This window comes from Rhinolophus hipposideros (assembly GCF_964194185.1).
Source record: "Rhinolophus hipposideros genome assembly, chromosome: 24".
Taxonomy (NCBI): domain Eukaryota; kingdom Metazoa; phylum Chordata; class Mammalia; order Chiroptera; family Rhinolophidae; genus Rhinolophus; species Rhinolophus hipposideros.
This window is the reverse complement of record NC_138070.1, coordinates 19,771,306-19,903,498: the sequence shown is the minus strand read 5'-3', so window position 1 is coordinate 19,903,498 and position 132,193 is coordinate 19,771,306. Positions and strand designations below refer to the sequence as shown.

Sequence of the window (132,193 nt, the reverse complement as noted above, 5' to 3'; positions counted from 1 at the left end):
ACAGTGGAGAATTCACGGGAGCAAGAATCAGAGAGAGGGGACAGATAGACTTAGGGTAGCTGGAGCATCTTAAGAAAACTCAGGGAAGAGGGAAACTCCTAAATTAATAGAAACAGCATTTAACCTCCAAACAAGTAGAAAAAAGTGATAAAGGAGAGAAAAATAAACACAGACCAGAAGGAACACAGAGCACAAAATGATTTAGATCCACATTGATATCAGTAATCACATCGTTTTGATTTAAAGGCAGAAAGACTCTGAATTGGATTTATTTAAAAAAAAAAAAATCCTAACCCACCGACACGAAATCTTGGGTAAGTGGCTGGGCTCTGTGGAGCGTGTGGGACAGAGGCTGGGGCTGTTTGGTGTGAGTATCAGAGAAAACACCCTGGAATGGTGAGGTCCTGAATGGTGAGGTCCTGTGGACATATGGTGTCGTAAACCACTTTAGGATCTGCCAGCTGGTCATACCCATTGGGCATTAAAGCAAAGAACCTGGCCTTGAACAAAGGACACGAGACATTCTGGATCCTGCTCCCCACCTGAAGCCCCTGGTTGTGTCCGAGGACAGGAAGGGACCACCATTAGGAAGCAGTATCTGTCACAGGGCAGGAGGGGAACAACAAAGCAAGCAGGCTGCCGTTTCTTCCAAACCACTACTCACCTGGGGGCCTGAGCAGCAAGTGGAGGTGGCCCTGCCTGCCCCTGGTGCCTCCAACCTCTGCATCTCTGTATGCCACACACTTCAGGCCATGGGCAGAAAAGCTGTGTGGAACATGGGTGTGCGAAGGCAGATTGACTTCTCTTGCCATGGTCGAGGGTAAAGAGCCTGCGCTTTGACTATCCAGTGCCACCCTGGGCAAATCTCTGAGCCTCAGTCTCTTCGTCAGTAAGATGAGCTGTGAAGACTAAGGGAGATCATGCTCATGAGCTAACATTCTCTGCCTAATCCTCAGCACTCCCTGTGAGGTCGGTCCTATCACTGTCTCTCTCCTGCAGATGGGCAAACAGGCTCAGAGGGGTGGAGGCTTCCCCACCTACACCCCAGGTCACATAGTAAGTGACCAAGCTGGGAATCAAACTCACGTCTGTCTTCTGACTCCAGAATCTTCATTCCCAAACTCTCAGTGACAGATAGTGCCCTTACACACATGTAACCATGCTTGGCGTAGAGGGGACTCTGGATGCCCTGCCAGGTGCCCTGGATGAAGGCCTGCACAGCACAGAGAAACACCCACTGAGGAAGTCAGGGTCGGTGCCAGAGGGAGCGCCCAGAGACCAAGTGTGAGTAAGCACACTCTTCATACTTAGATCGACATTCAGGGGCGATGTGTACCCCTCCCCACTCAGTACAGACGTCAGTTCACAGCACACCTGCCCTTCCACCTGGAGGCTCTTCCTTCCCAGCTCTGAGCATGACTCTTACCCTTTCATGGCCTTGGCCACTGTTCTCTGACGTTTCTCAGCACTGCATCAGCCTCTTCCCCGAGTCATCATCACTGTGCCCTGGTTCACAGTTCTCCGGAGATAGTGCTGGGGGCAGATCCCAGCACCACCACTTTCTAGCTGGGTGACCTCAGGTAAGTGCGTCTTCATTTCCTCTTGTGGGACGCGAGGATCACAGTTCTTATTCACATGGCTGCTGTGAGGATTACATGGGCCGATACCTGTAAAGCACATTCGGAAACACACAAAAAGCTCCCTTTTAGTTGACCTCCTCCACCAGACTACATGCTCACAATAATGAACAAGAGCATGGGCCGGCCCGGTGGCTCAGGCCGTTAGAGCTCCAGGCTCCTAACTCTGAAGGCTGCCGGTTCGATTCCCACATGGGCCAGCGGGCTCTCAACCACAAGGTTGCCAGTTTAATTCCGCGACTCCCGCAAGGGCAACTTGACTTGGAAAACCAATAAAGTCCTGTTCCCCTTTGCCAATAAAATCTAAAAAAAAAAAAATGAACAATAGCATGGATAAGCGAACTTTTTTATGTAGAGCGGACATATGTAGGATAGACATTTTCAGCTTTGTGAACCATACGGCTCTGTCACAGCTACTCAGCTCTGCTGTTGTACAAGAGCAGCCAGGCACAGACAATCCATAAATTGGGTGGGCAGGGCTTTGTTCCCATAAACTTTCACTGATGGACACTGAAATTTGAGTTTCTTGTAATTTTTACATGGTAGAAAATATTATTCTTTTGATTTTTCCCCAACCATTTAAAATTGTAAAAACAATTCTTAGCTCGCAGGCTGTTCAAAAACAGGTGGTGGGCTGGGTGTGGCCCCCAGGCCATGGTTTGCTGACTACTGCACAAGGCCAGCTTCTCTTCCTGCTTCTCCAGGCCCTACCCTGATCTCAGATCTTGGATGTCACCCAGACTCGGGTCCCAGCCAACTGCAGGCTCACAGTTCATGTGAGTTAAAATGATCAACTGATCTGACATCCAGAGCTTGTGATTTCTTGGTCTGTGGATCAATCAATCCATTGATCCATGCAGAGTACTATACCAGGTCCCCCAACCAAGGTCATTCTAAGAAACTTCAGAGTCCACACAAAGAAGGGCCTAATGTGCTCAGAATAAGAACTGCATGCCCTGTTTTCTGGTTATTTTGTTTTCACGCATGTCTCCTTTGGAGGGTAGGGGCAGAGGAGGAAAGACGGAGGGCAGAGGATAGGGAGGCAGGGAGCTGGCAGAAGGAAGGACTGGGTAGTGGTGAATGAGGCCCATCAGTGACTGAACCTGTTCCTGTCTCCTCGGGTTCCTTCTGGCTGCTCATCTCCCTCCGCTTTCTGGTTTTCCTGAAAGGCTTGTACTTGGAGTCACCAGGGATAAAGCGAGGGCTGCCCGTTTTGGCAGTGAATTCAGAATTTCACAGTTCTCTTGAGTGCCCCTTGCAGGGGGAAATCCCACAGTCATGCCATCTCTCACGTTGAGTGACAATGGTCACCACTCTCCCTAAAGTCACCTAAAACTCACACTAAGTTACCACAAATCTCGCAAGTCCCTCCCTGCCCTTGGAAGCAGCAGGCTGGAGGTCCCTCCAGTTTACATAATCATGCCCAGACACCTGGCAGCAGGGTCCCCAGAATTCTAGTCCTGACACACACACCGCCACCCTCGTCGCCCTCGGCCACCTGCCCGACCCTCCCTGGTCCTCTCCAAGAGTGGAGGAGGGTGCCTCTTACGCTGTGTGAAGAGGTTCTCACTGGGTTGGTGAGGAGGAGGAGGAGGGCAGAATAATTACTGTCTGGATCTGCATCTCTTGCTAAACTGCTGTAAAAGGAAATGCCAAATATTTATCTAAGAGACTAATCCATCCTAACAAAACAAATTTCCTTTGAGGACAAGGCAGTGTGGAGGTAAGCGGCTCTGAATAAAGCCTTTGTGTAGCGATGGATGGGCACCACAGGAAAATGACTTGGTTTTGCTTCAGGGAAAGTCTGCTGCCCTCCTGAAAACTGCCGTCCGAGCTCATGGCCAGTACATACCAGTCTGAGGTCAAAGGCTGCGGTAGCACTGACAAGAAAACTGCGTGATTACTGATATCCTCCTCCCCCCAAGGGCATTCTCTTCTGATCTTTTCTGAGTCAAAATCTGTGCCCTGAGCTGGCAGAAAGCTTTGGGGTCCATGTGAAGGAACAGAAACTCCATGAGGGGCGGGGCCTGTGTTCAATTTTTTTAAAGCTTTTCTTCGGATGATGATACACTGTTTGCTTATTCATGTCGTTTCCTCTGCCTGTAAAGTCCTTAACCTCTTGGCTACCTGCGGAGTTCTTATTCAAAGCTCAGCTCAAATGGCCCCTCTTCTGCACAGCTTCCCCCTGACCCCCAGAAGAGAGACAGTTGTCATTTATTGCATCACTACTAGGCGCCATGCTCTGTGCCAGGGGCCTCGTGCGCATAACAACCCTATGGAGTAGGTACTGCTTTATTCTCACTGAGGCCCACAGAAGTCAAGTCACTGGCAACGTCACAGAATACTGAACTGTCTGACTGTGGAGCCCAGGGCTCCATAGCTGTGTCTTCCTCTGTGCCATCTCCCTGTTCTGCACATATTTGTACTTTTGCAGCATCTTTTTATGGATCTGTCTCCCCAGGAGGCCAGGTTTCTTTGCAAATGGGGTTTATTCAAAGGTAATTCATCTCTGTATTCACGACACCTAGATTGGTGTTTGACACTCAGCAGCCACTAGTTTATTCAACACATATTCTTAATGGCTACTGTGTGCTAAGGAAGACTTAGTTCCTGCTCTCAAGGAATGTAAGTGTACACAGCAGTAGGGACGTGGAACATACTCATAAACAAATGTCGGTACCACAAGATAGAGGTGAGGAGAAATAAATGCTCTGATGATTTGTAGAAGGATGAGATGTTGGTCTGAGGTGGTGGTGGCATTAAGACTAGGACCCTGGAACATGCTTACGACTTGGGTATAGCGGGCTGGGGGTGGGGGAAGCATGGGAGCTCAGAGAAGGGAGGACATGGACAAACTTGCCCTTGAAGTCCAAATACCAGCTGATGACCAAAGTGACACATCCCTTCATGTCACTGAGGGAGAAAAGGGCCATTTCAGACTGTGTAGGAGCTGCTGGAAAAAGTCAGCCAGCAATCAGATTGTGAAGAAGAGCTGGTCAGGGTAGACCCGTGTGGGGGTGGGGTCGGGTGGGGGGGTCACTTTGGGTGACTGACCCAATGTGGAGCCAGTTTGGGTGAACGAACAAAGACGATTTCCCAACAGGAATTCTGTGCCAGCTCTTTAACAAATCTTCTCGCAGTATAATACAAACTACCGCCATGTATTGAATACACAGTTCTTCTGATTCTCATGATTGCAACAGGTACAGTTGTCTCCATTTTGCAAATAAGAAAATCGAGGCTCATAAACCCAGCACAGAATAAAATGCCTGAGATTTAGAGTCAGAAATCTTGGTTCCAGGCATATTCTTACTTTCCTATACTGATGGCAGAATCTTTTTAGAAAATAATTTGTTTTAAGTTATAAAGAGTCTAAAAATGCTCATATCCTTTAAACCAATAATTCTACTTGTAGGGAGCTATCTAACAAAGTAATCCTAAAATGCGTTTTTGATCTTTTTCAATAGCTGCCCCCAGTGACACCGTGTCAAAACCCTTTTTCTCACTGCATAGCTTAATGATGGATGCTGTAGAGTCTCAGCTACTTTCAGGAATTAGAATAGCCTCCTTCTGGTATTTATGATTTGTTTCAAATGTTTACACAAATATTGATTTTTAAAATGTCCATTTCAAGCTTCTCTTCAAAGCTCTTGCCCTGTCCCCTCCCTGGGAAGCTAGGCCTGGCCATGGCCAAGGTGGTTTGAGTAGAGGGTGGGAGACGTAGCCTTCTCCACCACTTCCCCACCAGTTCTTCTCTGCATTTGGGCTGGGGTAGGGCTGGGGAGGTACAGGTCTTCCAACCCCACAGCCTCACGGAGGAGGCCTTCTCTCTGTTGGTTGGCTGCTGCTCTTCAAGACTAACTGGCTGTTGTCTTTCTCTGCGTGGCAGCATCTAAAAACTGGTTCTTTTGTGCAAACCTTTCTGAATCTCAGCTTCCTTATCTGTAAAATGGAAAGAAAAGGAACTTCCTTATGTGGGTGATGTGAAAACAAAGTAAGACAACGTATGTGGGAACACTGTCAACTATAAAGCACTATGTAAGCAGTTATTGGCTATTATTATTCTTTTGAGGAGCCTATTATTTGAAATGTCTACCATTATTTGGATACCTCCACTTGGGGATCCAATAGGTATTTCACTTACTAGGTGGAAAGTGAACTGGTGAATTTTCCCTCAGATCCGCTCTTCCCCAAGTCTTCCCCATGTTGTAAAGAGCAACTCCACTCTTCTAGTGAGCAGGCCAAAGCCTTGGCCCTCTCCTTCTCTCACACTCAACATTCAATCCATCAGCAGACTCTGCTGGCTATACTTTTAAACTGCATCTACCCCATCCAAGCCACATCCTGGCAACAATCCTCCAATCGGTCTCCTTTCTCCATCCTTGCCTCCCTGTGATACACCCTGCAGCAGAGGAGCCTTTTCAAACATAAACTGGTTCACGTCACTTTTGGCTCCAAACCCTCTTATGGCTTTCCATCTCACTCAAAGCAAATCCAAAGCCCTGCCAAGGCGGTCAAGGCCCCATGTGATCTGGTCCTGGTTCTCTGACCCTACTCCTGCCACTCTCTCCCTCACTCACGCAGCTCCAGCCTATAGGTCTCTTACCTATTTCTTTCACACGCCAAGCATCCTCCTACCTCGGCCTTTGCACTCTCGTCCCTCTGCCTGGAATACTCCTTCTCCATATAGTCACAGGGCTTGTTCCCTCACCTGGACAGAGTTGTTTTCGCTGACCCACCAAGTCTAAAACAACACACTTCTGCCCTCTCCCTTTGCCCTGTTTTTCTTCCTTCCTAGTACTTAGTGCCCCTCACCTGTTACAAGTTTGTTTATGGTTTGCCTTGCCCCAGTAGAACACAGGACTCTGCCTACTGCTACATGCCCAGCATCCAGTACAGAAATGAATTCCTTTATGATGAATTTCTTTATAATGACTGTTCCATAGTTGCATTTGCCCAAGTCCAATGGCAATTTTCATGCCCTGGGGATTCTTCTGGACTGTGTCCCCTTCCTTGTGTAGTGGGGAAAGTCACATGCTTCCTTCTATGTCCTGAAGGGGAACACAAGCCTATTTTCCATGTTCAACTTTAAGTGGAAATACCCTATGCTTGGGGTTTGGGGTTTAAGAGAAGAGGAGGGGATCTGCCCTCATGTCTGACCGTCTTTAACCCTCTTCCTGAGGCCTATAGCTGGCTGGCGTCTGGCAAGATTCATTCCGCCGAGTCCATTTTCTGGGAAGTTGTGTTGTGGGAAAGATAAACACATGTAAACAACCAGAAATGTGATCTAGGGGATGGGTAGGTGTGGAGAATTGACTGCAGTTACAAAAGGTGGAAGGAGGAGGCCCCAGCAAAACATGCACCCAGGGCTCCACAGAGTTCTTACTGGTCTTCAGAGTTGGGAGGTGGGGTCATGTACACCACACAGGACCATGAACTCTGGGGACACTCTCATCTACCTTCACCACCTTCCTTGCCTCAGCTTTCACAGGAGGCCAAAATAAAACTGGAGCCACTCTGTCTGCATGGTGACTATGTTTGACCCCAGCCTGCTTTGTCTTAAGGGGAGGAGCCCATCTCTATTCTCACTATAGGCTCTGATCCCCATAGAATTACAAAGAATTACCGATTTATGGGCCCACGTGGTCCTGATACTCCTGTTCTTCCAGTGCTATAGGCGCCAACCCTGCTCTGCTGACTTGCGCTGGCGGTGGGCCACCTTATATCCTGCGCCTTACACGGAAAGCTGCACTTCCCAGAACTGTTTTCAACAAGCTGCTCTATTCCTCAGATCTGCCTGGACTGGCTAGGGCACTCCACAACAATGTTCTCTTTTCCTTTAGCAGAACTAGACTCTGGCTCCAATCCTTTCTTTGCCACCAGATGCAACTGCCCAGGAGGGACCAGCAGGGGGAGCCAGAGAAATTCTGATTCTTCAGCGAGACGAAAGGATCAAGGATAAAAACTACTTCTCAAGAGGCTCAGGTAATTGTCTCTTCGTTTAAGAGTTCTTACTGGTCTTCAGAGTTGGGACGTAGGGTTATCTGTGTTATTCACAAAAGCAGGTAAGAAGAAACTCAAAACCTCCCTCAGGGAAAATACTGAGATGTAAGTTCTATCTACCGTTGCCCAAGGGGGAAGGAGTGTTTGGTAATGATGATGAGACGGGAATCCATGGGAGTAGAGGATGAATTCTGTTCTTAGTAGCACTGTGAGGTCACTGGGCAACCTTGTACAAGTCCCATAATCTCTGGGAGCTCCTCCTTTCTAAAGACAGGGACATATTACATACTGAAACAGCACTTGTAAATGCTTGTTTTGGCAACATGAGAGAAATTCAGAAGACAGGTTCCCATATGTCTCCTCATCAGTGTGACATCTCAGGAATAGTAATTTACAAAAAAGCATAGAGCAGATCATAAGGCTGGTGCCACTCCTGGCCCCCGGAAAGCTCTGGCTCAAGAAAGAGGTTTTCTTAGCAGCCATTCTGCCCCCGAAGTTTAATTCACAGCTGGCAGAAAGTATTGGGTCTGAGGTGAGGCTAATGGGAGTAGTCCAACTTTCAGTGAGGATGAACTAAAAACAGCAGCCATCATTCCCTGACATCAGGAAGTGGGGCTTGATAGTTAATGAGTCTGGATTCAGAAGAAACAGTGCAAACAAGGCTGTCTAGGACAGTAAAATCAACACAGAAAACAGGGTAAAATCAACTCAGAAAGCAGGGTAAAATAAGAACTTGACAAAACCAAGCACAGCACAGTAAGGCAATAAAAAAAACACTCGTTAATTATTTTAAATGATAAAGGTATTGATTATATAAATGATCCCCATAGAAGTACATGCTCCAAAAAAAGTGAAAAGGAAAATACAGAGTACTGATAATAATATATAAATGTATTACAAATCAGAAGTACGTCTGGAATAATAAAAACAGAGCACTCACAAAGCTACAGTAATCAAAACAGCATGTTACTGGTATAAAAATAAACATAGATATTAGTGGAATAGAATTGAGAGTCCACTATGGAAAACAGTTTGGCAGTTCCTCGAAAAGTTAAACATAGAATTACCCAGGAATTCTACTCCTAGGTATACACCCAAAAGAATTTAAAACAGGTATCAAACAAAAACCTGTACATGACTGTTCGTAGCAGCATTACTCATAATAGTAAAAAGGTGGAAACAACCCAAGTGTCCACCCACTGATGAATGGATAAACAAATGTGGTAGAACCATATAAAGGGATATTATTCAGTCATAAAAGGGAATGAAATACCGACATATACTGCAACATAGATGAATTTTGAAAACATTATGCCTAGTAAAAGAAGGCAAACACAAAAGGTGAAATGTAGTATGACTCCATTGATTTAAACATGTCCAGAATATGCAAATCCATAGAAACAGAAAGTAAGTAGATTAAGGGTTGCCAGAGAATGGAGAGTAACTGCTAATGGGTGGTAGGTTTCTTTTTGAGGTGATGAAAATGTTCTGGAATTAGATAGTGGTGATGGTTGCACAACCTTATGAATATACTAAAAACTGCTGAATTACATACCATGAAATGGTGAATTTTATGGTATATGAATTATAGCTCAATAAAAAATTGAGCATTCATAATTCTTTTTGTTCTTAAATTTACTTAAGTTCATTAAAATTTGGTTTTTTGTTGTTGTTTTGTTTTTTTTAGATTTTATTGGGGAAGGGAAACAGGACTTTTTGTTGGGGAACAGTGTGTACTTCCAGGACTTTTTTCCAAGTCAAGTCTCAATCTTAGTTGTGGAGGATGCCATTCAGCTTCAAGTTGTTGTCCTTTCAGTCTTAGTTGTGGAGGGCGCAGCTCAGCTCCAGGTCCAGTTGTCGTTGCTAGTTGCAGGGGGCACAGCCCACCATCCCTTCTGGGAGTCAAGGATTTGAACTGACAACCTTGTGGTTGAGAGCCCACTGGCCCATGTGGGAATCGAACTGGCAGCCTTCAGAGTTAGGAGCATGGTGCTCTAACCGCCTGAGCCACCGGGCCGGCCCTAAAATTTGTTTTTAAAACTATTTATGTCTTAATGGTACAGGGATATACTGACATCTGAAGGCTTGTGTGCCCCTTTCCTTGCAATTCATTTGTTACCATCAGTTCCCATCTCATCTTCAATCCTCAACTGCATACCAAACCTCCGTCATTACCCAAACACAGACTGCCAAGCTCTTGAATACTTCAGCACCTGTGCTCATGCTAGTCCTTCTGCCTGGAATCTTGCACCCTCTGTCCACCTCATCCAATCTTTTTTATTATTTTTTTATTTTAAGTGTGTTTTTCCAGGATCCATCAGCTCCAAGTCAAGTAGTTGTTTCAATCTAGTTGGGGAGGGCGCAGCTAACAGTGGCCCATGTGAGGATCAAACCAGCAACCCTGGTGTTATGAACATTGCACTCTAACCAACTGAGCTAACTGGCTGCCCCCACTTCATCTAATCTTATCTTGTCCTTCAATACCCAGCACAAATGTCACCGATGCCTTGAAGCTTCTCCAACTTCACTCCGCCCCCACTCAGAAAATGTTACTTTCTCTGTACCTCGCTCTATGTTCCTCTACAGTGGCATTTCTTATACTACATTGTAATGGTTTGGTCCCATGTTTGTCCTCTCCTTCCCTCTTCCCTCTCCACCCCACACTAGGACCACAAGGAGGCACAACTTTCCTATTCCATCTTGGACACTAATGCAGTACTTAGAATAGAGTAGGAAGAGAAGAAACTAACATTTACTGAATGCCTAATAAGTGCAGGGCACATAACAATCTTCATAACCATCCTTTGAAGTACATATTAATTACCATCCCCATTTTAAAGTTGAGTGACTTTCTCAAGATCATTCAGTTTAAGTGATGGAGTGGAGAAGCTGAGATCAGAATTGGATTTCTGCCTCTAATATCCAGCACAGTAAGGTTGTTATCAGACTGCCTGACTACATCTCCTGGCTTTTCCACTTATTATCTTTGTGGCTTTAGACAAGTTACTTAACCTCTTTATGATTGTTTCTTCATTTACTAAATGAGAATAATAATAGTGCTTACAATAAGATTTTTATAAAAAATAGGTAAGATGCACTTAAAACGTATCTGGCACATACTAAGTGCTCACTAATGTTAGTTATGATGTTTAATACTGTCCCATGTTGAGGTGTTTGGTAAACACTGGATGGCTGGATAAAATGTACATTATTCTATGCTGCGATTGCGAGATTATCCATCCTGTCAAGTCAGGACTAGAGTCTCTTAGGAATCCAAAGAGGGAATGTAAAAAATCCAACAAATAAAAATACTGAAGTGACAACAGATTGACCTTTGTAACTCTTTGAATTGAATTGACAATGGTCACAAAATTGAGAGGAAACAGAACATTTTCAACCCTACAGCCAGGTCATTTGGATTTGCTTAGCTAGCAATAACAAGAGCAACATCAGAGGTTTAGCCAGGCTCTTTTAGCTTCTGGTTCTAGATGGTGGCAGTAACAACAATAATGGCAGAAGTTCTTCATATGTGTGAGGCACTCTTCTAAGTGTTTTACATATGTTAACAATTTAATGTTTATTGGAGATTTTCCTACTAATCTATCCAAGAGATCCGAAACTCAGGGCGAAAGCATGTTGCTGGCTGATGGGAGAGTCACTCTAGGAACGGGAGGCTTTCTCATAAATCTGATGACTCGTGAAGGTGACAAAAGGTTAGGCTACTCAGTGAGGGAGAGGACAAGATCCTAGAAAGTGGAAATGTTCCACCACTGCCTGGGCAGAAACAGCCTGGCTGCAGTGGGGCAGAATTTCTTATTTCTAATGTCAGGATAATAAGGAAGCTGCTGCCAATACTGCAGAAAACTCAAGAACACTTAGCAGCGATGGCTGACTTCCAACTGAGCCATTAAAGTAAATGTAGAAGAAAGCTCCAGGTAGAAATATCACTGTGAACTCAAGAGAACACACTGAGAGTGTTTGAAGCTGGTACTTAACCTTCTATTATTGAACTCAGGATCTTGCCATGCTGGGGCCAATCTGAGTCCATTTATAACACCCCCCATTGCACTGCTCACTTCTGTTATCTGGGCTTCACAGAGGGTGAGAAGGGCAGCAATCAGGTCTTAGGGCTGGGCCTCATAGTGATAAGATGTTGATTTCTCTCGTCCTTGCATTTCCTTCCAGCTACAATCACTCTATGATCTCATTTGAGATTCTTTTCTTTTTTCTCCATTTGACTCTGACAGAGTCTGAAGAAGATATATTGTAACATTAATTAGTATTTCCTGACATACACATTCTTTAAAGGATTTTTCTTCAGAGGAAATGGGGTGGAATCAACCATGCGAAAAGATGGGTGAAGAAAGTTTTGAAGAGAACAATCCACAGGACAGTGCACAATGGGAGAGACAGCCAGGAGGGAACTAAGATGATGAAGGGAAAAGCAGTCCCTGACACAGAAGGTAGACAGGTTCAGAAAGGTTAAGTAACTGTTTGCAGACTGAAGCATACACAGTAATAGTAGAATGAAATGCCAGGATTCTAAAGGTGGAAGAGAGGTATTTTTCCAGCTACCTGTTTTTCCCCCACCCAGGATATATTTAATAAACATCTGATTTACATACAGCTTACATAAATACAAATGCTAACTATAACTGTGTATGATAAAAGTAATTCATGGCAGGGGCCATCCTGGTGCCTCAGGTGGTTGGAGCTCCATGCTCCTAACTCCGAAGGCTGCCGGTTTGATTCCCACATGGGCCAGTGGGCTCTCAACCACAAGGTTGCCAGTTCAATTCCTCAAGTCCTGCAATGGATGGTGGGCTCCGCCCGCTGCAAGTAAGATTGAACACAGCAGCTTGAGCTGAGCTGCCGCTGAGCTCCCGGATGGCTGTTGGATGGCTCAGTTGGTTGGAGCGTCTCCTCAACCACAGGGTTGCCAGTTCAACTCCCGCAAGGGATCGTGGGCTGTGCCCCTGCAGCTGACAGCAGTGGCTGGACCTGGAGCTGGGCTGCGTTCTGAACGACTGGGATTGAAGGGACAACAGTTTGACTTGGGAAAGGTCCTGGAAGTACACACTGTTCCCCAATGGAGTCCTATTCCCCAATACAAAAATCTTTTAAAAAATAAACAGAGACACAGGGTGGTTAAGTAACTTGCATAAGCTCACACAGCTATTAAGTGGCAGAGCAGGATTCAAACCCAGGCGGCTTGACTCAATTTGGGGTCCAGGTCCACTCCCCTCTCACCTCGATCATGCAACATCTTCCTGGCTGGCCTTCTGGCTTTCTGTTGTGGCTTCCTCCAATCCATCCTGCGGCCCAAGTGATCTCACTAAAACTTAAGTTTGACTCTTGTCACTGTCTTAAAACTCTTCACTTGCTCCTCACTGTCTTCAGGATAAAGTCCACCCTGGGGAATCTCCATAACTTGGTCAGCAAGTACTTACCTCTTTGGCTTCATGTTTTTGTTTTTGGCTCTCATTTTAATCACCACCCTGAATGTTCCACTAGCCACAGTGATAGCTTACACTTCCATACTTCTGCACATCGTCTGACCTGCCAAGAACACTTAACTCCTTCCCCTTTTAGATTTTACTTTTTCTGATACATCTTTTCTGGCCTCCTAAAACCAGGCCATATGCCCTTCCCGTGAGCATCCACAGCCCCCACTACTAATCACAGCTGTAGCATTTATTTCACTGTTGTTTTGCCTGTCTACTAGTATTTGCTCTGTCACAAGATGGTAAGCTTCTTGAGAACAAGGACCATGTAGGATTCACTGTTGTAGCCTTAGTACTCAGCTCAGTGCCTGCCTGGTACACAGTAGACATTTAATACATAATGATTGAATCAATAAACCTTTATTGTCTATATCACACTCTTTCACACCTATTGATAAAAACCCTATGTTGCTTTTATTTTCATATGTATTAGCCTGAGCTTATAACTGGACTGTAAGTTTCTAGAAGACAGCAAATATACTCAGTACTTCTAAATTAGAGGTTACTGACGAAAAAACTGACACAGCTAACATTTATTCAGGGCTCAATGAATGTCGACAATCCAGTAATAGAGGGACTATTTCTTTCTCTCTCTCTTTCTCTGCATATGAGGAAACTGAGTCACAGAGAGTTTAGTAGCTTCCCTAAGATGACATCGCTAGTAAGTGACAGTTGGGATTTGAATCCCGACATTGATGCCTGTACTTTTAAACACTATACTAATAGGCTAAGGAAACTTAGATTTACAGATGCTAAGTAATTTACCCAAGATCATATCATAGTATTGGGCTGGACTGGAACCCAAGTCTTTCCAAAGCCTTTTAATTATTTGACATACTGCTTCTCTTGTTTTAAATGTCAATGCTAAAGCTCATACTAGGTGTTGATAAATTTTAAAAGCTGCAAATCCAATTTACTAAGATTGGAGAATATTAGATTCCAAAAGAGGCAGAGTTGTAGTTTATTGGGTTGGTTTACCTTAAATACGGGTTTCAATGTGAAAGCCATGTGTTGTAAGACTGGCCTCAGTCAAAATCCTCTCTCAGGAATGTATGCTTCCCTTTATTTCTCAAAATCAGTGATGTGTTGTTCCCAAGTTCTCTGCTTTTGTGGTTCCTCAGTGTGGAATGTCTTGTTTCTGAAAGGAACCTGTGACCCACAAGCCTTCTTGGCTGTTTTATTGTTTACTCTTAAAAAATTACTACTCCCTGTAGGCTTATTAGACTCACTTTCCTTACATAGTACTCTGCTTTTCCCTTTATTTCAAACATTTATTAGACACGTACCAAAATGGAAATAACCTAACTCACTGAAGGCCATACTTTCAAAGAAACAGCCTTGGGTTTAGATATTTTGACTGCAATATTATTTCCTTAACAAGCTTCATAAAATCATCTCCTGCTCAGTTTGCAATCATACACCCAAACATCTTTCAGCAAAATCTCAGTGGCTACTTTTACAGCATGTGGTATGGAAAGAATAGCTGGAGCCAAGTCATTAGATCTTACTCCAAAGATTTTTACCAATACCTTGGCCCTCTTTTGCTAACAAAAATGATTCTTATGCTTTTTAACAGATTTATAGCTTCCTTATTAGAGCTCTCCCACTAACATACCATGTTATCAAAATGAACTGCCATCCTTCTTGGGAAATGCTCTGGAGGCTATTTCCTGAGTTAACAGTCTGGCCTTATCTGTCTGGATTAGTACTGATTTAATTTGAAACCAATAGTCAAATATCCCTGAAATATTTAGTAAAATATGAGTATTATATTTCACAGCATTGTCTTCAGGAATATAAACAATCCAAAATCAGTATTTGAGTAGTGCTGTATCATTATTATTGTAGCAATATTTCCAGAAGAAATCTGAAGTCTGGAGTAACTATCAGCCATAAAATATGGCCATATTATACCAATAAATGAAGTAAAATTCAAATCTGGATCATGAGAAAAAGACCAAAACATCATCAGTGATGATGACAGCCACCTCTCTGAACTAAATCTGATTTTCCTGAGGAAGGAAAGTACTGAACCTATTATAATAGAATATGCCTTTGAAGGACTGAGTAACAAGCCCATCATTCCTGGAAAACAAATCAAATCACACTGGTAAATATATTATTAGTTAGAAAGGAGAAAAAGCAGAGATGACTAAGCTGAACAAAATCTCCTCTGGCTTGTTTTACATCTTTTCTAGGCAACAATGTTCCTGATAAGACACATGGCACAAAATATGGTTTTGCTATATATCAAGGTGTGTAAGTTAGAGAAGATAGCAGTTTCTTAAATAGAAAAATTAGATGATAACAGAAAAGGTAAAGAAGCTTTGGGATTCTGAGGAAGAAATACTGGCACCCCTACAGGGGCATCCTATGTAATCTGAAAATGGTACAAGTGCTGGCCTGTGTACAGCCTGTCTCTATCATAATTAGAGAGAAAAGTTTATAATCCAGCAGAAGTAGCCTTTCAGAGTCTAAGGTGCAGCATTTCATCAGACAACAATTGAGCACTCACTGCATACAAAGGCAATAGATCAGGTGCTGAGCGATCAATCCAAAAGAACCTCCTGCTACTCTAAAATTTAAAAATGCATTTTCATTTTCTCAAGCCTATATATTTTATATAATGAAACAAAATCCAGATAGCTCTTGCAGTGGTGTGGACCCACGAGGAAAATTGTGTAACTCCCTTCCCCTTTAGCCTTTGCCTGTAGAAATACCCTCACTGGTTCCCTGAAAATAGTGTAAGATTTCTCTAGGAAGTGAAATACCACCGTTACTCTCTCCCTTACCGTTTCACTTTTTTTCATAACACCTAAGACCACCTGACATTTTATATATTTATCATTTGTCTTTCCCAATTAGAACATGTTTCATGAGGGCAGAGATTTCAAATATTTTGTTCACAGATATATTCTGAGTATCTAGAACTATATCTAGCATGTAGTAGGGGCTCAAAAATTTTGTAAATAAAAGTGTTTAAAAAGACCCCTATATATTGTTAGAATTGCTAGATTCTAAAAATTTGGCCTATCTATGCATACGTGTGTGAGAGAGTAAATTGACCGACTGTGTGGTATAATTCCCAATACAGATCAAGTCAGGAGTCAGAGGACCAGAAGCTTATGTGAGGAGATAGGAGGGTGACTGCAAAAACAAAGCAAAGCAACGTGTCTTATTAAAAAGACTGAAGGAATCAATCACTGTCAGCAAATTTCTCGAAACTAAATTTATTTCTGTCCTTTCCATGTCTGAAATCTGACTGTAGTGAATTCAAATTCACTTCAGATTAGTTGGGATTTGACATTAGCTTTCTTCCTTACCAATTTTATTTAGTAAAGTTTTTTTCTCTCTCTCCACTCTAAATTACTCCCTGCAAGATGCACGCTCTCAGAGGGAACAGTCTCCCATTTCTATTTTGAGAGTTGCCTGAGTCACAAGGTAGTCTTGGCGAATCACCCTGCTCTATCTCTCGGTGTATTGAGGCTGCCTGGGAACTTGAACTGTCAGCCAAACAGGAAGAGGGCCCTTCTGCCTAACTCCAAAAGGCCTAAGCCATATGGATGTGGTGAGGTTTAATGATGGATATAAATCACTGCAAATGGATTTCCCACAGGGTGGAGGGGAAAGCAAACATTTAACTTCCTCTATATGAATTCAGGGCTGTTAGAAAGGATAGACTATTAAATATGGCTGAGCAAATGTCCCAATGTTTGCATAACATGTGTTTTCAACTAAAAGACTCCTTCTATATATGATAACCCAAACTCCAAATATAAGCAAAGGAATATGTCTGATCTGACCGTAGCAGATCAGTAGTTCCAAAAAAAAAAAAAAAAAAAAGAAAGTCAATGTCCATAAACACGTGTAAACCACAAAGGCCCTTTTTCTTTTTCAAGAAGGGGTTACTCCCACCTGGTTATTTGTGCCCCCTCGGTGGTCTTGAGTTCCTCTCAGTTGTTGCAGCTAGCATGTCCTCCCTAAGCTGTACTGCCCTAGTGACTATAATTCCAAACCCCCTGCCCAGCAATGATGCCTCTTGACAGAATTACTTTCTGTACTCACACAAATGGAAACAGAAGAAATGAAAAGCCCTGGGGATGCGGCCGGTGCAGGTCTCAAACTGATCTGCTGTTAAACACAACCTGAATTTCTCTGCCTCCCTTCATTTAGCAGAGTTCCTCTCTTGGCTCAGGGTTAGCGATCTGGCGTGGCATAGGAGGCTTAGGACCCAGGAGGCGCCTTTCAGCCGAAAAACACCTCGCTGCAGCAAGCGAGCTGGGAAGCTCCCAGTGCTCAAGAGAGGCTGTTTACCAGAAGAGCCTAACAAGGGCAGGTCTGGCTGCAGGGCTGGGGCAGGGAGGCAGAGCTGCCGCCAAAAGGGACTCTGGTTGGACACTGGCTGGTCAATCACCTGCAAGATGAAGGTGGTGAGGATGCTGTTAGCCTGGGTGCAAATATTCCTCCTCAGCAACATAGTCCCCGTACAAGTCTCTGGATCTGGAGGTAAGATTACAATCTTTCCTTTCTGCAGCAACTTAAGGAAGCAGAAAGGGAAAAGCTCCCCCTTTCCCAAGCATGGCCAGGCTCCGCAGGAAGAGGACAGGAAATGAAGCTTTTAGGTGGTTTCTGTTGTCCCGTGGTAGCTTTTTTCCCCTTCTTTCCCTGCAAGAGACTTGCAGCTCCATCTTTGCGATTAAGAACAAAGGCAAATAGTCACTTTCTCTTTCCTTTTCCTTGCCTGTGGCTCTTGGGTGGCTGGAACTTGAGGGTTTATCCCTCCTGCTCCCCAAGTCCTGTTCTTGTCAGGGGCTTTGCACGGCGCGGCCAGAGCACAGGCCCGCCTTCCCCGGCCTCTTCCCGCGGCTCTCCTGCTCGGGGGAGTGGAAGTGTGGCGCCCCATCCAGGCAGCTGATGAGGCAGGTTCCCTCCGTTTGAGGGTGTCTTTTGCCTAACTCTATCAAGGCTTTTGTAGAATTCTCTTGGCACTGTTGCCTGTTGGAAGTTTGGCCATGTCCGCAGAGAAGGGTACACCAGAGTTTACGTAACACGGAGTTACAACACAGGGATGCATTTCAGGCCTGGCTGCCCACTGACCCAAAACAGCCAGGCCCTCCCCCGCACCCTCCTCCTGAGGGGCCACAGGGACCAGAATAACGACCCTTTGCACTTGTGCAGTGTTTTCCGGCTTAAAAAATAAAAAAAAAGAGGTCTGGGCACCGGCGGGGTTTTCCACGTGAGGCAGGGAAGCCCAGCAGGACCTAGGGTCTCCCAGCCGGAGTGACCCGGACTTCCCTGCTCGCCACCCAGTGTCCACCCAGTGTCCACCCAGTGTCCGGGGGACTCCTTTTCCTCACAGGCTGCTTCTGGGACAACGGCCACCTGTACAGGGCGGACCAGCCCTCTCCCTCGCCGGGCCTCCGCTGCCTCAACTGGCTGAATGCGCAGAGCAGCCTGGCCTCTACCCCCGAGTCCGGTGAGTGTCCACCCTGGGCGGTGGGCGGGAGGCGGCCGCGGCCGCGAGCCCGGCCCGGGTCCATGGCGCCTTCTCTCCCCTCCCAGGCGCCGGCAACCACAGCTACTGCCGGAACCCAGACCAGGACCCGCGCGGGCCCTGGTGCTACGTCAGCGGCGAGGCCGGCGCTCCGGAGAAGCGGCCGTGCGAGAACACGCGCTGCCCAGGTACCCGCCTCAGACCCCGGGAACCTCAGAAGCCCCCAAGCCCAGGGCGCCTGGGAGCGGCTGTTACAGCCTCCACGCACGTGCGGCCGCACGACGCCGGCTGGCCCAGCCACGCCCCCGCGCCGTCCGATTGGCCAGGGCTATCTCCAGGCCGCGGGGCCCAAAGCTCATTGGCCACCGCAGCCTCTCGGAGTGAGCTCATCCTACGCGACCGCCTTGTAAACAACCGTGGGAGGCGGAGCTCCGCCCCTGGGCCGCGAGCTCTGTGCCCGCCCCGCTGCCTGGGGTAGCCCGAGGGACCCGCGTCCAGGGTCCCACACCCTTAGCGATCCCCTCAGTGTTTACTGACAGTTTGTGCATCACCTGCTCTCTGCTAGGCTATGCTCACAGCGTCCCCTGGGAAGAAACTGGGGGATCTAAGCCTCAGAGAAGTTCAGCAACTCACCGAAGGCAATGGCAGCGTCCAGATTTGAATCCAAATTTCTTAGATTCCAGAGCGCAGGCTTGTTGCTTCAGAGGCAGCAAGACAGTTCTCTAGGATTAAATGGAATACGTAAAGCATATAACAGGGATTGGCGTGAAGCTTGGGCTCAATAGAGGTGAATTGTCCAGAAGACTGGGACACTGGGACTGTCCCCTGTTATGGGGGGGGCACCCTGGAGAGGATGGCAAGGATTTGAACAGAAGAAGACATGGGAGGCAGGAGAGGCCTTATGGCCTTCCCCTTACATTTCCCTTGTCCCAGCAATGGTACAGCCCTTTCAGGCTTGGTCTTGCCGCCGGGGCAGGGTTTGATTTCAATGGGTCATTCTAAGGTGGACACCCCCTACTCCCCCAATTCTCAGGCCTGGTTTAATTGTGGAATTCATGCAGGTCACTCTCTGATGAGAGCTGTTTCCCACTTCACTTCCAGAGACCGCTTCCCAGGACCCGCCAACCTCCACAACAGAAACCAAGGAGGCGTCTGAAGTGCCAGGTGGAGATGAGATGCAGGTGTTTGCTCCTGCCAACACCCTGCCTGCCCAGAGCGAGGTGGCAGCTGTTCAGCCAGTGATTGGAATCAGCCAGCGGGTGCGGGTGAACTCTAAGGAGAAAAAGGATCTGGGAACCCTAGGTAGGACTGCCCCACCCCTGTGCTGTGGGATTCATGGAATATTTGCTGATTATCTGGGGTGAGGCTAATGGGGTCTTGTGTCCTGTCCTTGGCAGGTTATGTGCTGGGCATTACCATGATGGTGGTCATCATCGCCATTGGAGCTGGCATCATCTTGGGCTACACCTATAAGAGGTCAGTAGCTTCTCTTCTGGGCTCCCTGAGAGGACGGGAGGAAGGTACACAAAGTCAAATCACACTCCTTTGGGTCATTACTCAAAAAGAAAGTGAGGAAAGAGGAAATACCAGCTCAAGATGCAGAGACTTGGTTCTAGTCTTTACTAGGCGACCTTAGACAGACCGTTTCCTTTGGTACCTTTACTCCTCACCCAAAAACCTTTTGAAGTAGGTGTTCTTGTTCCCCATTTTATAGATGAGGAAACCTTTGTCAGAGAGGTAAAGTGAGTTGCCCAAGGTCACTGCCTGGGAGTGGCAGAACCTGGATTCAAACCCAGCTCTTTTGATACCAAATTCCCTGATGGTCTAAGCCAGTGTGTCTGGGGTGAAGTGAGTGGCACTGCAGAAATCAGGCTGGACACTCACTGCAGGGATCCAGAGATGGAATTCTTTCTGTGAGTTATAAAATTCTGCTATAAGAAGAGGTCCCCAGCCATCACTTTTGCCACTGTGGCTTGAATTTCCTGAGCCATAAGGCTGTCCTCTAGGACAGGATGAAAAAAGTGAGTTGGAGGACAGAGAGACTATTTACTACCCCTCACCACATATCAGAAAGCCACATATCAGAAAGAGGCTACCTGGGAAACCCAGGGACATGACCTGTGTCATGAGACAGCAAGAGGAAAAATGCTTATTTTGAGAGGGTTCCCTGAGAACCTATGGCAAAAGCTGTCATATGACAGGTGCATGATGATAAGCCAGAGTTGCATTCATTTTTATAGGAATGGCTGGCTCTGGGAAAATTATTTGCCATTTTGGGGGATTTGTCAGAATCAGGGGATTTGACCTCAGCTCTGATTTTCTGTGTTATTTTTCTCCTGTGGTCTGAGAAGGCTTCATGTAAGGAAAGTGACATGGTGGCCTGCATGTCTGAGCCCAGGGCCCTAGTGAATCACCCAGCATTAAATAAACCTAAGGTGTACTTAAAGGTGATGTAGTCAACCTCCTCATTTTACAGATGAAAAAGGGAAGGTGTTGAGTAACAACAACGACAAAAACAACACTAGAAGCAGCAGCAGCAACAAACATTTAACATATGCCAGATACTGCCTCAAGCAGTTGCATGCTTTAACTCAATTCTCACAATCACTTTTATGAGGCAAATAATGTTATTAATCCCCAGTTTACAGATTATGAAACTGAGGCAAAATAGGATATGTACCTTGCCTGAGATTACACACCTAACATTTGGTGGAACCAAGTTTTAGCCCTGCCCTAACTAGCTGTCTGTGAGACTTTGGGCAAGGTGCTTCTATTTCCTGCTCCAGAACATTGCTGTAGCTAAGGCATGTGACTGCTTAGCTCGGTGGTCACAAACAATAGCTGTTTTTCTTTTCTGTAAAATGTGGGTACTGTACTAGCACTCTCCAAGCCCCGTTCCTTCTCTAATTTTCCGTGATTCAGGAAGCAGCGGTTCAGAGAAGGGAAGTATTGAGCTGAGAGGGTCTCCTGAGTCCCAGTCCAAGGTGGTTGCCCCCAGTGGGATGGTTGACATGGCAGGTCTAGGGACACCTGCTTCTTCATATCAGAGAGTTAGAGGAAATGATGTAGTGGCCCCGGCCTACAGTTTGTAGTCAGAACCAAACCATGTTAGCTGAGTTTAACCCTCCTTATTCAGCCACTGGATAGCAGTTGACTCTCCTCCAATCTTGTGACAGTTTCCAGGCCTCCAGGTGCTTGAATTGACTAAATGTTCTTAATTCCAAGCTCAGTTCTCATGCCCATTGAGGAAGCCAGGCCTTTCTTCTAGATTTGCTACTCTTAGATTGTCATGAGACTGCCCTGAAGCCTAATATTTACTTTCCTGTAAACTTAGGGCAGGACACCAAGTCACCAGACTCCCCGTCACTAACCACCGGACCACCCCTTTCCTCGCAAAAGTTCTCTGAGAACACTATACAACAGGAAACCACATGTGGGCTAGCGGCAAGCTCTCCCCAGAGTCAGAGAACACGTGTCCTGTTGAGTGTATGTTCTGCCACTGTGCACCTCGGTTTCTTGTCTGTTAAATGGGGATATATCCTCCCTCCACACACATCATAGCCACCCCACACTCCCCCACACCCAAGATTATTACAAATAGTAAATAGTAGAACACTTGTAGGATCTTGCCCAAGCCTCATGGCCACACTAGAAGAATTACTTTTACACTGTTTTACATGCCATGTCCAAGGTACACCGTTAATAAGCTGTGTCTACAGATTATCAATAGCTCCCATACCTCCAGAGAGGCCTAGTAGCTTCATGCAAATTTGCTTTGAATTGCAAAGGACAGTAGGAAAAACAGAAACTTTAAAAATAAAATAGCTGGCTTTAGATGTCAAAATAATAAAAAAAATAAAATAAAATAAACCAGGATCCAGTTCTGGAACTACTACCAATTCTGGGTGTACCTTCTCTGGTTTTGTCAGAGTTTCCTCATCTTAAAATAGTGTAGGGGCAGGAGGTTAGACATGATAATCTAATATTTCCTAAAAAGACAATATTATCTGCTGGTGGCTGCAGGCAGTACTGGGTTCAAATCCCAGCTCTGCCATTTGCTTGAATAAATGATTTAACCTCTCTGCACCTGCCTTCCCATCTCTGAACCAGAAACCCTAATAGATACCATACAGGTTTGTTGTAAGGATGAAACGAGACAGTGTTCTTTGGGCATACAGTTGGTGTTCGCCTTAGCTGCCTTGAGGAACTTTTCCTGAGCAGCAGTGTGGCACAGCACTGCTGACTGGGAAAATAGCCATGGTTACGTAATAATTTGAAGAAACCTGTGTTGCCTGAAGGTAGTCTTCAGTGACTCCACAACCTCCCCCGGGGGGGAAAAATGTGAGAGGCAGGCGGGAGTTTCATCCACACCTGCTCTCTCTGGCCAGCTCCCGATCCTGGCCCGGGAGCAGTCGGGGATAGAATTACCAAAGCCTTGAACTCTGCCAAAGGCCATGAGGCTAATGGGATGGAGCTTTCCCCTGGCTGGGAAGGGCGGTAAGCACCAGGCTTCCTCTCAGGGGAGGAAGGGCGGCAGGTGGGGGTTGGTGAGGGCTTAGCCAGGCTGGTCTTTGTCTTGGTTGTCTACACCATGAGGTTCAGACGTCCAGTCTGCAGTTCCCTCCCTGGTCCCTGCCCCAAGCGCAGTCAGTGTCTTTGCTAGCTCTGGAGGGAGCGCTTTCTTTCTGATTAAAAAGGCAAAGGAAAAACTGTAAGTCAACACCACTGTACCCCCTTAGGAAAGGAGCTGAGTCAGTGAATAAGCCTTTTGTCCTTTCTTGGCTGCTAGACAACAGCCTGGCTGCCCCCACCCTCCAAGAAAGGCAGTGAGAATGGGCTGAGCTGCCTGATGGTCAAAGCAGCAGGCCTAGTAGCCTCTCAGATCTTGAAGGGAGCTGGGGGCAGCCACTGCATCTGCAGGACACACAGGTACTGTTAACAGGAGGCACATGGGGTTGGGTGTGTTTTGAGGCTTCTAAATGGATGAGACTACAATCCATATGAATCCCAGCACCTGCTTCCTTTACCCTTGGCTGCTCTTCCAGCCCTGCTCTGCCTCATTAATACGAAATTGATTCCCCCGCTCTAAAGACTCGTGTATGATGCAGCCTGCCTATTGTCAACAGCTCTGCTGGACACGGCCAGATGTTTGGTAAGGGAGGTAGCTAAGGAAAAATCTGTTTCTTCATCTATAAAATGTGGATATTATCTTGCAAAGTTGGTGTGGAAATTAAAGATGATATATAAAGTGTGTGGTATCCAGTAGATGTATAGGAAGCTCTCCTCATCCTGGATGGGAAGGCCATTTCCTGGCACCTTAGTAGGTACTCGGGAAGAACCTTTCCCCTCCAGCCCCTCAGATTTTGAAATTCAGGCCTGGGCAAAAAACACTTGCACACTCCACTTCTTTTGAAAATTGCCTTTTGGTCTTCTGCTGACTTAGGGGCTCCCTTAATAATAAAATTAAACCCAGACCTTCCAAGATTCTCCCTACATGGGCAACCTTGAAGAATCTGGCTTTTTGTTTTAGTATGGAGGTAGGTATTTCCTTCTATGTGGCAGCAGTTGTAACCGATGAACAGTGTCCAGGGACAAAATGAATCTTGGGCTGTGAGTGGGGATGCACTTGGTCTAAACGACCCTTCCCCCATGTCCCTCCGTTTCTCCTCTGGGCGCGCTGGGAGTTTCTCTGCTGCAGGAGTTGGAGTTCAGTACAGAGACTAGTGAGAAGGATAGGGGAGTAGCCTCAGGCTTGTACATCCAGAAACTCAGTCAGCCAGGGTGACTCAGGGAGATGAGCTCAAAAATTTGCCTTCTGTGACCTTACACTGAGAAGTAGGGAATCAGAGCACGTCTCATGCTCTGATTCCCTAGTTCTCTTACAGAGTGTTAGGGGCTGTAGTCCATCTCCTTGTTTTACAGAGGATGAAATGAATGCCCAGAGAGGAGGGGAATTACTGAGGTCACGTAAACAATACTAGCCTTGGCTGGTCAGTAGGAGAGTTTCCTTGGGAAACCAGATTAAGATAACATTGCTTGGTGAGTCAACTCATATTCAGGACAAATCTAATAACCTCCTATGAGTTTTATAGTAGCAGTTACACTGGTTTTAAAATGCTTTCACATTCATTATCTTATTCTGAGGCAGATATTATCCCCATTTCACAGATAAGAGAACCAAGGCTCAGCAAGGCTAAGTGTTTTGCCAAGTGTCACACAGCCAAGGCTGTTGGTACTAGAACATAAGAAAACTGGTTGATTTAGACAGTTCTGAGGCACCTGTACAAACTCCTCCCCTTCGAGCACCTATTATTTTCTTAATAGTCTCCTGTCTCTGGAAACTTCTGTCATTGCATCTCACATCGTGACAGATATGTAATCTTTCAGATCTCAGCCATCGCTGTGAGGTCTAAAGTAGGCTCGTATTGTTTCACCGAGTCATCCATCAGCTGCCTGTTACAAGGCCTCCTTGGGGGAGGTGCTCCTTCCAGGAAGATTTCCTCTGGCAGATGAGCCCACATATCTAGTTGCTGGCTTTGGAGGATGCTGACCTGGGTCCTGGGTGCTGGTTCTGGTGTGCAGTGTGCTAGGCACTCACCAAGCCCTTTGGCCTGCCATGCGGGTAGCCTGGGCCAGTGGGGATAGCCCTACATGTATAGCCAGAACACTGGGCTTGAGTCCCTGCCCCACCATTTCTTTGGGGTGAGCCTGATCCGGTCTGAACTTTTCTGAGTTATCAGCAGAGTTCAAGACTTCAGTCTGAGCCCATCATGTGGTTGGGGAGTTCTTTAACTTCTCTCGGCCATTTCCTCATCTGTAAAATGAATAAGATCTAATTCTTTGAGTTCAGCTGAGAATGAAGTGAGATAATGTACATAAAGTCCTTAGCATGGAGTAAATGTTCCACGTAACACCATGGCCTGATTGGGTCACTGAGCACTGTGAAAATTCCAAGGCGTGTGAAAACTGAGGGGTCTGATGGTCATTATCTCCTTGTTTCCCAAATGAGCTAAGCAGCCTTCAGAGTACTTTTTGCCATCTGCGTGGATTGAGGACTGTCCCTGTTTCTAGCTGGGGTTCATACCTTCTGGGACTTTAGGATAAGACAACTGTCTCAGAACAGGACAGTTGGGTCAGCTTTATGGACTTTATGGGTTAGGGCTGAGATAGTTCTCTGGGTCTCCTGGAGTCCTAGGCTGAAAGAACAAAACTGCATCTTACTCGAAGTGTCTTTCCTCTACATTCTCTTCACGGACGCCCACTAGCTCTGTGAGGTTCATGCCACTATCACCCCCATTTTACAGAGGAGGAAGCAGAGACCAGAGGTGTACGAGCTCCTGGTTAAGGGTCTGGCAGAACGGAAATCTAGGACATCACTGTTTATCGCTGGGACCACAGCTAGCTCCTGCCCTGCCTAGGCCTCGAGATGCTATCGAATGAGCCAAGCCTGCAGGAGACACAGCCTGAACGCTTCCCTCTTTTCTCGCCAGGGGGAAGGACCTGAAAGAGCAGCATGAGCAGAAAGTGTGTGAGAGGGAGATGCAGCGAATCACCCTGCCCTTGTCTGCCTTCACCAACCCCACCTGTGAGATCGTGGATGAGAAGACTGTCGTGGTTCACACCAATCAGACTCCAGTTGACCTTCAGGAGGGCAGCGCCCCCCTTATGGGCCAGGCAGGCACTCCTGGGGCCTGAGCCCCTGCACAGTGGGCAGGAGCCCATGCAGACACTGGTGCAGGATGGCCTACCCTCCTACAGCTGGGAGGACTGACACATTTTGTTGTGGTTAAAACCCTCCCCTCCTTTTCTTTGTTTTTGGTGAATCATAAGAAGCACGTGACACTGTGGGCTGAGGACGAGTCCTGGGTAGGGTCCTACCAATGCTCTTTCTCCATTTCTTGGAGCAGGAGTTTGCCCGTGGATGGAGACCGTGGCAGCCCCCACAGCAGTGCTGCTGACAAGGGCTTCCAAACACTGCCTGTGCCCCAGAACTGAATCAGGGACGGATAGGGAGCTCCCCTAGGCTCCTCTGTGCTTTATTATCTAAGGTGGCCTTGGTGTCCGCCCTTCCATTTGTTTTCTGTGGGCTTGAGTGGCGCACACTGTTATTCATAGTTCAGGTCAAGCAGGTCGAGAGGCGGCATTTAAAAAAATATATTTAGTTTTTTAAATATTTGGGATGGAACGCTCTACTGACCTCTGAGAACGGGAAATGCATTCGTCTAACAGTCTGAGCTGTGGGCCGAGAACGGAATCTAGGCTGGGGACCTCTGGGTGTGTACCAGCCTGCTGGCAGAGATGTGCCTTGACACCAGTGGGCTGGGCCTGGGCCCGCGTCTGGGCCCAGGCCCAGGGACTCTTTCTGTTTCGAAAGGAATGGAAGAATCTCACTGAACATTCCACTTAGGAAGAGGGTAGAGAAGGATCACAACTGCCTTAGGCCACAGGACCTGAGATGGAGCTGGAGTGCTCCAGATGCTGTCTCTTCAGTGACCTCTCTTCGTTTTGCAGGGGTAAGACTACAGCCAGCTAACCTATGGGAATTACACTGTGGGGCCTTGTGAGCTGCTGCTCAGAGGCTAACCTGGAAACTAAGCTCAGAGGCAAGTAATAAAGTGCTTCAGGGCTTACCCCTGCAGTGGCCTAAATTTGCAGGTGGCTCTGTGTCTTCTAGGCCAGTACCTTCCAGCGGGGCACTGGGACTAGGGTCACAACCCCTAACTTGTAAAGCAGTCATAGAATCACTGGAAGGGACCTTAGGGTTCCTCAAGCCTTTTGAACACGGGTCCAGAGGGGGGAAAGTGACACCTGAGGCCATAGAGCAAGCTACTAGCATGGCCAAGAGAGTACATTTTCCCACTGTGCTACCTGTGGTAAAGGCTCAGCAGGGCCTCCAAGTTCTGAGGTCGCACTCGGAGGCCTTAGCAGTGCTCCCAATCCAGAGCTTCCTTCCCAAAGCCCTTCCACTGCCCCATTTGGTGGTGGTGGTGGTGACGGGGGCGGCGGTTAGTGGGCCCATCCTCTTTAGCAGACTGTTCCCAGGGGTCAGTGGTATCTATTGGGACCTATGCCTCAGGGGATCCCTTGGTATTACTGATACTGTAGAAGAGAACATTACTGGTTTCTACTTTTATATAAAAGCATTTCTCTCTGTACATGTTTAATATACCTCATTCTGACACCTGCATATAAAATGCAGGAAACTGCTCTGCATTTGACTTATATAAATAAATTAAAAAAGATTCCATATTGGCAAGTTTTCCTTGGGTGCTAGAAACACTCCTCCCATAAAGTGGAAAGCTTTTGGTTACCTTGTCAACACCTGTGTGGCGAGCTCTGGCTTTCTCCCTCACTCTGGCCCTGTAATCTGGAGGTGGCAACAGTTGAATGGTTGGTAACTGCAGCCTCCGTCTGTCATCACCAGGAACCTTTCAGGTTGAAGCTGCAGGCATGGGTGTGCGGGTGTCTCAATAGGTTGTTGGTCACTGCAAATCCTCTCCCCCTCAGCGTTCTTTCTGAGGTGCGGGTAGTTAAAATGGACATCCAGGAAGCCCTTGGCTGGGGCTGGAAACAGCTGGTGGGTGGTGGTGCTGCAGCAGCCAGAGGAAGGGTGTGTGTGCATCGGGGGACAGGTCCCTGGGCCACCGGGAACAACTCTGGGCTGAGGAAGGACCCTGCCAGGTGACTCCTAGGGCTCCCGAAGCAACTAACACTGGGAGTGTTTGTTACGAGTTTCAGCAAAGGATTTCAGCAATAGGTTCTTAGTCCGAAGGAGCACTGAGGGTGACCTCTGCCCATGCCCAGACACCGCTCTATAGTTCCAGCTGCAAGGGGCACCCTACAGCTTCAGTTTTTCCAGGAATCAGACTCTGCCCTTAAGTTGGGGCTCCTCAGGCTTTGGAGAAATCACCTTTGGGTTGATGGATGTGTACTGTGCTCAGGATCCCACACACCAGATAGCATCATCCTGCCCAATGGTTACCCCTCGACAACACTCCCACGTGCAGAAGCAAGAACTGCATCTTTTCCTCTCACAAGCACTAGGGCTGGGGGTGACTTGCATTCCTTTCTTCCCATTATGAAGGCGGCACCAGCCCTGCGGACAGGACTCCAGGATATCCAGGCTTCAGGAGTGCACGTGTATTAGAGGGGGGGAGTGTAGGGCTCCAAAGGAACGACCCAGCTGGCAGGTGGGAGTCAGACCTGCTCTAAGGCCTGGGCTGCCGCAGGTGGGATATGCACGTTCTATAAGGAATGGGGATTAGAGTTGGGGAGTCATGTGGCCTGGCCAGTAGCATTCCTCCAGAAGGGAGCAGACAGGCCAGCAGACCCTCCACATGCATCTCCTTGAGCCAGGTCCCAAGTCACACTCTCAGTATCTCCAGTTTTGTTAACTGCTTAATTTATTTGGTCTGCTCAATGGCCCGGCTTGGACCCACCACTCCCAAGCTTGCGGGACAGCTGAGGCACAACCAGCCATACAATGCTGACCTTGCTGCTGCCGGGAGCCCAGGGCTCAACCCCACGAGCCCGCACACGCACAAATAAGTATGGTCTGTATAGCATAGCCAGAGATGACATCTAATCCCACAGCTCCTCAGGTCTATGAACAGTATTTCACATATCACCCAACAGATACAACAAGATAGTATTAACAGCAACCACTCTTTTGGATCAGTCCCACCCGCCTCCTCCCTCCCACCCCCAATACAACCACCACACATCGCAGTAATATCCCAAACCCATCCCCAATTTGTTAAATATGGCGCAAGCACACAGACACTTAGGAGGAGGCAAATCTAGTATTTGTGTTGAGTCCCTGGAACTGTGAGAGCCAGGTGGAGCCAGGGATTTCCAACCCATGGCTGTGGCTCAGGAGGTTGCAGCCGGGAGCTAGTGAGCTGGGCCAGCCAACAAGGGACGTAGAAGCCAGAAGGCCCAGCTCAGAGAGCTGTCTCTAAGCTCTGGGACTGCCACCACCTCTTCCTGCCCAAGTTGGTACCTGGACCAGGCATGAAGGGTGAGCAGTAGCTGCCGCAAAGCCAAGAGATGGCTGAGAGTCCCACTCCTCTGGCCTCACACACTGGGCCTGTGACAAGCCACACTGTCCTCCAGAACCCATCTAGCTACAGAAAGTGTCTCGGGCTTCTGACTGAGGTGCCCATCAGGGTATGAGTGACAGCAGACAGGATATGGGTTTTCTAGAGGGCAGAGCCTCTCTCCATCCGCCAGCCTCTTCCTGCACTGTGGGTGACTTCTTACTGCAGGCAGAGAGGGTGCCACCCAGACGTTCTCAGCCAGTCGTTAGCAGTACAGTTTGAGAACTAGGTGGAAGCTCCCTTCACACAGATGTGGCCTGGGAGGTGAACAGAACCCAACCCTTCCTTCCGGACTCCTGGCCGGTTCCACCACAAACTAAGGGACTCTTCAAAATCTACTCCCTCAACCCCTGCCCCAGGGGAGGGCGGGACATGGAGTGGAAGGGGGGTAGCACCACTTTCGTTTCACATCCTTGGATCGCCACCTGGCCACCAGTCTTTCTCTTATCCACACTCCCACTTGACGTCCTCCTGCCCCCAGCTGGACCAGAGACTTCAGAGCCCACGGGCAGGTTCACCCTGGAATCCTGCCCAGCAGGTCCAGGTCACGCTGATTAGTGTAAGCAAGAGCCTCCTGGAAACCCACTGCCAGGTAGTTCCCCCGTGGTCACGAGTAACAGCTTCTTCCTGGCCCAGGAGCCAGGCTTTTTTTTGTCTTCTTCACAGCTTTCAGGCGAGTGTTGGATTTACAGACAGTAACCAGGCCCCAAAACTTGTGGAGATGCATTTCCCTGGTGCTGCGCCCGCTCGCCTCCTGGGGAGGTAGTAGGGATGGCTTGTTCTGCCTCTAAACAAGCCGCTAATCCACAGGAAGCCCAGATGGCCCTGCCCACAGCAGGGACAGGGCGCAGAGGGGGCAATGCTGGCTGTGGAACGCCCCCCCGCAGGGGGCTGGGCCAGGGCTAGGGGGGCGAGTCCCTGGTCAGGCCGTACTGCACGCTCACAGTGTGGTCCAGCTCCTCCAGCTCTGCAGGCAGCGGGATGCCCAGCTCCCCCAGGTACAGGGACAGGGCCTCAAAGTAGTCCTCTAGTTTTGAGAACGCCGGTCTAGAAAGAAAAAAGGGGAGTTGGAGGCAGGTAAAATATGGGCAGGCCATGGGGTGGTGCGGGCGGTACCCGGGCCTGTGGCTCAACCACTTCCTAGTTGTAGGACCTCGTTGTAGAAAGCCTCTTACCCTTGCACTTCTATGGAAAATGGGGATAAGATGATGCTATTGCTACTGCATAGACTTGCTAGAAAGATCAGAGGTAATACTGTGAGAAGGCTGGCCTTGCTCCAGGGGGTAGCTTGAAAAAAGAAAATCCAGGAGAAAAAAGCTCCTCTTACGTATGCCTTAGAGAAAATGTAACCATCAAAGGTGGGACTGGACTAAGTGCCTTTTTAAAGTTCCTTTCCAGTCCCCAGACTGTTTGCACATCAATGGATCAGCCCGGGAAGGGGCATTTCAGAGACTCAGCAGCTCATCCCAAGGAGAAAGCAAGCAGGGATAGCTTAGGTGCCCTGGAATAATAAGACATCTCAGCCTCACTCCCCCATCCCCTCCATGTTGTTGTTTCAACTTCTTATCACCCTCTCAGCTACCCCAACACTGTTCTTTAAAACGACAACTTGTACCCTAAATAATCCTCTTTCCTCAGCATTACATTTTTTAATAGCATTTGTCACTTTCTTATATTCAATATCGTTTATCTATTGCTTGTCATCTTTCCTTGCTAGGATGTGAGTTCCAGGAGGGCAGGCACCTTTGTTTTGTTCCCGGATGTACCCCAAGTATTTAGCATAGTATCCAGCACATGGGAGGCACTCAGTAGATGTTTTGGAATGAATTAAAGACAGACATTTAGAATGACTGAGAAGGGATATTAATTTTAGCAAACAAATACTGTGTAGCTTCACATGTTTTCCTCATGCTCTTACTCCGGTGTTACTGAAGGACTGCGGTCCTTTGGCCCATGAATATAGAGCCCCCCACCAGCCAGTCCGGGTGCAACGGTGGACCTTTAGAAATCATTTTAAACTAAAGGTTATGTGCCAACTGGTTACCTTGGGGGGATGGAGTTGGGGAGCAGGAGAGTGTTGACAGGCATATTGGTTAGGAGATTATAGAAGACGTACACTTCCCGGGCTATAAACCGGGGGTGCCAAAAAATGTATAAAAGCGGACACTTTGGTCAATGTTGCTCAAGCAGTAGTTCGCCGTAATCAGAAGTGTCTGGACGTTGATGGTAACCATTTTGAGCACCTCTTGTAATTGCAGAAGTCAAACGTGACTTGTATTCATCTTTTGGTTTGTACTGGTATATACTGAGTATTACAGTTTCAATAGTTTTTTCCTTTCTTAAAATGTGTATCCATTTTTTTTGGTACCCTCTGTATTTTGTTAATGTTTCAATTTGTTTTTTTTTTAAAAGAAAACATGATTTTTGATAGCAGAAAAAAGCACAAAGATTTTAGCTCTCTAATGCACAAACTTGTAAAGACCTAGGGAAACTGGTAATAATGAGAGCTATACCCTGAGAGAATTAAGGTAATTGTAAAAAGATTTCTTTAAAGGAGAAAATTACCTAAAAGTATAAAGATGCTCACTGTGGTAATACCTATTACAAAGAGAAACTGGAAAAAAACTAAACATTTACATACTATATATTATAATATGTTTAGAGTCTCTTAATAGAATTTCATGTAGTCAACAAAAATGATAAACAGGAAGACTGGGTAATAACAGAAAAATGCACAGCAAAATATAAAACTTTGTTCTCAGATCCTAACTATAAAAAAAATGTGTGTGTGTGTGGCCATGGACAGGGGAATATGGAGACATGAAGACATTTATTCTGTTAGAATGGTATAGGTTTGGGTGAGTTTTCTTTTGTTAAAGATTCTTTTAACAGCCGTGTCTCTGTGTTATACCCAGTCTCTTGGTACTATGGCCTCGTTCCCTCCCCCCCAACCCCCCACCTGGCACGTCAGAGCTGTTGGGTGCCTTCAGTGGTTGATCTCATGGCTTTTGTCCCACCCCTGTGCCTGGGAAAGGCTTGGGGATAGCCGAAGGCCGGAGCAAGCATCCCAAGACCTTGTGAGCTGGTGGAAAGGGGTTGGATACCAACCTGCTCTCGGGCTCCAGTTTGCAGCATATGACAGCCAGGGGAAAGAAGGCTGGGGGACAGTCTGTAGGGACAAACTTCTCCCAGAAAAGCTTCACGTTGAGGCCAAAGTCCAGTGTTCGGGGCAGGCAATCAGGATCTGCATACACCTGCCCAATGATCTGCAGGTGAGAAGATGGCTGGTCAGGAATGGATTATGGTGGGTGTGGCCACAGAGCAGGGGAGAGGGATGCTGGTTCATGGACAGGAAGGATGGGCAGGAGAGGGAGATAAACACCGAGGTCAGAGAGCTGCCCCCCAATCCTATCTCTCCAAATCTGCCTAATCCAGATTTGTCTCTCAACTGAAAGTCTGGTTACTGAAGAGGGTTTAGAAGAGGTGTCACTGTAGCCGAAGCACAGTGTTCCAAATCTGGAGGGGCAGCTCCTACACATCCCACCCTGCATGTCCCCATGTCTCCTGCCAGAAATCAGGTTCTGTGAAGTGAGGTCCTGTGTCTGATTCATGTCTGAAACCCTTTGGTGCCAGCCAATGCTTTGTACACAAATGTTCAATTGATCTCTATTAAAGAAAACAATTTTTAAAAGAACCTTCCTTCAATATTCCAAATGTCCCCGTCTCTCCTCTATCTCTCACCACTTTGCAGGGATTACAGAAGCCTCTGAAAATATATGTTCAACTGTATGCTTTGAGATAGACTGAGCTAAGCCCTAAGGATATGAATCTTTCCAAGACTCACTTTGTACCCCACAGTACCTAGCACTGTGCCAGATGGGCTGGCACTTCCTGGAGTGGCTACTTCCACTTCCAGGCTGAGGGCAGGGGCACCACCAGGGCCTGGAAGGAGGAGGTTGCATCTGGCCCAAGAGCTAGAGGGACGGCACCATGAACAATCTCCTGCCTTTCCTGGTGGAGTTCCGAGTCTTACCTGCCCCTCACCGGCCATGTGACTAAGAGCAAGCCACTGCCCCTTTCTCTTTTTTTAAAGGAGGGCACAGCGCACAGTGGCCCATGTGGGGATCGAACCGGCAACCTTGGTGCTATCAGCACCACGCTCTAACTAACTGAGCTAATCGGCCACCCTCACTGCCTCTTTCCAAGCCTGTTTCCTCACCTGAAAAAACCCTACTTCGTCCTTATCATGGGACCAATGAGACTGAAATGTGTCAACAACTGTGTGATGAACTGTACAACCCTACAATCGTGTTGGTTTCCCGGCGAGTTACTCATCCTTAGGAGGGGCCCCAGTTATGAGGCAGAGCAGAGCTCCTAAGCCTGCTGCCTCAGGCCTCGCGTACGTGCCGGAGCTCACCTCACAGAGAACGATCCCAAAAGAGAAGACATCCACTGTCTCATCGTAGCTCTTTCCTTGGGGAACACAGGAGAGCAGTGTGTTAGGTTTGGCCCCTTACGTGCCCTGCACTGAGTCTAGGGCCAGGCCAGGCCGTAGCCAAGAACTGGGTTAGAACAAGTTGCGTGGGGATGCCCCACAGGCTTCCCAGGACCGGTACCATCTGAAAACTACCTTTCCTAAGCCCTGGGTGGGCTGCCTTGGAAAGATCTTAGGGAACAACACTGCCTATGATGAAACTGCGTGGGCTAATGAAAGAGAACTGGACCAGGGTTCATCTGGACGGTTGCATTAGCCAGCTGTGTGCTCCTGAGCAAAGCACTGAGCTTCTCTGGGCCTCAGATCCCTAAAAGGGTTGTATCAGGCCACTTCTGAGGCCTCACAGCCTTGTGTTTCAAGAGATCCAGCCAGCAGCATCTCTGGTTGGTTTGAGCATTAGCCACAAGGGGGCACCACACTTCAGCACAGAGAGAGAAGAAACGGCTAAGGCTCAGCAGTAGACAGCCTGAGCTCTCACTACTCCTGGGCCACAAAAGCCACCTCACCGTAAGCCCAGGATGGAACACTGACCAGCTGGTAGGCCTGGGCTCAGGGAGGAGTTAGAGACCCAGTCTGAGGAATAACCATCATATCGACTTCAGCTCTGGGTATTTGGCCTTACACTTCACAGGCGTCCCCTGGAGCTACCAGGGCTCTGCTGTAAGATGTGGCCCCCAATTCCCCTCTGGGGGCATGTCCCCTTCAGAGCACCAGGACTCACCGTTCAGCATCTCAGGGGCCATCCAGTAGGGGTTTCCCACCACAGTGTAGCGCTTCTTGCGGTCATTCTTACGCAGGGTACGTTTCTTGGTGTTGGCCTTCTCCACTGGGGGCTTTTTCCTCTCTTCGACTATGAGCCGTGACAGTCCAAAGTCTGCCACCACCACAGTCTTGTCCTGGTAGGACAGGGCCAGGTCAGGACTTGGTGGGGACATTTCCAAGAGAAGCCATTGAGAAGGGGAGAAAGGGTGTGTAGCAAAGGAGAGTCACAGCCAAAGCTCTGGCAGACAAGGCTCAGCATTTGTTTTCTAAGAGTCTGGTATCAAGTGCACAGCAGATTCCCAGACCTGGGGGCACTCGCAGCAGAGCCCGTGGAGCCTGGAGGAGTAAGGATCTGGGACCTGGACAGTGGGACTCAGAGGCAGCACAGGGGATTTCTTCTCTTTTGTTTGTTCCCCATCCTGCCTTATTCCCCCAAAGACTTAAGGCCACGGCTAGAACCAGGATAAGATAGAAAAAGGCAAGGTGGAGGCAGTCAGGGGGGGATTTGGGGGAGATAAACTCTTCAAATAGCGATGAGGATGTCATGTGGAAAAGGGATTAAGATTGTTTGGTGTGAGTCCAGAGGGTGGAGCCAGGGCCAGTGGACACCGGGGAAGCCTGACTGCAAGTCAACAGGAGGAATAACATTGTAACAACTGGAGCCTACCGGCCAGTGGGACAAATGCTGGCCCCAACCCCGTCACTGAAAATGCACTAGCTCTGTGGCTTCAGGTGCCGCAGCTGTAAAATGGAGTCCACTGTGAGCTGCTCTCCAGGACCACCATGGGGCAAAACCAGGAAAAGTGACAGGGCTCTGTAAGTTCAGGTAAAGAACTTCTGAAATCCATTCTAACTGAAGGATTTCAAAGGCTGCTACTGGAAAGAGATGGAACTGTGTCTGCATGTGTCTGGGAGCCCCTAGAAGATTGAGAAGGGCATATGGTGGCAGCAGGAAGGGCAAGACAGGAGCCCTAAGCAATATCTCTGGTCTAAAGCAAGAGGGTCAGGTCAGTCCCCTTTGAGACAAGGAAGCCAGAAAGGCTGGGCCCCGGGGAGGCCCCGAGCGGTGGGACATACCAGCTTGATGAGGCAGTTGTGTGAGTTCAGATCGCGGTGGATGATGCACATGGAATGCAAATAAGCCTGGAACAGAAGAAGGAGCCGAGGAATCAACCAGGTGCTGACTGGATTTGGGGCCATGGAACCCGTTCTTCTCCCAGGCCATCCTCACCCAGCTTCAGAATCCAACCTGAACTCCAGAGCCCAGGCCCTCCTGCTGTCACTCCCTTGTCCTAACACCGATAGAAAGCCAAGGCTGCCTGGGCTTCCTCTCTCTTCCTGTTACCTCCTGAAGTCCCCAACATACTGGGCCCAAGCCCTAGCATGTCCCCCTCCCCTCTACTCATTTACTTAGATCCAGGCCAGCTGAAGTGAGTGCCCTCCGATGCACAGCTCCTGGTCCCCTCACCCCAAAATCTCTGGCTTCAGCTACCCTGGGTCCCTTTAGCCTGTGACAAGGGAAGAAGTGACCTCTTCCTGGTCCAGCTGGCTCTGTATTCCTCATATTCCCCTCGCCTGAGACTCGGCACCCTCCTTGCTCTCTTCCTGCACTTTGATTTCTCTCTCTTTCTACCTAAATGTTTCCAAACAGGTCTGTTTGCTATCTCCCTCCTCCAGGCCTCCACCTCTGGCTCTTGTTACTCTGAAGCCACTTCCACCTCCCCAGGCCCCTGCAATAATGCTTCCATCCCCTAGGCTTCTGGAGGTGCCCTCACACCCAGGGAGCACTCCCTGAATCGCTGTAACTCGTGACCTGCCCATCCCCTCCACCCAGGTTGCCCACACCTCTCCCACACTACCTGCGTGCCTGCTTTTTCCTTCCAGCCCTTCTCGAAGCCACCTTCTGTTATGTGTTGACCCCCACGAACCACACATCAGCCTCAGCAGGCACCTATCCTAGCTCTTCCCAAACCTGTTTCCCTACCATAACTGGCACCCCCCGAATGTCTGGTAAGAGATGCCATCATTCTTCTAGATGGCAACCCCTCCTCCCTCTACCTCTGCTCCCTTACTGCCAACCTGACTCCACCCTGCCCCCCCATCTTCTGTTCCCCCAGTCATACCTTAATTCAGAAACCTGAGATGTTTCATTAGCACCCCCCTCACGTCATCCTGCCTTGAGTATCCTCCAATTCCCCCCAACCTGTTGACCACACCAGACTCATTTGCAAAAAAGCACAGCTCTGGCCATCAAACTTTCTTGCTTAAAAGTTTTTTACATGTCTTTTTGGCTTCCTAAATCAAGTCCAGACACTTTAGCTTAAAAACACAGGGCCTTCACGTGCCCCTAGACTAATACTGTCTTCACGACCCCACATGAAGAGTGATTAAAATCTCAGGACTGACTAGCCCAAGCTCCTAGCTCTGTCCCTTTCTAGCCTCAGCTTCTCATTTGGAAACCAGGCTGTGGTGAGGAATAAACAGGCACATGCATGTTAGTCCCTCAGCTCGTGCCTGGCACTTAGAAAGCACTCAGCAATTGTCACTTATTATTGCTATCATTGGTAGCATTCTTTCCCAGGGAAAACACTGTTTCCTCCCAGGTTTTTGCTGCTGTCCTCTCTTCAACCTTGGGGCCTCTCTGCTAAGAGGAACTTTTGTCCAATACAGCCTCATCCTTCAGTGCTCACGTAGAACGCATTTCCTCCTTCTCATATTTCCTAGGCAGCGAGGTTCTCTGCTTGCTCCAAAGACCCCGAAGACCCTGGACAACTCCGTGTCAGTAAGGCCAGGCCACCTTGTGCTAGTTTGCTTCTCCAGTTTGCCCTTGAAAATTTGGATTCTTTGAGAGTAGGGCTGTGAGCTGAGAACAGCCATCTGGGGTCAATTTCACTGGCACAGAGAAGCTCAGTGCACAGCTGCTGAATGACCCAGCGCACACGCTGTCCGGGAGGGGTCTCTGCGTTCCAACGCCTGCCTGCAATCCTTGTACCTCTCCCGACCTCCCCGCCCCCTGTAACCCGCTGGCAAAGTTATTGCCAAGACTCACCATTCCAGAGGCGATGCCTTTGGCAAACCTGACCTTCTGCTGCCAGGGGAACGGGTCCTGCAAGATGAGGAATGTCCATCAGAGGCTTTCGGGCCCTGTCCCACTCGTGGTCCAGGCTCCATGGGTCAACACGGTCTGCCAGCGAAGCCTCCCTGCCTGTGCCCAGTCCCACTCATTGTGGCCCTTTGTATGCAAAGCAGCAAGTCTCTGGCCATCGTGGCTCCAGGGTGGTGGTGATATAGGGGTCCAACTGACAACCCCCCGAGGCTCCTGGGGACGATGGGGGTGGGATGCTCACCACACTACGTACGAAGTCCTTCAGCGTGCCCCCCTCAATGTACTCTGTTAGCAGGTTCAGCTTCTTGTCCTTATACAGCACGCCGATGAACTTGAGCACGTTGGGGTGGTCCAGGCTGCGCATCACCTTTACCTGGGGGTGGCGGAGGCCAAGGAAGGCGGGCACTTACTTCCCCCTATGTCTTCCTCACCCTTGCCCTCCAGGGCTCAGCTTGACCAGTGTTACCGGCACCTCCTACCTCCTCTCTTATGTGACGGTGAAGAACACCTCCACATGGGTGGGAAGGGCCCCCCAGGCCTTACCCTCAGGATCCTGCCTTTCTAGGAAGTGCATGAGGGGATGTTGGAGTGGAACGGTCCAAGAGTGCACCAAAGGCCTGGAGGCAGCACCTGGACCACAGCCGTACCCAGCCAAATGAATGGAGCACCTTGCAAGAGGCGGGAAAAACTGCGAAAATGCTCAAGGGTTGTCAGTTCTCTGGGAGGCCCCACTCCAGGCTCCCTTAACAGGCTGTCCAGGCAGTGATTCCAGTACCTAGTTGTACTACATTGGTCTGCTTTCATGTTCGTCACCCCATTATCCGTGAGTGCCTCTGAACCACACCTCATTTGTTATTGCATTTCTTGTACCCAGGCCCTGTCTTTAGTATGTGTTCACGGAGCAAATAATAATGCCGTAATTCAGAGGGGCAGGGACATTCCTCTAGTACACTTTTCGGCTCAGCCTTTGAGAAAATGATTCCAAATGAAGCTTCCTCTTGAAACCATGATTTAGTAAGGTCTTCCCTCTTCCAACAGTGACACCAAACTCCTAACACCACCCCACCTTCCTACCTCAGTCAGAAAAGTCTTCTGTGTTTCCTCGTCACACCGAATTAATTCCTTCATGACCATCACTTTGCCTGTGGCTTTGTGTGTCACCTGCAAAGAGGACGATGGTTATGAGTGCAGAGACCAGAGGCAGTTCTGGAGAACTGTGTGAAAATCTATGCAGCTGGCCATCCCATGCCCTGGAGGACACACTGAGCCGGATCAGATGGACAGAGTTCACGTGTAGAAGACACAGCACAGGGCAACAGGGCTCTCAGAAGGGAGCACTCCCTCTTCTCTGGACAGCTGGCTGGGCATGCACACAGGAGAGGTAAGAATCCAGAAAAGGGACGTGCGGAAGGAGGCAGGAGGGGACGCTTTCAAGCCAAGCAGGGGCTTTGATCATCTGACACAGGAATGTCCCTTGAGTGAACAGAAGTCTGGGGTCAGGAAGGTCAGTGCCACAGACATGCGCCAGGGAGCTGGTGGGCCAGGGGTGAGCTCTCCAGCCCCAATGCCCCGAAAGCTGAGACACATGGCTTACCTGACCCCCCCTCCCAGCTCTCAGTAGAGGAGGAGGAGGAGAAAAAGAGAGAGAGGTTAGTCCCCAAGACTTCATCAAGGAGGCAGGAGACACTCCCCTATGTGCTCCCTGTGGTATGCCCAGCACAGGCCTCTGGGCGCCTAAAACACCCACTGACTGGAGGTGGGACGGCCATGGCACAGCTCACCCCACCCCAGGTCTCCAGGTTCGCTGAGCTCACGGCAACATCAACGCTGCCCGTGGGCGGCCTGGGAGGGCAGGGCTGTAGCCCTCACATCACCTGCAGCCAGGAAGGAGGCTTGGTGTCCTGCAGGATGTAGGGCGAGACCACGTGATAAAACTCCCCGAAAACCGGTAAGAGAGGGATGCGGGGCAGAGGAGCAGAGCAGCTGCTGCCTGTGTTTACCTTGATGGCCTGCCCAAAGAAGCCCTTTCCCAGGACCTCCCCGTGGATCAGGTCACATGGCCGGAAGATTTGCTGGGAGTAGCTACTGGAACAACGGAGGGATTCTGAGCGGCTGATGTCTCGGCTGAACAGCAGGGGCTCCTTTGGGGAGCTGGGGCCGGGGGACTTGGAAATGCTGTTACTACGCCTGCAGATGAGGAAAGAGGGAGGTAAGGATACGGTAGTCCTCAGAGACCTGCCAGAAAACTCTGGGGGCAGGAACCTCATGGCCACCCATCCATTCCAATGTCTGTAGTTCAGGGGCTATGATGGGGCAGGGGGGCTCATATCAGACCGATGTGCCCTTCGGGAGGCTGCAGACATCAGTTTAAGTGTAGTAAAAACACATTCAAAGCAGGAACCCTGTGTACGTCTCATTTGGAATAACTGACTAGATGCTTCTGGCTTCCAGTGCTCAATACGTGACAGCACTGTAGGTCGTAAGCCACCTTCCATGTCTGCTTGAATTCAAGGCACTAACTGGGTCAGAGTGATGGCCCACTGCCCGCCAAAAAATGACCCAACGGGATTTTGGATATTCTGCACACCTTTGTACCTGTCTACATTTCCCAAAACCTTAAAATAATAAGCATGTATAATTTGTATAGCAATAAATGCAGTATGCTTACATTTTTAAAAGCAACAGTAATAGTAATGGTTGATGACTGTTAGTTACTTCGACTCCCTGAAGAAGGGACAAGATGGCTGAAGTCCACTGCACTGCAGGTGGGCTGTGACCCCTCCCCCTTCTCTCTGGGCATGCTCGTTTCACTTGGGAGACCTGGAAAGGACTGCCTGCAGCTTCCCAGCCTTTGCTTTTCTGCTCGGTCTCTTGCCAAGTGTCCCCATGGAGTACACACCAGGTGAGCTGCCCCCTCTCTTGTACGACAGCTCTCTGGCCACCGCCACTCACATCTTCCCTCTTCCAGGCCATGCACTGGTCCCAGGCCTTCTCTGCCCTCTGGAGCCCTGCCTCCACCAGCTCAGTCATGCTGATTGAGGCCAAGAATGCAGTCCGGAGTGGCAGGAGCCACCTGTGCGGAGGGCCCTATTTCCACCAGGTGTCAGCCAAGAGGGCCCTGAGTGACTCAGTCTATCTGGTCAGGAGGGCAGATGAAGAACCTGATTCCCAAGCACTGACCCTGTGATGGTACTATGCTACTTTGCCTCCTTTCCCACACTGAATCCTTGCGTAATTGGTGAGATAGCCAACTTGATCTTGCAACTCCACTTCACAGATGCAGACAGAGGTTAGGAGAGACGAGTGATTGTGGAGGGAGGGAGGGAGCTCAGCTTGAAGGCGGGCGCCATGTGGGTATGTCTGCCTAGAGAACCAGTGCTCCAGACTCCTACTCGTTGTCTCCCTACTTGGCGCCTGCTCCCTCCCCACACACCTGGACAACTCTGAGGTTTCAGGTGTTGGTCCCTCAAGTCTAAAATAACTTGGATTCATCTCTTGCTTCATAGTTTTCCACGTCCTTATTTATACTGCTTAATCCTATCTGTGCCCCTCCTCTAGCGTGAGCCGCACGCTCCCCCCACAGGCCATGCTGCCTTCGGGGTCCAGTGTCACTGCCTCCTGTCTAGCTCAGGAGTTCAGTGGACAGAGGCTGACCCCCTGGTTTCTAAGGAAACCTGGCAGACAGCTGGGTCGGCTCACACGCGGGTCCTGGATATGAATTGTGATCTCCGTGGGGGGAGCTGGGTCAGCACAATCCTCATAGCCTGTCCCTGGCCAGCTGGTTCCCTTCCTAACTCTGCTGGCTTCTGAAAGCCAGCTCCGCCTCATCTGAGAGACGGGCATGGGACAGCACAGAGCGATGGTGGAAGGTGGCACCTCAGGGAGCGTCTCCTCAGTGTCCCTTCCAGATTCTCCTTGGTGTCCAGGGTGCTGAGGGTGTGGGACTGTCCAGCATTCTGCATGTGGGGAGAGAGCCGCGCATCCAGCCGCAGCTGGTCCAGGCGCTGGGAGACGGGATCATGTTCGATCAAGAGCTGAAGCGTCTGGCTCGTCTGGCTAATCGCATCCTCTACCTGTGGCCAAGAGCAGTGTCAGGCTGGCTCCCACATGCTGCCCCAGACCGGCCGCCCACCACCAGCCCAGATGATCCAGGTCCAGTGTGGCCAATGCTTAACTGGACTAATGGTGACCTCCAGCTGCCACTGCCCACAGTACACTCTGCCTGGCATCCTGTCAGCTTCCCCCTCTGGGAGGACATCCCTACTGCCTGGGGAACGTGCCAGGCTGACAGAGCAGTTCACCAGTGGTCACAGGCTCAGTGGCAAGACAAAGAGATAGACTGGGGTGGGGAAAGGTAAAGACCATAGCTTATCTCCCAGAGGGTCTGTTTCATGTCCCACCCCCTTAAAACAGACTGGACACACACTCTACCTCCTCCACTCGGAGTGTGCGGACGGGGGTCCCATTGATCTCCAGGATGCGGTCCCCCGGGTGGATGGCATTGCGGTTGTTGGGACTGATGTGCATTCGGTTGACCCTGGACCAGACGAGAGTTGAGGTAGGGCAAAGGCATCCTAAAAACAGGCTTGACCAATTTCACTTGTGCAAGGAAGGCTCACCAGGTCCCAGGCCACTCACAGGGAAAGGCCACTCACCCAGCAGAAATTTGGACGCCATCCTCCCCATCAGAGTTCCCTCGCTGCCCCCGACCCTCGCCATCTGGGAGAATCCTGCCTTCTCTCCATCACCATAGTTACCAACATCGCTCACCTGGATCTTGCAACAGCCTCCTGTCTGGTCTCTACATCTCTAGGCTTGCTCCCCTTTCACCAACTTCCACACCAGCGATCCTTCTAAATAGCTAACCTAGTTGAGTCACTTTGGTGTTTTAATCTCTCAAAAGTCCTGCTAAATCTTCAGAATCCAGACCCTCCACGATTTAACAGCCCCATCTCTGGCTACTCCCAACCCCCGAGCTCCATCAGACACAATCACAGAGTCCCACCTCTGCCCTGAACACACGTGCCTCCTTCTTCATCTACAGGCTTTAGCGCAGACCTCCCCTTTTCCTGCCCCCCCCCAACCCTAGTACCTCTCACCTACACTGCAAGCACCCAGTGCCCAGCACACAGCAAGTGCACAGTCATGACTTACAGCGCTGGCAGCCACAAGTGCCTTGTTACTGGTACTGAGGTGGACACAGACTCTTTCCCCATTTGGCCTCTGACCTTGACCTAGGATGGAATCTTAATCTCTTGCTCCTCCTTCCTCCGTTCACTCAGCCAATAAAACAAGCGTCAGTGAACACGGACTAGATGCCAGTCACTGTTCTAGGCCCAGGGCACGCAGTATTGAACACGACTAAGTTTCAGAAGGAACTCGTGAGGAGGTCAGATGATAAACCAATACACATAACCAAGCCAGATAATTTCAAAGAGCAAACATGATCTGGAACTTGACACGTGAAAGGTGAGCAGTTCCGGCATTAAGTATCTTCGGTGGGAAGCAGCGTAGGGAGAGAACGGTAAGTGCCAAATCCCAGGTGTGGTTACAGCACAGTGAGCTCCGGGAGAAAGATATGAGATGAGGATGGAGGGAGCTCTGACCCCTTGGGGCTCATCTATGGACTCTGCTCAAGAACCCCTGCTCCGGGTTCTCACAATACTTACTCTTTTACTTGCACTGTGGTGGCGTAGTTGGAACAGGCACTTTCCACAGACACAGAGAAGCCCCGCCGGCCCTCAGGGGTGGCTGGCATGGAGATGTGGGTGACGGAGTAGGGCAGCTGGTCCTGAACAGACTCCGTGGAGAGCCTCTCAAACATGGGGGCCAGCACCAGCTCATTGTGGCACTTCCCACTGGGGAGAGAAGCATACAGGGGCTAAGATTACGGAGCCCCACCTGGAAGCCCCCAGCAACCACCGTACCATGTGGCTTTAAGTAACTCTACCCCTAGTGCCACTCTTACTGTCCTTGCCACAATGCAGCTGGCTGCTCAGGATGAGGAGCCCGGGTTCTCTGGGGCGGGCTGGGACAGGGGTGAGGTGGCCTGGGTTCTCTCTGACTCAGTGAGAACTCAGCCCCCTCCCTGACTTCTTTTGGGCCTCAGCCTGACCTCTTTTGTCAACAAGGCAGTTGGACTGAGTGAGCTATAAGGAGCTCTGGGATCCTTCTCTGAGAAGGACCTTCCAGCCATTCTCTCCCTCTGGGAGGGTTGGCAGGGCAGAGTGCTGTTATTCTCCCAGTAGGTAAGGCCAGAGGCCAGAGGAATGTTAATCGTTTTGCTTACAGGTTATAGAGCTGGTTAAGAGCATTGCTGTGATAGGAAGGAATCCAGTGCTCTGATACCCCAGTAGTCAGTCCTTCTGCCCCACTCACGCTGGCCCTGTCACTCTCTCTCAGCCGCTCTTGTCGGGAGGGGAGGAGGGACACAGGGCCACCATCTTACCAGTAGAGGGTGGCGTGCTGCACCAGGGCATATGCGTCTCCATCCTCAATGATCACCCTGCAGCTCATACAGGCAAAGCACTCTGGGTGGTACTTGAACTCCCCGGCCACCTGTGAGCAGGCGGGGAGAAGGGTGGACAAAGAGTGCGTCGTCACTGTTACCGCGCTGAGGGTAGGGGTGGGTGAGTGACCTCCGATCAAGGATCTACAGACCCCGATCATAATGTACCTTTGCACTTCCTGCCCTAGAGCTTCCAGAGGAAGTGTCAGGTTGGTGCTTCCCTGTCATTTCTGAGACTATAAAAAACTGTTTTGGTCTCAGCCATGAGAACAAATCCCCAGAAGTAATGTCCCCCTTAGAAAGGCACACAGGGCTGGCAAGTCTGTGACTGGGCGTGCAGCCCTTGGTCTAGAGCAGGTAGGGGAGGCGGAACCTCTCTCTGCCAGCTCATTCCAGATTCCCTGAACCCAACTTAGGTGTATCCTCCTCTCCACCTGTAATGCTTTCCTTTGAGGCCTGCATCGCATTGTGCTGTCTCCTCCCGGCCTGCCTACCCAGCCACGCCCAGCGTCAGACTCTTCCGCCTTTGAGGGAAGGATCTTACCTGGCACTTAACAGGTGCTCAACAGATATCTTTTCAATGGTTAAATAAAAGGGAAAGGCCTGCGTGGATGGGAAGACAGGAAGATGCATGGCCATAGGGACCTGGAGACACTTTCAATGGACTCTGATGACCAAGAGGGGCCGAGGCGAGGGCTCCACTCACCATGACGGGCCCTGTCATCAGCAGAGAGCAGCCATGGCAGAACTCCCCAAACTTCCCCCAGTAATCCTTGTGGCAGTATAGCTTCCCGTCCTTCTCATAGCACCAGCTGGTGAGGGGCTCCTGGCATTCTGAACACCTGAAACACAAGATGAAAAGAAACGTTCCTGAATCCTTGGGATTCAGATGTCTCTGGGATCCAGTGTTTCTTAACCCCTTTGGGTCTTGAAGCTCTTTGAGAATCTGGTAAGAGTCAAGAAGCCTCTCCCAGAAAAATGCATATGCAAGGGAAAGGTGCATGTCATTTAGTTATGGGGTGTGTGTGTGTATGTGTGTGTGTTAAGAATTGAAGCCTAATTATGGCCTCAGTTAAGAACCTCTAGTCTACTGAGATATCTCGAACCAAAGAAGCTTAGACACTTGTACACTTCAAAATGTCCCCTTCACCAACAGCATTACTGATATAGCATTCTTCCCCCCAAAATATTAAGCATAAAGAAACAATCAGGCAAATCCAGAATGCGGGTCATTCAATAAGACAGCTGGTCTAGACTCTTCCAAAATCTTAATGTCACAGGGGGTTGGGAGGGGGTAAAGGCACAGAGATTAAAAAAGCCTAGAAACATAGCAACTAAATTCAGCACCTAAACCTGGGATTCAATTCTGGATTGAAAAAGGTTACAGCCATGAGTGACATTTTTCGAACAACCGAGGAAATTTGAATTTGGACTATACATTAGCGTATATTGTGAAATTGTCAATTTTCTTGGATGTGATAACAGTACTTTGGTTACATAGAAGAATTCTTACAAGAAACATATTAATTAAGGGCAAAAGTCAAGATACCTACAACTTACTTTTAAACAGTTTGGCAAAAATAAATACGTTGTGTGTATGTGTATAGAGACAGATTAAGTAGCAAATGATGAATCTAGGTGAAGGGCACATGAGTATTCTTTCAACTTTTCTATATATTTGGAAAATTTCACAACAAAACATTGGGGGGAAAACCCCAAACTCCATTAGCACTGTGCACCGTGCATGTTGGACCACAGCGCCTTTCTCTCCAGTCTCGTGGGTGTGAAGCTCCACGTCAGTCCGGTCAGGTGTGTTCTCAGGCCAACTCTGTACGTACGAGCTCCTCCTCATCTCTGAGCCTCCCAGCACCCAGGCTAAGAGCTGCCCTGCTGAGCCCGTGCCACCTCTCCTTCTAGTTAACAGACTCTGTTCTTGTTGTCAAGGCCTCATACCACCCACACTGGCCACATCTCTGCTTCTGAGACAGAGAGCAGCTGCCTCTCGGTTTGAATCCTGACCCTGCCACTTACTAGTTATGTCATCTTGGGCAAGTGATTTCACTTCTCTGACCCAGCTTCCTCATCTGTAAAATGGACTACTGTGAACGTGGAATCATATGTATGAAAGTATACATAGTTCATATAAAAGACCTGGTCCAGTAGGAACTCAGTAAGTGTTAACTATTACAGATGATAATAATGGGAGCTCACGTTATTGGCCACTTACTGCCACTAGCTGGGTAGCTCTGGACAACTCTCAGTAGCATTTCCTCATTGACAAAATGTGACCTCTCTCTGCCAGCCCATTCCAGAGACCAATAGCATCCTACCCATAAAGAGCCACCGCGAAAATGGTGATAATGTAAATAAGTTAACGTATGAGGAAAGCCTTTTGCAAACCGTGAAGGGCAAAGCAAGCGCATTATTATAGCAATTTGCTAGGCACTGCAGATATAAAAGATAGATAGCTATACAAGGTCCCCTACGCCACCTTCCAAGAGCTTACAATGAGCTGAAGAAAATGTCTAAACAAAACTTCATAACTCAAGGTGAGAGGCCACAATGAGTACTACTGCCTTCAAGTACTATAGGAGGCGGGGTAGAGGAGGGAGGCAGGGATGAATTGAAGCAGCTGTGGAGAAGAAGGGAAGGGAGGGAGCTGCGGAGCTAGGGAAGTCTAGAGAAGCAGGATTCTGAGAATCCCTCGTTCTGGAGTGTCCAATTCCCCTAGGTGCTCAACAAACAGGTGGCTTCTGTCATTGGCCACCCCCGTCCTGTATCATTTCCTGCTTGTCCTATGGATGCTGAACTACAGGGTCGTAAGAACTCATACGGCATCAAGAGTATGGATACGAAGTGCCTAGAATGGTGCAGTGAGAACCATAAATTAGAGGAGGCCGAGGGGATGAGCCTGTTTTGGGCATGCAGCTCGGATTCCTCTCTGTTCAGGTTCTTCGGAGCTACGTGCTCTTGGACAAGTCCCTTTACCTCTCTGGCTTCAGTTTCTCCGCCTGTGAAATGACACGATTAGACTGGCTATACCCCAGACCTCCTCAATTCTGTGCATATGTATGTTTTTCTCTAGATGACCCACGGTTCGGATCTCAGCACCACCACTTACACCGAAGTGATCGGCTGCTTCACTTCTCATTTGTGAGCCGGCACCATCACCACCTACTTGCAGGGTACAATTCATTGAGGTTCTGAATGGCTGTGAGGTGCCCAGCACAGGGCCAGTGCTAGAAGTGGGGGCTTCCCTTCTTGTCTCCCACCTTCTGAATTAAAGTTCTGGGGTACCCGTCTTTCTTCTTCACTAGACTGTGAGCTCCCTAAAGACGGGAACAATGTCCCATTTAGTCTTGGTGGAATCAGCACCTTGCAAAGGCCTGGCAGAGTAAGCCCTTAGCAAATGTTTCCAAACCAAACATGGTGCGAGTGGCAAGAACCAGCAGTCAAGGTGGGAGCACAGGGGCCGGGGGCTCATGGTCACCGGGTCATGCTTCTGTCTGCAGTGGAGAACACCTCGTACAGACGTATGTGGACCCAACTGCAAATCTGGGCCCTGTGACGCCCTTGCAATGGCATGTGCGCTGTAGGGCACGGGAGCACCAGAACACGTCCTCCTTTCCATTGCCAATATCCTGCTTTTGTTTGCTGCAAATGCCCTGGCCAGGCCCAGGAGAGGGAGCGGGGAGAGAAACGAGTGTCGGCATGTAGGCAAGAGCCACGCCAGCCTGCTGGGAAGAGCACCTGGCTGGAGAACGACATCACCAATACACACATCTATGTCAAGGAATGCCTTTGAAAGGCATGGCCAGAAACCAGCCAAAGTCAATCACCACTGGTGTCTGTGCAGAACAGGAAGGTGAATGGCTGATGGGAGGGCTATGGGTCTCCAAGCTATTTTGCTACGGAACACAAGTGGTTCTTTGGCCACTGGAGAAGGCGCCTCGCCTTCCTAGGACATACAGTCCTAGCTTCGATAGTAACAACAGCTACTGTTACTGGTTACTTGAATGCCAACCACATTCCAGGCACTCTAGGAGGTGCCTCATACACTTACATTATCTCTAATCCTGACCACACCCTGCAAGGTGACAGGATTACCCCGTGTGTTTTCTAGACTAGAAGACTGAAACGCAGTCAAGTCGCTTCTGCAATGTTGCCTAATACCTGATGGAGCTGGAATCTGAACTGTGTGTACCTGGCTATGAAGCCATTCCCACTGTACTGCATGACCCGCCTAAGGCGCCACATCTGCTAAACTGGGCTTCAGGATTCGCATCTGTGAAAATACGGAGGCTGGAGCCCTGAGACCTCAAGTCCCCTGAGTGTTACATTTCGTGAGGCTTTTCCTTAAGCCCAAGTACCGAATGTTAAATGGCAAGATTTTCCTCCTGCATTTATTCTACAGCATTTTGGTTTCCCCAGCAATCTCTGCCCTTTTAAGAACCCAAAACACACTCTGGAAATGTAAGGTGCTACTCATAAACAAAAATCCCACCTCAGATTCTCAGAGGCCCTGGTTACAATGTGTTCTTCCCAAAGACAAAGATTTTCCAGCTTTCAATTTTTGAAAATTTCAACTGAAAGTCCAAGTTTGCGCTGGAACAGCCAGAGTGAACAGAGCTGAAACCCTCCAGCCAGGGGAGATCACTCAGGCTCCCGTACATTGAGATGACCTCCAATACCCCCTCCTTCCAAAGCACTAGAGGGTCTGGGTAGCTACGCAGTGAACCGAACACTGGCAGTCCGTTTGGTGGGCAGCTCAGATCCAAACCCATGTCTTTTGAGTCAGCAGGGAACACACAGATTTTTTAAAAAATATAAATCGGTTGAGATTCTCACAAATAACTCTTTTAAGACCCAGGTCCACGTTCCTTCTCTGCCATTTACTATATGTCACCTAGAGCCAGTTAACTTTATGACTCTGAGCCTCAGTTTCCTCATTTGCACACTGGTGATGATAAAATCTCATGGGCTTATGAGAATTAGGTTGAGTACAAAGGCCTAGCATGATGTGTGGCTCACAGCAGGTGCCCAGTAAGTACTCACGTTTCTCCCTCTCCTCTTTAGCTTGAGAACACCAACGGTGAAAGGAGACGGACTCCTTTTCCTCCTGAGCCCAAGCAATGTGGACCTGCTTCTTGGCCCAGAACCAAACAGATTTTTGTGAGTAGGAAAGGTTCTAAAATGAATTATTTATCTAATCAATCAGAAAATCAACAGATTCTAATCAATGCCTATCAATTAGGAAACAGTTACTGTGCATCTTGGATGTGCAAGACCAAACAGGCAAGGTACTATATGGGGAGACACCACGTGAGATAAGAGAGGCCCAGCCCTCGCTCACCCGTAAATTCTTCAGGCTAAATTGTCAACCTTACGTGGTAATGGAATCAAACAGTCACCATTACAGTGGATTTATGCAGGTTAAAGCACAAACCCTCCCACGTCCCGGTAAAGGCCTGGCTCATGCTCACCCTGGGTGTGTCATGACTGGGGATGAAATGCCAACTGTTCCCCCAGGGCCCAGAGGGACAGATAAAACAGGGGTGTAAAGACTCTGGTCATCAGAGCCCTGTCTTCTACCACCAAAGAGCCCATTATTACTCCTGCTTCCTGCAGACCCTGTACATTGAAACGGGCTTTCAATTAAGCTCTGATTAGTATGGAATATGTTGGTATCTTGTTTTTAAAATTTAACCAAACACATAATGAGCCTCTGGTCAACAAGAAATAAGTGCTACCAGAGTGCACTGATTCAGTTCCAACCAGGAAACTTATGTAGTTTTAAGTAACTTGTGCCGTTTGTACTGCAGTTAAGGGTAGAGCCTCCGTTACTGGGAAAAAAAGGAAAAGAGGTTGTGTGTCTCTGAGGAGCCACAGGAGTTGCGGAGTTGGGAACCATTTACCTGATCCAAGCCCTTCATTTTTCAGATGAGGAGGAAAAGCATCCCCGAGGACCTAAAGCAGCTGCCAAAAGTTACTGCTAAGCTGGGCAGGGTTCAGAATCATTTTTCCCTTTAAACATGGGTTGCTTTAGACTACAAAGATGCACTTGTTTTCTTCAAGAGACAATGTGTAAACCAAACCCATCAAATCAATGTTGGACATTAAGGGAAATTCTATAAAAAGAAAAACTCTTTAAAGATGTCAGATAAAAGTCACTCCTTAATTTTCCTCATGTAAATTCCAACTTGAGGTGTTTTCTTGGGAGCACACCTTAATTGCATCTCACCCCGGACACGAGTGGCACTGGCACAGGAAGACAGTGCACTGTGTGGAGTGCGGCCTGTCAGGCAGGGGTGTACAGGGCACAGAAATTACATTCTTCATTCCCTGCTCCCTCTTCCCTCCTTTGCTGCTGTCACGCCTGATCATGTCCCCATGGAATCTGGTTGCGTCACTTTTCTTACAACCACAGCTTCAGAACTCCCGGTGGACTTTGTACTCCCCCAGAGGCTTGGGGTCAAGGATTTAATTTGTTCCACAGAATCTGGCAAGGGTCGTGTTCAGGACCCCAGGAAGTTCAGCCCCTGTGCTCTGCAGAGAAGGAAACTGAGGCCCGGCAGGGGTTGGGCACCTGGCTGGTCAGACAGCAGCCTTGGAGGCACCCTGTAATAAAGAAGGGGGCTGATGGGGGAAGCAGCTTTCTGACCAGGCAGTGACAGTGGTGATTGATTAGACTGATACCTGGTAGGGAGAGCAGAGGGCCTGGGTGGTCCCTCTAGTGGGACAGGGCCCAGGGTGCCGGCTATCTCTTCAGAAGTGGCTTCAGGAATGTGGCCTCCAATTTGGGGGAGGGGAGAGGGTTTAGAGTGAGTGAGTCAGTACCCCAGACTCCAGCTGGGCAAACAGAGCTGGGTGGGGGTTGACAGGTTCCCCAGAGGGGCAGGGCAGAACAAGACAAAGGACAGGAAGACCAGGGCGGCATTGGTGGCCTGGCCCTCAAAGGTCCAGGTTAAGAGTTCATTATCTGCTGTCGCTCCAGAGAAGTTTGGTCCTGCTCCCAGAGATTAAAAGGGGCACAGCATTACTGAGTCCTGAGGGAACAACCCTACCGCCAATCTCCCTTTCTAGGATTAAAAGGGATTAATGAGGTCCTGGTTTAAACTAGTGGCTACTTCAGATTTCAAACACTTGGCATCCCGAGTCCACGTGGTAAAACCTGCCTCCTAAACTCAAGATCAATTCCCATCGGCTCTTCAGAAAAGAATCTTTGTCATCCCTTCCAGTTTGCCAACCAGACAAACTCTGGGGGTCTTTTTCCTGCCTTCTCTGATGGGAGAGAAAATCCAAACCTAGGGCGCCCCTGGGGGGAGGTACAGCATTCTGATGCATGAAACTCAAGAAGACAGAAAGGCTGGCCCAAGAGACCTCATGTGTTAACGCTGCTAAATCTGGTTACCTCAGCTGAAAAGTGGGGATACATAATGTGTTAAGGCTGCTGAGAGATCAAAGGATAACATGCCTAGCAGGATGCCCAGTGGAGTCCGAACTGAGGACCAGTTCCCTCCCCCGTCCCCCAAATCCAGAGGCTTCCCACCTCTCTGCCAGGGTCCAGCAATTCCGTACAACTACATGGCATTCTGCTTTTCTGCCCAAGTCCTGGCCACCTGACCTAGTATACCAGCAGCGAGGTCTGGGCATGGGGCTGGGTTGGGGAAGCCAGAAGGGACACATCAACTGGGATAGGACCACTGGTGAGGAGGAGGCAACCCTTGGAACAACAGGCAGCTACCAAAGAATGAAAACAAGCCCCACCCCAGCCAGGAATGACTCCATTCAGGAGGGACCCTGAGGGCCAGTAACCCCCTGGGGAGTTTCTGTTGGAGGTAGGGTGGGGCAGAGAGCAAAGAAAGGCAGGTCTGAGGTAGTGAGAAAGTTTCCACACCTCCCTCTGAGAGGCTCCACAGAAAGAGGCCCCCAGAGGTACTCAGGCCTGGCATGCCTGGGGGCTGGCCCTACAGCTCAGGAACACGCCAAGGCCAACTGCCCCAGTCTCGGAAGCACCAGCACAGGCCTCTCCCTAGCACCTGCACTCACCAGAGGCAAATGTGCTTGCCCTGAAGAATGCCTACTGTGTACCAGGCTGCCCACACCCAGACCGTGTCAGCTTCCATGCAGTTTGGCAAAACCTGTCCATCCTGCTTGTTGAGACAAATTCCCGGGGAGGCAGCACAGCCTGCAGGTAAGATATGTTGAGAGCTGGAAGAACAGCACCCTATTTGTGCTCTTCCCCCGGAAGCAGTAACACCAAGAGCAGGCTGGTGAGCAGCATCTTTCAGAGGCTGTCCCAGGTGTGTCTGGGAAGGAAGGAAGGAGAGCCAGAGTTCCCCAGGAGCTTCCTTCTGGGCAGGTCCCTCACCTCACCATTCCCAGAACATGGTGGCGCGCCTTTGCCAGGCTGGTTCTGCTTGGGAACAGCTTCTGCTGGCTTCTGCCTAACAGAACCGATGGTCAGAAGACTAATGAAATCTGAGAAGTAGATTCAGGGGAGGCTCTGCCCTCCCCTCAGAACCAGGGGTCAGAAGGAGATGGGGAGGAGGACTCAGAGCCCAACTCACCGAAAGGGGTCTCGGGAGGTGAAGTAAGCCGGGATGGACAAGTAACTCCCCATCTTCTTCACACACCAGATACACAAGCTCAGCTGCAAACCCGTCTGGGAGTGCCTCAGGCTGGCTGCAGACGGCCACCATGACAGGCCCGGGGCTCCCGGCACCTCTGGCTGCAGGCTGGCTTCTCCGGCGCTCACCTCTCCCTCCGGAGCAGCCGGAGGGGCATGAGGACTCTGGGCCACTTGCCCCCCGGCAGATTCCCGAAGGGGCTCATGGCTGGAACGGCTCCTCCCTGGTTCTCGGAAGCTCAGGCGGCCCCTCGGGACTCCGGGAGAACCACCTCTGCGGAGGCTACACACACACAAGCATTCTTGGGCAGGGGCCGGTGACTAGCTAAGAAAGAAGCACTGCTGTCAAGTTAGCCTTCTTCTTCAGTCCCACCCCTGATGAGGGAGGGAGGGAGGAAGAGGAGGGGCTCCTCGCGGAACCGAGGTGTGTGGTTGGAGCAGCTATTAGGAAACAGACCTTGCAGGCAAGGGGTGGAGCTGGGCTGGAGAGAGGCTGTCGGCAGCCCCGCAGACAATAGTCAGGGCTGGCAGGGCGTCCATCCCTGAGCTCAGGGCAGGGCAGGGGAGGAGAGACAGTGAGCACATCTGCCCCCAAGGGTCCCCAGCCTGAGAAGCTGCCCAAATGCCAGTAACTCTGCTGGGAGGTGAAGAAAAGCCCAGGACACCAGCTCCAGGCCAAGCCACGCCCCCAGAAGGGAGGGAGGGCTCTTTGGCAGGAGAGGCTGGTCCAGAGACCCAGGTCCGGAGAGCTGCCCTCTGAGCTCTCTGCTCCAGGCAGGCATCAACTTGGTCCTGGCACTGGGGTTCCCATTCATCCCTTCCCTCTGCCTGGCCCGGGGACAGCCCCAAAAGCTAGCCAATGGGGGCGGCCACGCCTTTTCTGGGCAGAGCTGTGCTGTGGATGAGGGAACAAGGCCCAGAGTGTTAACTGACACCTCACGCTTCTCCATGTGGCAAGTACTGTGTAAGCACGCTCCTATTTCCCTGAGATGGGAATTATCTTCACTTTAGAAACAGGGAAAGTGAAGTACAGAGAGATAAGGTAACTTACCTAAAGCCAAAAAACTAGTCAGTGGCAGAGGTGGGATTTAAATCTAGGTCCATGTGATTCCAGAGCCGGAACTCTCAGGCCGAGCTTCATTCTGCCTTTTCAAAGGGAAACATCTCCCTCAAAGCCCTTCTGCAAGTAGGAGAGAGCACAGGGACTGGAGACCAAGTCACCTGTCCCCTCTCTGTCATTCATTTGTTCACTCCCAGAATGCCATGTCAGCCTCAGTGGGCAGTGGTGCTTTTTCCACTGTGGTCATGGTAACCAGGCTGCTCAAACTAAAAAACGGGGCCTGATGGAGTACAAGGCCTGGATGCCTGTGGGATGATGGGCCTCCGTATCTGGAGGGGGTGCTGCCTGAGGAGACCAGCTGTAGGGATGCCCACAGCAGAGCCCACGACTGAAAAAGGTCCCGTCCCCCATCTGCAGGACTATTGAGGGGAAAAGCAAGGCTGCTAGAGGAGACTGGGGCAGGTGCACCCCTCACCTTTGGACTTGAGAGAGTGACACCAGTTCTCTCCCACCAGGTATACATTCCTCTCCCCAAAGTCACCTGTCACTGTGACAGGAAAGTCTGTGGCAAAGGTGGTGGCTGGCTTACAAGGGAGCTCTTTTCTATTCCTCTGACTGGGCACAGGGATAACAATGAAAGTGATAAGAGAGATTGTGTTTGCTACCATTTATTGAGCACTTAATACATTCCAGGCCCTGTGTTAAGTTACTTGCATTGATTTTTTTGAAAACATCTTTATTATGGTAAACACACACACACACACACACACACACACACACACACAAACGTATGGCATCAAACTTTTAAATGTACGATTTAGTAGCATCAGTTACATTCACAATATCGTACAACCATCACCACTACTTCCAAACCTTTTTCATCACAATAATCTATTATATTTTAAAATGCCCGTCCTCTGAACCCCTTGGGGCCACTCTCCCACCCTCCACCCCCTAGTCCAACCGCTCATCTGTCACAGTTCTCTTCGCCTGAACTCTAATTCATGTAGCCAATCCCCAGTGGGTTCCCGAGACTTGGGGCCAGTGGCTTCAGGACCCACAGTCTGCCCGAGTCTGGTCAGCGTTGGTCCAGCAGCGCCCTTGGGATCGCCTTGGGTGCAATTTTGGCCCTGTGTCCCAAGCTCCATGGTTGTAGGCACAGGACTGCATTGGAGGGGTGGGAAGGCAGGTGGTTGGCACAGCTAGAGGGTCCCAGGCCTGGGTAGGACACAGTACCAAGAGGGGAAAATTTTAAAATGAAGGTAGAAAAACAAGCCCAGGAATGACCACGAAGGGATCTGAACCCTCAATCTCCAGATCCAGAATCAGATGCCTTGTCCATTAGGCCATGCGGCCAGGTGACTGACAATAGTTCAATCTTGCATAGGCCTTCATCTGTTAGCATACTTAAATTGCCAATATATGGGTTAGATGTAATTGTCCCCATTTAACAGATGAGGAAACTGAGGTTATGTCACTAGCCTGAAGACAAACAACTGGCAAGTGGTGAAGCTGGGTTTCGAACCCAGTAAGTGTGATTCTAGAGCAGGGGTCAGGACACTTTTTCTGTAAAGGGCCAGAGAACAAATATTTCAGGTTTTGCAGATCTATACAAATACAGACTCTGTCACAGCTACTCAACTCTGTCACTGGAGCACAAAAGTGGCCACATCTAAAACGTGAACAAATGGACATGGCTGTGTTCCAATAAAACTTTATTTATGGACACTGAAAGGTATATTTTAATTTTCATGCGCCATGAAATATTCTTTTGCTCCCCCCCCACCACTATTTACAAATGTAAAAATCACAGATGTACAAAAATGAGACTTGTCTTCTCTCTCTGCTCTAGAGCCAGTGCACTCACCCACTCTGTTTACTGCCTCCAATAGTAAAGACCAGCTTTTGGCATTTGTGCAGCACTCAGCCACACCTATCGACTGCCACACAGACACCACACTCCAGCCCCAGAAGCAGCGGGGAGTAAGCCCTAGGACAGGCGCTCACCCTGCACCAAGCTCTGCTCGCAACACTTAACACATATGAATGAACTTTTAACCCACACTAGTCAGTAGTGCTGGGGTGTCCCACCTTTTAGAGGAAGGAACGGAGGCGCAGAGAGTTTAAATCGCTTGCTTGCGGTCACCCAGCTGTCTCAGGGAGAGGTGAAGTCACGATTCGAACCCAGGCTGTGCATATTGAGCTCTACCACTGCTATGCTGGAGCCCCGCCTGGGCCCAGAGCCAGACTGTCTGGGTTTGAATGCGACAATGCACTGCACGTAAGCCCTTGGCACACAGGCTGGAACACATTAAGGGTTGATAAACGTTAGCTGCTAATATCATTAAGACTATTGTTACCGCCACTATGGGCTAGCTATGTGGCCTTCAGCAAGGCGCTGCCTCTGTCTGGGCCTTGATTAGGTCTCTAAATAGCTTCCAGCTTCAACATTTTTCAACCCTCTGAGGTTGCAGAGGGCTCCCTATTTTTCTTGGGTCTCAAGTTGAGTTTAAACTTCTTGAGCCTGTCCTGAGGGGATCAGGATCCTGGCGTGGGGACCACACAAGAGCCACAGAGGAGCAGGGTGGAAGGGGGGGAACAACACAGGACCCTGAAAGGACTGCCCAGCTGGAGAGCCGGGAGCTCTCTTTCTCCCAGCCACAGAGCCAACTCTTTCTCACCAAAAATCTATTATGTTTCCTGTAATTCGATCAGGCAAGAAGGGGGCCCCAAATTAAGCCTGGAACAAGCAAATTATCTTCCAATTGCACCCTCTGATTTCCATCTGATGAACAGAGTGCGGATGGAAGAAAATGCAAGCCACAAAGAGACCGGGGCCAGGGAGCCCGTGAGCATAACTCCTCTTGACATTTCACACAGCTCTGCTGTTCCAGAGGCGGCGGGTGCAGTGAGTCGATGTCTAGGAATGTGAGCAGGAGGCTGCAGGCGTTCTCCTTTCCCCCCACTCTCCTTACAAAGGACTCTGTGGGTGGGTGGGCGGGTGTGTGGGGAACTAGTGAGAGGACTGCTCAATGCCCCGAGAACTGCCTCCCTGTGGAAGAGGGGCAGCCGTCTCCCTGTGTCCCGAGCTGAAGCGGAAGCTCCTCCGAGGTGGAATCCATCTGACCCCCATAAATCCAGACTTCGGGAGGAACCACATCACATGTGATCAACTGCTGGCCACTCAGCCCCAAGTGTGTCGTTCCTCGGGGCCAACTTTGAAGGGCCCAACCACCCAGAACTGGGAGGAGAAAGGTCGCACTGGAGGATATATTTCCCTCTCTTGCCATTGGATACTGTTCCTGGGTAGAAAGCTTCTCTTCTAGGTCCCCAGAGCAGCTGGCAGGAGACTCAGCAGTTACAGCTGCCACAGGCAACCGCAGAGACCCTTGGACTGGCAGCCACAGACGGGATAAGATGGTAGAAGAGGTGCTAATCTCCTGCACATTTCACAAGTTGGAAAACTGGCTGGAAGCCGAGAAAACTGACTCCTTGGAACCAGCTGAGACACAGGGCCTGAAGGCGGCTGTGACAGGCTGGAGACAACAGCCGTCATGGCCAGCAGGCCCAAGCGAAAGCTCTGGGGAGGAGCAGCGAATGAATGAATCACTTCAGCCTCTCCTCACAAGGCGGCTCTCCTCAGATAATCTGAAGCCCAGGGAACTGTGATCATATGAGGCCCTCTACTGGCTGGGAGGACTCCAACCAGGGAAGGCAAATCCTGGGGATGCTGTAACTTCTGAACCTGGAAAGGTGAGCACTGCCACCCCCATTACTCACCATTTTTCCTGCCTCTGCTCCTCTCTTCCAACTCACTTTCTACCCTACATCAGTAGTCTTCTTTCTAAAAGGAGAGTCCCAGGAATTCCACTGCTAGAAATTTTGCCTAGAGAAATATTCTTACAAGTGTGCCAAGACATGTATCTTGCACTGTTTAATACTAAAAGATTAGGAACAATCCACGGGTCCAACAACAGGGGTGGGCTAAGTACAATGACACATTCCAACAAGAGAATACTATGCAGCTGTGAAAAACAGGGAGGTAAATCCTAGGTACTAAAACAGAAACTCTCCCGGGTAACGGGGTCACGTGAAAAATCCCAGCGTCAGAAAGAGTGTACAGTATAGTTCCATCGTTTAAACAGTCTCTGCACATAATCCAGAGACCATCTGGAAGATTCCTCGACATGGGTATTCTCCGTTTCTCTTTAGAGTAGTGAGACAAGAAGCCAGGACGAAATAGCACTCATTTTCTATTGTTTTGATATTGTTTACATTTTTCTTACACTTAAGTGCTACTTTTAAAAATGATAAATGGACAACAAAATGAAGTGCCATGATTGAGAGTGAACACCTCCTTCTCACTTTTTTCCTAGTGCTCTTGTCCAAAGGCAAAGCCTGCCTGGGTACACTGCACTCACGACCCCTGAGGCTGTCTCTTCAGCTTCGCCACGAGGGTGACCACTTTGGCCACCTCCTGCGCCACTCCACTTCCTGACCCATCACATAAGGCTCTCCCCAGCAGCCCCCTAATTCTGCTCTCTTAGCTCTTTCTGTAGCCTCCTATGTCTCCAGCTGGTGGCTGTCTCCTCTTCCTTTTTTTCCAGGCCCAACTTCAACAGAGCACTCAATCAATCTCCTCTGGAAAGGGTTCCGTTTACGTGTCCCCAAGCACATCGTACACAAGAAGGGCTCTACGCCCATACCTGTCTACCACCAGATCAGTTACGTGAGGCCCTCACCAGGCCCACACCTGGCATCCGCTGATATAAATAAACACATGATTCAGGAGCCCCTTTTGGAGCAACTACAGTACTAGAATGGTGATGAGAACTAACGTTTACAAAGCGTTTTCAGTTTATAAAGGGCTTTTATACTCATCATCTAGTTTAGTCGCTGCAACAACCCCTTGAGGAGTATCTACAGCACAGGAAGGGTCAGGGAAGCCCAGAGATATTAGGTAGTTCATCCAAGGTTACTACTGGGATGTGTAGGACTGAGATTAAATCCAGGTTTGCTGAGCTCAAATCTCATGCCCTTTCCTCAACGTGAGCCCTACGAGGCTTTCAGGAATCCCGCTTCGCCAGTACTGGGTCCCAAACTGATGGGTATGCTGAACTCCTGCATCTGAGTTTTCCAGATGTTCTGCCCACATTGTTACAGGATATTATGAAAAAAGTTAATCAAATGCCTTGTGGAAATCAAGAGAGGGTCTCATGATGAGCAACCCAGTGAAAACACGAAGTCAAATCTGATTAGTCATGACGAATTCACTGCTGCCGAATCCTAGAGGCCAGCTCCTTTTCTAAGTACTCCCTCTCCACCAAGTCCGTCATCTGCAAAATTCCACAGCATTCCCTCAGAACTAGTTCATAAAATTCCTTCAGAAATTTGCGAAGGAGTCAAGTCAAAAGGATTATGACTTGATCCTTTTTCTAGGATCTCTTTCACCTCCTTTTTTGAAAACTGGACCAGTTAGCCATCTCCATTTTTATTTCACTAATCAATCTCCAGTGCCTGGTATATAGTAGGTGTGGAACAAATACTCATAGTTGGGATATTACCTGCATTCCCCATGGTTTCTCAAAAGTTATTAACAGCGGTTCCATTACTGTCCCAGTAAGGTTTTTTTCAGCATATTGGGACATAATTTTTCCAGTCTGAAAATCTAAACACATTGCCGGGCACCCTCGTACATCCTGGGCTTCCCAACCTTCCTTCCTAGCTTCAAAGCTGTAAAACAAAGGATTCAACTAAATCTCTAAGGTTCTATCCAGATTTCCGTGATACTTGATTAAAATGGATGCCAAGGAGTGTCTTTTGCCTGATGTTTGTGAACATGATACCACCTTCCAGCAGTCATGGACACTTAGCTCCCACTCTGGAAAACACTGCCTGTTCCATGAGCCAAGCACTCCAGTGGGCTCACTCACATATGCTTCCATTTAATTCTCGTAATGCTTGAGGTTGGGGTTATCATCTCTTTTGTACATATGAGGAACTGAGGTTCACAGTGAAGGTTGTTGTACAGGTCACAGATCTGAAAATTGGCAGAGCTGGGATTTAACCCAAGTCTTTGGATTCCAGGTCCAAGACACTCAAGTTGCCTCAAAGTGAGATAACAGGGGAGCTTCTCAGAAAGCACTGAAAAATGAGATGGAGTTAGCCAGAAGGCTTGCAGAGCAAGGAGTGAGGAAAACTGAGTTTTAGTTCCAGATTTATCAATAGGTCAGCTATCAGGAAGTCATAAAAGTACTTAAAAAATAACGGCAAAGGAGGAACCCGAAGTCCAGTAGGTTAGGAGCTTTGAAGGCCTGAAACAAGACGACTAACTAGCCTAGCATAATTGATCTGTTGCCTTGGTCAGGTGGCTTCCATACATCCTTTTAGAATAATAGCCACTCCACAAGCATGAAGAATCCTGAGAAAAGTCAGGAATGCATAAGCTGAATCAAATCATGAGGAAATATCAGACAAACCCAAATTAAGAAATACTTTATAAAATACAATGGATTCTTCAAAAATGGTGGGCGATGTTATGAAAAACAATGAAAGACGAAGGAATTTTTCTAGATCAAAGGAGACCAAAGAAACATGACAGCGAAATGTGATTCTGGACCCCATCCTCAAAGAAAAAAGTACCATGAAGGACAAAAATCAGAATATGATTCATAGAATAAGATTCATAGAATAAAATATCAATGTTAAAGTTTTGAAGTGGATAACTGTCTACCGTGTTTCTCCGAAAATAAGACCTAGCTGGACCATCAGCTCTAATGCATCCTTTGGAGCAAAAATTAATATAAGACCCGGTATTATTTTACTATAAGACCAGGTCTTATAATATAATATAGGGGGCGTAATATAATATAATATAATATAATATAATATAATATAATATAATAAATATAATACTGGGTCTTATATTAATTTTTGCTCCAAAGGACGCATTAGAGCTGATGGTCCGGCTAGGTCTTACTTTCGGGGAAACACAGTAGTAGTTACAAAAGAGAATATACTTTTTCCTGGGAAATACACACTAAAATGTTGAGAGAGAGGGCCATTATGTATGCAATTGTGTCTATTTTCAAAAGTGCCTTCTTTAAAGTTATATTGTTTTGAAACTCTTGAATTCAGGATGATTTAATAAACATTACGAGAATAAAAAAAAATAACTATTTTACATTTGCTGTCTGATTTACTTTGGTATTTCTGAAAGTGTGGCTGAAAGAATGGCAGCATTGCATTCCCCTGGGCAACTTGCTGAAAAATGACTATTTCTGACCCTCCAATCTGCATTTGAAACAAACCCCTGTGTTTCTGATGCACACCGATGATGGAAACCACTGCTTTCCTCCTTCCTATGGGCTCTTAGACGTGATTTCATTCTACTCTCACACTAACCCTGCGAGGCAGGTAGGATAGATCACTATTTATCCCCTTGATACAAATGAGGAAATGATTTCAAGACAGGTTGTTCATCTTCTTATTCTGGATACAGCATAATGAGTAAATGTTTGGTGGGGGACTTTCACCTTCCTGGTGCTGTTCTTACTCATCGGTAACCCTCCAGCAGCAGTGACACTGTGGTGGTGCTCAGGGTACAGTGGGAAAAGGTGACTCCAGAATATAGGGTCAGCTCATGAAAAGGCTGCCTTAGGTACTGAAACAAGTTTAAAGAAACAAAACCCAAGGACTGACATTAGCCAACTTCAGAAACAGTGCTACTGAGGGGAACGGAGCCCAGCCACGCACCCTCCAATCTGAGCAGGACCACTACAGAGCAGCTTCAGGAAGGCATGGCCAGAAGAAAACTACCCTCATTCAAGTCAGCCTTGAGGCACTTGGACGTTTTTCCTGGTAATGGTGAGGAACGTGGAGAAAGAGAATTTATTAGCACCCCTCCAACACTGCCCAGGGGAGGAGGGATTCTAATGCTTGGGGATAAAATACAAGGCAAATCAGCAGCCCCTTGAGGCAGTGCAGAAGGCCCTAGTCTTTGCTGATTGTAGATTTGGGAATATTTGCAGACAGAGGTCTTGTTCCCTGCCCGGACTTCAAAAGAAAAGCTCTTGCCTGGGAGAATACTGCAGAGCAGAGATCGTGGTGATGCATACTGGAAGGGCATGATCCAAGTGTCCAAAGAGAAAGGTGGTGACATGACAAAAACATAATTCGTCCAACAAACACTGAGGACCCACCGCATTCTAGGCACTCTGCTAAGCTCTGGGATACAGACGAACTAGATACGGACGGCTCCATATCAATCCCCCACGAACTAGATACTGACAGAATGTCACACTCTAAGAGTGACGTTAGAGGTGTAAACAAATAATGACAGGGCTGTAACAAAAATAGGAGAATAGCAGAGAGAAAAAGTCTCCTCTATTGCTGGGGAAGGGTGAGAGTTGATTTGGGGAGGCTCCTCCAAGAGGACAGGACCTATTGGCTGAATCTAACAGGCTGAGAGCCAGGCAGACTAGCATCTCAGCCTGACGGAACACCAGAAGCGAATGCACTGGGGCCTGAGAGTCTGGCCCACAAGCTGCAGCGCAGGGCACAGGTGAGGAGTGAGCAGAGAGGAGGCTGACATGGTGAAGAGAGCAGGGGCAGAGCACCAAGGGCCGGGTCTGCCAGGTGGAAGAGTCGCCCATAGGCAGTGAACAGTTACTGGAGGTATTTAAACGAGCAGAGGTTCCCAATGAATGGGATGTAAAGCCTGAAACACCAAAGCGAGCACTGGTCCTTAGCTGCCAGTTTATCTCTCTCAAGTCTACAGCTGGCTGCACATATGTCCACGTGACACCTGCTGGCCAACATGTATCCACTATCAGCAGACTATGGCTTCGTCCTCAGGCTATGTCTCTAATGAGTTGGTCACTTTAACAGATGACGTTTGTCTGTATGGGCGGCAGAATGAGATCACAACCCCTTGTATATAATCATCCATGGTTGCTCTGTGATACTAATATTAGAAAATCGAATGTGCAACATTCAGTGTCAAATGCTGTGTTTACACGGATGTTCTCCTCCTGGCTGCACTGGGGAAAAAGGCTGGCTGGATACCTTAACAAATCTCTGGGGAATGCCAGAAGAGCCCTGGCCATGGCAGAGAAGAGCTGAAAATGCCACCTGGCTAATAACAAACCGGCTGTGTGATCTGAGGTAAGCCATGAAAACTCTCTGGGCTTCAATTTCTTCCTCTGTACAAGGAAGGAGTACTTAGGTGAATACAAAATTCCATACCAGTAGGTCAATGCTGAAGGAAGCCAGGAGGAAGCGACTATGGTCAGAGAAAGACTGATGGGCCGACCATCCTGAGGCTTGTGTCACCTTGGTGAACGATCCTAATCCAGGCCTCGTTTTTGGTCTTTTAGGTCCAGAAACAGAACTTCACAGTACCCAGACAGGTGCAGACGTTCTAGGATGGTTCTACCTAACATTTATCAATCCCAATATCCATTTAAGAATTGACAATTGAAATCAGAACACCCACACCCCCTTTCCAGGTACTACCTCCCAACCCTTCCTGTTATTAAGAGTCTTAGGAAGCTGAACTAGGCATCAGAAGGTTGCTCTGTGAGCATGGACCTAAAAGAAGGGGAAACGAGAAGCCATGGAGAGAAATCTCATTCTGGCAGGAGCCGGCCAAACCGGCCCCGCCTACAACAAAGAAACCCCTACTGGTGACCAAATCCAGATTCAGTATCTTTATTGAGACACACTACTGGTTTTGCCTCATTAACTTTTCACTTTCGGTTTCACTGCTGGCCGTTCATTATTCCACTGTTTCTTAAAACTAGTTTGTAACTGAAAAATATCATTACTTCTTTAAACATGTATCAGCAAATTCACATATTAGTCAGCCTTGGGAGACATGGGGCTCCCTAGTAGTTAATAACAAATGGCTAGTACTCAAGAGCGCTCACTCTGTGCAAGGAGGCCTGTTCCCACCCAGTACTACTCATAACTTCCCTCATTTACTTACCCCTCACAATAACATTTAGGAGGTAGGCCGTAGGTCAGTATCTCCATTTCATAGACGTGGAAATGAAGCACAGAAAGGGTGAGTAACTTGCCAAAGATGTACAGCTAATAAATAGCCGAGCCAGGATGTGAACCTGAGCAATCTGGTTCTGGAGGCTGTGCTCTTAACCACCACACGACTGCTCTCCTAACGTGTAGATCCAGCTAGTTGAACTCCCAGAGGACAGACTTCCATTTCAAAGTTCGTGGGGGAATCACCAACCTATCTACCTCCTCCCCACCAAAAATCACCTGTAAGTGAAAGATACTATGTAAGTATCCCATTTCTTCCCCTCTACACTCCATGAGCAGCTTTAGCTAATGCCATCCTTCGAAGATTTCTAAAATTTCAATCAATCAATCAAACTTACAATTAGAATTGAGATTTGTCAGCTTTCAGGGCAATTCATAATTCATTTGGGCTACAGTAGTTGAAGTCATTCTTTCCTGTACTGCCTCCCTCAAGGACTGTACCTACAGAGAAGTGCAGCGCCGGCTCTGCTGCTGCACAGGACTCCTGGGTCAGCCTCTCTGGCTTATTTGGGGGCAGAAGACAAAGCTTTAACTTCTCACCTCGACACTTGCAGGCAATTTTCCAAAACAACCCAATGTCCGGAACTGATTCCTCCCTGCCATTTACAGTAACTGTACCATGGTGGCTGCTAAGGGAAGGATGTGGGGGAGGGGAAAGGCAGGGAAAGGCCTCGCTTACATCATATCTCTTGGCCACCGCGGCAATTCCAACAAATATCCCTCCCATGCCAACAATATGTTCAGTGGTGACTCAATGAGGGGCAAAAAGCCCCATTGTCCCTGACCAAGTTATGCTTACAGAATATTTGAGGTCTCAGGATGTCATTAAGGAGAGGATTAAATAAATAAACAAGAAATTAAAATTACAAAAAGAGGTTTCAAAGGGAAGGTCTAGGAAAGCATAAAACAGGGCCATGACCTGTTCTATAACTATTTCCCTGAGACATCCAGGTAAAGATGTGAAGGATGAACAGGAGTTAATTAGGCCAAAAGAGGGCGAGGGGGCATTCCTGGCAGAGGGAACAGCAGGAACAAAGGCCACACCAGAAGGAAGAAGGGTGTATTCTGGGCCCTGTGAAGAGCAGTGAGGCTGAAGTAGAGAGAACAGGAGGCTGTGGGGAGAAGCCAGCCCCCGGGGGACCCTGCAGGCCAATTTAAGGGCTCTGGTCTTTATCCAAGAACGCTAGAAAGTTGTGGAAATGTGTAAGGACAGAGAGATGACAGAGTGTGATGTGGTCAGATTTTGTGTTTAAAGATCACTCCCTCTTGCTGCCTTGCGGAGAATGGATTAGGGGGTACAGAGTGACGATGGACAGAAGGCTGTTGTTGTCATCCATGTGAGATGATGGTAGTCTGGAACAGGGTGGTAGAAGGAGAAATGGAAAGAGGTGGACACACTCAAAATAGAATCTGGAGATAACACAGACTGGAGGCTTGGAGGATGAGAGAGAGAGGCGGCATCGAGAAGGACTCCAAGGTGCTGGCTCAGCAGTGGGTGGGTGGTGCTGCAATTCAACGGGGCAGGTTACGATGGGAGAGAAGCCAGTTTTGGGGGGAAGACTGAAAGCCCACCTGGGTATGAGATGCCTGGAAGACATTCAAATGGACATGGGAAGTTGACAGCAGGATAGCTAGGTCTAGAGCTCAGTGGAAGATATTCATTTGGGGTCATCAGGACAACAGAAGCCACCGGTGTGGGGGAGACTGCCTAGGGGGCAAACCCAGAGAGAACCTGAAGAAATGTCAACATCTCAGAGTGACATAGAGGAGGATAAGCAAACTGAAATGACCGAGAAGTGAGGGGGGGAAGCAGCAGAATGTGGAATGTCATGAAAGCCAAGGGAAGAGAACGTTTCAAAAGTGACAAAGACACCAATAATAAATGCTAACATCTGTTAAATCCTAATTATGGCCAGGCACTGGCTAAGGGCTTTGAATATATGATCACATTTAATCTGCACAACAACCTTTTCAGATGAGAACTATTTCCCCTTTTAGAGATGAGGAAACTGTGGCAGAGAAAGATTAAGCGGCTAACTCAACGTCAGGTGGCTGGTAAGAGAAGTTGGGATGAAAATTCAAGCAGCTGACTCTAAACTCTGACTCAGTTTTCTCTGCTACTTTTAGTGCAGTTTGGAGGTCATATAAGATGAAGACGGAAGAGTAGCCTGTGGACCGACTGATGAGGCTGTCTTTGGAACATTAGTAAGAGAATGTATGTAGTTTCAGGGACGAGACACAATGGAAGCCAGACTAGAGTCCACTATTAGGAAGGTTCCACATTATTACCAGTTTTGTAGCTGTCTGAGGGAGCCAGTTAGGGGACCAGGCCAGAACATCAAGTCTGTACCCACAATGGCATTTAATTTGGTGCCCGTAATATAGCAGATGATGCTCACAATTACACATGCGCAGTTAGTGTAAGAAGCTGCCACGTGTTGCTGCTAAACCCCTCCCATGTCACCGTTCTCACGTTTCCAGGGTGCTTCCCTTTCTGTTACCGACTTGGCCCTCACAATTCCTCCACAAAGTGGGTGAGTGTCATCACAATTTAGAGATAAAAAACTGAAGCTCACAGTGGCGAAGGAACTTGCCCAGTTACATAGCTGGCCTGGCTCAGCTACGGCTCAAATTCAGGTCTTCTGACTCCACGTCTACTGTTCTTTCCCGGGAGTCCCAGTGCAAAGAAGACCTTCTTGAGAGCTGGGGAGACCTGAGTTCAAATGTCAGCTCTGTGTGACCCTGGGCAAGTTACTCCACCTATCTGGGCCTTCCTGTTTTACTCTAAAAGGGGGTTGCAGGGTTATTGTGAGGGCTGAATCAGATAATCTAAGTGAAGCTCGCTCAACAATGCTTAATAAATAATATCATGCACCCCTGGTCCCACCCCCGCTCCTCTCCATCTGCGCTGAACAGCACCAGTGGAGCTTCTATAGGGTCTTAATTCTCTCCTTCCAAAGAACAGAGCAGGATTAAGACACATTGCACGCTACAAGCTGCTGCTGCTACATACCAGGAATCCTACTCTGTGTTCATGCTGCAGTCCCTCGTGGGGACAGAGGAAGGCCCAGGTGTCTGTCCTTCCTTTCCTCTGTCAGGAAGGCCCCAACCCCCTATCCAGCAGCTAGACTTAGTGACCTACTGGCTGGCTGTTTCCTTAGAGATAAACCAGACAAACGAGCAAACCAGAATCAAAGGCTTGGGTCAATAAATGAGGCAGCAACATCAACAGCAGATGGCGGGGTTGCTCCACTGACTTCCACGCCAAGAGCCAGAGATCCAGGAGACGTTTTAACAGCACTTCTATTGACACTTGAGAGTTCATGAACCAATACACTTCAATGTTATTCGACACCCAGTATGTGGCAGGCAGGGTGAGTGTTTTCACCCTGAAGTTACAGAAGAGGAAACAGAGCCTTGGAGATGTTAAGTGACATGCCCATATTCAGGAATGCAAAGAGACTCTTCTAGGTAAGGAGTCAGAATGCCTGGGTTCAAATCCCAGCTGTGTGACTAGCTCTGCGACGGTGAGCAGGTAACCTCCATTTTCCTCTCTGTAAAACAGGTTAGGGCCAGTTCTACAGTTATTAGGTTGTTGTAAGAATTAAATGAGATAACATACAACACATGTAAAATGCTTAGGACAGTGTCTAATGCAGAGCAAGCACTCAATAAATGGAACCTATTACTGTAATTACGCTTCTACCGCGCATGTTTAGATAGGGGTGTGGGTGAGAAAATGAGCATGGCTTTCAGTGTCACAGAAAACACTGTCAACAGCCAGCCTATTACAACACAGTTTCTGGTTGCCACGTGTGTAATTTCTTCACTGGACTTTCCTGGAGTCACAACTTTGGCGGAAATGGTGTGTTGTCTGATGAACTGACAACGGCTTTCTGTCTGCGTTACCCCTTTTCTAGAACATAGGCATGAGAAATCCCTTTTCAACAGAGAAAACTCAACTAGACCATGATTATGATCCTGAGAAAGGAGGCCCTGAACACTTCCCAGGAGCCTTAAGAATGGTGGTTTTTTTTCCCCTCTGACAATGCTGTTAGGAACCAGGTCAAGCAACAGAGCCCCAGACAGGGGCCATAAACACGAATAGAGACAGCTTCTCCTTCCTCCCACAGCCCCTCCTCCTGGGCCACACACCTCTAATGAGGGTAAAAACTCAATCATCAGAAAACTTGTTAAGGTTCCTTGGTTTGCCAACATGCCACGAGGCCAGGTCAACATTCATAGCTCCACACTTGAACCTCAGCTGCAAACGACATGCAGTCCAGCTCCTTTCCCGGCCTTCCCCAAGGAGAGGGAGCCAGTTCCAGAGAGCTTCAGAGAGAATGGCCCCAGCTCTAGAACCAATGGCACTGCTCAGGGAAAGCGAAAGCCGCAGGGAACTTCAGAGTCCAAATAGGCCTGTTGTGAGGCTGGAGAGAGGAAACAGGAGGGCTGGTCAGCCAGGTGCCCAGAGATCAGAGGGATCCTGGCCAGGTGCCCAGCTGCACCAGCACAGTTACAGACTGGGCTACTTCCAGGCAATCTGTCAGCTGGCCTCCACTTAGGGTTCCAGCCTTAAGTGGCTTCCTATTGTCCCAGGCACCTAGAAACTGGCAGAAGGCTCTAAGAGGCAGGATTACGGATGTGGCTACAGACAGGGAATGGGGTAGTACAAGGAGAAGCTGAGGGGAGGAGTTTAGGCCAAACCCCAGCAATTTCTCCATTCAATATCCAGCCCCACCCGGTGACTAGGAAAACAAAGGTGTGGGGGAAGGGGTAAGAAAAGTCATTTCCTTTATTGTAACTGTAGGCCAGCTGGGTAAGAGCGAGGCTGGAAGGGAGTCATGAAGAATGAATTTCTTTGGGTGGCGTGAAGGGAGCGTCCTGCAGGCCTGCAGCCAGTCACTCTGAATTCATCAGAGAATCACAGATAAGCTGGGGTGGGAGAGACCTTAAAAAAAGACCATTCAGGCTGATGCCTCATGCTCCACATCACACAGGTTACTTCTGGGGTCAGACAAGTACAGTCCTTTCCTGCCCTGAAGATTTTCCTCCCGTTTGGGCAAAAGTCAGATTGGCTCCAAAGCAGCGTTCTCCCCAGGGCAAAGGACCAGGCTGCAAACCAGGCTCCGTGTCATCCAGTTTGTGTGCGAAAGCTCCGGAATCAGGAGATCGCTCCTTCAATAGAGCTGGATTAGAGAGACAATGTCCTTGAGGAAAAGCTGTAAACTGGAGACAGAACCTGGATGCTCTACTTCCCCCACGGGCATTATCTTTGGTTTAATTGTGTCAGGGTAGTTCAAAGTTAAACGTAATTCCAGAGGCTCCACATCAAATGGCCAATGAGCATGTAGTAAGAGAAATAAATGTATGCATGAGCAAGTATATTAAATCAAGTGACAGCTACTGATTATAAGGGTTTTTTACGTGTCAGGTGCTACGCTAGGCACTTTATACAGGTCAGCACACCTAATTCTCCCCAACAATCTCGTGGGGGAGTACTATTCTCATTCCCATTTTATATATGAGGTGCTTGACGCTCAAGAAAGTCACCTAAGGCCAGTTAACAAATTGCAAAGCCAGGATTCGAAACCAGTCTCAATCCATAACCTGCACTCTTATCCGCCACAATAACGTGCCTTACTTCTTTACGAGCATGTATTTGTGTGTATGTCCCCACTCTGTCTCTCTCTTTCTCTGACTGCCACACACACACACACACACACACACACACACACACACACACAGTGCTCTCTAATAAGCTAGCATCTGCCCAGGCCTACAAATGACCCAAGACTTCAGTTCTAAGACCAGCTCCTGTCATCCACGCCTGTCTGTGTAACTCTTTTTGTTTTTCTGGCTTTAAGCTTCTCATCTCTGATATGAAGGGGTTATATCATAAGTAGGTGGTCCCTTCTGGTTCTAAAGTTCTTTGGTTATAAGAGAATCCAGAAATTCCAAAGATTAGATTGTTCTACCAGCTCCTGCTTATTTTGGATAGGAAATATTCATACAAATAGGAAAACAGCAGGAACAAATATGACCCTATGGGTTAGATGCCAAGGCCAGTCCCAGCCTGGAAACTTACTTGATTCTGAGACTGCTGGTTAGCCTCAGCTCTAAAATGCTAGCCCAAGGCTTTACAGCTCTCATACCCTGCTTACTAAAAGGCACAGTAAAGGTAGAGATCAACTTCCCTGAGGGGAAAAGGAGGAGGAACAAAGGTAGGATCCAGAGAAGATTGGAGAGCAGAGTTAGAGCTGAAAGGGCAGAAAAGGCTGGTTCTTCTCCAATTCTTCCAGAGGCCAGAGCTCTCCAGGCCAACCCCCCCACGTAGTTCCGGGGAGGAGGGGGGAAGGCAAGTGCTTAAAGGTCAATTAAATTACTTGATAGCAGTATAGGGGATGCTTTGCAGCCAGAACTATGTGTGGGAGCTGGAATCTACAGCAAATGGTGCCTATTTAGTCGGCCTCATTCTCGGGATGGGCGCACAGCCCCACCACTCAGACCGCGGGGGCCACATGCCCACCCAGCCTCTGGTGAGTCATGGCTACAGGCCAGACACTGTTTTATGTTCTGGAAAATGCAGAGACCAGCTCCCACTCTTGAGGATTCCAATCTCACAGAAGAAAGGAACAACCATCCTGTGGGGGCTCACCACGGGCTGGGCCCTTGGCATATATTGGCCTATTATTTCATTCAATCTTAGTGAATCGACGAGGTAGATCCTTAACATCTGTATTTTCCTGATGAGGAAACCACCTCAGACAACAGGAACAAATCTGACTTTAAAGTTGGTGTTATTTTCAAGAAACCAAGCTGCTTCAAAACAATAAGTGCTACAATAAAGTTAATAACAAAAAGCAGGAAACTAGGGAGGCATCCTGCAGTGAAGAGATGGCTTTGCCAACTGCACTGAAAAACAACCTTCACGGCACCTGGGTCATCAGTGTTGCAGGCAAGAGAAAGTCACTGTGGGCCTCAGTTTCCTCACCTATAAAGTGAAGGTGCTGGGACACCCTGGAAAGGCCTCCTCCCATCCTCCCACCTCACCTGTACCAAACCCACCTGTGGGTCTTCCACTTTCACTTTGCTCATGGGCTCTTCCTTGGCACATCTCCCCACCCCCACACACCCACCGAAATGGAAACTCTCCTGGCAAAAGCTTGTTTTTGTGTTTTCCAGAAAATGAAATAGTTCCTGGCCTGTAACTGGCAAAAACAGGACAGAGCTACTTACCGGAAGCAAGAGGTGTGCCAGGCTTCGTTGACAGTCCTGTACCGCCTTTGGCTCGGAATGACATGGTCCCCACAGCCACGACACCTCCAGATGTCTTCACCTGCACACAAAACCAAGGGATTCAGAGGCGGGAAGCAGCAAGGGGCAGAGGGACGGGAGTCCTACTGTGTGGAATAAGACTCGAGTTAACAGACCCTCATATTTAAAGGGTTGGAACAATGGCCTGCTATATGTACAATTCCCTCCTCCACAAGATCTCTGGTAAACACTTATGGGGTCTGCTCACGGCCCCAAGGACAGGGAATTCATGGCCTCCAAAGTAGTCTCATTCCATGTTTTACAAAATGGTTCTGATCGTTCTTTTTGCTACTGAAACAAAACCTGCGATTTCTAGAAGTGTCAGTCCTTGCTTCCAGTTTTGAGTAGACACGTGAACAAGGTCTCTTTTCAGGTCAGCCCTTCCTACAACTATTCCCAACCATCACCCAGGAACATCTCCTCTCTGAGCTAATCACGTTATTTCCTTCTATCCCTCAAAAATCCTGGTTGTGCAGATTTGCCATCACCTGGTCCAGGAGCTCACTCATTCAGCCAACACCATGGGTCCTCTCCTTGGACCCATGAGTTTTCTCCAAGCTCTACATTGGGAACTATTGGATAACATCCCTGTTCCACAGGGAGCAAATTCACTGGAAAAGAAACAATTCTTCCATATTGTCATGTTTCGCTTAGATGTTCTTTCAGCAGTAGAAGTGAAGTGCTATTTTAGTTCAGAGAAAGAAGTTACAGGTATATAAAGGAAAGAACAAACATTTAATGAATACTTCCCATATGCCAAGAACTGTGCTAGACGCTTCCCCAGACCCAATCTCATTGTATTCTCAAACAATCCTGTGAGACAGATATTATTATATTCATTTAACAGATGGGAGAATTGAAACTTGGGGCCAGAGGTACCAGGCCAAGTGGCAGAACTCAGATCCGAACTCAAGTCTGGCTCATTCTTAAAGCCCGGGCTCATCCCTCTCTCTCCACCACGTTAATTCCTACTTGGTCCACTTAGGGGAGCCAGGAAAGTCTTTGGAGAGGAAGCTGACACTTGAGCTGAGCCTTGAAAGATGGGGAAGATTTACCAAAGGCTGAGAAAGGCTGGGGAAGGGCTATGTAGGCTGAGATATTAGCATGGACAATAGCACCGAGTCGGTCCATGTCCCTCCAAAAGGGACAAAACACAATACTCCTGGGTGGCTCAGATGCCAACTTCTTGAAATAAAGAGGGCAGCTGAGATCAAGCTGTGGTACCTGCCTCAGCCCTAGAAAGCGGGACAAGGTTGTTACAAGACTCCCTTGTGTGCTCCCTGTATACAGCTTTGTTCTCTCTGGGTAACTCTAGACTGCCACAGGCACAGTGACAGTCACCAATCCCCCGTTTCACAGGCACAGGGGCCATGAATAGACAATGCACAGCCCCTGGCACTTCAAGATTGTTCAGCAGCATTCTGGGGCAGCCAGGGCACAGAAGCTGTCCTCATACCCACAAGAGAGTTCAGTCAGCTGGCAGAGGCTTGAAAACTTCCATCTACCCGCTCCTCTCTTCTAGTTCCAGTGAGAGGGCATATATATATGCCCCTTACCTCCTGGATCTCAAATTCTCAGACTCTCATGAGGGGCCTTTTTGTTTGGGGGGTGGTAGAGGCCTGAGAGCATACCATGATCCTCACAAACTCCAAGGCAGAGAGCCCGAGAGACTCATTCAATTGGGTTATGGACAGTGGGCGAGACACTGAACTAGTGAGAGGGTTTTAATGAACACAGACGTCCAAACGAATCTCCCAAGTTCTGGAGGTACCTGTGTGAAACATGTTTGGAGCTCTTACATTGCAGGGCTTTCACAGTCCGTTTGTGACCCACCACGCCCCACCCCAGTAAATCTCATTACGTGAAGCCACACCCTGTTTCTTGTTTTTACTTTTTAACCCAAAAGGCACAGTTTCTAACCTGACCACCCACTTACTCGACAATTCAACATCTTGGCTCTGAAAGACTGGGGGGTTTCCAAAACACAAAAAGGATCAGGACTTTCCACTATGAGGATATTCAGGAGAACTTGTTCTTGCTGTACCCTTCAGGGCCTGCCCTATTTTCTCCAGTCTTGAGAAACTCCAAGCCACTCAACACTTATTTAGCATCTGCTCTGTGCTGGGCACGAGGGGCGCAAAAATCAAGACCCCTACTCTCTCCTCTCATATCCACCTGGTTCTACCTCCCAGACGTCTCTCCAATCCTTCCCCGCCCTTCACCGCAGCCCTGGTTCAGGTCTTTGGCTTCTCTTCATTAGCTGGTTCACCCAGGCTCCCCAATGTCTAGAGAACGAAGGCTCCACTGCTTAGCATGGCACTTCTGTGGGGGATTCCATCCTATCCCATCTCTTAGAAGATGTGCACTTTCAGTTATCTCCACCACCCTCTCTTCTCTACTGACTCCTTCCAATGATCACTTAAACAAGTTCCAGTCTTTTCCATTGGAAAAAAACCCAACTCTGGACACCATTTTCTCCTCTAGCTACTACACTTGCTTCCCCCTTCACAGCCACATGTATTAAAAAGTTGTCTGCCCTCATTTCCTCACTTCCCACTTACCTCATACTCCACTGCAAACTGACTTCCACCCCCACCATTTCTCCGAAACCGTCTCACCAAGGTCAACAGTGACCGCTTATTGCTAAATTCAATGGACATGCTTCAGTTAATCTTTCAGCAAATATTTACTGCATGCCAACTACATGTCTAACATCGTGCTGAGGAAAGAGCAGCAAACAAGAGAGAGATTATACATAAAACACGTGTGAATAATAACGTAATTATGTTAATTATAATTGGGGCAAGTGGTATGGAGAGATCAAGTTCATAACCAGGAAAATGGCAGTGGGGTAGAGCAAACACGTATTCCTTAAGGAAGTAATTTTCAAACACGTATTCCTTAAGGAAGTAAATTTCAAACAAAGGGAGTTCTGAAGGATGAACATAAATTAACCAGGCAAAAAGGAGGAGGGAAGGATCACTGGAGACTGGGATGGGGGGAGAGACATATGCAAAGGTCCTGTGGCAGGAGTGAAAACTCCTCATGCTATTAAAGTTGGCTATTATCAGTTCCAAACGACTAGTGGACCCAAGACTGGTCCCTGGCCCTCCTCAAAGTGGCCCCAACGAACCTTTACATCTCATCACCCCTTACAAGGGGATGCTCTAGTCACATCTTGATCTATTTTCTATTCTTGCCACACACGTTCATGTTCTCAAGCTATTCTGTGTTTAGAATATTTTACCCACCTTTTGCCCCAATCAAACTTCTATCCTTCCTTGACGGTCCCCCAAAGGCAGGCAGTGTTTGTTTCACTTTGTCTATACGTGGTTTATATGACTTGCTCTGTAATTACAGTTCATTGTATTTCTGTCTCCCTCGGTCCCTCCTTCTCTGCCCTCCCACCTGCCCCCAGCTCTAAGGGTCAAAGATTGCATCTTGGAAATCTTCAGATCTCCAGGGCCTAGTATAATGCCTGGTGCAGAATAAACACGCCTTTGTGCAGTGACTCCAACTGAAAAGTTGTAGCCAACTGCCAGTAATTTCCAAAGATAAGCTCCAACGGTCGGCAGGGATGATTCCACGAGAAGTGTTCTGGTTCCCAGGTGACCACCTACAGGTAATGTCACATGTAGATCCACAGGCCTCATCTATCATGTTGCACCCGAGCAAACATATTTACCCAGAGCTTTCAGCCTCCCAAGCCCGGACACTCTTCAAAAGAATACTCTTGGTCTCTTCAACTCTCTCATAGCCCCGAAAGTTGATGATCCGAGCTCTTACAACTTTCATTCTAGAAATGTAAGATAAATATAATACAAAGTCTATGGAGATTCCTGGGAGGTCTAGTGGAAGACCTATCTTACACAGAGTCCAGCCCAGTCTGCCTGGGACATTCTTCCTCTAGGAAAATATCTCATTGTACCAAGCTGTTTACCCTCTCCCTCTACTGTGTTTTTCTCTCATATTTGCAGACTTATCAACAGTGGCTACTGACTGTCAGAGTCCAGAAAGGGAGCTTGATTAAGTAAATGTCCCCAGCAGCCTCAAACAATAAGGGGCCTTTATTAGGTGTTTAATAATCAGAAAATTATGCCTTCATTATGGGAACTTGCTTTTAAGTGGGAAGTATGCAATGCAAACAAGGTAAGACTTGTAACAAATGGCTCATTACAAAGGTTCTCACCTGCAGGATCTTTTGGATACTGGTATAAAATACGTTCAGTTTATATACACTTCTTTCTCCCAACTTAATAATTGATGATGTGATCCACAGCCAATCTGTGAATCACTGGGCAGGCACAAGAATGGCAGGATGGTAAGGTTGGAAGGGCCTTTAAAAAATCATCTACTCTCATCCAACCCTTTCATTTTTCTGGAAGAAAAATGGGCTTGGAGAAGGAGAATCAAGTTTTCTAACCATGAGAAAGAGGGTCTGGAAGGGGGTCAAACCCTAGTTCTGAGACTACCCCCTCAGTTGCATTTCTATTACCCAATGCAGCTTCAGTGCATTTCCCACAAGACACTACCATTCACCTTAATCTTGGTCTGAGAGCTGGGTTTCTGCAAACTAGTCCTTTTCAGACTTCAAAGTTGTGAGAAATCCCCAAGGGCTGACAGCTCATGAGACCATAAAGCCTAGACTGAACCAACATGCACAGATCCTATCCTTTCATTTAAGAAAAATCTTTGGTGCTTCTCATGTTCCACTAGACAATGAGAACCAGGCACAAAACCCAGCCAATTCAGTGTAGCACAAAACAACAAGCATATTAACCGCTGGGCCTCTTGGGAACTGGCAGGTCAGGTGTATAAATCCCACTTGTTCCAGGATAAAGCAGGAAGCAGAGGGCAGGGCAGCAACGGGCGGGAAACAGCCAAGAGAGAAAAGATCACATTTTAATGAAGTGACTATCAACAAAACTAATAGTAACGACTAGTGTTCCTCCAGATACTCTCCCCTGTATCCCAAAGGGTTTTCCTCTTCACTAGCTTACCAAATATTACCAAAGGGAGTGTCTAAGGAAAAAAGATTAGATGATTTTTTTTTTTTTAAGGAGGGCGCAGCTCACAGTGGCCCATGCGGGGATCAAATCCGCAACCTTGGTGCTACCAGCACCATGCTCTAACCAACTGAGCTAACAGGCCGTCCCGTAGCTAATTGTTAAAGGAGCTTCTGGACTTCTCTGGACCTTAGATTTTTCCTTTATAAAAGGAGGGATCAAATTATTCCTTGTAGCTCTGAGAGTCTGTGACACCAAACCAGGGCCTCTCATTTTTCAGGTTAAGGAACAGACAGAGGCATTTCAGAAGGTTTCATCCTGGCTGTTGTTTTCTTCTGCACTTTAATTTATTAGGAAAAATCTATAAGGGTCAAGCAGAAGAACTGAAGTTAGACTTGGGTTTGAAACCTGCCTCTGTGTCCTTAGGCAAATTATTTAACCTCTCTGAGCTTGTGCCTTAATCTTTAATAAGAGGATAATACCACTTCCTTACAGGATTACCAAGAGGATTAGAGAAATAATGTAATATACGTGAAAATACATCCCACGATGCCTGGCACTTAGAATTGTGAGTAGCTTTTCTTCTGTCTTTCATGTATATCTAGGGGGTTGGCCGGGGAAAAGGCTGAGCTGAGTACACTAACCTTTAAAATCTGAGGAGAACCTTTTCAAAACAAATTCGGCAAATGTTTTCTATGTGCCCATGTGCAAGACACAGAGTAGGTCGCCCGCGAACTGCTGGAGTCCTTGGTGAGAACTCCTGGGGTGTGAGGTCAAGGATATGCACAGAGATATCAGCGAGGGATAAATCAGGTGTTGGGGGCAGGGCAAACCTGGTAGAGTAATAAGATACTTGGTAGGAAAACAAAAAGACAGATGGTTCCTGTGGCTTTAGGGCACTCCGGTTTTCCTTTCCAACAATAAGTTGACTTAGCTGTGAATAAGTTCGCAATTTCTTATCGAGAGGAAGGCCTACAAAGAATCTCTTTATCAGAAAACTGGTTAACCAATTCATATATCCCAGACAGCAGTTCTCTACCCATTGTCAATGACAGAGAAAAAAAACACTGAACTACTTTGAGTCCTTATTATGTGCCAGGCAGTGTCCTAAGCACTATGCAAGCATGAATTAATCAAATATAAAGATCCCGTGAGGTAAGGACTAGTATTGAAGGACTATTATTGTTCCCATTTCACTGAAGAGGAACATGAAATGCTCAACTAACAAGTGGCCGAGCTGGGATTAGACCACAGGTCCGTTAACTCCAAAGCCTATGTCTTCAAATACATTTTAGACTTTCTTTCCTGGAAAAATAAATTACAGGCAGAAAGAGCTGACCAAATAGAATCCCAGGGTGGACGCTCAAGGTATACAAACCAAGCAACGGTTTCATGATCTAGCTACTGTTGGATGTAAATTAACAGGTAAAAGAGCGTAATTCTTGCTACTGGATAAAGAAAGGTCTAGAGTCAGAGAGAAGATAGACTTGCAAGAGACGGGTACAGCTCCAGGTCTTCTCACTGAAAGGCTAGTGATGCCTCACCCCTCCCTATGCCCCCTCCCGGTTGTACTGACCAGAAGCTAGCCCTAGGCTGGGAATCAACCCAGCCGCCAAAAGATGCAGAAATCCCATCAGGAATGTAGAAAGCTTAATACAGCCTCTTGAACTTGATGGGTTTCTAGTCAGCTTTAAACCTTATGGTCCTCTTGGACCCTTACCTTGATACCTCATCCTATATCCAGGGCTATCCAAGTCACCCTGCCCTGCCCATGACAGTCTCTACTGCAGACTGGAAAATTCCACACGCCTAGCATGAAGCCCTCCAGTGTGGCTTCACCCACCCTCGGCCTTACCTTCCACTTCCCACAACTCTCCCACCTTCCAGTCCCTATCTCTACCATACGTATCAATTCAACATCCCTGGCGAAGACCTTGAAACTTGCCCAGCTTTGAATTCCACTCCCAGTTTCTTCCCTAGAAAGATATCATGCCCTCCATCCTTTTTTTAACCGACCTAAGACTTTTCAAATCTTACCTCCTTCAAGCAGCATTCCCTGATCAAATCTGGTAGCCAGCCTGGACACCTTGCTGTTCCTAAATATGCCACTCACATTCCTGGCTCAGAGCCTTTGTTCATTCTTTTATTCTAAAATGTTCTTCACCCAGACATCCAAATGGCTCAATCCCTTGCTTGAATTCTCTGCTCAGATGTCATTAACCAGAGAAGCTTCCTTGACATCTCATTGCTCCCGTGCCTTTATTTTATTTCTCTTCAGAGCATTTATCCCTAATGTATGATATTCATATATTTAATCATCGCCTACCTCTCCACACCAGAACATAATTCCTATGAGGGAAGCGATTTGGTCTACTTTGTTCCCTGATGTATTCTCCAGGGCCTAAAAGTGCTTGGCTCATAGTAGGAACTCAATATAGACGTGTAGAATGAGTGTATGAATAGAGTTCTCCCTCACCTTTGAAATTCCATAATATTACCACATGCAGACTTTATATAGCTTGTCTTGATTTATCCTTTTTTCTTAATTACTCTAAGCAGACAGTGAATTTCTCGAAGGCACAAACCATGTATTATTCATTTCCATATGTACTTATTAAGGGCTTATTGTGTGGCAGACCTTGTATGCCTCAAGCAGCCTGGAATATTAGAAAGAGCACTGGAGAACGGAATTCTCTCAACAAGACATACAAACAGCTAACAGATATATGAAAAAATGTTCAACTTCACTGTTAGGGAACTGCAAATCAAAACCACAATGAGATATCACCTCACCCCAGTTAGAATGGCTATCATCAACAAGGCAAATATGTAGTAACAAGTGTTGGAGAGGCTGTGGAGAAAAAGGAACCCTCAGACACTGTTGGTGGGAATGCAGACTGGTGCAGCTGCTATGGAAGGAAATGTGGCGGTTCCGCAAAAAATTACGAATAGAATTACCATATGACCCAGCAATCCCTCTCCTGGGTATCTTCATTACAGCATTATTCACTGTGGCCAAGACCTGGAAACAACCAGTGTCCTTCGACAGATAATCGGATAAAGAAGATGTGGTATATATACACAATGGAATACTACTCTGCCATAAGAAAAGATGAAATATTTCATTTGCAACAACATGGATGGATCTTGAGATTATTATGCTAAGTGAGGTAAGTCAGACAGAAAAAGTCGGGAACCAACTGACTTCACTCATATGCGGTTCATAAAACTGAAGGCAGCAAAGGAACAAGACAAACAAAGAAACAAAAACTCATAGACACAGACAACAGTTTAGTGGTTACCAGCGGGTAAAGGGGGAGTGGGAATGGTAGAAGACGCTAAGGGGGTCAAATACCAAAGGTGCCAAAAAAATGAATACACATTTTAAGCAATGTTATCTATGTATTACTTTTCGAAGCTGAACTGAATTACGGCAGCAGTGTAGTATGACATTCGCTCAAAAGATGGCGTCAATCAAATGAATGCTAGCATCACCATGCAACAGGCAGGACAGTCAAGGAAAATGGCAGAAGCACAGTTGTAGTTGGAGGAGCACAAGACCATTTTGAAGTGGTAATTGAAACTCGAGAACGCTGTGGATGCCTGACAATGGAGGCGTGGGTATGCAACAGAAGCTCCAACACGCCTACCAACTGCACGCATTCGTGATAAGTCTGAGATGCATGGTACCGTGTGTGATGTGCACAAGGGAAGATCCTGAGGCCTCGCACAGCAACAAGTCAAGCAGTAGTTCGCCGTCATCAGAAGGGTCTGGACGCTGATGGTCACCACTGTGAGCACCTCTCGTCATTGCTGAAGTCAAATGTGACCTGTGTTCATCTTTTGTTATCGGTATATATTGAGTATTACAATCTTAACAGTTCTTTACTTTCTTAAAATGTGTATACATTTTTTGGCACCCGCTGTATATGGCGATGGAAGAACTGACTCTGGGTGGTGAACACATAATGCAATATATAGATGATGTATTATAGAATTGTACACTTGAACCCTATGTAGTTTTGTTGACCACCGCCACCTCAATACATTTTAATTCAAAAAAGTTTTAAAAATGTTAGAAAAGAAAAGAAAGCGCTGGAGAAGTCCTAGGTTAATCCTGGCTCTACCACTCGTTGAATGATCCTGCACAAATTCATTTTCCTCCCTGGGCCTCAGTTTCTTCATCTGTAAAATGAGGAGAGTTACATTATCTCAAGTGTCTCCTGGTGCTAGCAGCTGTTAAAAGAGGTAAAACCTGTCTCAACCCAATGTCTTAGACATCACAGGCACTCAGTAAATATTTGATTTCTTTGTTGTTGATTCTCCTGTTACACAGAAATCGGAGTTGTCTTGGAACGGTTTGACCAGAACAAGTAAAAGTTTAAGTCCCACTTTCTTCTCTGATTCCAAAGGCAACCTCATTCTGCTGTTTGTGACACAGAGAGGATGAAGCACTGAATTTGAAGTTAGAAAAGATGAACTCTGACCACTGCCATTTATTTGGCTATGGAACCTTGAACAATGATTTCTGAGCCTTAGCCTCCTCCCCATACCGGCTTTCTCTCAGCTCTTCAAAGGTGCTACATGCTTTCCTACATCAGGGTCTCCCCTCAACCTGGAATGTTCTTTGCCCTTTCTTTGCTGGACTAATTTCTACTTAGCCTTAGGGGTCAGCATAAAAAGTATGCTTTTTAAAGGAAAGTATTCCCTATTCACTTTCCTCACCCCTAGGGCACTCTTATAACACTTACTTCAATTGTTTAATTATTATAGCATTTATCTCATTTGTTACCTCAATTACCTACCGTCCATCTCTAGGACTACAAGCACCACAAAGGCAAACGGCACTGTCTGTTTTGTTCATCACTATATTCCTCAGTGCTTGGCTAAATACATGGCGCAGAAGTAGCCAACAAATATTCGTATGGAAGAATGCATCAACTGATGGACCTGCCTCTGGCCAGCCTTTGGTTCACTCAGAGAAAACCTAATCCACACTCCTGCAATCTTAAGATCTTTTACAAGTTTCTGAGGATCGAGGTTCAAGACAGGGAACCTATGTTACACACAGGTTAGAAAGTCATCAGAAATCATTTCAGCTGAAGAATTCTGGAAGCTAAAAAAACAAAAGGAAGGAACAGGATACAGTTCTACCCCTAGCCCTCCAAGAATAAGGAGAAAATCCCACACTCCCATGGTGAGGAAGTGACCCACTCGTGGCCTGGTCCTTGTATTCAGGATGGAGGAAGTGACTGTCTAAAGGCTGAAAGCCAGGAAGTGGGGGCACATATCCAGGACAGCCTCCCTCCTCCACTGTTCCCTCCTGCCACCTCTAGAAAGCTTCTGGACGCTGACCCTGGTCACCTAGAGGCTGGGCCACTCACACAGGTGGCTGGGAAACACAGGCAACAAATAGTCCTTGTTGCTGGGAGACAGCGGAGGAGGGCAGGAAGCTGCAGGGTGATGTGGGAGGTGACTGGGAGAGGACGGCAGGTCCAGCTAAGCTAACCCCGAAGCTACCCTTGCGCCCTTGGAACACTCTTCCAGGAGGTGTTTGGTCACATTCGTCTCCTGTCTGACAGAGGACAAGGGAGGACCCAGCTCCCATGCGAGGCCCATAATCCCAAGGGGTCTACCTTCCCCAAGAAGAGCCCACATTCACCTATTTCCTGCAAAGAGCCCCAAGACCCAGGGGACCACTGGCACCAAGATATCTGCGAGACATCTTGGACCCTGTCAGGAGGTGATACTCTCCTCCATTTTGCACCGCAAATTCAGAAGCCGGGGTAACTCGCCATCCCCTCACAATTGTCTCGAACGCTGAGGATCCCGTAATCCCTAAACTCCAAAACACCAAAACTTCACGTGAACCCACCCCCCTCAGCTTCCTGGGAAAGGGTTTTCTTTTTATTATTATTATTTTTTTCTTTTTAAGAATTGTTATGCGAGCGTGAGACAAGCTGATGACATATGCTGGGAAGCAAGCTCCCAAATGCTGTCCTTAGAAAGGGTTTTAATTTGGGAACCTGCCAGGTCGCCGCCAGGTCCACAAAAAAAGCTGCCCCCCCCGCTCCCCCCCCCCCCCCGGCAGAGCCAGCATCCCTTCCTCCCGGGGACCTCAACTCGCGGGAAGCCGCCCCACGTCGGAGTCTCTAACTTGCCACTTGGAGTCTGTTAACTTCGGCTCCCCAATTTCCGGAGCCCCACGGCCTCCGAGGCTCCGCGGTGCTCACCCCCCAAATTCTCCTCCTAAGGACCCGGGACCCATGGGGGTTCACTCAACCCGAACGTCCCCGAGGCCGCCGGCTCTCTTCTGGGCCCCGGCTTCCGAGGTAACGGCGGGACAAGATAGCGCGGCCCCTCCTTACCGGCTTGCGCGGCCATGGTCCCGGGGGCGCGGAAATGGGGAGGAGAAGGCGGGGACCGCAGCAGTTCCTCTCAGCTCCCGCGGTCGCCTCGGGCGCCGGAGAACCTCAGCCCCGGGCACCAGCGGGATGCGCCGCCTACGGGACCCGGGTAGGACCAAACCGCACCTGGCACCAGGGCCCGCCCGCCGACGCCCCACCCTGCCGACGTCCCGCCCCGGGGACCCGAACCGCCCTTCGCTTGGGCTTCGCGGTGGCCCTGGCGCCCCCTAGTGCGAGCTCTGCCTCCGTGGGTGCCAGAGCTGGTAAGGATGATTCTGCGCAGGCCGGAGGCCTCAGCACAGAGGACCCTCAACCCATTTTACAGATGGGGACAGCTGAGGGCCAGAGAGGACAAGTTCAATTATTTCAAAATGGCAAAGCTCATTAGAAGCTGAGCTGGGATGGAAAGGTCTCCTGACTCCCAGTCTAAAGCTCTTTAAAGTAGAATGTTTGGAATCAAGAATATGAATATGGAAAAACAAGGTCTACCCCACAAAATAGCTTTGGGGGGGGGTTGAGGGTGGACTTTTCTTAAAAGCTTCCAGTTCAGAGATGCCACTTCTCTGCGCCATTAAGATGTCACCAGTAGGTAATTTCTAAGTCAAAGATGGCACGGAGGTGGTGCAGCCACCATACCATGGCAGTTCCTTAGCCAGGCCAAGTAGGTATATAAATGAACTCAGCACATCAGATCTTCCAGTTTTTCAAAACAAGCCCCAAATTAGATATTTAGGTGAAATTTCCCACTTTTAAAAATGTTGGTAACATGCAAAAAGTCTAAAAATGCCATGTAGGCCAAAGGAAACACACTTCTGGACAGGATTTGCCCTGTGGGCTCCTCTTTATAGAGGGAGCACTGGACGAGGAGTTAGGACAGCACACTGGTTTCTGGAAGCTGCTAGCTGGCTGAGGGGCCCTGAGAACCATTTCCCCCCCATGGGCTTGGCAGGGAATTGGGGTTCTCCATGTGATGAAGGGTTGGCCACATCATCTGGTCCCTGAGGTCCCTCCCATCTGATTCTCTTATGCTGGATCTTTGGGAACTCATTTCCTTAGATCAGATTTAGGTCATGGGAAAAGTGATCAAATGACCAGGAAGGGACAGGGATGGGGCCCAAGGAAATAGATCATGACGCCTCCACCAAGGACATAGGTCAACCCAGCTGCCTCTGGTCCCAGCACTGAAATAAGCAAATATGAGTGCAATTCTCTTTCTTCCTACCCTGACCATTTAGTCCAAACCGGATGCAGGTCAGATTTTTCTCCTCTGGGTGTGGCAGGTGGCTCCCGATGTCCTGAGCATGCAGAAAATGCTGGGGGTGGGGATGGGGGTGGGGAAAAAGGGCAGCGGCGGTGGTGGGGGCAGTGTGCCTGACTTCTATTAATTCCTGGGAACCCTCTTCAGCAGTTGGCTTTAGTTTCTGAGGAAATCTCTGCTATGATTATAAATAGTAACCGTAAGATTGTGTACTGAATTAAAGTGACGGGGACCCAGGGAACTCTTCTGCCAAGCCACCTCATGGCTAGCATGTTATTTACATGTAAAGAGGTTACATTGTATTTTCCCAGACACCCAGGCACTGGCCTCCTTGGAACCAAGACCCCTAGCTGTCTTCCCTCTCCCTCTGCACCCACGTCTATCTCTTCTGCGTTTTCACTCTCTCTCATCCCACTTCTTTCCCTCCAGCCTCATGGTCTTCACCAGGAGGGTGTGCCTCCACTAAGTTCCTCCCAAGAAAGTTCAGGTAACTCTGAGAAATGCAAATTGAAATGTAAAGGAAGAGCACAGCAGTGAAGAAATGATATAACCAAGAGATATCTTTTCAATATGGACCCCCAAACATTCCAAAATCACTTGTGAACTTGAGGGAGACTTCTGGAGGACAGAAAAGGCCTGGGCAGGAAAAAGACCTACTGGGTTTCTAACACCCAAGTCCATTGTCCAGTTTACCTGACCATGGCTTGAGACCAGATCCTCGACTGACTCACAATCAACTTTCTGGAAATAGAACCTGAACCCTGACCACCACCTTCAAGTTCAGGATCTGCCATCCTGAGATCTGGTCTACTGGTCCCCAGCCAGACCTCAGTGCCACTACCGCTTGCTTCAAATTTAGCCAGTCTTTGGCCTCTAGTCTCTCTCCCCTCCCTGAATCATCCCACCTAAGATGGACTGATAAATTTTCCCGAATTATGTTTCTGTCACCTCTCTGCTCAAAACTTTCAATAGCTCCATTCTCTACGAAATAAAGGCCAAACCTGGCCCTCATGAGCCCTACATCTCACTCTGTGGTATCTCTCTCTACTCCATTCACCCCAGGACTCTTTTTCCTGAACACATTCTGCCCTCTTACCATTCTGTCATTCCTATAACCACCTGCAAGTACGCCCATGTTCTCTGTAATTTTGTTGTCCCATTCTGCCCAGAAGTGCAGTCTTGTTTTAAAACTTAGCATTGTTATTTTCAATTATACCATGTTGCAACCCCTATGAATTAATCTCAATCTGCACTGTCCAATGCCATAGCCATTAGCCACATGTAGCCACATTTAAATAGAAATATTCAGCTCCTCAGCTCACTAGCCACGCTGCATGTGCTTGATGGCAACATGTGGGTGGTGGCTGAGTTGGACAGTACAGATAGAGAATATCATCATGGCAGAAAATTCAATTGGACAGTAGTGAGTGCTGTTTTAGAAACTGATCAGTAAGGGCTGCTAACGACACAAAGAGGGACTACCAGACATTATGTGTCTCCTGATACAATGCAACAAGAAGTATACACTGCCATTTAGGACATACGCTTCTTACCCACCCCCCCAAAAAAAAATCAAGCGTGAATCTGGTCAAGCCTCTAGATCTAACAACCAATTTACAGGAAATACAAGAGTATGAGGAGCTTGTTAACACATACAGTGATGCAAATAGCAAAACTGAAGCTGTGGCAAACTCAACAGGACAAATGAACTGGTGTCTTTAACAGATAAACTGCAAGGGAAAGGAAAGAGATGGAAATGGAACTTATGGATGTAAGAGACTTAAGAGACATCTAATAGCAATGTATACATCTGATGTGGGTCTCAATTCAAACTATACAAAAAAGGGTATAGACAACTAGGAAATTTTGAACGACTGGATATATGACATTAAAGAATTATCGTTGATTTTTTAAGGTAGATAGAATGGTATTTTGGTTTTTTTTTAAAATCCTTATTGAGATGCATATTGAAATACTTTATAGATGACATATGACTAGAATTTGCCTCAAAACAGTCCAGGTAGGGGAGAGGCAGCAGTGTGAGCATGGGGAGGAAAGAGGATTGGACATGAGCTGATTATTGGAGTTGGGCAATTGGTCTGTGGAGGCTTTATTGTCCTATTCTGCTTCTATGTGTTTTGTTTTGCATTGGAAACAAAAACCCTGTTCTTTGGGCTTGAGTTCCTGGAGTTCCCTTACCTTTGCATTTCCTACTATATCTTGGCAGTAATCAACTTGGTAATTATTAGGTCAAAGTGTAAGAGGGGAATAAAGAGCTCCTTTCAGAGGGATGACCTGGAGCTCTGGTGTACTGAGGAGCCTGTGGCTGGGCCAGATTTGTAAGCTCACCATCTTCTATCTCACACTCTGCTCCTGACGAGCCTCATGGAGAAGCACACCCCTGCCAAGGGCCCACCTGCCCTGTCACGGAACATGGTGGAGACGCTGACAGTGAATGACCTGTGACTGTCTTCAAGGCTCTGATCGGCCACAAGCTAAGCTCCACTGGGCAGCCTGCAAGCTCAGGAATTCCACATACTTGTCAGGACTGGGGCTGCCTGTCAGACAGGTCACACGCTGGGCAGAGCTACGTACGAGGCCAGGCCTCCAGCCTACACCTCTCACCTCTAATTATCAATGGCTGTTTGAAGACTTTCATCCTAGTGTGACATTTCCACAGACACACAGGTGCTTCCCAGAGGCCAGACCAGTGTGACTACTCCCCAACCCATCCCTCTGACCTATGACACAAACAAGAAGTCCACAGCTCACAGTAATGTAAAACCATTTAATTCTAAGTCAAATCACTTTCACAACAGTGAAAATTAGTGACTGGTTAAGGTAGTGCCACTGTATATGGTGACATTTTTTGACTGTGGTTGGGACCTGGTCCTAATCCACAAAAGTGGCAGGAGCGGGGTGGAGGCCAAGAACATAAAAAACACACACAAAAGAAAGGCAAACTGCCTTGGCAGAGGGGCGAGGTGGTGAGCCTGCAGAGGGCTAGTGAGAAGTGGGCTCCGTATCGGAGCTGGGCCAGCAATCCCAAGTTGGTTCTCTTGCTCCAGCTCCTGGCAGAGGATGAGTCAAGACCTGTAAGGTTCAAAATCAAAGGGCATATGGCCAACATGACTTTGCCAACAGCTTCCTGGGATGCCTTGGCTGGTGGAGCTCTCCTGGACTCACTTCACTTTAGAGTCCAAGTGATTTGTCTTCCTACCCACAACCCTTCTTTTAATCTACAAACCCATTTCTGTTGGGCCCATCTGACTGAAGTCTTCTCTCCCACCACTAGGTGGAGCCACTGCACTGAGGGATCCCGCCAATCCTCTCAAGCTGACAACCTTCAGGGACCCCTCAAACTTTGGGGATTTCCAGGTGATAAAAAGAGCACTCTTGAATGGGTGCCCCCAAGGGTGTTTAAAATCCATTAGGCATACTATAAAGCTGGTGGCTTATTCCTACCAAATCGATTCGGCAAACAAACCACCTACTCAATACTTAATATTTTGTCTGTTCAAACACTGAACTCTGGCATTGACAGGTACAAGGGGAGAAGGATAAGGGCTGTGGAGAGGGGCTTCCCTCATCTTGGACAATAACGCCTTGGTTTCCACACGCTATGCAGAGCCATATCTGGAAAGGAACATGAGGTGGGGCTTTCTACCACTTGCTGGCTTATTGCTGGGGGTAAGCCAGAAACAGTGTGGACTAGTGAAATGACAGGCCCCATAGGAAGTCCATCTCCTCCCACTCTCAGGTCTCTGAGAAGAGGCTGGATTTCTAGGAAAAGGCCTGACAGGCAGAGCACGAGCCATTCCACCAAGTGAACTGTCCTCCTGCCTGGCACCACGCTCCCTCAGTCAGATCTGGAGAAGAAGCTTATGAAATCAATGAACAAATTGATTGTATCTTGGGAAGAATGATTTCCACAGGAAGACCCAATCATATCACCGTGCTGAGGCTCCCCAGGCCCACTGCCTGGCTTTATAAATCGTCAGGGGTTGCCTGCTCTGGAGTCACATCTTCCTTGGTTTTAGCACACACACAAGTTTTCAGGGGAGCCCATCAAGCCACATCAAAATTAGGGTCTTCCCCCTTTCCTGCCTCCTCATTGAGGACAACTTGGCTTCTGAGGAAGGTGGTTTTCAACATGCAGCTGGACTGCTTTGACAAAGCCCCCCATTTCCTTTTGGTGGGTCTTGGAGAAGATGGACGCAGAGCTTCTGCAGCCTTGGGGACAGGGATGCTTGTGCAGTTATTCCCGCATCAGAGCTCTGAATCCTACCAGAGTCCCGAATGCAGGGCTTTCCTAATGCGCAGCAGTCAGTCCCGGCTTCAGCAGTAGTCTAGGCTGTGTGCCCTCCAGCAGAGAGGAAGATATGCATAGTTTTGGGGGAAAACTGATGGAAAATCTGTGAACAAAGCCACATGTATCCAGAGATCATCTATGCCAGGAAACAAGGAGGTCATTCAAGCCACTCTCTGGGGCCAAAGACACTGAGTGCAGCCCAGAGCCAATAAAAGATCTTTGGGTCTCTGGTGAATTCATGAAGCGACTCCAGCTTCAGCTGCTGCAATTATCATCTTTATAGGACAGCAATTTCTTGCGTCTCTGTTGAGGAGAAGGAGGAGGAGGAGGAGGAAGACAGAGAGGAGGGGGAGGAGGGGAAGAGGAAGGGGAAGAAATAGGACAGAGCAGCACTGGGATCTGGAAGAAGAACCTCTCTGCATGAGGAGCCCCACTCACTTCGCAGGCCGCTTACCAAGGGGTATTTCAAGAGATGAAAGAAGGTTACAGTAAGTACCAGTTGGTTCATCCCTTTGTTTTTGTAAGATTAAACTCAGGTGAAATTGTACCGACAGTTTCTCTCTTCTTGCCTCTTTGTGCAGAGTCAGGATCTGCTGAGCTGGCTGGAATAGGATTTCATGGTGTAACCATGAGATGACTCAATGCCAAGGTCTAAGGTTATAGCAAGGTGTTTACGGCAATGGCCGTACTCCAGGGTCCTAGACAGCTGGTCTTGAGCCCCAAAGCTCAGATGGAGAAGCAAGACTCCTTGATGTGTTACTGACCCCACTGATTCCATGGGTCAGAATTAGCCAGGAAACCGAACATCACGAGTGGGGATGGTGTGTCACCAGTCCAGAGGTCCTGCCTTGGACGTAGGCCGGAGACCGGGAGCCCAGTATTAGGCAATTAGGAGCCAGAACATGATCACCAGGGCCACAAACAGGAAGAGGCGTGACAGGAACTGCTCGTCCACGTACTGGGGCGTTCCAGGGACAGCTGGAGACACGGGGAGAAAAGAGGCTGTCAGAATGCTGCAGCTATGTACAGTGCCCGTTCGGGCCAGACATCAAGAGCACCAACCTTCATCTCTTTACAACAGAATCTTTCACACTAAAAAGATTTCCAAACCGCAGATAATATCAGGCAAAATAAAACTGGAATTATGAAAACATGTGGAATAATATAACAATGAGGACAAGGTCTCCAATTTATCCTAAGGGGGTTGGGCCTGCAGGTACAAATAAAGTATAAAACTCTCAGAGGGAAAAATAAAAGCTACTGTTTGTTAAGCGCCTGCTGTGTGCTAAGTGTTTTGTACACACATTATTGTTTGGTGGGTATTATCATTCCCAGTTTCTGTAAGGAGAAACTGAAGTGCAGGTCTGAGGTGATCACCAGATGCTGCAGTTCAGAACTGGTCGCAAAGCCCCACAGTTGTCCTCTCCGCTTCTCTGCACAGACTTCTGAGGCACAGAGTCTCTAGATTCTGGCACTAGGAGTGGTCTCAGAGAGCCACGATGGAGGGCCTTCCTTTGCCAGAGGACAGAACCGTGGCCCAGACAGGAAAAATGTCCTATCTCGCTCACTCCCTAGCAAACTGGGGGCAGCAGTGGGCTGAGAACCTGGGTCTCCACGCCTCTCTGCTCTGAGAAAAGCCACCATATAGAGCTCCCTGTCCTGACTACCAGGGAAGGAGAGTTAAGAGAATAGAATCTACATCCTGCTGGGCAAATTGTACCAAACACAACAGGGTAAAATTGTGACTGTAGCAAGAGGATAAAGTGATCCAGAGTCCAGCCTGGTTGTGGAACTGTTTACCTGGGCAACCCAAGGTGAGCCTTGGACCTGGTTGGAAGGAAGCAAGCTACCAGGCAGCTTCCTGCTGCCTCCGTGGGGCCCTGTCCCTCCTTCACAGCAGAGCATGCCCTGCCCTTTGGGGTCTCCTTCCTCAGAGAAAACATGTGAACAGAGGAGAAACCTTTGAGGCAGATGAGGTTAAGCAAGGGTATTTCCGAGATCTCCTGGTGTTATACTACTCCCCAGTTAGGTGCTCTGATGCTTCATGCAGGCAGGCAGTCAACAAAGACTTACTGATTGCCTGCTATGTGCCAAGCACCAGGGTGGGGGCAGGGGACAACTAGGATGGCCCAGGAGTGGGTTACTGTCCCTAGAGCATAAGCTCCTGGCCAAGAACCATGCACTGGTGGTCCTTACTGCGCTAGCAGATAGAGGTTCCAGTGGCTGCAAGCAGAGCTCAGCCGCCCACGGCAGCCTGCACGCTCCATGGTAAGCGTCCTGGGTGTCAGACTGTGATGAGAGGACAGGGTACCCAGCTCACTGCCCTGCTCTACACCAAATGCAGCCAGCACTCTCAAGCTGGTAGGGGCAGAAAGGTAGCAGCAGGTGGCAGGCTTAGGCAGAGTTTCCAAAGGGCTAAGGTTTGGGACCAGCCACATGTGTGTCCTGAGGGAAGCTGGACAGAGATGCCAGAGAATTCAGAGGTCCTGACTCCTTGTGGGTCACCTTGCCCCTCTGGTCCCCAAGGGTCAAAGTGGGGGGTACATGTGCAGGACTAGGCTTTTCCTCAGCTGGGTACGGTTTACACTTTTTCATTTTATGGGTCTGGGGTATGTCTTGGGAAACATTACTGAGCATTTTCTGATTTGCAAAGCAGAGCTAACACGTCTGTCCCATAGGCTTATCATGAGGACCCTGAGTTTGTAAGAGAAAGCCCTCTCAACATTATCATCAACATGACTATCTGCACTCGGAAAAGTTTGCTAGCATATTTTTAAAAGGCTGATTATCTATGTAGTAACAATTATTTGAAACCTATACATGCCAGATTCCAAGGAGCCTTCAAGGAGGATTACCAAGGGAACAGGATCTTACCTGGAGGAGGCCGCCCATCGTTTATGTTAAATGCCGTGGCAAATATCCCAAAGGGAAATGCCCCAATTCCAAAAGACATCTGGAAGCCACCATCTCCAAATCCAAATCCTTGAAATCCCTGTGTAGAAAAAAATGCCATTAAGTAGAACAAGCAGGTTTCTCCTGCACCTGTTAAACACGTCACTTTACATGTGGTATCCACCTCTCCTTCCTACCCTCTGCCACCTGTTTCCAAAGGGGAACATCTTTTCCTCCCATTTAGACTCCAACACAGAGAAATCCTGCTGGATGCCCTGCCCTTCTAGCCTCCAAGGGTCCCAGCTAAGGAGTTATGAATGCCAGAAGGAACTGGCTCTGACCAAAAGTAATACACTCTGTTGATGCAAGTCAGGCTTCTTAGAGCTCCAGGTTCTTTCCCAGAGTCCCAAAATTTACTAGCCAGTATATTTTTCTACATGCTTTATAACAGCAAAATTAGCAATACCTCTTATACCAAATTACAAAGGCACATCAGTACAAGCTACACATTATTGGTGATAGCAAAAAAACTGCAACTCTAATTAATTAGCCAACAAGGGCGGTCATGATGCAAATCTTGATCCATGCTCTCTAAAGACCATTACACGGACTCTGCAGCAACACAGAAGAACTCTGGGACCAACTTATCAGATGAAATTGTTTGAACACCACGGTGACAAGCACATGACAAGACACTATATAGGTATGTGGACAAGAGATGGGTAAGTCTTTTCCCTTAAAATTTTCTTTTAATACTGTTACAGAGAATTTTAAAAGTTCAAAACACCTTTTTTCTGATTATAAAAGCGATACACGTTGTTATAAGAAATTCACACACTACAGGAATAACTGACAGAAAGTTAGCGGTCTGCTCACGCACCCTCCATTTCACAGCCCCTCCCCTCCAACAGCCACTGTGGGCAGCTTGGTGTGCCATCCTGAGCTTTCCCCTATACATGTTCTCTCACATGAAAAGACGCCATGGGCCTCGTGATATTGTGCATAAGTAACTCCCATTTTCTAAGTGCTAACTCTGCCCGGCACCATGCGAAGCAGTAGGACACAGAAGTCACAATTCGTACACTAGCATCACCCACGTTTGACAGATGACTATACTGAGACTCAGAGAGGTGAACTAACTTGACCAAAGTAGTAGCGCGCAGAGGTTAGATCTAAAACTAAGTCAGTGTGACTTAATTATTGTGCACATCTTACAAAGTACTTCTCTCCCCTCACAGGCCTCGGTAGATCTTTAGAACACATTATTAAAAAATAACAAAAAGAAGAAAAATGACTGGGCCAACTGCTCTCCGCAAACAGCCTTCATCTGTGAGTCCTTCACAAGTCATGCAAGTGACTGCTCCCTACTTCGTACAGAGCAGCCGGGCATCCAGCTCCAAACTTCTTGCTGCGCGGCACTACCTACTACAAAGATGCACGGGCAGTTTAATAAGAGGGTAAACCTACACGAAGGAAAACAACCAGTTTCCATCTCGATGGAGAAATGCCTCCTACTCAGAGCCAGCATGGCTGAGAGTCTGAGGCTCCTGGGACTAAGGCTGCCTTACCCAGAACGGTGCAACCATTTCATCAGGAACCACTACTTCATTCAGTGCAATCCCCACGGCTGACCCCCAGGCGTCCGTTTTAGCAATGTCTATACAATCCTGCAAGTCCTCACATTTGGTGGGTTTATGTTCCTGGGGCAGAGTAGGCAAAAAGCATCACTGGTGGCTGCAGGTGCTTATAAATGCTAGAGGTACGCACAGCATTTATCAAGGCCCGGGCTTCTGACTTCCTGGGGCCTCTGATTCCTGGGTTAAGAGCTAATGCTCCATTGGGAACCAGAGCCTGTGAAGGGTAAACTGCTATTGCCTCGTCATCAAAAGCAGGGATTTCAATACCAGCCAGATGTGCGTTTCAGCCCTGTCTGTGAGGTCCTGGACAAGTCACTTCACCTACTAGGTCTCAGTATGCTCTTCTGTTAAATGGCTGATGTGAAGCTTATACGAGATTGTGCATATTAAACCCTGTATATATATAGTTATTCTCATATAATAATCATTTGACAACTGTTCATTGACATTTTTATTGAGGGTAATCTGGAGATCAGACCCTTAATTTCTATCAAGATCCCTGACTCAATAATCCTATCCCTGGGAATCCTAAGGAAATGCCATAATTCAAAGGAGAAAAAAAAATATGTGCAAAGATGGTCACTGTAGCATTATTTACAATAGCACAATCTGGAAGTAAATACAAGGTCCTTTGATATAGAAAACCTACATTATAAAGCATCGATAGTCAGTGGATTGTGGCTTTCAAAAATAATAAAGAGGACACTACAGAGCATCATGGAAAATATTGCCAAAATTAAAATTTAAAGCAGCAAAAAACAAATGGTGATGGATACATAAAAATATATATACACAGGCATACAGATGAAGAGAAGATGGGGAAATAAAGAGATACTTGTGGGATTCTAGTAGTGTAAATAAATATTTTGCTTTTAAAATTTCTTTAATTTTTTTTTTTTAAGGAGGTCACAGCTCACCATGGCCCATGGGGGGAATCAAACCGGCAACCTTGGTGTTATCAGCACCTCTCTTTAACCAACTGAGCTAACCAGCCACCCAAAATTTCTTTAATATCTTAACAAGAAATTTTTTTAAAGACTAACGTCTGATTTAAATGTGCAAATTTTTGGAGCCAGCAATTCTACTTCTAAGAATTTATCCCAGTGAAAAAAAAGGATAAAAACAGCTAAATGTCCAACAGTAGATTAAATAAATTATATGAAGTCTATACATTGGACATTAAACAGACACATAAAATATGACTGACGTGCTGAACATCTCCCTCTCTCTGACAACGTAAACTCCATAAAGGCAGAATCTTTGCTGCTGTGTTCACTAGTGCCTAGAATGGCAGCCAGACACACAGAAGGCACTTATATAGAAAATGAATAAAATTTTAAGAGTTACAAAACAGGAGCCAAATATTGTAAAAACTAAATAAAGATGTGTATTATACATATTTATCTATAAAATACACATACATAAATAGATCTATAAAATTTCTATGTGTGTATAGATAATTATAGAAAAATACGAAGGAAAATAGACTAAAATGTTTCTATTTCCCCCCTCTTTTCCATACTTTACAATTTTCCCTTTAGTTTTATAATCAAGGAGGAAAACATAGGGCCAAGAGAGAAATTTCTAAAGCCATGGGCTCATTTCTAAAAGCTTCTCTGAGAATTTTCCTCACCCCTCTGTTTTCCGGCTCTGGCCTCTGTCCTTGAGGACGGGGAGGGGTCTTCTCTCTGAAACAGAAACAGTGTAAAATAGGTTTATGACAAAATGCTTTGAGTTGCTCCCCAAGTAGAGTGGGGATTCTTCACCAGGGCCATGCCCCCTTTCCTGCCCAGCTCATGAACCTATGCCAAAATAGACCAGATACTAAATAACTCTTTGCTCTGCCTACAATTGGTTTTTCCTACCCATGGAAAACCAAGCAGAAAATCAGTTTGTTACAAGATGCTCATCAGATTGCATTCAGCCTACTCCTCTCAGAGAGCCCCACTCGGACTGGTTATGAATGCCAGCCAGACACCTTTCCCTGGACCTGTGTCATACAGGGGTCATGGATATAAAAAATAAAAACCCCAAATCCCAACTGAAACAGAGGATGGCCTGTCAGCAGAGGGGGCTGAGATTTAGGGCCTCTCTGATCTGGCCCAACTAACTTCAGCTTTATCGCCCAGTCCTCTTGGGCAAGCATCCACACTATTCTTTTTGACTCTGGGTCCTGGTCCTTTCCCTCATTCATCCCACAAATATTGGACTGAGGGCTCATTACCCAGCATGCACAAGGCAGGATGACACTAATACTAAGACTGATAACAGACTACGCTTGAGGTGTTCATGGTTTAAAGGAAGCTACAACCAATCAAAGCTACAACCTTTCCCACAGTGTGGGAAAGGAGTTCTTTAATAGAATTTAGTATGAACTAAAAGGGATGGGAGCATGGGTGAGAGCAACTAATGTGGGGAAGAAGGGCCACTTCAAGGAGAAGGTAACTTTAGGGTTGCTCAGTAAAGATGAGGAGAAGTTTGAGGAGGTGGTGGGAAGAGCTGGGGAGGGCAGAAGAGGCAGAAGGAAAACAAGTACAAAGAAAGGCTCATGAATGTGAAAGGGTAAGTCCCTTTAAGAGAAGTCCAATATGTCTGGGCCCAGGGTAGGGTGGGAGTAGGTCTGAGACAGTGCTGGGGAGTTTATGGGGTGGGATAGGGTACGTGTGTGTGTGACACACCAGGAAGGGCTCTCAGTACTTGTGTTTGTGTCAGAATGTTAGACCCACCCACACCTCCATTTCCAGAAATCTCAAACTCCACAAAGCCTCACAACCCCCGTCCCCTCCTCCCCTCATACTTTATACATCATTGTTGCAATAACCCCTCCTTGCAGACTCTCCTGCTAGACAACTGCTTCCCAGACTGCTCTTTACAGTACTTCACACGCGTGGCACTGTGATGCCTTGTGTGCTGCCATGCCCAGCACATTGCCTGCCCACTGGCAGATGCTCAGTGGAGATCTGCACTACGCTCAGCAAGCGGCAATCTGGCTCCCCTCCCCTCCTGACTGGCTCCCATCTGGATCCCAACTGCCTCAGAACTGAGGGTCTACAAGCACTAAGTAAAGGGAGGGGTGAGTCAGTGCTGAATGGGAGTGAATTCATGTCCAAGGGGAGGAGTGGGTGTGGGAGGTTCCCCAAGGCCTTACCTGGGGTCCTGCTGCCCAGTGCTGCCCCTGCCGTAGAGGGGGATGACCTTATCTCGGCTGATCCCAGCTTTGCAAACTGGACACACCTGTCTGTTAGGTCTGGTCTCCAACCACTGCAAGCAAGAGAGAAAAACTCAGGAAGGGTGCAAGCCCACCACAGAGCAGTCAGAGCCAGCAGAACACGGACCAGAGGCCTGAAATTGGAAACACCAGCACCAGCACGGAGTACCTCAAGGAACCCGACTCTCTGACTCCTGCTCCTGCCACTCAATCAATATTTACTAGTAGTGAAATCAAAATTGCCTTTAAATACCATCATAATTAAAAGCTTCTTCATGCTTCGTTCTCTCTAGGGGCTCCCAGCAATACAGTAGAAAGCAACTGCAAGCCTGGAGCTACGTCAAAGGGTCTGACAAACCCAGCCTCAGGGTTTAGGCTGTGGGTGTAGGTATAACGGACTTTAAATCTCCACCTTCTCCGATGGACCAGTTTTATTACCCTGGCAGTCGGATACTTATTTTGGTGTTTTCTCATTTGCACAGCATTTCCTCAACAACTTTGTGTCCCAGACAGTAGCATCTGGACGTAAGCTGACCATTTTCCAGTGATTTACAATGTGCTAAAGTATAGATTTTGCTCATTACCTAAATCTGCTTAGCGTTTTTTATGTGCTTTCACTGATTTTTGCATCCTACTACTTCTTCCAATATTAAAAACACCAGAATCCTGGGTTGGATTTCTCAGGCTCTTTCACTAGTTACATTAAAAACATTTTGTTTAACTTTCTTAAAAACAAAATAAAAATGATAAAACATGTTACCTGTAGTGTCTCTGTAGACATTAAATAATTTAATATACATATTCTCAACATTTATCTTAGAATATAAATTTCATTTTTAGACCTAATGATACAAAGATTATTATATAAATGTGTATCGAGGACTTCGGGGCCAAGAAGAAGGAAGCATTTAATGATTTTACATCCTATTTCCTTTATGTTACTGTCAAAAGCTCCCAAACTTCTATGTCATGTGCTCTTCATAAATTTACAGCAGATATGTTCCACCAGGTTCCACTGGGGTTAGCGTGCACAGCCCCAAATGTAGCAGGAACCCCTCTAATTTCCCCCATTTTCTCCCATCCAGATTCTGAGGCTCTACTGGTCCGGAACGTCATTCCTAAACCACCTACTATGTGGGGCTCTACTGCCAACAACCGTGGTGACAGCCAGCTCTGTGATTATTCACAGCCAGTTATAAATGCCAGGCCCCGCTATCTCACCAAAGAGCAGCTGAGTCTTGGTGATACTTAACTGTTTTTTATAATAATCTAAAACTGAGAAAACAGACACCCCCATCCTCACAAAAGCTCTCTGTTGAGACCAAAAAAGTTTCCCTCTTAACATTTTCAAGACCTTTAAGGGTATTATTGATATGATAGGCGGTACTTTTTATAGAGGCACAATCCCAAAACTAAGAACCTAACATCCTATCAAATCCAATCCAATTACAAATAAGTAACTGAGACCCAGAGATGGAATGGCCTGCCAAGGCCACAAAGGCCATAGGTAGCAGTCAGGGCCATCCTGGTATTACGCTGACCCCTTGTTTCATCAAGTGCTGTCAGTGAACAGGTTTGAAATGGGGGTGGGAGGGTAAGCCAGCAAATGAGCCCACAAGCAGGGGAGATTGCAGTTTCTGACTATAGTCTCCTGAGACCAGGGGTCTCTTGTGCAACCATAGCTGATGAAAGACAAAGTAAAATGAAATGCGTCTTACCTGATGTAAACACGGCCAACTGTCAGAGTCCCCAGGGCAACCCGTCATCCAGGAGAAAAAGAAAGGGGGAAAGGAAGAAAAATGCTTTCATTAGTAGAAACACTGAGGTGGGGGCATAAAAGTGGGAAAACAGGATCAAACTGTGAGGCACTGGCACCCCACTGAGGATCTGAGGGGACCATTGGTGCCAGAAATTAGAAAAGACTGGGCTAAAGTCACAGGAAAAATGAGGCCACGGAGATAAGATGCCAATCTCCAGCCCTGAGATCCCACTGCTTGTGAAGACCCTCAGGTTGCAGGCCATTTGAGACCCAGCTGCTTTACAAGTCAACCTCTGAAAGAATCCAACGAAAGCTAAGGACGCTCGGTGCAGAAAAACTCATGGGGGCATTCTCATGCTCTCGTCCACGCATGCAGGCACACACACAGACTATTTTAGGGTCAATTTCAGTGGGTTCATCGCCTCTACGGACTCACAAGGAACGTGTGGATATAGATCCAGTTTAATAAAATCTTCAGGCTGTCCGCAGCCTTGAGAGCTTGGCTGGCAGTAATAGCTTCCAAGTTCAGATATACTGTAAGAACACCTGTAAGTAACAGGAAACTTAGGGGTGCTGCTTGGCAGAAGGGGCTACCTTCAGCGGAGTGAGTTACACTGCAGAGGTTGGGACTCAATCTCTCATTTTTCAAACGAGGAAACCAAGCTCAGAAACATGAAATGATTTTCCTGTGACATCAGGACTGAAAAATAAGTCTCCTGACTTACAGTTTACTGTCCCTTCTATCACTGGGTGCAAAAAAAAAAAAAAAAATTTACAGAATTGAAGGAAAAGTCACTCTAATGCCAGATTTTGAACTTCTGTCTCTCAATTCATTTATTTTACTAACAAATACCTACTGCACACCTACTTAACGTGCCAGGACAGTGGAAAATGTGGATATGGTTTTTGTCCCTCAAACAACATGTCTCCTCTAGCTGAATAAAATTTGGACTCAGAGGATAATTCCTTTCCCAATGCCTGACCACAGTTTAGCCTCACAATCTAGATACACAATCTCCCTGGACATACAGATACCTGACATCTGACTCCAATACTAACCTTGCCATGCCGTTCCAAACGGAGCCAGGACACCCTAAATCATGGCTACTTCCCTCAAAGGCAGTCGGGGCGGGAGGGTGGGGCGAGGCGCGGAGAAGTAGAGGTAATTTTTCCTCTGAGAAAACTTCAGGATTATAACAATAATGATGATCAATCCATTTATTAAGCAATTATTGTATGCCAGGCTGTGACTGAATAGATTTACTTTTGTTTATGTCATTGGATAGTCACACTAACCTTTGAGGAAGTGCAATTTTACAGATAAGAAAACTGGGGAACAGCGACAATAGCAGATTTGCCGCTCCAATTAGAAGCATCTGTTTCATTTTAGAATCTGTATTCTTTCCATTGATACCCTGACTTAATTCTTAATTTTGTCACTCATTTCAAGTCCTGGTTTTATAATACCTCAATCATAAAACTGGAGTATCTCCAATTTCTAGGAGAGGGCTGATGACAACAGTTTCTGCATAAAACTTAATAATTAGGGCAAGAGCCTCCAGGTCAAAAATCTCTGCCCCACTCTATTCATTCACCAATAAACTTGTCATTTCCACTGTTGCCCAGTTAAACTCCTCTAAATATTGCTCAAACGATCCTTTCTTCACACCACTTACTACCCAATAGTTCTGGGTCCTACTCAGTCAAATCTGCGTTCGAGAGTCTGGCCTAACCCTCCCTTAACCATCTAACACCCCCCAGCCCACAGCACTCACTCAGGGAGTTAGCTGAGGTACAGAGTAGCCTCAGGGTCTCAAAGGAACCCAACAGTGCTTGTCCCCAGAAATTGACTGCCTTGGGGTGGCACACACTCTTTGCCTTACCTGGCATTCTCACCCTCCTATTACCCCAATTCACCCTTCAAGGTCCAGCTCAAAACTAAGAGAAAAATAAATAAGATCTCAACATTCCCTCAGATTCTCAAGAGCCAGGAGGGGCTTCTGTAACCACTGAGGCTGGAATGGACTCTGACTCTGCCACTTCATTTTGATCTACTATATAAAATGTGGTAGCAATTATTAGGATCAGAGCTAACACAATATTTACCAAGTGCTCTTCTAAGCCTCATATTTCAAGTCATTTAATGCTCACAAACAACCTATAAAATGAGGCAGAGTGTGTACAAGTACCTTGCCCAAGGTCATCCAGTAGGAAGGGGCAGAGTCGGGATTGATAACAAGGCAGTCTGGCTCTAGTCCTCGCTCATATGCATTGTGCTCCACTGCCGCTCGGCTCAGCGCAGTAAGTGGCACATAGTAAGTGCTCACTAAATAGTGAGTGTCATTACTTTAGAGATGGGGATACGGAGCCCAGGGTGGGGACGGGATTTGCCCAAGGTCACTCAGCTCAGCAGCAGCAGAGCTGGGATGAGGACCCAGGTTGCCTGCCCTTGGGCCCGAGTGTATCAGGACCCAAAGGGGTAGGAAACCTCCAAAGCTGGCCAGGGCTACGAGCTTTCGAAACGTGGCATTATGCCATTTGGGGAGGCAGCAGGGGTACTGACCAGAAGAGGTGGCCGCACAGGCTGATGACGGCGTCCTTGGCTGTGTCCAGGCAGATGTTGCACTCGAAGGTGCTGTCTTGCCCTCCACTCTCACCAGCACCATTGCTGCTGCCGCTGGGCCCTCCTGCACTGGAGTTCTCAGGGGATGCAGAGGCCGAGGGCCCCTTGCTTGCCATCTTTGGCTGTCAGCAAACTCTTGAGTGAAGATTCTCCCCAGGAAAAATCCTGAAAGGCAGAGAACCCTTGACTGCCCATTTCTGCAGCCCACTGCCCCCGGCTTCCATGCCAATACCCCCATCTTCTCTCAGCTCTAGAAGTTCAGATTATGACTGAACTCGAGTAGACGTCCCAGGAGCTGCAGAGGATGACAGTCGTGGGGCATTACCCAGAGAGCAATGACTCAGAAACTTCCCACGGACACAGCCCAGAATGTACCACACAAATACACAAAGCAGCCTCCAGACTATTCCAAACAGGACTGGGACCCTGTGTCACTGTCTTTCCATTCTCCCAGATAACCAGCCGAGGTGACAAATACATTCACAGGCTGTCGTCTAACGTTGGACAGCCTCTCTACTGCCAGGTGACCCTGCTCAGGCCACAAAGTTTATGACTAGTATATGCGGGAATATAAAGAAAACCCTGTGACTCTGCAAGGTTTGGAAGCTAGGAAGGACCAGAAAAGTCATCTGGTCAAATGTGTTCCACACTGAAATCTGTTACATTCCGCCTTCTGCCAGGTCAGAATACCTCCTGTCTTATTTTGTCTAAATCTATCAACTTTTTAGCCTCAATACCTTTAAAGAGGAGACTTTTGACACTGCTGAAAATAGAAAACCAGTGTTACTTACCGTAAGTGAAAGATAAATATACATGTAATGAAGGAAAGTCTCTTATCCTCATACCACCTGAAACCATCTGGCACATTCATACGAGGCTATGGGCAAACTTGATCTGGTCCAATCCCCTTAAGAAACTGGCTACCTGACTAATGTGGAGCTGAGACTGGGACCCACGACACCTGGTCTGTATTTAAGCCACTGTGCCAGCCACCAATGTTGTTGTTCACTACCACCTCCAAACCAAAGAACCTACCAGGCGCCGAACAATGAGAACTAGACCAACACCAAAGGCTACTCAGAAATCCTGGGTGCAGATTAAGAATCTGTCAAGAGCCTGATCTGACCACCGTCACCTCTCAGAAATTCCAAGTAGGGAATGCTGGCTGGTTACCCGTCAGAGAACTGGAGGCTTGGATGCTGGTCCCAGCCGATAGGAGTTTTTGGGAACCTCCCTCCCTTCTCTCTGGGCCACACTCTTCTCATCTATAAACTGCGGCACTGGACTATATGGTCTCCTAGGTGCCCTTTCCAGCTCTGAAACTGTGTCTCTCCAGGTCACCTCACCCACTCTCTCCAAAGCAGGTAGCCCCCCCCAAGTCTGGGACTCACCAGGGGAGCACCCGACCACCACCCTGACTTCAGCTTCCAAAGTACGAGGCAAGGACCCCAAATCCACAGTCCTCTTAGACCAAGAAGCCTTCCCACCAACTCAGGACTCTGGGCTCACGAACACCCCTCACCACGACAGCAGCTCAGTGACAGGAGGGAGAGGAGGGCGGCTCACTGCCACCTTTTCATGCAGTTACATCATTTTACGTAATGTCCCAGAAGGACGGCTGGCTGCCAACAGCACTGTGCCTTGCTGGCCTCGGCTCCAGGACCTTCCCCAGGACCCTGTGCTTCCTCCTCTCCATACACATCTGCTCTCTTCCTCAGGATGGAGGCTGCCTCAGTGTGGCCTGTCTTTGTTCTTCTAGCTCAAGTACCCAACACGTTTGTCGTAAAAAAAAAAAAAAAAAAAAAAAAAAAAAATCTTTTAAAACGAAGGACTGAGTGTACAGATGTGGAAAGAGAACCATACAGTCGGGTTCAAGGACCGATCTTGACAATCCTGACACAGCACCAACAGTGAAGCATTCCTGCCTTAAAACTAAAACAGACTCTGACCAAGCCTCTAAAATGAATTACCCATTTAGAGAAAATAGGAGGCATAGCTGCATGTGTTAACTCCAGGAGGATGCCATCAGCAACTCCACCATGTGGGACTTTTCCTAGGACAAATAATCCAAGTTCTCTAAAAATTAAATGGCATGGGTGGGGCATGGAGCTATACACTGCGACTTGAGACATACCAACTGGCAGTGTGAGGGTCTCCCAGGAACCAGATTCAAACCAACCAACTATAAAAAGTCATTTGTGAGATGACTGACAAAAATTAGATTTAGCCTGGATGTTAGTTGATACTAATAAATTATTGTTAACTTTGCTGAGTATGATAATGGTATTGTGCAATGTTTTTGAAAAATTCTCATCTGCTAGAAATACACACTTAAGTATTAGTGAAGGAATAAGATGTTAGGAATTTGTTTTAAAACACTCCAGGGGGAAAAGTGAAAGTGGAGAGAAAAGATGAAATAACAGGAAAGTTGATGGAGCTGATGGTTGTTGGAGCTGGAGGACAAATGGGGATTCACTGTATTCCTTTATTTTTGTGTGTGCTTGTAAAATTCCATAATAAAAGGTATTATTTCTAAAAGTCACGTTGCAAAAGAGTAGGTATATGAATGAATAAAAACAAAGTATATAAATGAATGTACACACATACATACGCAAAGAAAATGTCTGGAAGGCACACACTGAGCTATCAACAGTTCTTTCTGGGATTATAAGGGCTGGGGAACTTTGAATTTTATATTCTTACTCCGTTTTGGTATTTAATGACAAGCAGGTACTTTTATAATAACATTTTTAGAAAGGGAAATTGTAAAATGTATGTATAATATTACATTTATTACAATAATGAGTATAAATATTATTGAATGTCTTTAAAAATGTGGAAGAACATACCAAACTGTTATCTCTGTATTGGTGGGAGCTTAGAGGTAGTGACATACTTTCTAAGTCCTCCCCATTCATAAAACTGACATTATTACATGCATTAATTTTGAAATCAGACAGAACAGTGACAGTACATGTTTTAAAAATTTCTCCAATCCTGGGCCGGCCGGGTGGCGCAGGCGGTTAGAGCTCTGTGCTCCTAACTCCGAAGGCTGCCGGTTCGATTCCCACATGGGCCAGTGGGCTCTCAACCAAAAAAAATTTCTCCAATCCTGAAAAACTCTGAGTTCAAGTTTTGGCTCCACCACAAAGTAGGCATGTGGCTTAGGGTAAATACCTTGATGGCTTCAATTGGTTTTCTCACCTGAAAAGTCAGGTTCTCATGCCTTCTACAAGGCTGCTACTGCGGCCTTATGAGGTACTGTGTTTCCCTGAAAATAAGACCTAGCCGGACAATCAGTTCAAATGCATCTTTTGGAGCAAAAATTAATATAAGACCTGGTCTTATTTTACTATAAGACATGGTCAATATAATATGATATGATGTAATATAATATAATATAATATCATATAATATCATATAATATAATATAATACCGGGTCTTATGTTAACTTTTGCTCCACAAGACGCACTAGAGCTGACTGTCCAGCTAGGGCTTATTGTCGGGGAGACACGGTAACACAGTGACTGAAGCGCACACCACGGTGGGTGGCGGCTGCTGCTGGGGAGAGGCACATATATGCCACTTGTCCTGGTCGGCTGTCTCTCCACTCCCTGGACCCAACAAGGCTCTGCATGGTGCATACTCCTATTCACAGGCATAAGAGGACAGTCAGGTTATGGCCACAGCCTCGTGGGCCCAGCAGGACTGGGACAGTGGCTCGGAGGAGAGAGGACCCTGGTCGGCTCAGGAACTGGAAAGAGGAAAGCAGGCCCTGACCATGCCTGAGAAGCCATCCTACTAAAATTTTTTCCTGGTCCCTGTAGAGCCTAAGGATTTGGTAGGCAGCAGGTGGGAGTGGCCAGGGGACAGTAACGAGTCAGCTCCCAGTTTACAGGGAGCAGCAGCCTTGCAGCAAGCCAGGCGTTGGGACAGACCTGCCTGCATGTCCCAGCTGCAGGCAGATCACAGCACTCTCATTCTAATTCTTAGCAGACTAACCACGTGGTCCCCACTTGGGTTCTAGAGCCTCATCCTGGTAGGCACGCAAACATTTGCTGAGTGGGTGCAGGCACGCATGACTGAGTCTTGGTCAACTCCCAGGCCAGCTGTTCACAAACCTCTCTCTGCAATACATCCCGGGCCCCAGAGCTACACACCCATCCCTGGAGCCTCCTCTCCTCCCCTCCTCCCTACCTTCAAGCACAGGAACCTTTCCACACCAGAAATGAGCAGCCTTCCCTGGGGACTTTCTACTGAGCACTTGTAGAACAATGAAATGTGGCCACAGCCTCATGGGCCCAGCAGGACTGGGACAGTGGCTCGGAAGACAGAGGACCCTGGTGGGCTCAGGAAATGGACAGAGGGAAGCAGGCCCTGAGCAAGCATGAGAAGCCATCCTACTAAAATTTCTTCCTGGTCCCTGTAGAACCTGAAGATTTGGACCTGACCAAATAGCAACCGTATGGCTGGTTCTGTGCCAGTCCTTCCCCTGACTATTCTTCACTCCTGATTTGAATCTACTCTGTACTTTTCAAAACATTCACATCTATTACCACTTTTGACGCCACTTTACAGAGGAGGACATCAGGCCAGGAAGGTTAGAGGATTTGCCCAAGGCCAGGCCCTCTGCAGTGCCAAATCCAGACTTCCCAACACAACACCAGCACTCTTTTCACTCTTACAGGTTACCCCTTTAACAGGCAGCTTTACAAAATTAAACACCTGGTCTTTGTTTTCCTTCAAATTCATTGTGCAATGCTGTAACTTTTGTGTTCTCTGAAGTGAGTGCAAAGCAAACTCACCACTCATCCATTTATGTATTCAAACAACAGAGCTCCAGTACCAACTCTATTCAAGGCCAAGGGGAGGGGCTGGTCACAGAGAACAGCAAGGCCAAGCTGAAGCTCTGGAGTCTAGAACGGGAGCTAAGGAAGACATATGGATTCTTAGCAAGGGACTCCATCAAACTTGCCTGTTTTTTCTAAACAAGGAGCCTTCCCCGGTATCTGGTTCCTAGACTCTCTCAGGGATTTAAATAGAATCTAGACCTGGACAGGGTCCAATAACTGGTATCTTTAAATAAGTGTCTCCCACCTTCCATTGGAAACCCAGCTCTCAAACAGGGGAGAACACTACCAAAAGCACAAAGCAATACAACACAGCACAGAGCTTGGTAGGCAGTAACCCCAGGGCCTGTACTTCAGAATACACAACCCCCAGCTGCAGTCCACAGGGCCTACGGAGAGGTCAGACAAACTTGGGAGGTGAGGAACAAGTCGACTGACTCTCAGATCAGCCATCACCTGGTCCATCCAGGAAAGAGCTTACCATTTATGAAACAAGTTTCCACCTAGTTTCAAAAAACATTCCTAAATTTGAGATGTCCAGGGTGGCACATGTGGTTCTGGGACTAAGGCAGATGCTTAATGATGAATGCAATGCTTAACGACCCCTTCGGAGTACAGAGCCTGGAAGCTAAAGTGAACTGACCCAACACCCTTCCTCCTATTACGTTGCCAGAGCTGGCCTGTCCCACCTCACAGGAACTGGGCAAGGGAAAGAACGCGAGAGTTCCATATCCCTACAGGAACCACCGGGGAACTTGACCTCATGAAGAAATCTTTAGGTTCTAGAGATCTGCAGGTATTCATAATCTGCCTTCTCTTCTCCTTTAACTCTAAGAATTCCTGGACCGGGGTGTACAGAGGCATCAAAAAATGTTAATCCTAGTTGTGAAGATTACAAATTTGGGTGATAAATAACCGGCAGGATCCGAGACGGGACCCAGCAGAGGTCTTGTTCCGTTGGGCACATGCTTATTCATACACGCCAAAAACCGGCGTGTGCCTGCACCTGTCTGTGCTGCTCATTCAGCTGCTACTGGGCCACACGTAGATGGGACATGCATTCCAAGAATGTCTACATCACACTCACAGAAGGTTGCGGTGGGGAGAAATCTGAGTAAGTCGATTGGAACTTGGAACACACAGAAATGAGGCTCTGCATGTGTAGCCTCTGTGGAGTTCAGGTCCCTAGACTAGCTCACAGAGGCCTGGCCCTCAACTACAGGACCAAGGGCAGGAATGGCCTTCCAGGCCCAGCAGGACAGAGCAGGTTGAGAAGACGGGCCTCTTTTCCTGGGGGCTACACTGGTCCTTTTCTCTGGTACTCTCTAACCTCCCTATCTGTTCAACCAACCCCTTTCCTACGTTCAAGGATTAAAGATCGTATTGGCCAGGGATTCAGGATACAGAGCACAGGATTCAGGTCTAAAGGGGACACAGACAAGTAAATGAGCAAAACAGCCCAGTGTGCTAGCTGCTGACAGAGGCGCGTGGAGTGTGTGCGGGTCGAGCATGCGGGGGAGGACACAGACGCGGCACACGGGACAAGTGGACAATTCAGTGTGTCAAGTTCAGTGTGGCTGGAGCCCAGGGCACACATGGGGGCAGCAGGGCAGAAAGGGCTGCGACTGAGACAGGGAGAAAGGCCTAGTACCCTTCATGTTCGTGAGGGAATTCCAGGGTCAGCTGTGCCTACTTATTCACATTTTCTTCCACCATTTCTGAAAGGGTTTTTTGCTTGTTTTAAGTTGCAGTGCTTTCTCTTAAAGCTTAACAGATTTCATAAGAAAGGGGCAAAGAGGATTTGGATTGCCCTGGCACAGCTTTTAAGAGTCATCCAAGAGGCTGCCTTTTGTCATTCCTATATCATTGTCTTCAAAATGTTCCTTAACTTTCTACTTAGGACTTTTGTCCTTAAAAACTAGCATGGCACAGAAGAATTGGATGGTTTTGGTTTCTAATCTCAGCTCTGCTCCTTGCTGACTCTGTGACTTCAGACATTCTTTTCTCTCTGAGCCCTTGCTTTACTCACAGGACAGCTGTAAGGATTAGAGAGAGAGAACAGTAAGGGATTGGCACAGTACCTGGCACACAGTGAAGTGCTCAAGAACTGTTAATACCCCGTCCCCTGTAAGGTCTCTTCTTTACATGCCCCACAGAGCTATGACATCAGCTGGGATTTGGTGAATGTGCTGAATGAATGAGTCACGACTTCCCTTTCTGAATGAGCATCGTTCCTTGAAGGCATAGTAGGTGAGCCATCAGAACCATGTATGAGGAAATCCGGAATGGGACACATTTAGCTTGAGCCAGGCAAATCAGATTTCCCCCCCAAGTGTTAAAATCCAGAAGCACCTGTTTTTTTTTTATCTCTGTCAATAACATCAACACTCTCAGCCCTCCACATGAATTATTTCATTTAATCTTTACAGCCCGCCTTTGAGGTAAACCTACAATACCATTGTTCGCCAAACCTGGCTCAGAGTGGTTAGGTCACTGGCCCCTGGTCCCAGAGCCAGTCAGAGGCAAAGCTTCCCAACTCCCAAGCCAATGTGCTTAACAAACAGGACCTCAGTGACCTGCTCATGTGTCTGTCTCCTCAATCTCAGACCCACCTTCCAGGTGCCTTACTCAACAGGGCCAGGCACCTCAAGAGTATCTCATAAATGTAGGTGGGTTGATGGATCTGATGCCCAGGAGTACTTACAACTGTACAACTCAATGTGAATCAATTTAGCCAACTGAAGTGGTGGAAAATCAGTATCTGAAAAGAACAAGATATTCTTCAGTGATGTTTTTCAGAACTGGAAATGTTACATAACTGTTTTAGAATAATTTTTTAAAAAGTAAGTATTGCCTCAAACTCTTAAGCAAATGAAAGGAAAAAAAAAAAAGAGATCAGGGATCTGCAACCAGAAAAAGGTTGCGTTTTCCCAAATTGGTACCCACCTCTATTAGATGATGCTACTCACACAGAGGATAAATTATTCACTAAAGTCACTTACACTAGTTAGACACCTACTAGAGCCACATGCGCAATGCCTAACAAAGTAAATGTTCGATAAATGTACGTGAATGATGGGGATTTGCCAATTATAATTCAAACCAACATAACTGGGTAAAACACTGTATTAAAGAAAAGATCTTCAGACTGGACAGATCCCAGCTAAGAGCTGTGGATTTCTAGTATAATACAGCGCAAGGAACAATCAGAGCACCTAGCGTGACACTCAGTTCGGCCACTCGCTAAGGCAGGATCTTCACCTGCAGATGGGTAATTGTTAATTGTGTCTGCCCTTCCTCTGTTATCAGAAAAGTTTTCAAAATGAGTTTCGTTTTTGTATTCACAGTCAGTTAAATCCTTATTTATTCAGATTCAATAAAATCTCATTACAGATTTTATCTGAGGTTGAGCTAAAGACCTCTAAAATACTCTGGAAGGTACAGTATAAAAAGAAAAGGAATAAGGTTGACAAGATTTAACTAATGAAGGAGAAAACGTTTCAGAGTTTAATAACATCCAGCATTACTTGACAAAACAATGACCTCACTTCTCCTTCCAACAGGAGGTCCAGAGGAGGACCATCAGGATGTATAAGATGGACCAACCAAGGGCAAAAATAATGAAACCAAAAAGACACCATTTTAAATAATTTTTAATATTGACTTTAACAAATCAAAATCAGGCTGGTGTCCCAGGCCACCTGACGTTAGTGCAGTCTGGAAAACATTTAAAGAATGCCAAGAACTAGGCTCAATAAGGAAAATAAATCAGACGAGGCTCTGGTTCCTGCCCTCAAGGAGCCCATGGTCTAACTGGAATTTAACTGCTATTTTTAAAAAAGTACCTCACACTGAAAAATGGCTTTGCAGAGATGATATTGTTAAGAAAAAACAAGTTTCCTGGGCTTTTGCCCACAATCTACTCCCATGTTCACAGAGCTATCCATCTTTAAAAAAGACGCCACATGCCTACACCACAAGGTGCTTCTGACGAATAACTGTGAGTGTGGATATTAAACAGTCAGGTGCTATAGAGACTACCACAGGGGTCAACATAGGGACTGGTCCCAGGGCAGAATGGCGCCTAGTCCATTTCACAGAGGCAGGCCTGGCCTGCTGCTTCGGATCTCTGCATGTGCTTAGGCCACCTGGGGTATAAGGGCACCCCCACTCAGTGGTGCTTTGCCCCCACTAATAAATGAAATAAAGAGACAGATCCATGTCATCCCCAGCTGATGTGAAGAATAGAGAAATTGGGTCCACGTGAGCCATGCAGCAATTTAGGGCCACCTCTGAGAACCTTAAGTCAGAAGCCACTTCCCGACTTTATAAACTACATTTCTGGCAATGGTTTCTTGGATAAGACATGATAAGGCACAGGCAACAAGTGAAAAAATAGACAAAACAGACTTCATGAAAATTATAAATTTTGCGCATCAAAAGACACTATAAAAAGGCAACTCACAGAATAGAAGAAAATATTTACAAATCATGTAGCTGAGGGTTCAATATCCAGAATATATAGATAGATAACTCCTACAATTCAACAACAACAAACCCAAATAATCTGATTCAAAGATGGGCAAAGGAGTTAAACATTTCTCCAAAGATATACAAATGGCCAAAAACAACATGAAAAGATGCTGCTCAACATCACTAATTAGCAAAACGCCAATCAAAACTGAAATACCACCCACACCCATTATGATGGCTACTGATAGGCTTCCCGGACCCAATTCTAATGTGGAGGCAGGTCCCTCCACACCAACAAACAATTTCTGGACACTACCAGGGTGTCCAAGAATTCAACTCAATTCTGACACTACACGGAGACAGCATCAGATGCCATTTAGTGAAGGGTTCAGTCCTACAAGACTGCTCCCCCCTCGCGCCACCCCCCCACACTTCAGACGCCTGCCACAAGCCCAGGATTTAACCTGCACTTATGACCAACAAACTAAATCACAAGTTCTAATGACCCCCTCCTTGGGATCAATGAATTTGCTAGACCAACTCACAGAACTCAAGAAAACCGTTTACTCACTAGATTACTATCTATTACAAAGTATATTAAAGTATACAAATCAACAGCCAGATGAAGAGATACGTAGGGCAAGGTCCCAAACAAAGGAATTTCTGTCCTCGTGGAGCTTGGGGCCTGGTTTGAGATCCCCACACAATGGCACACAGAGTTCTGGTTCCAAAATGTGGAAGCTCTCTAAAAAAGGACCAACAAGCTGTCTTCCTGGGTTTTCATGGAAGCTTCATTAATCATGATTGACCAAGTCACTGGCCATTGGCAACTGAACTCAATCTTCATCCCCTTCTTCTCCCCAGGTTGAGGGTGGGACTGAAAGTTCCAACCCTGTAATCACATGGTTGGCTCCACTGGCAATCAGCTCCCATCCTGAGGTGCTTTCCTAGTCACATCATTAGCATAACAAAAGACACCCCATCCCATATTAGGAAATCCCAAGAGTTTTCTAAGCTGTGAGCCAGGAACTGTGGATGAAGACCAAATATCTTATAAATCACAATATCGCAGCTACTATTAAGAGAAAAAATAACAACAACCACCCCAGAAAAATAACAAGTGTTGGTGAGGAGGTGGAGAAATTGGAAACCTTACGCATTTTTGGCAGAAACGTAAAATGGTGCAGCTGCTGTGGAAAACAGTATGGCGATTCCTCAAAAAATCAAAAATAGAATCACCATATGATCTAGCAATTCCACTTCTGGGTATATACCCAAAAGAATTGAAAGTGGAGTCTCGAGGAGATATTTGCACACCCCTTTCATATCTGCATTATTCACAATATCTAAAATGTGGAAGCAACCCAGTGTCCATCAACAAATGAATGGATACGTAAAATGTGGTATCTACATACAATAGAGTAAAATTCGGCCTTAAAAGGAAAGAAAATTCTACAGAATGTGGTAGCATTCTGACATGCTACAACATAAATGAACCTTGAGGACATTATGCTAAGTGAAATAAGCCACTCACAAAAAGACAAATACAATAGGATTCCACTTACGTGAAGTACTCAGAGTAGTCAAGAGGAGACAGAAAATAGAATTGTGATTGCCAGGGGTTGAGGGGGAGAAAGTAATGGCGGGTTGTTATTTTATGGGTATAGAGTTTCAGTTTTGCAAAAAGAGTTCTGGAGATGGATGGTGGTAATGGCTGCACAACAATACGAATGTACTTAGTAACACTGAATTGTGTACATTTAAAAATGGCTAAGATAGGAAATTTTATGTTATGTGTACTTTACCATAATAAGAAAAATTGGGGGGAAAATCCCTACACTTCCACAAAAGGTCATCTATTATACAATTTCCTTACAGGAAATATTTACAATAGACAAACTCAGAGACAGAAAGTGGATTAGAGGTTACCAGGAGCTAGGGTAAGGGGAGAATAGGGAGTTATTTCCTAAAGGGTACACAGTTTCTCTTTGGGGTGATGAAAAATCTTAGAAACAGAATAGTGGCAATGGTTCACAACATTGTGAATGTACTTAGTGCCACTGAATTGAAACTTAAAAATGGTAAATGGTAAATTCTGTTAGGTATACTTTACCACAAGTTTTTTTTAATCTGTGCTATTAAAAAAGAAAAATTAGATTTCCATCAAGAACATGCTGAGTGCTTATTATGTACTTATATCTACATAATAAGATTTAAGGAATAAGTGAATGGTTAAGTAAATGTATTAGATGATTTACAAAAGAGGCTGGCAAAAACATGGAAACATTAACATCAAAATGTTAACAGAAAAAAGCAAGCTCTAGATCTATGTATAGTGAATGATTTCAACCATTAAAAATGTACCCAGTGGGGGAGAAACAAGAAGGAAATAAAGCAACTATAATAAAGGCTTTCTTTAGCAATTGGAGGTAGAGGTGACGGATGGGAAGAAACAGGAGCTTTTCTGCATTTCCCAAAATGTTTAAAACGAACATAACTTGCTTTCACAGTTAAAATTACTATTCTTTGGGGCCAGCCCGGTGGCTCAGGCGGTTAGAACTCCATGCTCCTAACTCCGAAGGCTGCCGGTTTGGTTCCCACATGGGCCAGTGGGCTCTCAACCACAAGGTTGTCAGTTCAATTCCTTGAGTCCTGCAAGGGATGGTGGACTCTGCCCCCTGCAACTAAGACTGAACAGGGCACCTTGAGCTGAGCTGCCACTGAGCTCCCGGATGGCTCAGTTGGTTGGAGCGCGTCCTCTCAACCACAAGGTTGCCGGTTTGACTCCCACAAGGGATGGTGGGCTGCGCCCCCTGCAACTAGCAACGGCCACTGGACCTGGAGCTGAGCTGTGCCCTCCACAACTAAGATTGAAAGGACAACAACTTGACTTGGAAAAAAGGCCTGGAAGTACACACTGTTCCCCAATAAAGTCCTGTTCCCCTTCTCCAATAAAAAAATCTTTAAAAAAAATTACGATTCTTTTTTTTTTTTTAAGTATATGCTCAAGATGGTCTGGTTATAGCTAAATGCTGAGGTCGAGACAGGCATAGGTACACTCACTGGTAGCTCTGCCAACCACAAGCACTGCCCAAGGCGATCGCAGGTTCTGAATGTTCCGAATGTTCCAAACCACCTCTGACTCTTCTACTCCCTGCTCTGACCAAGCACCAGAGTAGCTCCCAAACAGCAGGATCCTATATTGGTCTTACCACATCTTGAATGATGCTGTAGAACCTTTTTCACTTGACCACGGCCACCCCAGCTCTGTACGGTCAGCAGTGGTTGGGGTTGAGCCAAGCTCTGCACGGTCAGCAGTTTCAAAGGGACAACTTACTCTGCTTTAGCATGTTCAAACCCAATTCCATTCAGATCAGGGGATCTGCAAACTCTTTAAACAGCTACATGCAAAAATGTGCATGATGACAAATAATTCAATTACAAAATGGGCAAAGGTTTTGAATAGACATTTCTCCAAAGAAGATATATAGATGGCCAATATGCATATGAAAAGATGTTCAACATCATCAGTCATTAGGAAAATGCAAATAAAAACTACGAGATACTGCTTCACATCCACTAAGGTGAATGTAATAATAATTTTTTAAAAGGGCAATAACTGCTGAATAGGATGTGGAAAAAATGGAACCCTTATATATTTCTATGTGTAAATTGGTGTTACTGCTGTCAAAAACAGTTTGGAAGGTCCTCAAAAAGGTAAACATAGAGTTGCCATATGACCCAGCAATTCTACTCCTAGGTATATACATCCAAGAGAACTGAAAATATGTTCAAACAAAAACTTTGTATGGGATCAGAGCAGCACTATTCAGAATCTCCAAACAGCCATCAAATGATGAATGGATAAACAAATGGTCTATCCATACTAATGGAATATTATTTAGCCCTAAAAAGGAATGAAGCACTGATATACGAGTATGCTAAAACATGGATGAACCTTGAAAACACGTTTAATGAAAAAAGCCAGACACAAAAAGCCATACACTGTATGATTCTAGATTAGTGGATAGGAAGAGAGGAGCATAGGAAGTGGCTGCTAATGTGCACAGGGTTTCTTTTTGAGGTGATGAAAGTGTTCTGGAATTAAGACAGTGGTGATACTTGCACAACCTTGTGAACATACTAAAAACCACTGAATCGTACGCTTTAAAATAGTGAATTTCATGATATGTAAATTCCATCTAAAAAAATTTGAGACATTCTACAAAATAATTGCCCAGTCCTCTTCAAAAGTTTACAGTCATGGGGGCCGGCCGGGTGGCTCAGGCGGTTAGAGCTCCATGCTCCTAACTCCGAAAGCTGCCGGTTCGATTCCCACATGGGCCAGTGGGCTCTCAACCACAAGGTTGCCAGTTCAATTCCTTGAGTCCTGCAAAGGATGGTGGGCTCTGCTGCCTGCAACTAAAATTGAACTCGGCACCTTGAGTTGAGCTGCCGCTGAGCTCCCTGATGGCTCAGTTGGTTGGAGCACGTCCTCTCAACCACAAGGTTGCCCGTTCGACTCCTGCAAGGGATGGTGGGCTGCATCCCCCGCAACTAGCAATGGCAACTGGACCTGGAGCTGAGCTGTGCCCTCAATAACTAAGATTGAAAGGACAATAACTTGACTGGAGAAAGTCCTGGAAGTACACACTGTTCCCCAATAAAGTCCTGTTCCCCTTCCCCAATAAAATCTTTAAAAAAAAAAAAAGTTCACAGTCATGAAAAATAAAAAAGACCAAGGAACAATCTCAGGTTGAAGGCGACTAAGGGGGCCAGCCCAGTGGCTCAGGCAGTTAGAGCTCCATGCTCCTAACTCCGAAGGCTGCCGGTTGGATTCCCACATGGGCCAGTGGGCTCTCAACCACAAGGTTGCCAGGTCAATTCCTCGAGTCCCGCAAGGGATGGTGGGCTGTGCCCCCTGCAACTAGTAAAGGCAACTGGACCTGGAGCTGAGCTGCGCCCTCCACAACTAAAACTGAAAGGACAACAACTTGAAGCTGAACGGCACCCTCCACAATTAAAATTGAAGGGACAACAACTTGACTTGGAGAAAAGTCCTGGAAGTACACACTTGTTCCCCAATAAAGTCCTGTTCCCCTTCCCCAATAAAATCTTTAAAAAAAAAAAAAGAAAAAGAAAGTGACTAAGGAAACTTGACAACTAAATGCAATATGGGAAACTGGTCTGGATCCTGGAACAGAAAAGGGACATTAGTGGAAAAAGTGGCAAAACGTGAATATAGTCTAGTTAGTATAGCATTAATGTTAAATTTCTTGTTTAGGTAATTTTAATATGGTTGTGTAAAATGTCAACATTAGGGAAAGTTGGGTGAACAGTATACAGGAAGTCTGTATATTCATTTTGCTAGTCTAAAATTATTTTAAAATAACAAGTTTAAAAACATATGTGATGCAGGTCAGAGGCTGACAAATTTTTCTGTAAAGCACCATATAGTAAAAACTTTAGACACGTGGACTATACATGATCTTTGGGGCAATGGCTCAACTCTGCTGCCAAAGACAACATGTAAATTAACGAGTATGGATCTTACTTTCCGACCCTGGAATTTGTATTCCAATAAAACCTTATTTATGGAATTATAGGAATTGGATTTTCCTATAATTTCCATATATCACAAAATATTATTCTTCTCTTGATGTATTCCCCACCATTAAAAACTGTAAAAAACAGTTCCAGCTCACAGGCCACGCAAAAACAGTAAGTGAGGCCAGATTTGGACCACAGGCCAAATTTTGTGGACTCCTGCTCTAGGTCAGAATTTGCCAATGTGTGCTTCAGTTAAAAAAAAAAAAAAAGTGCTTCACATCAATTAAGTTTGGCAACACCAGATTAAACAAGGTTAGGCACATTTCTTTATTGCAGATGTCTCAGAGACTTTAATGTGATACTATACACTGAGAAGTTCCAAAAAGGGATAATGGCATATAGCTTTTACAAACTTATTATTACCATAAAACACTTTTTTTTGGAGGCGTCTCTTCAGATTAGCGCCTGAAGAATGCACTATGTAAATACCTGTACAGGTACTTTCTTAAAAAGAAATTTTCAGATTGAGACGTTTTAAAAACACCATCAAATTAAAATCATTTTACCTAGCACCTGGATGATACCTGAATAAGAATTTCGCAATTTATTTTTTTTAAATCGTAGGAAACACAAACAAGGCAGGAATATAAACACTGACAGAAAGTCTTGGCTGAAACCCAACCTTTTGGGGGGTAGGAAGCATGTCAGCAGAACTGGGTCATAATATGGAATCTTTGCTCCATAGGGCAACGTAAGCATCCTAACAGGTTTTGAAGTAGCAATCTGCTTGGAGTTTTATAAATCACAAAATAGGAGTTTCGATGTTTGATTAGAAAACTAAAGATATAGGATATATAGAAGCTTTGCCTGAAGATAACCCATAAATGGGATCAACTGACATGTCAACTCCATAAAAGGACTGGTTTTAAATGCTGGATGGAATGTTAGACCATAGATTGAAGAAATCCCCTTGGTAGACACAACATCTATACAACACACTGCTGGAGAGAGGATTAAAGGGAGACTTATGTCCCAGGGAAGAAAACCTGGCCTAAACAACCTCAAGGGACCCTCTGACTGTGATCCAATTCTGTGATCCAAAGAGTTCACTGGCTTCTCCTGATCAAATACAAAGTCTTCCTTCAGAGGCATTTCCAAGTTGTTCTAAGAAAATAAGCTATAAACGGATGGTATGAGGACCCTACTTGGTTATTCATTCAGCAATGATTTTAAGGCATCTTTATCAGATGGGCCATTCCAAAGTCCTTGAAAAGAATGGTTCACAAGACAGTCAGGAAGAGATTACAAAAGATACATTACATTCAGACCCACCGCCTTACTTCTAGAAGATGTAGGCTGAGAGAATGGAGGTGCCAAGAAAAAAGGGCAGAAAAAAAGTCAGCTCCAGAAAGAGTCAAAATAATTCGAATCAGAAGCTTTCAAATTGGAAAGGACGGCCATCTAATACCTGTATACCTCATTTAGCAGGAAGCTCACTACCCTTGGAGGCAACCCATTCCACTGCTGGTCACCTCTGACCAGCATTAAGTTCTATTAAATCAAAATCTTGTCTTCCCGTAGAATCCATCTATTAGTCCTAGTTCTGCCTTTTTCAACCCCAAAGATGAAGTGGAAGCCTTCTTCACCGTAACAATTTTTTTTCAGTTTTTAAAGACAGTTCCCTTCCATTGCTCTCTTTCCTGGGATAAACGCCCAGTTCTTTCAAAGATCCTGAACAGGCTCCAGCTGCCTCAAAGCAAAGAATGGATATCTCGTACTTACAGCAGGAAAACACTTTAAGATCAGTGGGCTTCAGACATCAGCGAGCTTCAAACATCAGCCTGTACAGGACACCCGAGCCATACGTTCAAAACGCAGTTTCCCAAGTTCCGACCCAGACTCCAAATCAGAGCTCTTATTTGAGTCCCCCATGGGAAAGTATGCACCCATATGGCATTCCAAAGCCGAAGGTGTGAGACGGTGTTTTGAGAAGCACTGCCCTGTTTTACAGATGAGGAAACTGAGGCGCAGCAGAAGAAGGATTTGGCCCAGAACGCACAACTGGCTGTTGGCGGCGAAGTCTCTAACCCGGGTCTCTTAGGCCCAAAGCCCAACTCTGTTCACCACGCTTACCGGCCTCGGCTTGTCCACTCGGGGCAAACTTATTAAAAACACATCCACATGAGAGAAATGGCCTCGAGCGGGGGACAGAAAGAGAGTTATAGGGAGTCCCTGCCTGGAAAGGAGAGCTCGTAAGGAGCCTTTTCCCTTCTCGGGGCCTCAGTTTCCCCAAACTGTAATCACTGGACGGAAGACCACATGCCGGCCCGACCTCTCCTCTGGGGCGGAGCCAGGCTTGTTGTCTCTGCGCCCCTGGATCAGGAGTCGCAGCCCGTGGCCGGGTGAAGGCGGGACCCGGTCCCCCGCCCGTGTCCCTCAACCTCGACTGCCCCTAGCTGCTCCCCCCACCAGCCCCTCAGGTACCTGCCGCTGCTCAGCTAACGCCGCCGCGGCTGCCCCAGCTTCCCCGTCAGTCGGCTGCTCCGCGGGTCTGTCCGTCCAGTCAGTGGATCGGCCTGGACCTCGGATCACTCCTACGCGAACTCCAGTCACCTGACACAGAGTCGCCCCTCTCCGAGACTTCCGGCCGCAACCGGAAAAGGTTGGTCCGCTGAGCTGTTTTCCGGCCCACGCCCGAGACTCTAAGGTTCCGCCTGCGGATAGGAAACGGAGGAACTTAGGAGCTGTTTGGCAACTTTTCAAAGATCCTTGGTCAGGACAGGGAAAGTACCAGACAAGCTTGGAACATCTTGTTGCACCAGAATGTAAAGATGATGGGCATCCGAATAATGGGAATATATGAAAGGACAGAGGAGCTTCCTTAAAGGATATCCCACTGGTCAAATTGGAACATTTTTGAGCATCAAAATACATAATGATAGTAACAGAGTATAACTAACTGAATGAAATGCTAACCCATGAGTCTTTACTAATATAAATAACGTGGATAAATAAATAAGGGAGAAGGCAAAATTCTTCCTTTTAATAGAAGCCAACTAACAAACATGATGGAGTTAGAAAATCAATGAGTGGTAAAACTAGAGGAACAGGATGTTTACACAGTAAAATTGTCTCCCATAAATTGCTTATTGATGACAAAGGGAAAATAGTATTTTTACAAAGGTATAACCTCACAGAACAAGAGAATCAAAGTAATCAAAGTTAATGTCACCAGTTACAGGTCAAGTAGAGATCATGTGCCTCCCAATAAGATGCACTGAGAAGGACGCATCTCTTCTGTGATATTTATATCCAAAATGCATAATCCAAATCTCATGAGCAAGCATGAAATACACTGAAATCGAGGGACATTACAAAATAAGTGTCAATATCACGAAAGACATTTAAAGACTGAGGAACTCTTCCCGTTTAAATGCAATTAAAGAGACATAACAAAATACGGTGTATGATTCTAAATTGGATCTTGGACTGGGGGGGAGGGAAGGTAGAATAGGTATAATGGACAATATTGGGACAAGTGATGAAATTTGAATATCGATTGTGGATTAGCATATTGTATCAATGTTAAATTTTTTAAAATTGATCATTGTATTGTGGTTAAGAGGAAATATTTCTCTTGTTCTTAGGAAATATTCAGGGGAGTACTTAGGGGTAAAAGGGCACAATGTCTCCAACTTAATTTCAAATGATTCAGAAATATATATATATATATATATATATTATACGAATGATTAAGCAAATTAGGAAAAATGTAAACAAGTGGTAAGTCTAGGTTAAGGGTATATGGGAGTTCCTTACATAATTTTTGCAACTTTTCTTTAAGTTTGAAAAGATATAAAAATTAATATTTACCCTCTAAATAGGGAAAGTGCCTGGGTCCTAGCCTGTTTACTTATTTATCTATTAAATATTCATTTATGTGCTAGGTACTGGTTATGTGATAAGAGACAAGCTCTTTGCTTTCATGCCTAGTGGGAAAAATGTTAAACATGCAATCACAGAACTAATGGATTACTTATCTTGAAAATAATAATAGTTAACATTTACTGAGCTTAACTAGCACACTCTACACAATGGTTCGTTTTCATTTAATCCTCATAGCAGCCCTATGAATGGTTTTGGTGGTTGTCTCCATTTCACAAATGGGTAAAAGAAAACTTTTAAAAGGTTACGCAATTTTGTCAAAAAGTTTTCAAATCACATATCATTTAATTAAAAGGTGGTGGAGCTGCAATTTGCACCCAGGAAGTTGTTCTCTAGAGTTCTTGACACCCATCTTCATTGTTTCATTAATTCAACAAACATTAAGTGTCTACAGTGATCCCAGGGACTGTATTTGGGCTTGGGTCTAAGTAGGGGGTGAAGGCAATAGATGAAATAAACTTATAGATGAAATTCCTCATCTCCCAACCCTCTTCTCAGTCAGGTTCCTGTGGACAGGGAGTAACACAAGATACGTTTCCAGTCACAACTGGATTTGAGTCCAGCTTCTCATAAAAAGAAAAAGAGCCTCTGATATCCCGGAGCTGGCCTGGCATTCACAGGTCGGCCTTGGTGTTCAGTTGAACATAAAAATGTCACAGAACATCAACATCAGATAAGGCCACTCTGTGACTGTGATAGATCAAGACAATAACAAGACCTCTCCATAATCATATCTGAACGAGATAAAACATGAGCATTATCCAAACCACAAAAATGACCAAACATTTCCCTATCCTGGCTCATATAGAGATTGCTGCTTCTTTACCAATTACAGCTTTAGTCTCAGTCTAGTTTTCCTGTCTTCTCAATAGGATTTATCAAGATACCCAAATCATAGACAGTATCCAATCCAGATCAAAACCCTGCTGCTTCCTTAACCCTCCCCCAAATTAAATTCTAAATGTCATTTCTAACACTCTGTTACTGAGACGCCTCATCATTCCTTGTGGTTCATATCTCCCACCCCTCGCTGTAACAAGTAATAAACCCAACTTGTTCAACCACAAGTGTGTTCCTGTAGGTCTTTCAGTGGCGGGCATCTGTCGCGTCCAGCGCAACACAGGCAGTGAGCGAACAAGAAGGTGTGGCGAAGGGTTAAGAAAGAAAAAGAAATCAAGAAAGTTATGAAACCCAGGCCCAATGGTCTCACAGCATCAAAGGACTGAGAGCCCCGAATCGGGCCATATTGTGGCTTTTATTGATGTACACATAAGGAAGTAGCATTGCTTTTTCCACGGTCTGTGAGTCTCATACATCATATTAGAAAACTGATTCAAACCAATCACCCTTGCCTGTAAACAGCCAGAATCGAAAGTCCCATGATGTCTTAACAATTACGGTATGTGCCTCCCCAGGGACAAAACCTTTATGCTGAAACTTATTGATAAGAATAGAAGGAGAACTGATGTTATCACATTACTGACTCCCTTTCCAAGCAGGTTGTGGGAAGGAATATGGCCACATAGGCAGAGGCTCTCCTTAGCTGGGGGAAGGTGGGGGGCTGTGCCCACCTCTATCGACCCCGTGAGTTCTTCTGGTGGTCCCCACGCAGCTGCACCTGGCTTGGGTTGTTCCCCCCATGGGGAATCTTACCCATCATTGGCTGACCAGCCATCTTTTGGGGCCAAACAGAGACATAAGGTGTAAACACAAAGGTGAAGCAAAGTCCCTGAAAGAATCAGTCTCACAGACTCTTCTTTCTTTAGGGATAGGCATGAGGGGACAGACGATTAGGCTGCTGTGTGACAACAGGCATCGAAAATGCCTATGCTCACTAGCTATGTGACTTTAGACAGCAGTTTCACTTATAGAAGACTCTTTCCTCATCTGGTGAAATGAAGAGATTTATTCCTACCTCAGAAGGTCGTTGTGAGGATACAGAACAGGCTTAGCACTGAGTTAGCTCTCAGTATACTTTTTAAAATTTCTGCTTGCATTATGACCTCCTTCAAAATATTCAGAGTACCGTCATTATGAAAAGGCATTGAAGCCATGAGCTTCAATTAAGACAAATTTGTTCATTATACTCCCCTTTGCTCTTTTTGTTGGGCAGACAAAATGTGAGAGTTCAACTTTTCCTTTGTCAGAAATGAGGTCATTCTCGTGGTCTCTTCTGGAAAGCAACAACCAAACTGAAATTTGAATGTTAGGGAACAAGCACTGTTTATTGCTTCATGTTCTTATTATTGAACATATTTCCAAGAAATAACAGGATTGGAACTACCAAAGTTGGAAGAACTTCAGTTTCAAAAGTGTATCAAGTAATAGCTTCTCTGCTTTAGCACACTAAGGTACTTATAGACCCCAGAAGCCCTGTTGGTGATATTTTCATTTATCCTGCTAGGGTCCAGCATGGATTTCATATTATTTGATGCCTACAATAAGTTGTGCTAAATAAAAAAGTATTCATACCAGTTTTTGTTTTTGGTATTCTGGTATTCCGATAAAAATACCAGAATACAAATATTTGGTATTTTGGTATTCTTTACCAGTGGTAAAAAATAAAATAACTGGAAATGTTCTGGTTTCTTTCTCTGCTTGCTCTGAGTATTCCAAGGGTTCTCATTTTAATAGTCTTAACTTCCTTCTGCCCCACCTCCTCTTATTCCTCTACTACTAATACTAATAATGGCAGCTAATACTTATTGAGTGTTTTATTAATATGCCACACACTGTGCTAAGGGCTTTATGCAATTTAATCCTTGTTCCAAATTGTGAAACAAGTATTATTACAGATGAGGAGCTAGAGGCCAAGAGAAGTAAAGCAACACACCCAAGGCTGCACAGCTGGTAAGAATCAGGCTAAAGATTGGAATCTGCCTTCAACACCTGCTCCTGTTGAAATGGTGCCTCACCACCCTGAGCGAGAGAGTGGGGTCTGTGAAAGAATGGAGAGGGGGGCTGGAAAGGAAGGAAAAGGCTGGGGCAGGAGGGTGTGGGAGTCTATGTAGAGGCATTCAGATCTGCAAAGTGCAGAGGGTTGGAGATTAGAAACACAAAACAAGTAGGTGGCCATTGCAGAGCCTCAGAAGGAACAGGGACCTGAGTCAAGTGTATGAGAGGCCAGGAATCTTCCGAGTACTGAGTCAGATGGACCCTATTCCTGGGAGTTATGCTCTTCCCAGAGGATTCTGGGATATTCTCAACACCTCAATACCCTCTCAGGTCTTGGGGAGAAGGCCCAGGCACCAAGGCCAATTGCTGCCTGCCACCTGCTGCCTGGCCAGGAGTGGGTAGCTGAGGTATGCACAGCTTCTGATCCAGTGACTGGAAACTTTCCCAGGGCCTGAGGGCAAGGAAGACCTAATGGGACAAAGATCCTCAGATTCCCCCCCATCCTGCACCCCATCTGTTCAGCTTCAACCTCTCCCACTGCGGGAAATTTCCCCACCCTTTGTCCATCTGTTTTCAAACCAGAAACCTGGAAATTACTTTTTTCTCAAGACCAAATATAATTTTCATATAAAGAAGGTCAAAATCTTGACTGTTGAGCTCTACGAATTTTTACATACTCATCCATGTAACCACTACACAGATCAAAACACAGAGCTGCATTGCCTAATTCAATGGACTTTATCCTCATGTGACTACTGAGTGCTTGAAATGTGGCATCCAAATTGAGATATGCGGTAAGTATAAAACACTCTCTAGATTTCAAACACTTAGTATGAAAAACAGAATGTAAAAGAGCTCATTAATAATTTAAGAACATTAATTACATGTTGAATTAATATTTTATACATGGATTACATTAAATGTATTATTAAAATTAATTTCACCTGTTTCTTTTATTTTTTAAACTGTGGCTAGGAAAGGTAAAATTACATTTGTGACTCGCATTAGAGTTCTTTTGTTCAGGGCTGGAATAGACAGAATCTGATTTCTTCACCTGTAAAATAAAGACTCAGAGGCTTGGAATTGTTGGCTGATGTTTACACTGCCCAAACCATGGCAGAGTTGGATGGGGAATCAGGTCAGTTTGAATCCTGAGCCCATGGCTCCCCACAGTGCCCCCCAAGCTTCCTGGCCTGAATAGACTGCCATTGGACCTCTTCCAAGGTCATATCCCATTTGAGACTTCCGTCAATCCTCATTGGGGACCTAAAGTACGCTCGCCCATCCTGGGTTGGGAGCATCAGAGAGGATGGCTTCCTGTAGAGGGTGATGTAACTGACATTTAAAGTAGGAACAAGCCTAGTGAAGGAGAGGGAAGAGTGTTTTAGGTAAAGGGAACAACATATGCAGAGACCCTAAGAGGGCCTGGTAATTCAGGAAATAAAAGTAGCTCTGTGTGGCTGCAGCAGAGAAGTGGGAAGCTGGTAGGTCAGCCAGGCTCAAATCCTGCAGAACATGCCAGGGCCAGGTCAGGGGACAGACCAGGCCGGGCTTGTGTTTTTGAAAGATCAGGCCTGCTGCCGTTTGTAGAACCCTTATTATAAGAGAGAAAAGTGAGATCCAGAGAGGCAAAGGGCTTGTCAGGGTCATACAGCAAGTCAGAGGGAAGAGCCCAGAGGAGAAGGACCAAGCAGATTGAAGAAGAGACTGGAAAGGTGCAAAGAGCTTTCCTTGTTCAGGAGTTTCTCTAGGAGGTGCTGGCTTTGGATGCCCATTAGGTGGCAGCAGAGGCTGGACCAAACTCTGAGGGCTTTGGTCAGGGCCCACCCTGTTGTCCCACAGGCCATTTTGCTGCCACCTCCCTGGTCTGGGGATGAGGGGGCTGGCTGCTCCCTGGGCCTTCTTGTCCAGACCCCAGAGCAGCAAGGAGAGCCCTGGGTGTTAAGGGTCTCAAGGTCTGGTCCTGGGTCCCACTCCTCTCTACTGTTGACCTTGGGCAAATTCACAGATAAAACTGTGCTTGAGAACTTGAGTTCTTGGCTATAGAAATGGGAGAGTTATTATTTAGTCGGCCAGGAACCAAATGCTGCAGTCAAAGCTTCCTCTGAGCTTCTGGATCCTTCTTTTATGCTTCCCACCCATACTCTTCATCTTGTTGAGTATGTTAGACTCCCAGGGCTTCTCAAGGGCTCCAAGAGCCAAGGCAAACTTAAGAGGGAAAAAGAGGATGTGAGCTAAATTCTCTGAGTTGGAGCCAACAAACAGCTCAGGTTTCAACCTCAGCCAAAGATCTCTGTGTGGAATGAAAGGGTGGATAAGCAGAGCTTTGGGCAAGTCTGATCTCCGACCTGTGCCTTTCCTGTGAAGTGGGGTGAAGAGTTGCTGCTCGTCCTCACCTTACCCCCACTTGCCAAACGTAGCAAAAACACAGGGCACCAGTTAAATTAGAATTTCAGATAACCAAAAAATAATTGCAATATTTGGGGTATTCACTTGCAGTAAAAATTATTCATTGTTTTCTAAAATGCAAATTTAACTGGGCATCTATATTTTATCGGGTAACCCTACCACTTGGGTGTGGTGAGAGTATTAATGACAAGTGCCGTCTGAACAGGAGGAGTGTGAAACTTGTACTCAGTATCATTCTATCCCATATCCCAAGTCCCTTTGTGGCCTACATGTCCTGCTAGGCAGAGCTCTCAGTGCCCATTCTGCTCCCTTGTTCCTGTTGGGTTTCCCTACAGTTCTGGGGGTGGGGGTCTCATCCCACATGAAGGATTCATGTGGGCTATTCATGGCCTAATGTGGGGTTTTTCCCCTCCGTGAGCTCCCTTTTCATCTTCTGATCCTCACTGCACCCCCAGGAAATAAAAAAGGTAAGCACGGGCATCCCAAACAGTAGATTACATCATGGGGATTCAGCCAAGTTGAGTGATTTGCCCAAGGCTGCATAGTGACGGGAAGTGAAGCCAGGGATTGATCCCAGGGTATGGATAAGGATCTGCTGAGCCTCTTAGGACTCTATTAGTGGGATGGAGTTATCAGGGGAATGGAAGGAGCCCAGATTCTACAGCCTAGGAAACTGGGCACCAAATCAGGGACATTGCAGTCCTGCCTGAGTCCTGTCTTCAAATCCCCTCCTCAGTGGAGATCTCATTGACATACAGTAGACGAAGGCTGTTCATGCCAGTCACTGAATCACTTTACATACTCACATTAATCCTCATGGATATGTACTATTCTTTTCTCCATTTTACCAATGAGGCTCAAAGAAGCAAAATGACTTGCCCAAGATCACACAGAAAGTAAGGGAAAAGCTAGAACTCAAATCTGGGTCTGTCGTTCCACTGCACTTCTTGTCCCATCCCAGGTATTGGATATACCTGGAGTTCCTAGGTAGAAAAATCAGTCTACAAACAATGACAGTGTTTTTTTCTTCCTTCCAAACTTGACAATTTCCATGATGTGTTTCTGAATGCTTCTGCATTGGTTACTTATTACTGTGTAATAAATATCTCAAAACATTTGTATGAAAACAACAAACATTTATTATCTCACATAATTTCTGAAGGTTAGGAATTCAAGCGTAGCTTATTTGAGTTGTTCTGTCTCAGGGTCTCACGAGGTTACAGTAAAGATGTCTGCCAGATTTCTTCAATGAAAATTTGCAAATGGCCAGTAAGCATATGAAAAGATGCTCAACGTCATTAGCCAACAAAGAAACACAAAGAAAAACCACAATGAGATGCCACTTCACACTCACTAAGATGGCTGTAAGACAGACAATAACAAATATTGGCAAGGATGTGGAGAAACAGAATTCTCATGTACTGTTGGTGAGAATATAAAATGAAGCAGCACTTTGGAAATAGTCTGGCAGTTCCTCAAATGGGGAAAGATAGAGGTACCACATGACTCGGCATGACACAGCAATTCCACTCCTAGGCATTTGACCAAGAGAAATAAAAAAATATGTCCACACAAAAACTTTTACATGAATGTTCATAGAAGAATTATTTGTGATAGCCAAAAAGTGGAAACAATCCACACATTCATCAGTGATGAATGGATAAACAAATGTGGTATACCCATACAATGGAATATTATCCAGTCATGAAAAAGGAATGAAGTAGTGATGCATGCTACCACACAGATGAACCTTGAAAACATTATGCTGAGTGAAAGAAATTAGTCACAAAAGACATATATTGTATGATTTCATTTGTATGAAATGTACAGAATAGGCAACTCTATGGAAACATAAAGTCGATAAGTGGCTACTCAGGGCTAGGGATGAGGGAGGAAGGCAGAATGACTGTTACTGGTTACAGGATTTCTTTTTGGAATGAAAATGTTCTGAAATTAGGTAGCGGTGATGGTTGTACAACTATGAATATACCTTAAAACCACTAAATTGTACACATTAAATGGGTGAAAGTTTGTAGATGCCTGACCACTGAGCTATACACCTGAAGTTGAAGTTGAATAATATTGAATGTCAACTACAATTATATATATACATATAAATATATATATATATATATTCTTTCTTTCTTTTCTTTCTTTCTTTCCTTTCTTTCTTTTCTTTCTTCCTTTCTTCCTTCCTTCCTTCCTTCCTTCCTTCCTTCCTTCCTTCCTTCCTTCCTTCCTTCTCTTTTTTGTTTAATTGGGGAATTTTGGGGAACAGTGTGTCTCTCCAGGGCCCATCAGCTCCAAGTTGTTGTCCTTCAATCTAGTTGTGGAGGATGCAGCTCAGTTCTAAGTCCAGTCTCTGTTTTCAATCTTATTTGCAGAGGGCACAGCCCACCATCCCACGTGGGAATTGAACCGGCAACCTTGTTGTTAAGAGCTTGTGCTCTAACCAACTGAGCCATCCAGCCGCCCCACACAACGCTTTTCATTACTTAGTCTCAGAAGTTATGTCACTTCCGCCACATTTTATTTGTTAGAAGCAAGTGTCTAAGTGCAGCTCACACTAAGGAGGACTAACCACCACCATTTGAAAGAAGTCACATCAAAGAATTTGTACACATCTTTAAACCACCAGAGCTTCTAATATTTCTCTATTAGGTAGAATGGGTTCTCTCTCTCTCTCTGTCTCTTTCTTCTATTCCTGGTTTTAATACGCTGTTGAATTAAATCTAATGTTTCTATCTACTGAGATGTCTAGTTTTAGATACAGTTGGATTTCCTTGTTTGTTCCCTCACACTCGGGTCTGGGCTTTGTTTATGCCAGTGTGATAGAGGCTCAACTCCCATCTGGAAATCTTGTGGTGATGGTCGTGTACCCACAGATTCCTACTCCTTAGTCCTGGCATCTCCTGGAAAAAGACTGCTTCTGGGCTTTTTCCCTAGATGTCAGACCCCATCTACCCCATTGTGTTTTCCCTCCTGGTCTGCAGGGGGTGCTGCCCCAGCCAAATGGGTGGGTAAGTTCCCAGGTGTGGCAGCCATCAACATCTGCAGCAGCATGGAGTAGGTGTCACTCACTGTCTTCCTGGGCAGTCACCAACAAATGACTGGGCTCAGCCGGGTCACTAGGGCCTGATCTTTTCTGCCCACTAGGGCTCTTCTATGGGCAGTGTTTGCACTAGCTCTCCCTGTTGACTGGCTGAGACTTTCTCAGAGTAGCACTGCATCGTGAGCCTCTTCTTACCCAGCCCTCCTTCCCTTCTCTCTCCCGGGAGATGTCAGACCTGCAACACATTCTGAAGGCTTTCCCTGCCCATTTCCGTTCCCTCCCTCTTTATCTTTCACAGGCATTTCCTCCAACAAATCTCTTCCACTTCTAACTCAGTCTTTGTGGAGGCTTCCTAGAAGACCCAACTGACACCCAGGCCCTGGCTCCACTGGGCTATTAGACCTCTTACTCCCAGGGGATGAGTTCTCCCTCCAGCCCTCATCTTGAGCATGCTCTGTCCCTTATCCCCTCCTCTCTCTGTCTATGGCCTTGCCCTGTGCCTGGCACATAATAGACAGTAACTATTTGGTTTTGAATGAATGCAGAATGTTCTGGAGCTAGGCACTGCCTGCACTGTTCTCCTAGCACAGAGAGCCCTTCAAGTAGGGCTGGGAGGGCCGGCTCCAAGAGGCAGAGGGAGGGCACCCTCCAGGCAGTGGGGAGGAAGGCCCTGGGGTAGGGAGTCTGTTGGGGAGCTGAGAGTTTCCCTGGGGGCCGGGGAGGCCTTCCCTACACACAAGAGCAAGTCTGAGCTGGTTTCTCTCTTGGTCTGTTCTGTGACCCCGGCAAGTCACTTCTCTTCTAGGGCCTCATTCCATCCATCTGGACAACTGAATGAGAAGCCCTGCCCTGCCTATCTCCCCAGCGAGGGGCAGGGATTGTGAGCAACAGATGAGGTCATGGCTGTGAAAATGTGAACAGGAAAATGTGAACAGGAAAGGTCCTGGGCCTGGGGTCAGTGTATGGAAGGGGAGAGCATACCTACAAAGGAGAGAGAAGAATTAGAAGAAGGGCACGCGCGTGCGCATACACACACACACACACACACACACACACACACACACACACACCCAGAGAAAAACATGAGAGATAAAGAGGGAATGGGAGAGAGAGAGATTGAGCAAAAGAGAGAAACCAAAAGACACAAAGAAACAGAAAGAGAGAAAACTGAGAGGGAGAGAAGATGAGGGAGGAGGGAGGGAGAAAAATTAAGAGAGAAATAGGAAAAAAAGAATGGGGAGAAAGCATAGGGAGATACTCACAGAGATAGAAGGGCAGAAAAAATGAAAGGTAAGGAGAGAGTCATAGAGAGATAGAGAATGAAACAGAGGGAGGGGTGGTAAAAAAAGTGTAAAGAATGAAGAGTGGAAGAGAAAAATAGGAAAGACACGTAGAGAGAAAATAAGATGGTGAGCAAGAGTCAGAGAGAGAAAGGTGGAGAAAGGGCAGGATGGGGGAGATAGAAAGAAATTATGAAAATCAGAGTCAGAGAGGGGAAGAGACCAAGAGACAAAGAGGGGTGAGAAAGAAGCCAGAGGGTGACGAAGAGTGATGGGGACTGAGGGAGGGAGACAGGGATAAACAGTCAGACAGGGAGGGAGGGCGGAAGCACCTGTTCCCACAGACCCCCTACCCCTCACTCTCTACTGGCCTCCACTGTGCACTCTGCCCCACCCCAGACAGGGGTACCCAGAGTAAAGCCTTCCCCCCACTTCTGTCTTCAGGGCCCAGCCTGTCCTGTCCTGTCGTGCTGATTGGGCTCCTATCATCCTCTGCCCTAAGGCTTCTCAGGGGCACTCTGGTGGAAGGCAGGGCTTCAGAGCTTGTCCTGTACGTTGACTGACGTGGCCTCTGAGAGGAATCTGAAGGGAAAACTCAGTGACACCCTCCCTCGAGGCCTGGGCAGACCCCAGCCTTCCTCCCTTTGGGGCCTGGACAGGAAGAGACCTCAAAGGTCAACTCCACTGTACCCCTCATTGAACAGAGGAGGAAACTGAGGCCCAGAGAGGAGCAAGGACAAACCCAAAGTCACATAAACCAAACAGTGGCCTTGCAGGACTAGCTATCATGGAGGTTGTGGCCCAAAAACTTTGGGACTTGCTTTCTCCTGGGTAAACTGCTTTCTGACCAGGGGTGTCCTGAGGCTTTAATGATAGGGTTTTGGATGACGGTTACTGTACTGAGAGTCTTTCCCCACGTCCCGTAAAGTGACTACTGTGATTCTGCCCATCACACAGATGAGGAAATAGAGGCTCAGAGAAGTTCAGACTCCTAAGCCTAAATCACACAGTGTCAGGACCCAAGCTAGGTCTGTCTGACTTTGAAAGTTGGGTTCCTGCCATGGTACCTCCCAGCCTCTTCGGGTGATAGGCAGGGAAGGGCTCTATACTATGGAAAAGGGAGGCAGGGTGGCAATTCCTACAACTGGGAAAAGGTACCAGAATGATGCTTTCCAAACATTGAAATTCTTCTCAGAGGGATCCACCTTTGTTTAGTTATTTCCCTGCCTTTGGGAACACCAGGTCTCCCGCCCCTCCCCAGTACCACTTGCTGTACCCCAGTACCACTTGCTGTACTCCACACCCTCTTACCCAACTTCTGGAGAGAAGGAGCTTGGCTGCTGGACTACTCCCATCTTTCTTCCCTTCTCTTCACTGTTCTCAGCTGTGATCTTTTGGGCCATAGGCCCAGGCTGGTTCTGAAACCACAGAGATGGCCTGTATACCGTGCAGCCCTCTTCTCCCTCCTCTACCTGGTAAACTCCCCTTCTTTAGCTCTGTCCCTGGCTCGGCCTCACTAGGGCTCATCCTCCTAGAAGGGACTTGGATAGACATTGGTGGGGATGTTGGTGTCACTGTCCCATCTGGTCCTGATCTCCCAGCAAAGCCCCTTAAGGGGCTTTAACCCCTCCCCAACTGGGGCCTGACTATCACCTGAGGTTTCCATACCCTCACTGAGCCTTAGTTTCTTCATCTGTACTATGGGTGGAAGCACCCCAGCTTCCCCGAATGGTTGTGTTACCAGAGAGGGGCCCCTTCTTGGAGAGGGGGCCCTTCTCGGCGAGATGTCCTGGCGTGGCTGTCACACCAGGGGTTGAACCCAGAGGAGTCTGGGCGGAGTCTAGGCTACTTTCCACACTGGATTTGGAACCCACGCCTTGGAGAGGAAAACTGGGAAACTTAGCCACTCCGTTACCAGAGGATGGGCCCTCCTCAGTGCAGTGTCCAGGTTCTTGCCATCTCAAGCAAAGAATTGAACGAGACACAGAGGTAAAGTGGTGAAAAAGTTTATTAGAAGAGATAGTACACTCCAAAGAGTTTGGAGCGGGCCCCAAGCAAAAGCGAGGCTCAAAAGAGGGGCTCAAGGTTCAATGCTCAAGAGGGCAGCGGCTCCTGGGAGCCTGGGGGTTTCATCTTTTTTTCTCTGGGATGGGCTGTTCCCCTCCAGATGTGGGGACCACTTGATTGACACCTGTGATTGATGAGTGCTATTATGTCATCCTCTTAGACTGTGCATGTCTCTTCCCAGAGTTCAGTCTGTTATAATATTAATGAACTTCTGTGCACATACATATATATATTATAATGATGGTATAATGAGGCTAGGGTAAGAGGGAGGTTGTGGTGGCCTTTACCATAGTGGTTAATGCGTAGGGTAGGTAAGTGAAAAATTTGAGAAGTCTCTAGGTGATGCTTCCCATAGATTGTGTTGGACGTGCAGGAATGCAGAGACCCGATTACCTATTTCTAACTTCCTGCCTTGTTTTCCCTGAAAGACGTGACCCCATAAATCTCTGTGGGGAGTTGAGGGACGGGAGGTCTCTTTTTTCTGTATCTGCTTCAAGCTGAGAAAGGAGAGTAGAGCTGTCCCTACCTAATAGAGATTTTATGAAACTCTCGCCCTATCTGATCTTAAATAATAAAAAGGGGATGTCTTTTTCCTTGGTCAGGGTGCACTGGGAGCCTCGCTGAAGGCCCCTTGATGAGGAGTGACAGATGTTAATAAATTAAAGTGCTGACTCCAAAAATAGGATTCGAAGCCCAATCATCTTCACTTTACCCAGGGGTTAGGTATGGACTGGCCTGGAGGGGTGTTAAAACCCATTTGGTCTCTGGGATGGTGTTTATTTATCCAAGAGTTAGGTCTGGAATGGCTTGGGGGAATGTTGGGCTACAATGATAATAGCTCACAGGCTTTTAAGTAGTTATTAGGCAGGGGTGAGAGATTCTGTGGCTTAAGCTAG

The 132,193-nt window shown here is 47.0% G+C and overlaps 3 protein-coding genes across 8 annotated transcripts; 1 reads left to right on the top strand and 2 right to left on the bottom strand.

The window, feature by feature from the left end:
* Positions 1-17,425: 17,425 nt before the first annotated feature.
* Positions 17,426-27,892, top strand: PIK3IP1 (phosphoinositide-3-kinase interacting protein 1). Its single transcript, XM_081036842.1, has 6 exons — positions 17,426-17,650; positions 18,504-18,620; positions 18,707-18,826; positions 19,740-19,940; positions 20,036-20,114; positions 26,129-27,892. The coding sequence occupies exons 1-6, from the start codon at positions 17,566-17,568 to the stop codon at positions 26,331-26,333; spliced, it is 807 nt and encodes a 268-aa protein (XP_080892968.1). The 5' UTR covers positions 17,426-17,565; the 3' UTR covers positions 26,334-27,892.
* A 1,127-nt stretch (positions 27,893-29,019) lies between these two features.
* Positions 29,020-86,144, bottom strand: LIMK2 (LIM domain kinase 2). Of its 5 annotated transcripts, XR_013992532.1 has the most exons (17): positions 83,048-86,144; positions 71,596-71,695; positions 45,315-45,450; positions 44,549-44,658; positions 43,770-43,958; positions 42,532-42,637; positions 41,977-42,173; positions 40,101-40,287; positions 39,175-39,261; positions 38,342-38,473; positions 38,044-38,100; positions 36,072-36,137; positions 34,954-35,128; positions 34,155-34,210; positions 32,846-33,003; positions 29,591-30,784; positions 29,031-29,539 (listed from the first exon to the last, which is right to left on the bottom strand). XR_013992532.1 is itself a non-coding variant. In XM_081037750.1 (16 exons), exons 1-16 carry the CDS (start codon positions 83,061-83,063, stop codon positions 30,640-30,642), a joined length of 1,917 nt encoding a protein of 638 aa, XP_080893876.1. In that variant the 5' UTR covers positions 83,064-86,144; the 3' UTR covers positions 29,020-30,639. The 5 variants fall into 5 exon arrangements, 3 of the variants coding, with proteins under 3 accessions (XP_080893876.1, XP_080893878.1, XP_080893877.1); XM_081037750.1 differs by having other exon boundaries at positions 29,020-30,784; XM_081037752.1 differs by lacking the exon at positions 83,048-86,144 and adding an exon at positions 74,235-74,289 and having other exon boundaries at positions 29,020-30,784.
* Positions 86,145-87,112: 968 nt separating this feature from the next.
* RNF185 (ring finger protein 185) lies at positions 87,113-118,304 on the bottom strand. Of its 2 annotated transcripts, XM_081037753.1 has the most exons (7): positions 118,134-118,272; positions 100,716-100,940; positions 98,112-98,130; positions 96,334-96,446; positions 94,819-94,873; positions 91,531-91,648; positions 87,113-89,634 (listed from the first exon to the last, which is right to left on the bottom strand). In XM_081037753.1, the coding sequence occupies exons 2-7, from the start codon at positions 100,889-100,891 to the stop codon at positions 89,537-89,539; spliced, it is 579 nt and encodes a 192-aa protein (XP_080893879.1). In that variant the 5' UTR covers positions 100,892-100,940; positions 118,134-118,272; the 3' UTR covers positions 87,113-89,536. The 2 variants fall into 2 exon arrangements, with proteins under 2 accessions (XP_080893879.1, XP_080893880.1); XM_081037754.1 differs by lacking the exon at positions 98,112-98,130 and having other exon boundaries at positions 96,334-96,466; positions 118,134-118,304.
* Between the last annotated feature and the right edge of the window lie 13,889 nt (positions 118,305-132,193).

Coding starts and splice junctions, on each gene's coding strand:
- PIK3IP1 (XM_081036842.1), top strand. CDS start 17,566: ATGAAGGTGGTGAGGATGCTGTTAGCCTGGGTGCAAATATTCCTCCTC. Junction 18,827..19,739: donor CGAGAACACGCGCTGCCCAG/GTACCCGCCTCA, acceptor CTTCACTTCCAG/AGACCGCTTCCCAGGACCCG. Junction 19,941..20,035: donor AAAGGATCTGGGAACCCTAG/GTAGGACTGCCC, acceptor TGTCCTTGGCAG/GTTATGTGCTGGGCATTACC.
- LIMK2 (XM_081037750.1), bottom strand. Junction 40,288..41,976: donor CTGAGGAGACGCTCCCTGAG/GTGCCACCTTCC, acceptor CCTCATCTGCAG/GCGTAGTAACAGCATTTCCA. Junction 38,474..39,174: donor AGAAGACTTTTCTGACTGAG/GTAGGAAGGTGG, acceptor CGCCACCCCCAG/GTAAAGGTGATGCGCAGCCT.
- RNF185 (XM_081037753.1), bottom strand. CDS start 100,891: ATGGCAAGCAAGGGGCCCTCGGCCTCTGCATCCCCTGAGAACTCCAGT. Junction 91,649..94,818: donor CAGAGCCGGAAAACAGAGGG/GTGAGGAAAATT, acceptor TTTTCTACACAG/GGATTTCAAGGATTTGGATT. Junction 89,635..91,530: donor CGATGGGCGGCCTCCTCCAG/GTAAGATCCTGT, acceptor CCGTGTCTCCAG/CTGTCCCTGGAACGCCCCAG.